Genomic DNA, 144,179 nt, shown 5'->3' on the forward strand with positions numbered 1-144,179 from the left:
CAAAAATCCTAGGGAAACGTGAAATCCTAGGAAAAGCAATCTCTAGTTCAATGTGATCTAAATCAAATGGATAAACAAAAATCAGAACTCAATATACTGTTGCGATAAGTCACTCATCTGAAGCATTTTGCTTTGTGCTAAAATTAGTAACTGACTAAAAAAAAGCTTTGATTAATAAGTGGCATGTTACCATACTTTTGTACAATGACTTAGTAAAACCGTAAAGATAACATTCAAAATATAAGTAAAGCAATTAGAAAGCCATTGTCAAATAATGAATCATAGAAGTGTATGAATGTATGATACTATGATTATTTGGCAGATTGGGATCAAATATTTAATGATAGTATTAAGATGTTAAATTCATATTTTTCTTAAAGTATCTGTAGCTACTATCCGATTATTTTGATTTTGCTACCTATATTTTTTCTTAAATTTTTACTTACCTATTTGGAGGTTCTTTATATTAATGCTTGAATTTTTGTCAAAAAAAATATATTAATGATTGAATTACACTCCCCTCCCCTCTTATGTTAAAATATACACTCCCCTCCCTTGCAAAGTAAAATTTATACTCCCCCCTCCCTAATAAGATGCTTGAATTACAACCCCCTCCCTTAATAATTAAATATGTTCTACACTTTAATCTATTTAACATAAATAAATATTTTTATTATATATTTTAATTTTGAACCACCATTTAAGAAAAAATAATTCATTTCTTTATAATTTAAATGTTAATGATAATTAAATTTAAATATTTTGCTATTTAATTTATAATTTAAAGTATAAAATTAACTTTTAAATAACCCTATTTTATTGTCTTTAGTAATTTTTTACATATTTTAATTTTATTTTGGGTTGTTTCATATTTTTTACAAGTTAATGAAATTGTGAATAGAAAATAGTGAATAATATGTATTCAATTTTTTATGATATTAAAATAGACCCGTAATACAATTTTTTTCGAAGTGTGTTAGATTATTATTATTTTTGCTAGATTATTAGAAATAAAAAAAATATTGAGGGAGTAAAGTGTAGATTTTAACATAAGAGGGGAGGGGAATGTAATTCAAGCTTCTCTTAGGGGAGGGAGGTGAAAAGTTTTCTAATATGTTTTGAACAACAGTGGAGGGGATTGTATATTTTAACATAAGAGTGGAGGGGAGTGTAATTCAAACATCTTAGAGGGGAGGGGAGTGTAATTTACTCAATTTGTTTTAATTATCCTTTCATCTGACAACCGAGAAAGGAATTAATTGTTCATTCAGATTTGTTCCTTAACCTTAAGACTTGGAAATGGAACATGATTGGGTTTGGAGCTTAATATTAAGTGAATCTATATGATCCTCTTCTTTGGCAAGTCTAATATTTGTTTATCATTCATTTCATTTCATTAAATGAACAGATTTAGCAACAACATCTGAAGTTAAAAGCAAAAATTTTCAATTTGAACCCTCTTGGTTGAGTAAAAGAAAATTTTCACCACAACAAATATGATTTTCATGCATAAAAGTTGGAAGAAAACTTAACTGCATATTGAATGACAAAATTTCATACCAACCTTATATGATAATATAAATTTACTATCTTTGAGATTGGTTTGTTCTTTATCTCATTGTCGCTTTCTTGTTTTCTATTCTCTAACTCAATTTCAATGATTTCTCTGTGTTACTATAAAACACCGTCCATCTGTCAAGTTATGTATCGCATCAATATTACTTTCAGAACTCATCATGCTCTCGTGTCGGTTCCTAGAAATGCTCAAGCTCCTCTCAAGCCTCCGAGAATCAGGTGGCCGGTGATAAAATGGAGAGACTGGATAAAAGATAGACGTGCCATCAACTGGTTTATATCCAACCAGAGACTGATCTCCATAAAATGAAAATCCCATCAATTGTCATTTCCTACTGTAGCAATATCGGGTTGGCTGGACAACCCGTATGGACCGACCTATTTTGATAACTCTCTCTAATTGAATTGGATTATTGCATTTATTATTAGTTTTGAAAATTGTAATTTTTTTTTAAATTCTACATTTATTTCAATTTTGGAGGTTATGGAAATTAATGGGTCTGCCAACAACTTGATCGAAAGAGGACTGATATACCTTGAAACTGAACACAATTTTAAAGTTAGGCCTCACTGTGTGAATGTATTTGAAGCATAGAAGGCATCATGCGTTTCAGAGTTTCCTCACTGTGTGAATGTATGATTCTCTTGATTGTCGATAATCAGCATCCGGTTTTGTAAGGATGAGTTAGGCCCCAAATTTCAACATGTTCTATATTACTTTCAGAACTCATCATGCTCTTGTGTCGGTTCCTAACAATGCTCTGGCTCCTCTCAAGTTTCCGAGAATTAGGTACCCATTGATGAAATGGGAGATACTGGATAAAAGATGGATGTGCCATCAACTGGTCTATATCCAACCAGAGACTTATCAGTTGTCATTTCCAACTGTGAAGAAAGAATAACCATAAAATGAACATCACATCCCCTTCTAAACTCTTCGATGTCAGTCCATCCAACAACTAATAAGCCTCAATTTATAACTTCGCTTCCTTTTGGAAATTGAACAAATAAACAATCCTCCCCTGTTTATTCTTCCTTTATTGTTCAGGGATAGTACTGGTAGGCCTTATGTTAGAAATGTAATCAACTGACTCTTGTATATGGGTTCAGGCCCCCTCCTGGTTTTTTAATGCTTTCCTTTGCTTGATGAAAAAGAAAACAATAATATTAAGAGAGATATCGTAAGGTTTTGAGTATAGACCAAGAGAGAATTCACTCTCTAACTCTCAAATGATAAACTCACAATTTTATATATTTCAATGATGATAATCCATGAAGAGTCCCTATTTATACTAATCTTAGGGTCATATTGTGGTTGAAATAGTAATAGTACTTAATAAATCTATGGAAACACAATCTAGTAAAAATAGATATTGTCAAACATGGTGGCTTGTTTAGGTTAAAGTCAATAGTATGGTGGTGAAATGGGAAAACTTGCTTGGTAGGGTGATGGCCATGCAAAGTCTATGTTATGTGAATGTTTGTATATGTGTCATCCTCCACGGGTTGAACAGAATCCCCTTTCGAGTTTATATCAAGTTCATCATCTAGATACAACTTTCATTTTTCACCGATGTTTTCTTTACGAGGCGAATATAGGGGCGTTGACGTTGATGAGGGAGTGAATCTAAGAATGGTCATTAACCTGGGATTTACGTAATTTATGGAGAGACCATGGGTAGTGATTTTGTTCGGCTTCGTAGCAGCCATGTAGTGGTTCGCAACAGGATATCAGGGGGAGGGGATGGTTATGAAAATAGTGGGACGGATCCCATGGAAATATATGTTGTGCCGACCAGAAATCATGGGGTATGGGTATACGAAGTTAGGCTTAGGCAAATATGGAGAGAGGCCACATTGCTCTGCAAGAAGAGAATGAAGGAGTGGTGTTGAGTTGGAAGAGAGATGAACACAATCTAATTTTTTATTTGAACACGATTTGTTCTTATTTCTTAGGTTTTTCAGTTTTTTTATTTTATTTAATAATTTGTTTTAACATGACATGGCAGGATAACTAAGTTTGATTGGTTGACACTATAAAGGTGTTGTACACTGTCTGCTAATTTCCTTTAATCTTTTTTTTTTTTAAGTATTTATCAATATTTTTCATTTAAATTTAAGATTGATTGTTATTTATTAAACTATCAAATTAAATTTAATGATAAATGAAAAAAAAACAGATGTTTGAGACAGTTTGAACCGTCACAAATGCTTATAAGATCCCTTCAAGCAAAAACAAAAAACACACTTCGTGATAGTTATAAACCGTCGCAATATCTTTTATGATAGTTGTAATGATGGTTACTTGAACAGTCATAAATGATTCAACGACAAGTATATCCTCGAAGGTTACCCAACCGTCACAAATTCCCAATCACGACGTTTAGAATTGTTGCAAAACATCTTTTTAACCGACAAAAACAACTTTAATTTGTTGTTGTGAAATTATATAGCCTTGTTTTGATTTCAATTGATTTTTTTTTAAAAAACCTTTGATTCTGAATAGATTATTATTAATAAAAATGGAAAAAGGATTATATTAAAAAAAATATTAAAAGCATTGTCATTTTTTTTTTGAGGCAAAATTCTCTGAATTTACCCCAAGCATTCAAATTCAAGAGACCTGTCCTTCATATACATATATTACATAGGTCAAGTCAAAGGTCATGTCAAAATTACATAGGTCAAGTCAAAGGTCAAGTCAAAACTTGTTTTCCTTGAATAAATTAACATAATGATCTTTCCGGTTTGCATAATTTCTAAATCCACAAGCAGCTGCTATGCAAACATTTTCTAAATCGCCACCACCGTTGGATGCAGCTGCTCCTTAATTACTTTTCGCAAAGATTCAATGTAATCAAATACATGCTTTAGGTATATTCCTTATCACTTATGATTTCACACTTTTCATTCATTTGTTCCATTTATTATTTTTATTTATTTTAATTTGTGCTAAAACTAGATCTGAAATCTCTACAACTCCAGGAAACACTTTGATGCTCAGTGTTGAAGATGTTTTTTATTTCTTCGTAATCATCATCTACCATATGTTCTATTTGGTCTATCAGAAGTTATATCTTTTCTATTATATTTACGAGTGTGATTTCTTTGATTAAAACATCAAGTCTCACTCTCTTCAAGTCACGAGATATGAGGATATGTTTTTCTGACGATGAAAAACAAGAAGTTGTGTGGCGATTGTGAGTTTACATCTCATTCTCCATTGTCTGTATTTTCTTTTATTTAAATGGCGAATATTAATTAGTAATTAGTTTTTTTGGAAAAGATATATATTGATCTGTTAGTTTGGAATCAATTATTTTATTTTTTTAATTGTATTTGTGCTTTTTTTTTTTTCCTTTTCAGCTTGATTGGCAACTTGCAATTTATGTACCTCATATTTGGAAAAGGAGTGGGATAATTTATCAACTGTAACAAGTGTCCCTCCACATAATTAATTATTATTTTCAGTTATTAGAACTTAAGGGAAAGTCTTTTGTTTTTCGATTAATTGAAACACTAGAAAATGATGTTGAAGCTTTCATACATGACACCGTTTGTTTAGTTTGTGAATGATGGGAAGAAGAAGAAGAATTTATCAAATGTAATAAGTGTTGCACCACACATCACTGTTCTTGTTCAGAAAATGACATTGAAGCTTACCTTTTGCAACTATTGTAATAATTTGTAGGACAAATTTTGTACATTGTAAATTTATTTTTCTCTAACGCATCAATTCAGATACCACGTATATTTGATTTATTAGACAAAGTTTGTGACTCATACTATAATTTGTGGCTGGATATGATATGATCTTTTATTGAAATAACTACTGAGGACATTTCCTTGTGTTGAGATAAATGTGATTTTTTTTATTGAATCAGCAAAATATTATTAACGGATAGTTTGTACGAGACGCAGAGAGCTAGCCACAAATGAAATACAAAACAACGGGCGTTGGCGAAACACACTGAAACCAACACAGCCAGGGGCAGACCCACGTTGTAGTGAGGGGGTTCAAGTGAACCCCCTGAAACTAGAAAAATTACACAAGATGCCATTGGTTTTTCTATTTTTACTATCATATTTTACTAATTGAACCCCCTGGAACATATTAAAATCTTTTGGGTAAATGATTTTGCATATTTTACTAATTGAACCCCCTGGAACATATTAAAATCCTTTGGGTAAATGATTTTGCACCTTACCTAGCTCCTGCCATACACTGCTGTAGTTATAGTGTGTCATATCCATTCATTAACTTTTGATTGGCATGGACATAAGCTTGTAGGTCATGTATTCTTTGAGCTATTGTATTTGTATTCTTCTGTTGAAATTTTGAATTCTTTTTCTTCCTTTTTTTTTCTTTATCCTTTAGCCTTTTTTAAAAAAAGGAAAATGATAATTAGTGCCTAGTACACTAGTTAAGGAAGTATATATAGTAGAAATATTTTGGAATTTATGTAGTCAAACTTATAAAAGTATTATTTTCAATGTAATTTTTTTTGTTTTCTTGACTAGCGTCTAAGAAACACTAGTTAGCATGACCTTTTTAAAAAAATATTATATTATAAGAGACAAAGAAAAGTGGAAAAGAAGTTTATAATTAGAACCTTAAGAGTGTTTTAAGTCATGTATTAGCTTACTTTTTTGTTTTCAGGTAGTTTAATGTATAGACATCCACTTTTTTGAGGTGAATAAGTAAGGTGTTTGGAGTTCGAATTACTCCGATCATACGAAATTTTGGCTTGCACCCCCTGGCTTCCGGTCCTGGCTACGCCACTGAACACAGCCATCGGACGGCCTCAGCTAAACTGATGTAAATATACACAACAATGAACACAAAGCAGCATCTAAGCCAACTAGTAGCGAAACTGACAAAATTAGTCGCAACATAACAGGGATCAGCAGAATTGGAAGAAAAATAAAAAACCAGTGTTGGAACGTACCAAAAACCCTAGGGAACTCGCGAATTCTCAACAGAAATGCAGCAGAAATGACAGCTGCAGAGCTGGAATAAACAGAAGAACCTCTAAAAGACACACCCTCTACCTCATGAGTCAATCAATCACCTGATTCCAGCACCACTCATAAAATAATGGATGGGTTCCTTCAACCTCATTAAACTCCATCCCCAAGAAACCCCCTTAATCTCGTCAAAGACCTCTACCACAACCTTTGTAAAATTTTTAAAAATTCTCTCGTTCCTAACATTCCAAAGCACCCAAATTGTTCCGTGCCAAATTGACCTAAACCCCTGCAAAACCAAAACACTAAACCACAATGAAAAGAAAGGTGAATTGATTTTCCTCATGCCCATGGCAAAGAGGAAAATCTCTAGGACTATCCGGATGCATCACGTTACAGCACGCAAGATTTCCTTTTGTTGGGAGATGATCAATAAGAAGTTTCCAACAAAAAGCAATCTCTAGTTCCATGTGTTTTAAATCAAATTGATAGACAAGAATCAGAACTCAATACACTGTTGCGATAAGTCACTCATCTGAATAAATTTTTTGTGTGCTAAAATTAATAACGAACTAAAAGGTAGCTTTGATTAGTAAGTGGCATGTTACTAGCTATATTTTTGCACAATGTTTCAGAAGTGTATTGTCAAATAATGCAAGGCAATTAAAAAGCTATTATCAAATAATGAATCATAGATGTGTATGATACTGTGATTCTGTCGCAGATTTGGATCAAACATTTGATGATAGTATTAAGATATTTAATTCATATATTTTTGCGACCTATATTTTTTTCGCTACCTATATTTTTTCTTAAATTTCTACTTATCTATTTGGTGCTTGAATTGTATGGGAATTGTATATGGGTTAGGATGGTCATTTGGAGGCTTTTATTTCATATGATTTAATGTTGTTATGCAAAAAGGTTTTTGGCCACGTTTTTATCAATAACAAAGATCTCATTCTATTTTTGCGTTTTAAAATGTGTTCTAATTCTAATGCATTTCATAGCAGATATTTATGTATTCTATTTCTAAATATCATTTTACTCTAATTTATTTTTCTTATCCTTTCATCTGACAACCGATAAATGAATTAATTGTTCATTCAGATTTGTTCTTGACCTTAAGACTTGGAAATGGAACAAGATTGTGGTTTGGAGTTTACTATTAGGTGAATTTATATATTCCTCATCTTAGGAAAGTCTGGTATTACTTTATTATTCATTGCATTTCATTAAATGAACCGATTTGTTAGCAATAGCTGTGTTGAAAGCCTCTCAGAACAAGAGGAAATTAAAGGAAAATTCGATCTATCAATATGAACCCTCATGCTTGAGTGAAGGAAAATTTTCACCACAATTGATATGATTTTCATGCATAAAAGTTGGAAAAAAACCTAACTACATATTGAAAAACAAAATTCCAAACCTTCTACCTTATATAAGTTAACTATCTTTGAGATAGATTTGTTCTTTATCTCATTGTCGCCTTCTTGTTTTCTATTTTCTAACTCAATTTCAATGATTTCTGTCAAGTTATGTAACCCATTAATGACAAAGTTAAACAAGATAGATTATTAGATAAGATTCGAGCCTTTACAATTATTCTTGTGGCAAGAAGAGGAGGAGAAAAAAATGAAGTAGATCTAGCCATGCTAGGGTTACAAAAAAAAGGTATAAAAATGTGACTAATGAAAGACATAGTGGGCTAAAATATGTCTCAACCTCGTGAAACAAACTTCTTAACTTCAGTGCATAAAATAGAAAACAATGAACATGCCAAAAATTAGAAATTAAATACGTTTCCGATAAACATAATCTAAGCGAGGTTGCATAAAATATGTATTTCGATACATTTTATTAAATACGTTAGAAAGACAATATCTTTTATGAGAACATATACACTATAGCTTTAGGTTTGGCACTATAGCTTTATGTTTGGCTATATACACAGAGCCTGTTCCAAAATGAAAGTGAGGGTTTTTGATTTTGAGTCAAACCAATCCAAACTAAACCATGTGGTTGAGTAAGAAAATGATCCGATTACATCCGAACCAAATGCAGTTTTTTGCGGTTTCGGTTTTGGTTGGTTCGGTTTGCAGTTTTTCTATTGGACTAATTTGGTTTTGAACACCCCGAATTTTGACAGTATGAGTATGATGACGAGTAATTAAATGATGGGAGGGTGAAGAAGGCTGCTAAGCAATAGACCCCTAACTATGTAACCCTTTACTACCATAGTGATTTTACAAATACCAAAATTAATTGAGACCATCATTTTGGCTTTTGTTTCTTGCTCGGTACCTATGTTTATCATTTTATTGTGCATCAACACTCTCAAAAGTCAAAACACCTAAACTAGCCCTGGTGCTATAGTACTTTGCTGAACTTGTATCATATTGCGGCAGAGTGCCTTGAGAACGGAGGTCATGTCAGATTCCATGGATTTCTCATGTGAACATATCAGATGACTTGTTCATTGTTGGTTGATCAATTATACCTTATAAGCGAACATACAATAATATAACCTTTGGTGACTAATTTGAGAAAGAAGGAAAACTGAAGACACCGACTGAATGTTGACGAAATCTTCTGTGTCATCAATGCATTCTTTTGACTCAAACAAGAAAGGCAAAACGATGATATATTATATATATTACTTTCGGAACTCATCATGCTCTAGTGTCGGTTCCTTGCAATGCTCAGGCTCCTCTCAAGCCTGAGCATCAACTGGTTGGATATTGACTGGATAAAAGATGGATGTGTCATCAACTGGTCAATATCCAACCAGAGACTGATCTCCATAAAATAAAAATCTTATTCGTCTTTTCTTCTCGATATGGTACATATCAACCACAATATTAAGTATTAACTCAGCTAACACGGCACCTATCAATTGTCATTTCCATCCGTGGAAAAGAATAACCATAAAATGAACATTATGTTCGGAACTCTCCTAATCAGGGAAACAAGTCTACTTTTCAATCGACGTGCTGATCTTCTATATCAGTCCATCCAGCAACGGATAGGCCTCAAATTCTAACAGGGAATGTTACAGACTAATTTATCAAAACTAAATAAACAATAATATTAAGAAAATTTCTTAAGCAACAGAAGAGTTATCTCTATTTTTCTCTAATTTCTTCGTAAGTAACATGTAAACTCCTAATTTCTTCTTCTTCATCCACTAAAGAGGGGTGGTTTAGGGTCAATTTTTGACCCAAAATCATCCCTATACATTGTTTTTCTCCTTCCTTTTTATTTAAATAAGTGATTTTCACATCGAATTAGGTTTTTCTTTAGTGATTTTGTCGTCTTAGTGTGACGTTGTTTTGTTTGTCGTCTTTGTGAGGCTTTGTTTGTCTTTTCCCTCTTGTTCAGGTGTTTGTTCTGTTCAGATTGTCAGACCAGCTTCGATCTAGTGCAGATCCAACCAATGTACTTTGGCGTCATCAACGTTGCAGATCCAGAGGCATGGCTATTCTGGAGATTTTAATATAGTCATATTTGTAGGCTTATGTACTTTTCCATTTTATGCTATTAACATGGATGTTGTGAGTTTGTTCACATATTCATCCTTTTTGTTTTTAGCGAATTTGTATTGCATTGATGAACTATATCAATTTGAATGAATGAATGTCGTTTGCGTTGTGTCAAAAAAAATTATTGCTGGAACAACTAATAAGGCAAATAAAATGTTGTAGCTAGGCTAGAATCGTTTTTCACCAATTTTCGGAAAGAGGATATTGGATAACATCTATATTAAGCAACTAAATAATTAATGACTGGTAAAAAAAAAATTACTAAATATATACTCAATTTGAAGGAAGAAAGTTCAATAAGATTTCCACAAATCATGAAAGATTATATCAAGAAACTTTTCTCTCCTAAAACATATGTCAAAGAATAATCAAATCCAAATATTATATTGAAAACCATATTTGAAATATTATTATCTACTAAATCATGAAATGCGTTCAGTTTCAAGGTATATCAGTCCTCTTCCGATCAAGTTGTTGACAGATTCATTTCCATAGCCTCTAAATTTGAAATAAATGTAGAATGAAAAATAAAATTAAAATTTTCAAAACTAATAATAATGCATTAATCCAATTCAATTAGAGATGGTCATTTGAATTCCATATTGTCCACATTTTCTCTTTATTCTTATTATTTGAATTTTAAATTTTACATTATTTTTTTGTCCAAAGTTTTTTTTTGCATTCTTTTCATAATCCTGATAAACAATAAAATAAAATAAATAAATCTTTTTAGTATTCCGAAAAATGAAATAATAAATTAATTAACATATTAATTTTTACTCAAATAAATTCAAGTTTCCCCTAAAAAAAAAATAAGTGTATAAAATGAAAGGTATAGCACAATTGAGTTCATTGATATAAAAACATAAAAAATTCATTTACACATTATTCACGAATAAAATTATCCCTCGATCATAGAGTTTCAATCAATCAAGCCTCTTATTGAAATAATTCACATCCTTACTAGTAAGATCCCCTAAAAAGAAAATCCTTACTAGTAAGATAGCAAGACAACATTCGTTCAAAAAGAAAAAGACAACTAAAAAGAATGAATTAAATTTTTTTCTTGTATGACCATTGACCGAATTTAACACACTTTTTTTTAAAGAAAAGATATCAAATTATATATATAAAATTGGTATACATAATGAAATATAAGGTTATATTTACATTTATAGCAGGTAAATAATGTTATTTCTTTCCCTCAAAAAAAAATAATGTTATTTCTTTTTGACCAAAAATAATAATATTAGTTTTGAAATTGTTTGACTGCAATATCAATTAATATTTAATTGTTACTATATAACAATTATTTTCTTCAACTTTTTCCTATCTTACCATTTTTAATTACATAATAGTTACTCCTCTAGAGCATTATATAGCATAGTTGTGTTCACCTCACTCATCACAAAATAAAATACAAAGATCAAGTTTTCTCACATATTATATATCAAACCTCTTCCTGGTATAACTCACTCCCTTACTTAGTAGATTCCGTGAATTAATGCATTTCAATTCTAGTTTAAATCTATTTTAAATTTACTAAGTTTAATTACGTTTTATGTGTTGTTTTTTCTTCAGATTTTACATCAAAAAAATATCATGGCTTTGACTACCCCAACCTTAACAGAAAAGAAGGTTTTGTTTATATTGGGTGCAACGGGAACTGGGAAGACTAAACTCTCCATCAACTTAGGAACTCAATTCCCATCTGAGATCATCAATTCTGACAAAATTCAAGTCTACAAAGGCCTTGACATTGTCACCAATAAGGTACAAGAATCTGAACGTTGTTCAGTTCCCCATCATATATTAGGCATCATTGATGATCCTGAATATGATTTCACAATGGATGATTTTTGCAAGCATGTGCTTGATGCTTTAGACCTCATAATTGAAAATGGACACCTACCTATTATTGTAGGAGGTTCAAATTCTTACCTTAAAAAATTACTCGAGGACCCCACTATTGCATTTCGTTCAAAATACGATTGTTGTTTTATTTGGTTAGATGTGTCTTTGCCTATTCTGTTTCCGTATTTGGACAAAAGAGTTGATGAAATGGTTCGGGCAGGGATGGTAGATGAGATAAGGGATTTTTTTGTACATGGAGCAGATAACACAAAAGGAATTAGAAGGGCTATTGGGGTTCCTGAGCTTGATTCTTATATTGCAATAGAAATGAAAAAAGGTATAGATGATGCTCAAAAGGAAAAGATACTAAAGGAAGCAATTAGAAAAACTATACAAAACACCTTCGTATTGGCTGAAAATCAATTGTCAAAGATCCAATATATGGCGGATAAGCTTGGATTGATGATAAACAAAATCAATTCTACAGATGTCTTTGAAGCTATTTTGAGGGGTGAAAGTTATCAACATTTGCATCAAGAAACTGTGATTAAGCCAAGCTTGAAAATAGTGAAGAGATTTTTAGAGGAGACAAGCCATGGATTCGGAAATGCAAAATATTCAAATGGAAATGGGAAACACACACCTAATGGTGTTTGAAAGATTGGGAAAAAAATTACATTTTTTTTCCTTTATTATTTTCATTTGGGTATAGAAAATGTATGAATTTTGCTGTCTTATTTTTCTCTAGGAATAAATTTCAAGTTGGTGTGTTTTACGTTTTTCGTCATCTTATGGTAATAAGTAATGCATACAATTAAACAAAAATATTATGCAAAATTAGTTCTTTATTTGACACAAATTAAGAGATGTTGACAAAATTTAATTATACTTGCGTTTGTAATTTTTCGTCTGGTAATTAATTGTAGTTTTTGAATAATAATATTATAAAATTGAACTTGCGTCAATTGATTCAAACAGTGAGACCTAAAAGCCTAATACCCGTCCATGTGAGTTAGTTTAGTTGTTGAGGACATTGTATAATACATATAGGGGTCCAGGCTTAAGAAAATAAATTTTTAACCACTAAACTACATGACAAAAAAATAAAACATTTTTCTAACCAAAAAAAAAAATATTAATACGTTTTAAAATCAAAGTCACTTGATTAAAAATACAAAAAGTAGACATAGTGCAAAAAGAGTATATGTAATATTAAGAAAAAATGAATATCAATAGCACAAAAATATGATAGGCGGAGAAGCTCCAACGGCCAAACCCATACACACATCAAGAAAAATAAGTATTTTATTACAATGAAAATTACATAGAAATAAGGAATATAGATATTCCATAAAAATCAAAGATATTTTTAATTCAATAATCTAATAATAGAGTGAAGACATATTTTATTCGTATAGAAAATTCACATAAAGAGATGAAGGCATCAATAGAAGCATCCTTTGAGGGGCCGAAGGGATTTGCGAAAATTTGTTGGGTCAGTGAGGATGAGGGTAACCAGAAAAACAAATACAACAACTGCAGAGCTGGAATAAACAGAAAAACCTCTAAAGCTCTATTTGATAAAATTAGTGGATAACTGATAAGTTAGCTGGTAGTTGATGGCTGATAGCTTGTAGCTGATGGCTAATGATTGATAAGCTAATTGAAGTGTTTTGGTAAAATTAGGGGTTCCGCTAGCTAATAAATGTAAAATGACATAATAGAACATTATTAATTCATAATAAAATTTATATCAATTAAAAATTATTTTCTGCTACTGACATAGAGATGCATACGGTGGATGACTTCACCAAGATCTTTGCCACTCCAAACCAGTTTCTGGCTAATTCCCGGATAAACTTATTCCCAGACTGGTCACTGATATTGAAAACACTCAGATTACTTCTCTTCCTTCTATGGAGGAAATTAAGCAAGTTGTGTTTGGTCTTAATGCAGGTTCTGCCCCTGGTCCTGATGGCTTTTCAGGATGCTTTTATCACCATTTCTGGTCTCTCATTGGTTCAGATGTCTCCAAGTCCACTCAATATTTTTTTTAACCTATAATCATATTTTTCCTAATCTGAATTCCAATCTGATTGTGCTGGTTCCCAAAGTGCATAGAGTGGATCATCTTGATAATTTCAGGCCCATTCCACGAGCCAACTTCCAATTCAAGATTAATTATAACTAAGATCTTGGCTGATAGGTTAGGGGGTATTGCCTCAAGGATAGTCTCTCAACAGCAAAGAGGATTTCTTTCGGGCCGGCAAGCTCATGAATGGATAATGATAGCTTCTGAAGGCGCAAATATTTTGGATAGGAAAGTTTATGGTGGAAACATGGCTCTTAAAATTGATATTAGTAAAGCCTTAGACACAACTGAGTGGACTTTTTTACTGCATGTTCTTAGGTGCTTCGGGTTGAATGATTGTTTCTGTAATTGGATATCTATTATACTGCACTCCACCAAGCTCTCTATTTCTATCAATAGGAGGCATTTGTCTTCTTTTCTTGTTCTAGAGGAGTGCGATAGGGGGACCCCCAATCCCGCCCTCCTGTTCTGCATTGCTGAGGAGGTGTTTAGCATAGGCCTTTGTGCTTTGGTGTATGAAGGCAAGTTGACTCAAATTGTTGCATGTAGGGGAATGTTGGTCCCTAGCCATTTCTTACATGCAGAGGATCTGCTAATTATTTGCAAAGGTTCTACACCTAATGCGCAGAATGTCATGACTCTTTTTACAGACTATGGAGCATACTCTTGTCAGAAAATCAATAAGAATAAAAGCAAGTTCTACACTAGCTCCATGTCTATGAGTAGGAAGCACACTTTGGTTTCTATTACTGATTTTCCATTGGATAAAAGGTAGATGTGCCATCAACTGGTGTATATCCAACCAGAGATCGATAAGGTACATTTCAACCACAATATTAACTCAGGTAATATGGCACCTATCAATTGTCATTTCCTACTGTAGCAATATCGGGTTGGCAGGACAACCCATATGGACCGACCTATTTTGATGAATCTCTCTGATTAAATTGGATTCATGCAATATAATTAGTTTTGAAAATTTTAATTTTTTTCATTCTACATTCATTTCAAATTTAGTGGCTATGGAAATGGGTCTGTCAACAACTTGATCGGAAGAGGACTGGTGTACCTTGAAACTGAACATATTTCATGATTTAGCATATAATAATATTTTAAAATTTAAATAGTTAAATGCACAATTTTCAATATAATATTTGGATTTGATTATTCTTTGACATATGGTTTTAGGAGAAAAAATTTCTTGATATAAGCTTGTTATACCCTAATTTTGGACCTAAAAATACTAACTCCATTCTTCTTTTCTTGCATTTCAAGTCATTTGAACTGTCCCTGATCAATTACATCTTTCTCTGCATTTTATTTCAATATTACTTCCAAAATTCATGAAAAAGGGTATTTTAGTCATTTCCAGTATCCAAACTCATTTTAGTCCTTGAAAATTGTTTGAGTCCTTTCAACTGGTTTGAATAAGTCCTTATTTCAATTCTATGTCAAAACCCATTTCAAAAATTGCATCTGGAGTCATTTTGAGTCAGTTTAACCCCTAGGGGCATTTTAGTCTTTTCATATGTCAAGACTCTGTTTGATTTCTAAAAATTGTCTCTGAGTCTTTTAATTTGCTTGTATAAACTCTTGCTTTAATTCCTTGTTAAAAAATCATTTTTAAAATTGCATCTGAGTCATTTTTAGTCGTTTTAGTCCCCAGGGGCAATTTGGTCTTTTCACACGAAATTTCGACAGAGAGAGGTTACTTTAAAGTACCTCATTTAAGTAGTTGGTTCGTTTTAGTCCGTTTTGTTATTTTTAATCGTTTCACTTTACGTTTAGTCAAATTTACCAATTTTTAGTCAAATTTTATTTTAATTTTCTTTTTTTCTTAAAAGTCCTCAAACTTCCAAAAATTGCATTCAAGTCCTTTTTCTAGTTTCAAATTTTATTTTTTAAGTCCTTTTTTGCTTATTTCGAATTTTACTTTTAAGTCTTTTTTTTAACAATTGCAGAATAGTCTTTTTTTTAAAATTTACAGGTTGGTCCCAAATTCATAAAAATTGCAGATTAGTCCTTAATAATTTTTTGCAGGTCAGTCCTTAAAGTTCTGAAAATTGCAAAAAGGTCCTGAAAGTTCCAAACTCAGCAAAGCCGAAGCCAACCAAGTCCAAAATCCACATGTCAGCAAGCTATTGGTCCAACATCACACATGGCAGCCTATATAAAGGCCAACTCATCAAGTGCACAGGGACGGTACCATTCATTCAGTGACACATCATCATAAAAGGTCCTAACAACTTTCTCTCTCTTCTCAGAACCCTAGCCACCGTAACAAACTCTCAACCACCACAAAAACAACCGTAACATAACCCTAGCCACCGTAACAAACACCATTTCATATTAATTCATCCCAAAATCCACATCAAATTCATCACACGAAGCTAAAATCCAACAGATTGTACGAAATCAATTCGAATTGACACGAATTCTTAGAGATTCATCAAGAATCTTCATCATTGAATTCGTACCTTCGCAATTCAAGCACAAGTGCGATCACGAAGGATTTTTGGGAAGAGAAGAAGAAAGATCAAAGAGAATTTGAACCAGTGAAGAAGAAGAGGATGAAGAACTGATTTATTTTCAGTTTTTTTGCAAAAACTTACCAGAAGTATCAAGAATACATCCAGGATCCAAGTCTTCCGAAGAATCCAGTTCAAATCTCCAATCAAATTCAGGTAAACACATAAGAACCCTCTCATTTTCACGTATGATCATCATCGAAGGTTCGTAGTGAGAAATAAATCGAAGTGAAAACCTTGAAAAGATTTTGAAAAACTTCGAAACCGAACCCTAAAAATGTAATTCATGAAGATTCACCGTTTGTTTTTCAAATCAGAGTTCAAATTTGTATTCAGCATAGAAAATAGGTTAGATTAGGGTTTGGTTTCAAGAAGATTAGAAAAAACTTGAAAACCCTAGAAACCGTAAGTTCAAAGTCCGATCTACTTCGTTTTCATCACAGTTTCACAAAAATAACCTTGGATCTGTAAACTGGAGAGGAAGACGAACATTTCTGGGTAATTAATTTAGAAAATAGCATCAGTTCATCGGAGAAGATGAAGATTCCGATGAATCTTCATCTTCCTCCGCCGTCCTCCCCAGTTTCCGGCAAGGTTAACGTTGCAGAGGGTTTAGAGAGAGAAGGAGAGAGTTAGAGAGAGAAGTTGAGCCAGTCTGCACTACTAGAAAAATCAATTTTAGAGAGGGTAGAAATCCCTCACTAAACTACCAGAATTCCCTCGCAAACTAATTTAGTGACGGATTTAGTGACGACCGGTAATCCCTTAAGAATATTGGCCTTGCTAAATATTAGTGAGGGATTTTGGTTTCCGTCCCTAATTGATACGGATACAATCCCTCACTAATTATATAAATCCGTCACTAAATATGAACCAGAAATGAGATGAAATTTGGACAAATCCGTCAGTAATTAGTGAGGGATTCTTGTTCCCTCTCTAATAGTGAGAGACTACTCCATCATTATTTAGCATTATTTCCGTCACTAATTAATGACGGATTGGTTTTCCCTCTCAGATTGTGAAGGCATATTTCATCACTAATTGTGATGAAACTGAATTCCCTCACTAATTGAAACAGAAATTTATGTTCAATTTCCTACCAGATTTCATTAATTAATTATATTAATATTTTAACTGCATTTACTATATTAAACCATATAGAACATGTTGGAAATTATAAATATGCAATAAAAAACACTTGATAAATTGTCTTCATACCCATCACAGACATTCATCACCATAAAAGTCACAAGGAAAATGTCAATAAGTTTACAACCATTGTTCAACTCTCAAAATACATAAAGAGTCATAAGGAAACTCTCAAAATAAGGTTCATAATAAATGCTTAAAACATTTTTAATGGTACTAGAAGTAGCACATTAGCTAATTTTGCAACCAAGCTATCAAAATAACCATATATTATACATATTATATATCTATATATCAAGTAGATGGAGGTGGAGGTGGATGTAGATGACCTTGAGAAACCATTTCCATCAATTTAGTCATTTGCTCCCTAAGAAAACGTGAATCTTCCTGCGATGCACGAATCAACTCCTCATGAGCCTTCAATTTCTCTTTAAGTGATGAGTTTTCAGCCCTCATTTGTTCAAATTCAGATTGTAAGATGCCGTCAGATCTGGAAGATCTAGACGGCTTATATTTCCCTGCTATCGGGCCCAAACCATATATACGACCCTTCTTATTTACTCCTCCAACAACATCTAAGAAGATAATGTTGTCACTTTCATGTCTAGAAACATCATCCCCTAGTGCCTCCTCATGTGAATCCCTCTCAATAATTCTTTTTTCAAACTCATCCTGCAAATTAATAATATTTTACTAACAAGTAATAATTTCATACTTCATTCAGTCAACATAAACAACTTTTTTTTTAAAAAAAATATTGAATACATGAATAATTCCAAGTAAGTATATGAAATATTTTGATAACTATTCTCCCCTGGTCTTAAACAGAGTACTTTGTCAACTTTGTCACCTGATAACTATATGAAATGTTGGCCTAAAACCTTATCTTTTTTTTGAAATGGCAAATATTATTCTCGACAAGTCCGTGCAAGAAGCACTAAAAGACTCGCGGTAAAAGAGAAAAATACAATAAGATGCCGCGATTAAACGGGACATCAAAACAAAGAATAAAACCCCAAGAAAAACCACAGAAACATGTTGTGAGGCCGACGTATACAAGCCATAAACTGCCAGCATACTCCTGCCTCACACCCGAACCGGCCACCAAGAACCACACCAGCTAAACAACAAGGGGAGGGACTCAGCTGAAGGCCTCACAAATAGCCAGCACAGACCGCTATACCAGCAAGAAAACAGCAGCTAACAGCGGCCCAGACTACTGATTTTTACCCGGTATGCTATCCTAAAAACTTATACTGTGTTCACTGCTTGCCTATATCAGTTTCGCAGAAGCATCAAACAAACTAACATTATGATATATCTTTTTGTCAAGACAATTAATTATTTTTCTCAATCTGCTTCTAAAACATACACTTACAGACTGCTACATATCTGCTTAACAATTAGCATCAGTGCAGAACCTCCATAAAAATAGCATCAGTGTATAACTAGTTCCCAACAACTAGCATCAGTGAACAATTATTTCAGCAATATCCCAACAAAATAGACTAAATATTCATCGTTCAATAAGGTCATGAAGTAATAACTTACAGCAATATCCTTTGATTTTGAGGAAACCCACTTACTTGGATCACCTTTCAATTTGTGTGTGTATTCAAATATTTCCCAAGATGTTGGAGTCACTTCTGGAGATGCTTTCTAAAAACAAAACGGATCAATCAATTTTAATTGAAATTAAAATGCTTAACCTAACAAATACAATTAAACTCAAATTCAATTACTTACTATTCTCTTAGAAATCTCAAATGTTGGAATCGACCCTCCAGTGTGGAGTGGAGCATCAGAAGATTTTCTGTTTTTGCTGTTAGTTTGTGCCTTGCTTTTCCATTCATCCTCACTCCATTTTTCATCCAATTTCTTACGCATTTCAACTGGAATCCAATCACCATCATCTTCCCCTGTTCTGACCCTATACATTGCACTTGAGTATAACTGAGAGGCTTTATGGTCAAATGACTTCTTAATCTCTCCATTAAGTTCAGGTAGCCACTTAAACTTCCTCTACAATATAAAAAATATAGGTTGATAATAGAATAAAGCAATATATTGAGAATAATCTACATGAAAAAAATATATAACTAGTAAGATACGTAAATATTCATGAATACTTTCATACATTAAACTCTCTAAACCACATTGCAATCACACTATGTTTCCCGTTTTTTTTTTCTTCAGCCTTTAGTTCTCCATACGTTGTCCAACATCCATCAAACTTTGATCACAACTTTCAAACGAAATGACAACTTGTTTTATGATAATAGTAAAGGACCAAGGTAGTTTTCAATTAGATCTTGGCTAGTAGCACCAAACATGAAAGGTGAAGAAGGAAAATAAAGTAATCAGCAATATTCAGCTATAGCTATAGAAAATATCCTACATATTAAAATTTTAAGCATATTGCTTGAACCAAATTGTAAAGATAAGGTAGTCAAGTTTAGCCAAACTAATGCTCTTTACCTTTAAAACAAGGGAAAAAGTAAAAATAATATGATATGACTAAAAAAGAAGCAAAGTCAGAGAGAAAAACACAATAATATGACTAATGCTCTTTACCTTAAGAAAGAAATTTGCTCCTGCCACAAGAAAATTCCTTTAATCTTCGATGTCAAGACTAACACCAAGTATTTCTTTGAAAAGGTTGGTATACTTGGATGCTCCACCTCCAATAGCCTTCATCACAAAATTAATGCATTAGTCTAGTACCTCATAGCATCAAAGCGGAAGACATACGGAAAAGGGGTCAAAATTAACCATTTTGATAGCTTTCTAAAACAGATAATGTTACAATTAGATATTTTATTTTGAACAGCAATCATATTAACAGCCAAAAATCCTCTCAAGCAGAGAAAGATCATGCGAAACTGAACCATAACACAGGCCCTGAACATGAAAACACTGCAGGGAAAAAACGCAAACAGCAACTCCTACAACTACTGTCAATTGCTGCTAACAGAGGAAGCAAAATACCAATAACAGAAGGCGAAAAAAACAGGCCTAGCCAATGCGCACAGGCTGAAGGCAGCAGCCCCACCCTTACCCCCACAAAAACACCTAGAAAACTAACTCTCCCTATGTTACAATTAGATATATTAATACCAATAACAAATGAAATGAACAGAAAAACCATCGACGTTGGTTTTTAATTACGAGAGGGCAGAGGAGATCAGATATCATTTTTACTGTTGAATTGATAGAAAATATCACATAAGATTAATCACTCTTTAAGGCTCCCTGCACAAAATATCACAGAAAATATCACATAGTCATACATACTCCTTTTCTATTGTCCATTTTTTAAGAATTTTGTTATCATTCATCTTTTTTTTTTTAAACAGAAATATTATTAAGGCTCCCTGCACAAGACAAACGAAGGAGACCAAAACTGCGATACAAGGTGCCGTATATAGGCGGCACCGCAACACCCACAGAAAAACAGAACCTGAATAAAAAAGGCCACGCAACTGACAGAAAACACTAACAGAAACTGTGAGGAAACAAAAGCACAAAATCCCCAACCGAAGTAGCAGCACACAAAGCCAGTACCTGCAAAAACAAAGCACAAGACTTCTATCAACACTACAAAACGGTTAGCAGCACCTAAAAGACAGTCATGCTAATATGTGATGTGAGGATAGATTTCAAGAGCATCGTCTTCATATGACTTAGACAGTAAAAGCAAAGTACATAACTCCAAATGTTAGCCATGTAAAACAATAAAAACAAATATCACAAGTAAAAAAATCATACAACATCATCCAAGAAAGGTTGTAAGAATATCCTATTGACCTCAAATGTTCTGAATTTATATAACATAATCTAAAATTTACAAACCCTATAACTCTAAATGTTTTCAACAACATGTCATATAACAGAAAAATTTGAACCCAAAATCCAAATGTAAGGTCCCCTTCCCTTCATTTCAACAAGCTTTACTTCAAATATGGCCATGATAAAGATAACAGTGAATATATAAATTAAAACAACATCAGAAAAATAATTATCACAAACATTAACTTCACTGAAGAGAAAAACTATAAAAAAAAATATTAAAAAAATAGTAAAATAATAAATAAATAAATAAATTCTAAGATTGAGAGAGAGGTTACCGTGATGATTTTGGGAGTCAGATTTAGTGAAGATCTACAAATTCAGCTTCAAATTTAGAAGAATCTACAAATTGAACATATATATTAGAAAAATTAGCTTCAAAATCAGAAGTGATGAGAATGGGGAGAAATTTCAAATTAAAACCCTAACAAAGAGAAGAAATCGCTGAAACTGACCGATGATATTTTGGACTGAGAAGGAGAGAGCTTGCGATTCAGAACTGAGAATGGAAAGAGCTTGCAATTGGGAAAATTTGTTCTCTGAGTCGATTCAGTTATATGATATTTGGAAAGAGCTTTATATTTGTTCTAAGAGAGTGATTCAGTTTTGAGAGAGTAGATTGGGAAAATTTGTTCATCTGAGAGAAGAGTGAATGAACGTTTGGGGAAAATTTTGGGTTAATTTTATTTTAGGGTTTGGATTCATCTTGAGTTTTTGGGACTGAGAAGTTTTGAAGATGAGTGTTTGGGTTTGTGAGTATTGAGTTCATCTTGAGTTTGTGGGTATAAAATTTGTGGGATAATTATTTTGGGGTTTGTGAGCCAAAAAAAGAGGGGGAATATTTCAGTATGAGAGGAGGGAAACCAAAACGTGAAAAGAAATGAGGAGGAAATAATTTAGTTTTGGCTAATGAATTTAGTGAGACTTTTAGTGAGGGATACCTTAGATAGAGATATGTAATTGATATTAGTGAGGGTTTTAGTAAGGGATACATTAGATAGGGATAAAGTCCATGACAAATTTCGTAACAAACATTCAACTAATGAATTTAGTGAGGGATTTATTGACGGAATTTTTGTGACGGAATTTTTGTGAGGGATATTTAGACAATTCCGTTACTAATGTTTGGCAATCAACTTTTATGAAAAATACAAAAATCTGTCCCTAAATCCGTCACTATTAGTGAGGGATTGTGTTCCCTCCCTAAAATCCGTCTCTAAATCGCTTTTTTCTAGTAGTGCTGGTTCGTCCCTGAACCATGTATCCTGACCACCTGATCTAGGGTTTGGGATCCTGGATCAATCCAACGTCCCTGGTGTGTTTGGATGATCCAGGATCCATGTAGGTTTGGGTTGGGCCTGGGTTTCTTTCTTTTTTTTCGTTTTTTGTTGTTTTTTGCTATAAGCACCTGCTTGCTTGCTAGTTACACCACCTGCTTTGCCTAAAATTCTTGAAAAAAATTCCTAAAAATTTTCTATGAGTTCTTGACCACTTTCTTGATGTTTTTTGTGATGATGTTATGTGTTGAAACTGGATTAAAAAATATGTAGTATTTTCTTTTTAATTCTTTACTATGTTTGTTAAAATTTGTGAAGTTTCCTATGATTTTGTGTCTAAAAATTCTTAAAACTTCTTAAAAATTTCACACACATGTCTTGATAATTTTGTGGTATTTTTGTGATGATTTTTGCATATTAAAAAATTGACAAAAGATAATGTGATAATTTTCTTGTTATTTTGTGATATTTGGTATTAAAAAATTTGTGACAATTGCTTGATTTTAGTTCCATTTTCTTGATAAAAGTTTGTGACCTATACCATATGATTTTGTGAAGTTTTAGCTACTGTTTGTATGTGTTTTTTGTTGCATGTGTTTGAATTAGGTTTAATTGCTTGGTTTGCAAGTTATGTTTGTGAATAAATGATGCCAATGTGCCTAGATACATCATAATTCTTGACTTGAATGTGTCCTCATAATTCTCACTTTATTGATTACAACAAAGCCTTTGAAACCTTGTCATGATGTGAGGATTAGAGGTCATATACTTGTCTTGATATTATGGTAAATGTTAGGTGATTTTAGTTACTTTTAGGTTAAAAATTTCATTAACTTTTGCCAAGTTTTTTAGCATTTCTTTTGCTTATAATTTTCAATTCCTATTATTCCTTATGCCACTAACTATTTCATTTCATGTTTCATTCATTCATAAGCATTCCATACTTCATCTCCTCCTTCATCTTATTTCTTGCACTTTAAGTTTTACCAAAAATTAGAATGTAAAACTTAGGAGTTTTGTAATATTTTTCCTATGCTTTTAAAATTCTTGCAAGACCATAGCATGTATCTAGGCCAATGATGTAAAGGACAATGGACTCTAATGATGTACACCGACACAAGCACCGACACATGCACACACATCACATAGATATTTTTAGATGTATGGCTAGGATATGCATGTTTAGATGTATGTTTAGGATTGTATGTTTAGATGAATGCCTAGGATTTACACTTAGAAAAATCTCTTTTCCAAAAAATATGAACAATATCACTCAAATCATTTTCACAATAAACCTTGGGATCAAAATCCCATTGATTTTCTCTTTTATTTTCTTAATCAAAATTTCAATGAATCTTAATCATACTTGATTTCTTTCCAAAATAACTAACCCAACCTCACAATTTCACAATCTTATGCCCTTGAGGCCTCTCTCTCTCATTCTTCAAAATTCCATTTTCAAACTTAAAATCAACCAACAAAAACAAAAACATTTTTGGAAGAGAACTACGGTGGATTTGATCCCTTAACCGGGTACGTAGGCAAGGAAACAATATTCCTTCAATTCAAATAAAATAAAAATTCAAACGCTTTCTTCTCCCTCCAATTCTTGACTTAGTAAACTCTTAGGTGTAAATATCACTTTTAAATAGCATTTAAAAATAAAGCGCGCGTGTAGAAAGTAAAGACGGTTCCTATAGGATACTATAGTCGTTATGGGTGCCTAACACCTTCCCGTAGCGAAAACAACTCCCGGACCTCGATTCTCAAGGGTTTTGCTTACTTTTTCCCTTCCCAAGAAAAAATAAGATATCACTGGTTAAAAAGGTTCAAACGTAATCAATGTTTGACACCCGAAAACCAAGATAAAACAAAGCTTTCATGATTTGTGGAAATCTTATTGAACTTTCTTCCTTCAAATTGAGTAAATATTTTGTAATTTTTTTTTACCGGACATTAATTATTTAGCTGCTTCTGAAAAACGATTCTAGTCTAGCTATAACATTTTATTTGCCTGATTAGTTGTTCCTGCAATAATTTGGTTGACACAAAACAAACGACTTTCATTCATTCAAATTGATAGAGTACGTCGATGGAATACAAATTCGCTAAAATCAAAAAGGATGAATTTGTGAAAGAACGCACAACATCCATGTTAATAGCATAAAACAGCAAAGTACATAAGCCTACAAACATGACTATATTAAAATCTCTAGAATAGCCATGCCTCCGGATCTACAATGTTGATGACGCCAAAGTCATTGGTAGGATCTGCACTCGATTGAAGCTGATCTGACAATCTGAACTAAACAAACACCTGAACAAGTGGGAAAAGGCAAACAATGCCGCACAAAGACGAGAAACAAAACAACGTCGCACTAGACGACGGAATCAAGAAAGAAAAACCTAATTCGATGTGAACATCACTTGTTTAAATAAAAAGGAATGAGAAAAACAATTTGGAGGGGTGATTTGGGGCCAAAAGTTGACCCTAAACCACCCCTCTTTAGTGGATGAAGAAGAATAAATTAGGATTTTAGCTGACGGCTCACAAAAGTGAGAAGGGGAGAACAAGCATAATAGTTGTTCCTGCAATAATTATTATCTAGTTCCCATAATCCACCACCATCTGAATAAAAACACGTAATATATTTTTAATGCGAGAAAGATGAAAATGATGGAAAAATGAATTGTCTATATATATATATATATATATATATATATATATATATATAGAGAGAGAGAGAGAGAGAGAGAGAGAGAGAGAGATAAATTGTCGATTTCCCTAGGTTGTATGTTTTCTTTTTCTTTCTCGTTTTTTTTGTTGCTGAGGGTTTTGGCTTAGTCCCCCCTTCTGTATATATCTTTTTCCCTTTTTAATAATATATATGGAGTAGGTGGTAGAGTATGGGTGTTCGGGTTGTGTGCCAACCTAGTTGGGATGTTTCCGGCCTCCTTGATGCCAAACCTATTTCTTGCCTTATCAAAAAATAGAAAAATCATGTATTAATTTACAAATGAGTCATGATCCATTTTGATTGGCTCATGAAAAAACAAATGAGTCATGATCCTTTTTTTACTAGTTGATATAAAATAAATGTGTCATAATCCATTTTAATTGGATGACAAGAAAGCATTAAATGAGATGGGAAATGTGAAGATGGCACATGTGCCGTTGATTTTTAGGAAGATTTCTAAAGTGTATTGTCTAACTCCACAATATTGTTGCCGCTGCTGCTACAAAAACATCTTCTAAACCATAATTTTTAAATCCCTAGCACCATTGCAGCTGCTCCTTACTTACTTTTCGCAAAGACTCAAAGATTCAATGTAATCCTGCTTCAGGTATTTACCTTATCACTTATGATTTCACACTTTTCATTCATTTGTTCATTTTATTATTTTTGATTCTTTTAATTTGTGCTAAATCCAGATCTGAAATCTTTCTACCTCAGGAAACACTTTGATGCTCAGCATGTTGAAGATGCTTTTTATTTCTTCGTCATCATCATCCACCATATGTTCTATTTGGTCTAGCACAAGTTATATCTTTTCTATTAGTTTAACAAGTGTTTCCTTGATTAAAACATCAAGTCCCACCCTCTTCAAGTCTAGAGATATGCAGATATGTGTTTCTGACGGTGAAAAACAAGAAGCTGTGTGGCGTTTGTGAGTTTGCATCTCAATCTCCATTGTCTGTATTTTTTTATTTAAATCGTGAATATTAATTAGTAAATTGTCGTTTCGGAACTGTATATCAATGAAAAACAAATTATTAGATACAAAATAAACCAAAATAAAATATAAAAAGTAAAACATAAAATACGAACATGATAATGAAGGTATTTTGATGTTCTGTTAGTTTGGAATCAATTATTTTATTTTTTTAATCGTATTTTTTTATTTTACAGCTTGATTGGCAGCTTGCAAGGTCAAAGATAAAGGGACCAGGTGGAAATGTTTTTTTTTTTTTTTTAATAATCCTATGAAACAATTCAAGCACATTTGGGTGATATACCATCCAAACATAAACGTTGTTTGTTTAGTTTATGAAGGATGGGAAGGTGAAGGAGAATTTATCAATTGTAATAAGTGTTCCACCACATATCACCGTTCTTGTTTCTATGTGCTAATTATTTTGAGGCACTGAAATTGTCTTTTTCAATTAAGTGAAGACTTTTAGTGCCATTTGGTTTCCGATGAATTGCAACACTAGAAAATGACATTGAAGTTTACCTTTTGCAACTGTTGTAATTTGTAGTACAACTTTAGTACATTGTATATTTATTTTTCTCTAAAGCATCAATTCAGATCACTCATTCTAAAGACATAGTCGACACTGTGTCAGAAGCCCCCATTTCCCAAATTCAAGCCTTCAAAAACAAATTATCCCTGCTTCTGAAGTTACTGTCCTGATTAAATAGATGCTCACATGAAACCAAATGTTAAATTTTTGCTTGATTTGTACTAGGTATTTGTGCATTTACCGTTTAATTTAAACTTACATTCTATATTAAATTTTTGCATATATTTAAAAGATAACCTAAATTTATACTATTGTCTCTGGACAAACTGAATGTGGTGGATGCATTTTTCGATGGAACAACTTGGTTGGAAACCTTTAGTGCTCTTTGAAGCACCCGAACTTTTCAGATTCAGCATTGAGATTTGAGAATAGGTTAAATCCAAGGCATCTGGTTAATTTTTTACTTGTATTATTATTTGCCTGATAAGTTCTTCCTGATAACAAATATGTGTTAATCATTTTGAGCTATATGAGGGAGGAGGATGCTAGCATCTGGTGCTTGCATAAGTTCTCAAAGCATGGTAACTACATCCTACAAAACTAAGCTACTGCTACATCCATGTATGTAAAATGATTAAATTTAATATTTATCAAGTTTGTGACTCATACTATCATTTGTGGTTGGATATGATATGATATTTTATTGAAATAACTACGAAGGACATTCCCTTGTGTTGAGATCAATGTGATTTTTTTTTTGAATCAGCTAAATATTATTAATGCATAGTTTGTACGAGACGCATCGAGCTAGCCACAAATGAAATACAAAACAACGGCCGCCGTATATAGACGAAAAGGCGAAACACACTGAAACCAACACAGCCATAAGACGGCCTCAGCTAAACTAATATAAATATACACAACAACCAACACAAAGCAACATTTAAGCCAACTAATAGCAAAACTGACAAAACAACCGCAACATAACAGGGATCATCAGAACTGAAAGAAAAATAAAAAAACCAGTGTTGGAACGTGCCAAAAACCCTAGGGAAGCCAAAAATCTCAGCAGAAATGCAGCAGAACATTCAATACCAGCAGCAGATACAGAATCTGCAGAGCTGGAATAAACAGAAGATCCACTAAAAGACACACCCTCTACCTCATGAGGAAATCATTGGGATCCCAGCACCACTCGTAAAATAAGGACGGTTCCTTGAACCTCATTAAGATCCACCCCCAAGAAACCCCCTTAATCTTGTCAAAGACCTCTACCACCACCTTTGTAAAATTTATAAAAATTATCTCGTTTCTAGCTTTCCAAAGCACCCAAATCATTACGTACCCAATTAACCTAAACCCCTGCACAAACCAAAACACTACAGCACAATGCAAAAAAAGTTGAATTGATTTTCCTCATGCCCTTGGCAAAGAGGACAATCTCTAGGACTATCAGGATGCAACATGTTACAGCGCCCAAGATTTTCCCTTGTTGGGATACAATCAATAAGAAGTTTTCAAGAAAAAGCAATATCTAGTCAATGTGATTTATATCAAATGGATAAACAAGAATTAGACTCCATGCACTGTCCTGATAAGTAACTCATCTGTGTTAGCGCAGCAAGCTTGTTGAACAAGCAATCAGAAAATCAGAAGCAGTTTTCTACTTCAGAAGCAGTAACCAGAAGCAATTTCTGGTTTTAAGGGTTTTGTGAGTTTGTTAGAGACAGATAGAGAGAAGAGAAAAATTATGAATTGATGAAAGCAAAGTTTATTGAATGATCTGAAATATGTACAATGAGTTGTAGCTTATATACACAACTAGTTAGGTAGCTTGAAGCACAAGCAATGTAACAAACCCTAACCTCTTATTGGCTACACTCTAACAAACTTGTAACAAATTTTAAAACAAACTAAAACAAACTGTGATTAATCATCTAAACATGATTATCACTAAACTAAACTTGAATTAGTAACAAAACTAACAATCTGAAGCAATTTGTTTTGTGCTAAAATTAATAACTAACTAGAAGGTAACTTTAATTAATAACTGGCATGTTTCTATACTTTGGTACAATGTCTTAGCTATACCGTAAAGATAACATTCAAAATATATGTAAAGCAATTAGAAAGAAATTGTCAAATAATGAATCATAGAAGTGTATGATACTATGATTATGTGGCAGATTTGGATCAAATATTTAATTCATATTTTTATTAATGTCTCTATAGCTACTGTCTGAGTATTTGTTTTTGCTTCTTATATTTTTTTCTTAAATTTTTACTTTCTTATTTGGAGGCTCCAATTAGGTTATGCTTGCATTTGATGGGAATTGTATATGCAAAAAGGGTTCTAACCACATTTTCATCTATAACAAAGATCTCATTATATTTTTTCTCTTTAAAATGTGTTCTAATTCTAATGCATTTCATAGCAGATATTTATGCATTCTATTTCTAAATATCATTTTACTCTAATTTGTTTGGGTTAATAGACTTTTACCCCCCTGCCATATGGGGGTCTTTTGGTTTACCCCTCTACGAAAAGAAAAAAAAATGGAGATTCCCCCTTGTAAAATGAAGATTCTATGATTTACCCTCTAAGACCATCTGGCTGGATTAATGATTCATCCAGATTTCTTAAAACATGGAAATAGAACAGGATTGTGGTTTGGAGTTAGATATTAGGTGAATTTGTATATTCCTTTTCTTTGGAAAGTCTAATATTTCTTTATCATTCATAGCATTTCATTAAATGAACAAACTTAGCAACAAGAGCTGAAGTTAAAAGCAAAAAAATTTCAATATGAATCCTGTTGGTTGTGTAAAGGAAAGTTTTCACCATAATTGATATGATTTGCGTGCATAAAAGTTGGAAGAAAACTTAACTCCATATTGAATGACAAAATTTCATACCTTATACCTTATATCATTATATAAGTTTACTATCTTTGAGATTGATTTGTTCTTTATCTCATTGTCGCCTTCTTGTTTTCTCTAACTCAATTTCAATGATTTCTCTGTGTTACTATAAAACACCATTTATCTGTCATGTTATGTATCACATCAACGACAAAGTTAAATAAGCTATATTCTTTGATAGAATACTATACGTGCATGTTTCAATCTGTTATAAAATTTCCAAAAGATTTTTAACAATCATAATTTTTTTAATTGCAAAAAAAGAAAATTATTAGATCAAAATGAGAGAAGTACAAATAGTAATAAACATAATAGCATCTACATTCCATATACCTTCTACCTTATATCATTATACAAGTTTACCATCTTTGAGATTGATTTATTCTTTATGTCATTGTCGCCTTCTTGTTTTCTATTCTCTAACCCAATTTCAATGATTTCTCTATGCTACCATAAAAAACCATTGTTGATCTGTCAAGTTATTTTTCCCGTCAATAGCAAAGTTAAATAATAATTCCATTTCTAGCCTCCAAAATCTCTCAAACGGTTGCAAGCCAGATAAGAGTCAGGCCTTTACAATGATTCTTGTGGCAAGAAGAGGCGGGGAAATATTGTGATTAATGAAAGACATAGTGGGTTAACGTTTGTCTCAACCTCTTGAAACGAACTTCGAAACTTCATTGCATGTCAGCTAAAGGAAAAAAAAATTACAAATTTAATGCGTTTCAGACAAACATAATCTAAGAGTGGTTGCATAAAATAGGTGTTTAGCCCTAAATGGGCTAAAGACATAATAACATCTTAAATATAACCTCATCGAATGTAAGTTAGAAAAAAAATCAAATCACAAGCAGTTTAGACGCAAATATTTTAAAACAACTTCCACAAAAACGGTATTTAACAGAAAATGGAGTAAATATGTACAAATGGATTTTAGTTCAGCATTTTTTATAAAATACGTGTGAGAGACAATATCAATAGGAGTATTTTTTATTTTATTTTTTTTTGGGAATTTTGGCAGTTTGAGTATGATGATGGGTGATTACATGATAGATAGTTTATGCAAGAAAGAAAGAAAGGAAAGCAAAAAACTTCTGTGATAGAAGATATATCAGGAAGATTATACAAATACCAAAATTAATTGAGACAATCATTTTGGATTTTATGTCTTGCTCTGTACCTACGTTTATCATTTTATTGTGCATCATTTCTCTCAAAAGTCAAAACACATAAACTAGCCTTGCTGATATTGTACTTAATTTGCTAAACTTAGATGATATTGCTGTAGAGTGCCATATCAGATTCCATGGATTTCTCAGCTTGTACTTAATTTTTTGCATTGGTTATAGCAATATGCAACCTGGTATCAAATGGGAGAGTAATATGGTATGGCAAGCAAACCCCAATCTTACAGATAGCATAGTCTCTTGTGTGAACATGTCTGGTGAGTTGTTCATTCTTGTTTGATAAGTTATAATTTATAAGGAAAGATACAATAGTATAACCTTTGTGACTAATATGAGAAAAAAGGAAAACAGAAGACAGCTGAATATTGATGAAATCTTCTGTGTCATCGATGTATTCTTTTAACTGAAACAAGAAACGGAAAACGATAATAGATAAACTGCGCTGAAGTTGGAAAGAAAAGTGTTAATGTAGATAAAAATGTGTGTTTATCGATGCCAGGTTGGTTAGAATGATGTCAATGACAACAAACATGCTCTAACAACGTCTCAAGCTCTTATATATGATCTATATTACTATCAGAACTCGTCGTGCTCTCGTGTCTGTTCCGATAAATGCTCAAGCTCCTCTCAAGCCTCTGAAAATCTGGTGGCCGGTGATTAAATTGAAGAGACTGGATAAAAGATGGTTGTGCCATCAACTGGTCTATATCCAAACAGAGACTGATCGCCATCAAATGAAAATCCCATCCATCTTTTATTCTCGATAAGGTACATTTCATCGAGAATAGTAACTCAGGTAATATGGCACCTATCAATTGTCATTCCCAACAGTGAAAAAAGAATAACCATAAAATGAACATTTCTTTCGGAACTCTCGCGGTCAGGACAACAAGTCTGCTTTTCAATCGACGAACACATTTAAAATTTAGAGTACTGATCTTCGATGTCAGGCCTCAAGTTCTAATTTTGTTTCCTTTTGCAAATTGAACACGGAATCTTACAGACTAGTTTATCAAAACCAAATTAACAATAATATTAAGAGAATATCTTAAGCAACAAAAGGAGTAATCTGTATTTTTCTCTAATTTCTTGGTATAATTGTTGTTTCCCACACTTCACCACAATTAACATGGCAAGTATAAATTCCCTGAGAGAGATGCACAGGTTCACAATCAGTACAATTAGTACATATTTTCTATCAATTTTTTCTTTAATTAATTGGTAAGAAACAACTAGCGAATTTTTCCACCAACGAACTACATAAGATATTATTCATAAAACTGAAATTATCTCAAGCAACAAGCACAAAATAGTACTAGTTGTGAATTTAGGGTTATTGCAAAACATGTGAAAATGAAGTGTGGCTTTGTAACTCTATAAAGAAACAATTGTAGATGGCGAAAACATATCCCCAGTGACAAGAAAAGCAGACGGAATCTGTTGTATGTTTATTATACAGAGAGGATATAGATTACTCTAATACTGAATCTAGGGTGAAAGGGAGATTTTAGTATTATACTGATGTAGTTAAACATAATCTAATCATATATGGTAGTTCCTTGATTGGATATCATTTAAATAGAGTACCATTATTCTGACCATAGACAGAAAGCAAAATAAAATCACCCAAACTATGAATTAGGGCACAAATTAGTAATAAACACATACCATGTATAAAGACGAGGGGTACTCAACCCGCCTAACTAAAATCACCCAAACTATGAATTAGGGCACAAAAAAGTATATGAGAACCTTTCTAAGTACATACAAAGACCCCCTTTCTTCCTAGCTAGAAACAACATCCAAGACGTGAGTTTAATAGTATCTACAATTTCGTCCACCACGCACCAATATCTTACTTGAGAAATTAATTTTATTTCTAGCCTTCCAAATCTTCCAAATGGCTGTGCTCCATATAGTTAATAGTCATGCCTTTACATGATTCTTGTTGCAAGAAAAGGAGGAGAAATAATAAAGTAGATTGCTAATGGATTCAATAGATATAGTCAACATCTTTTATGAGAACATGTAGGGGTATTTTGCACAAAAAAAAAAAGAGATAGAAGAAAAGAGAAACATAGTAATACCTTGATGGATGATAAAATAACTAAAAACTTGACAATAAAACCATGGTTGCATGTAACAAAAAAAAGTGAATCACTAAATACCGTACAAAAGCAAAAAGTAAAAAAGAGAGATGAAAAGAGAAACAATACCTTCAGAGAAGAGAACATGACGAATAGAAGAAGAACAACGATAGAAAACGAGGAAAAGCAATTAGAAAGGAAGAAGAGAAAGAATGCAGTAATTCCAGTTTGTCCCTCTCATGAATCATTGATTATCGGTTTTCCCCATTGCAGCTCTATCACTGATTTTCACTCTCTCTGATTAATGTCAAGAAGAAGGGTTAAAACAATTGAGTTGTTTAGGTCTTTAATAAGGATAGACGATTATATGCAGTTCAACTTTATTCAGTTAGGGATTTAGGGAAATACCAACATAACAATGACATGATTTACTTAATTCTAACATCCGAATTTCCACTAGATGTGTGATCCAAAATATTAAAAAATAAGAAGTGAGGACTGACATCATAAACGAAGAGATGGCATGGGATAAATGGAAAAAGAAGAATATCTAGGCTTTTAGGAGTGCATATGTCAAGAAGGGATCTTCTATGTATGATGTTTGCCAGGCTTCTGGAAGAGATTGCCAAGTCTAATAAACAAGGAACTCATTTTAGATTAGTTTCTAGCTTTAAATCAAGTTATTTGGATGCTCAAGATTTTGTCTATATTAACAATTGACACAGAATGCTTTCATAATCCAACTCATACAAGGAATATGTCTCTTGCTCACAAAATATGAGACCATTTGGGGATCTCCTCAAGGAACACACGATATTTTTTCTAGACTAGTAAGAAACCTTACATGTACTTTTTCCCACCACCCAAATTTAACATAATTCTAACAAGACTCACTAAATTTGAAGGTAAACCATACTCCCACCGCTAACCACCTAAGCACATGATACTGTCACCTACTTTAAAAAGAACGTCTATAAAAAAGGCGACAAACTGACTAAATACGCTCATTACTCAAAACATAAGAGAAACCCTATAATTAACTATAATCCTTAAAGAAAAAAGATTCTAGTGGGTTGCGCAATATCTTCTGATCACCCATCAACCTCACTAGCTCAACTATGAAGAAACCTATAAGCTGACTTCAGTGAGTAAGCTCCCACATAAAATCTACACATTTAGAGATGATAGGACTCTCTAAAGGTCAGAGTAGATCACCCAAAATCATAAGCTCCTACATGAAATCCTCCGCCTACGATCCGACCCCTCTCTCCCAGTATATCAATAACTTTAGTTTCTTTCAGGACAAAAATCTAAAACAGTTCGGGGAAAAGAATTACACAAAACCAGTGATCATTCAAAATATGTATACTAGCCATCTATAACCTTTCTAAAGATACCATCATAGAACCAATATGTAGACTCTAGTTTCCCTGTTCGCAATAATGAGATCTCGTTCCACCAATTTGACACACCTCTTAAACTCACAACCTCTTAAACCCTATCGGGAAAAATGATATCTTCCTACAATGCATCACCCCTCCGTGATCATCCACTTTCACTCTTAGGCTTAGAAATATATAACCATCATAATCAAAAAATATTTCTCACACCTTTAGACCCTCCAAGATCACATTTTGATTAATGAAATACTTTTTTGAATGATTTGATTAGTGAAATACTATAAACAAATTTTTGTCAAAACAATATACAAATATTAAATATAAACACATTTTACATTACAAAATATATTTTTTTTGTGACAATTTTTTTTAAATGTATTCATTAATGTAGAAATTAAAAAATTTCATAAAATAAATAAAATAAAACACCAATTAATCTCCATCCAATGGAACTCAATTTAACTTAATGGGTTCAAATATCTCACCTCTAAGACCAATGCATTGGTGTGGTTGTAATTTATTTATTTTGTTTATATTAGTTTGGTAACGAGACGAGCCCGGATGATAGTCTAAATTGAGTTAAAACAATCACATAAAAGAGAGAGACACAACATTTAAACCAAAACATTCGGTTTATGGGTCGTCTCACTTTTAAATTGATCAACTTCACTTTTATAAATATATATTAATTAATATAGAAATTAATATTTTCATCAAACAGAAATTAAACAACCAAAATAAAGCACCAATTACAAATGGCCACCAAAGCAAACCCTTTATTCCAAATCCCCACCACCTCCTCATTTGCTATATATACACAATATTGTTGCCGCAGCTGCACCACAAACATCTTCTAAACCCTAATTTTTAAATCCCCAGAACCATTGCAGCAGCTCCTTACTTACTTTTGCAAAGATTCAATGTAATCAAATACATGCTTCAGGTATATACCTTATCACTTATGATTTCACACTTTTCGTTCATTTGTTCCATTTATTATTTTTATTTTTTTAATTTAATGTAAAACTAGATCTGAAATCTCTCTTCCTCCAGGAAACACTTTGATGCTCAGTGTGTTGAAGATGCTTTTTATTTCTTCGTCATCATCATCCACCATATGTTCTATTTGGTCTATCACAAGTTATATCTTTTCTGTTACTTTTACAAGTGTGATTTCTTTGATTAAAACATCATGTCCCACTCTGTTCAAGTCAAGAGATATGCAGATAAGTGTTTCTGACGGTGAAAAACAAGAAGCTGTGTGGCATTTGTGAGTTTGCATCTCAATCTCCATTCTCTGTATTTTTTTTATTTAAATCATGAATATTAATTAGTAAATAGTCGTTTTGGAACTGTATATCAATGAAAAACAAAATATAAAAAGTAAAAAAGAAAATACAACATGATAATGAAGGTATTTTGATTGATCTGTTAGTTTGGAATCAATTATTTTATTTTTTAAAATTTTTTTTTTTGTTTTTTTACAGCTTGATTGGCAGCTTGCAAGACCATTGATAAAGGAGAATTTATCAACTGTAATAAGTGTCCCTCCACTTATCACTGATCTCGTGTCATGAATGGCAGCTTGCAAGGTCAAAGATAAAGGGACCAGGTGGAAATGTTTAGTTTGTGAAAGATGATGGGAAGGAGAAGGAGAATTTATCAATTGTAATAAGTGTCTTTGTTTGAGGCAATGAAATTGTCTTTTTCAATTAAGCGAAGCCTTTTGGTTCCATTTGGTTTCCGATGAATTGTAACACTAGAAAATGACATTGAAGTTTACTTTGTGCAAATATTGTAATTTGTAGTACAAATTTTGTACATTGTAAATTTATTTTTCACTAAAGCATCATCAATTCAGATACCACATATATTCGATTTGTTAGACAAAATTCAGATCACTCATGCTAAAGACATAGTCGACACTGTGTCAGAAGCCCCCACTTTGCAAATTCAAGCTTTCAAAAACACATTATCCCTGTTTCTGAAGTTACTGTCCTGGTTATATAGATGCTCGCATGAAACCAAATGTTAAATTTTTGCTTGATTTGTACTAGACATTCATGCATATATGCATTTACCGTTTAATTTATACTACACATTCTATATTAAATTTTTGCATATATTTAAAAGACAACCTAAATTTATACCATTTTCGCTTGACAAACTGAATGTGGTGATGCATTTTTGGATGGAGCAACTTGGTTGGAAACCTTTAGCGCTCCTTGAAGCACCCGAACTTTTCAGATTCAGTTGAGAATAGGTTAAATCCAAGGCATCTGTTATCCAACATTTCATTTGCCTGATATGTTCTTCCTGATGACGAATATATGTTAATCATTTTGAGCTATATGAGGGAGGAGGATGCTAGCATCAGGTACTTGCATAAGTTCTCAAAGCATGGAATCTGCTGCCTACAAAACTAAGCTACTGCTATATCCATGTATGTAAAATGATTAAATTTAATATTTGTCTAGTTTGTGACTCATATTATAATTTGTGGCTGGATATGATATAATCTTTTATTTAAATAACTACGAAGGACATTCTCTTGAGTTGAGATAAATGTGATTTTTTTTTGAATCTGCAAAATATTTTTAACGCATAGTTTGTACAAGACGCAGCGAGCTAGCCACAAATGAAATACAAAACAACGGCCGCCGTAGATAGGCGAAACACACTGAAACCAACACAGCCATAAGGGTAGCCACAAAATATCAGCAGAAATGCAGCAGAACATTCAATACCAGCAGCAGATACAGAAGCTGCAGAGCTGGAATAAACAGAAGAACCTCTAAAAGACACACCCTCTACCTCATGAGGCAATTACCTGGATCCCAGTACCACTCATAAAATAAGGACGGGTTCCTTCAACCTCATTAAACTCCATCCCCAAGAAACCCCCTTAATCTTGTTAAAGACCTCTACCACCACCTTTGTAAAATTTGTAAAAATTCTCTCGTTTCTAACTTTCGAAAGCACCCAAATCGTTATGTGCCAAATTAACCTGAACCCTGCAGAAACCAAGACACTACACCACAATGCAAAGAAAGGTGAATTGATTTTCCTCATGCCCTTGGCAAAGAGGACAATCTCTAGGACTATCCGGATGGAACATGTTACAGTACGCAAGATTTCCTCTTGTAGGGCTACGATCAATAAGAAGTTTCCAAGAAAAAGCAATCTCTAGTTTAATGTGATTTAAATCAAATGGATAGACAAGAATCAGAACTCATCTGAAGCAATTTGTTTTGTGCTAAAATCAATGACTAACTAAAAGGTAACTTTAATTAATAAGTGGCATGTTACTTTACTTTTGTACAATGTCTTAGCTAAACCGTAAAGATAAAATTCAAAATATATGTAAAGCAATTGTCAAATAATGAATCCTAGAAGTGTATGATACTGTGATTATGTGGCAGATTTGGATCAAATATTTAACGATGGTATTAAGATGTTTCGTTCATTTTTTTCTTAAAGTATCTGTAGCTACTGTCCTGTTATTTTGTTTTTGCTACCTATATTTTTTCTTAAATTTTTACTTACCTAGTTGGAGGCTCTTATTACGTAATACTTGCATTTGATGGAAATTGTATATGGGTTACGATGTTCATTTCGAGGTTGTTATTTCATATGATTTAACGATGTTATGCAAATTCCTCTTCTTAGGCAAGTCTAATATTTGTTTATCATTCATTACATTTCATTAAATGAACAGATTTAGCAACAAGAGCTGAAGTTAAACGCAAAAATTTTCAATATGAACCCTCTTGGTTGAGTAAAGGAAAATTTTCACCACAATTGATATGATTTTCGTGCATAAAAGTTGGAAGAAAACTTAACTGCATATGGAATGACAAAATTTCATACCTACCTTATATCATTATATAAATTTACTATCTTTGAGATTGGTTTGTTCTTTATCTCATTGTCGCCTTCTTGTTTTCTATTCTCCAACTCAATTTCAATGATTTCTCTGTGTTACTATAAAAAACCATTCATCTGTCAAGTTATGTATCGCATCAATGACAAAGTTAAATAAGCTAGATTCTTAGATAGCATACTATTTGTGCATGTTTCAATCTGATATAAAATTTCCAAAAGATTTTTAACAATCACAAATTTTTTAATAGCAAAAAAAATTATTAGATCAAAATGTGAGTAGTACAAGTAGTAATAAACATAATAGCATCTACGATTTCCTCCACCTCCGGCATCTTATTTGAAAAAAATCAATCAATTACTAGGCACCTAAATATCTCCAACAGTTGCAAGCCAGATAAGAGGCAGGACTTTACAAATATTCTTGTTGCAAGAAGAGGAGGAGAAATATATATATATATATATATATGGAAAAATGAATTATCGATTTCCCTAGGTTGTTAATTTTCTTTTTCTTTCTCGCTTTTTTTGTTGTTGAGGGTTTTGGCCAAGTCCCCGTCGTGCATATATCTTTTTCCCTTTTTTAATAATATATATGGAGTGGGCGGTACAAGATGGGAGTTTCGGTTGTGTGCCAACTTAGTTGGGATGTTTCCGGCCTCCTTGATGCCTAACCTATTTCTTGCCTTATCAAAAAATATAGGAAAATAATCATGTATTAATTTACAAATGAGTCATGGTCCATTTTGATTGGCTCATGAAAAAACAAATGAGTCATGATCCTTTTTTTATTGGTTGATATAAAATAAATGTGTCGTAATCCATTTTGATTGGATGATAAGTAGACATTAAATGAGATGGGGAATGTGAAGATGTCACATGTACAGTTGATTTTTAGGAAGGCATTTGTATTTGTATATTATATATATATATATATATATATATATATATATATATATATATATATATATATATATATATATATATATATATATATTATATTATATATAAAAATATAAAGATAAAGATTTCTAAACCGTAATATCTTCTAAACCCTAATTTTTAAATCCCTAGCACCATTGCGGCTGCTCCTTACTTACGTTTGCAAAGATTAAAAGATTCAATGTAATCTAGCTTCAGGTATATACCTTATCACTTGTGATTCCACACTTTTCATTCATTTGTTCATTTTATTATTTTTGTTTCTTTTGATTTGTGCTAAATCTTGATCTGAAATCTTTCTAACTCCAGGAAACACTTTGATGCTCAGCATGTTGAAGGTTCTTTTTATTTCTTCGTCACCATCAGCTACCATATGTTCTATTTGGTTTATCACAAGTTATATCTTTTCTATTAGTTTAACGAATGTGATTTCTTTGATTAAAACATCAAGTTCCACCCATTTCAAGTCAAGAGATATGCAGATATGTGTTTCTGACGGTGAAAAACAAGAAGCTGTGTGGCGTTTGTGAGTTTGCATCTCAATCTCCATTGTCTCTATTTTTTTATTTAATTCCTGAATATTAATTAGTAAATAGTCGTTTTGGAACTGTATATCAATGAAAAACAAAATATTAGATACAAAATAAACCAAAATAAAATATAAAAAGTAAAAAAGAAAATACGAACATGATAATGAAGGTATTTTTATTGTTCTGTTTGTTTGGAATCAATTATTTTATTTTTTTAATCATAATTTTTTATTTTTACAGCTTGATTGGCAGCTTGCAAGGTCAAAGATAAAGGGACCGTGTGGAGAAATTTTTCTTTTTAACAATCTTATGAAACCATACAAACACATTTCACTACTACAAAATACCCCCTTTAATAGCATTCGTTTTGGGCGTTTAATAGCGCTTGTGAAGCGCTATGAAAGCCCCCGCTATTAAAGGTCAGAACCCCTATAATAGCGCTTTCTAAACGCTATTAAATAGCAGTGTTTCAATAGCGCTTTCAAAAAGCGCTAATATAGCCTTATTTTTGTGCTATTTATAAGCAGATGTTTCTTAGCGTTTTCCGGAAAGCGCTATCTTAACTACCCCCATTAATAGCACTTCCAGAAAAGCGCTAATAAAAGTCCCAATTTTTTTATTTTAAAAATTAAATCTACAAGCAAAAGCTTCATAACGACAAAAAATATATATACGAATCAGAAACACTAATAATCCATTAATAGAAATAAACAACAATAATGTGTTGATCAAAAACTTAATTACAAATGACATCTAATGTACACTTGCATAAAAATGCAAAGTCTTCGCACAATATGTATATATGAACGATGACAAACCTAAAGTAACTTACAAAACTATGACTTTTTCTCTCCAATTTTCCATACTAATTGGAACCTCCCGACGAACGATGACTCCAATGTAACCGACAAATCCTTGGCTTTAAAACAAGACTTGAGATATGGATGCTTCCCTGAAAAAGAAAACTTGGACTAGCAAAAATAAAATTCATATACATATTGAAAAAGCATCAAAATCAATACTTTGTACACACTATACACTGCAGAAAATTAATGCAAATGAACCCGCAGCAAATATCAGTGAACATAGTGAACTAACCAGACTAATCAAAATGCAACCAAATGTTTAACTAACCTGACTCCTAAAAGATGAGGAAAGTCAACGCAAATGCTTGGTGAAGAATCGGCAAAACTAAAATCAGAAGCGTGAGATATTCTACGAATAGAAGTGAACCAACAAACCAAAAACTTGTAATCAGTTCTGATTTATCAAAGTTAAGACTCAACAAGAAACTAATAAGTTGTGCTTAACTTTTCTTTATAATACTCAAAGGAACTACAAATAATCACAAAGGACTAATTTACCTTTTCAAGTTTTTGTTAGGCGACAAGCCTTCTTGACTTTGAACCAAGTTACCAATTTCAAGTTCATTCTTGTCATTCACTTGAACACGTTGACCTGTAAGAGGATGGTGCATAATACATGCTTTAGAGACTTCGGAAGTAGAATCTACATTAAGAATCACAAGGAAAATTCAAGTGTATACATATATATATATATATATATAGACCAAATTGGCTAACGGAACAAACATTTGATGACCAATCTAACAAATGAAAGACACATTCAAGTATTAAACTATCTAATGAAAGATACTTCTGTGGACATATGTAATTTTAATATTACTTTTTATTAATAGTAAGAACACTCACCTTGATTCTTCCTGTGCAAAAGTTTGAATTTGTTAATAAGTTTGGAGGAGGCTTGGATTTTGGTTTATGGTCATGTAAAGAACATATCTAGTCAAATCCAAACTCAGTAATGATCAAAGGAAATGCATTCTTACTAGTGTTATGGATGGCTAGTGCTGCTTGGCTCAAGTACTTGTACCAATCTCCCAGGTTTTGGTGTGGACCACGCAATTCATTCCTCAAACTCATTGCCACAATCTGCTAGTCAATAAAAACCAATCAAAATTTTGTTATGCTACATTCAATTTAGCAAAACCATTAAAATAAATGAATAATATTAATGATATTTTTTTCTTTGACTCAATAGTAATGATTATCTTAAAATTCTAAAACTCATAAAAGTGCTTGGTTGCCAAAGTAAGTCCATGAATCCATCCTTGAGTACTAACACATTCAAAAGCCAAACTTCTCACCCGGACATGTATAATTTTCATCCAAAACTCTTTAGTTAGTGAAATAAGCTTATTTATAGTCCTTATCTTTAGTTAGTGAAATAAACTTATTTACAGTTCTTAATATAAAGGTTGTAAGCAAGTCTGAAAAACTAATAATTTCTTAATTTTATAGTGTATACTACATTTTGCATGAAATAGTGACACTTAAGAACACCTACTTTGAAAGAAGTGACACTAGGAACTTCAATCAATTTTCCACGGTTCATTCTACTCATAAATGACACTAATAAACAAGAAGTGAATCCATATGAAGTTGCATCAGTGTTCAATATTACAAGAAGTACACAATAATACTCCTCTGCATTAGTGAAATATTCGAATGCCAAGCAAAGTTTCCGGGATAAACTACTTTTTCCTGTTCCAACGTGTCAAAAAATTACCTACAAGAAGAGTCATCAAATTTATATAAAATTACCAATGTGTCACGGTGTACGTCCGACACTTGTTATGTCCAACACCGACACTTATGATTACATTGAATTATATCATTTTCTCATAATTTTATCGGTGTTGATGTGTGAGTGTCGCGTTAGTTGTCCGTGTCAATGCTTATATACCTTCACATAGTTATATACCTTACTAAAATTACACATAGTACAAAGTAAAAAAGTTCAACATAATAATGACATAGATATCCAACGACATTAGCCACTGAATTCAAATTTATCCAAGAAAATCTCCAAGAATTATTAAAGTGGTTAGCCAAAAGTATTATTGGTTTAACACTAGACCCACACAAATTTGCACAGGGGCCACTACTGACATTGTATAAAAAATTAGACCTTTTAGATTAAGCAAATTACAAGTGCATCTATGGAAAACTAAGTAAATTAACAATAAGAAAATGCAATTTAGTGTATACAAATTAGACTTTCTTCCATCCAGCTAATAATCCTAGTTAAGAAGCGTGCTTAGACCCAAATCAAGAACAGTCCATAGTTGAATTGCACTCAATTCTGACATAGAACAATGCTAATAACAATCAAGTTCCCTCTACACCTCATTCGAATAAACTCACATCAGATTCCACAAATAAAAAATAACAAAAAACTATTTCCATTAACTTAATCAATATAAGCAATCCACAACAAAAACTAAACATATACAAATTATTTATTAAAATCAACAGCAAACACTAGTTTACTTTGTTGAAAACAAAATGACAAGTTATAATATAAAATCTAAACGAACTAACAGAACTGAGAATCGAAATTGAAGTTGAGAAACAGAACAAAAAACAAGAACGAATAACAAACCTCAGAAGGGATACATGTAATGTTGAAACAGGTGCCACGGAAGGGCCGACATAACGATCGGGACGACCATCGACGTCGTTTTCAGATCTGACGGTGAAACCTATCGACAAGCTTTCAAAGAGCCAAATTTGAAAAAGCAAAACAAAAGCTTTCAATGAAGCACAACTCTTTCTTTTTCTCAGATCTAAAAATACCAAAACAGAAGCTTGTATAATGATAATTTCATGAAACAAGGGTTTTATGTTGAGGAAGGTGTAACGAATTGGGGATTGGTAGCTTAATTTAGGGCTTTTGTGGTGGTGGGTTTCTTGGTGACGATTGTGAGCAAGAAGAAGAAGAAGAAGAAGTGAGTTTTGGGTGTTTCTATGAGTTTGGTGGAGAAAAAGAAGAGAGAAATTTAGGGTTTTGAAGGGGTTGAGCAAGACGGAGATGGCGTTTTACGAATTGACGGTGGTGGCGTTTTGCGAATTGATGGTGGTGAGTTGATGAATACGATAGTTAGTTGATGAACTAAAGTGGCCTTGGTGTTACTGGGTGAGTTCGATTGAGGTATCTGAGTGTTGAAGGAATGGGTTGAGAAGGAAAGATGAGGAGAGCGTGTTGAGTTTTGATAAGTGTGGGAATACAAAATTATTTTCCACTTATTTCTTATATTAATTAATAATATACACAATAACGTTTTTCCAAAAGCGCTAATAAAGGGGTACCAATATGATAGCGTTCCACTAAAACCGCTAATAAATGGGTATTAATATAATAGCGTTTTCTAACAAGCGATATCTAACCCCCTTTTCTATTTTTCATAAGCAGCTTATAATAGCGTTTTTCCAGAAGCGCTATTAATAGGTCCGTCTGTAGTCTTTTTAATAGCATTTTATTGAAAACGCTATTGTATTGGTGCTATTAAAAGGCAAAATTGTGGTAGTGTTTGGGTGATATACCATCCAAACATAACGTTATTTGTTTAGTTTGTGGAGAAGGAGAAGGAGAATTTATCGAAGTGTCCCTTCACATATCACAGATCTTGTGCCTATCTGCACATAATTATTATTTTTTGGCATTAGAACTTAAGGGAAGTCTTTTGTTGTTCAGATTAATTGAAACACTAGAAAATGATGTTGAAGCTTCCTTACATACATTGTTTGTTTAGTTTATGAAGGATGGGAAGGAGAAGGAGAATTTATCAATTGTAATAAGTGTTCCACTACATATCACCGTTCTTGTGTCAATGTGCACAATATTAATTATTATATTGAGGTCCTGAAATTGTCGTTTTCAATTAAATGAAGTTTACCTTTTGCAACTATTGTAATTTGTAGTACAAATTTTGTACATAGTAAATTTAATTTTCTAAAGTATCAATTCAGATACCATATATATTTGTGACTCATACTATAATTTGTGGCTGGATATGATATGATCTTTTACTGAAATAACTACGAAAGACATTCCCTTGCGTTGAGATCAATGTGAATTTTTTTTTTTTTTGAATCCGCAAAATATTATTAACGCATAGTTTGTACAAGACGCGGAGAGCTAGCCACAAATGAAATACAAAACAACGGGCGCCGTATACAAGCGAAACATACTGAAACCAACACAGCCATAAGATGGCCGGCCTCAGCTAAACTGATATAAATATACACAACAACACAAAGCAGCATTTAAGTCAACTAATAGCAAAAACTGACAAAAACAGCCACAACATAACAGGGATCAGCAGAACTGAAAGAAAAATAAAAAACCAGTGTTGGAATAACCCCTAGGGGAGCCTCAAAATCTCAGTAGAAATGCAGCAGAACATTCAAAACCAGCACTAGATACAAAAGCTGCTGAGCTGGAATAAACAGAAGAACCTCTAAAAGACACACCCTCTACCTCATGACGAAATCACCGGGATCCCAGCACCACTCTGAAAATAAGGACGGGTTCCTTCAACCTCATTAAACTCCATCCCCAAGAAACCCCCTTAATCTCGTCAAAGACCTCTACCACCACCTTTGTAAACTTTATAAAAATTCTCTCGTTCCTAGCTTTCCAAAGCACCCAAATCGTTACGTGCATAATTAATCTAAACCACTTCACAAACAAAAACACTACACCATAATGCAAAGAAAGGTGAATTGGTAAGAAGACAATCTCTAGGACTATTAACCGGATGCAACACGTTACAGCACGCAAAATTTCCTCTTGTTGGGATACGATCAATAAGAAGTATTCCAAGAAAAAGCAACATCTAGTTCAATGTGATTTAAATCAAATGGATAGACTAGAATCAGAACTCAATACTAGGGGTGTTCGCAGTGCAGTTTGGTTCGGTTTTGAGATTAAAAGTCATCCGAACTGCAAGGTAAAAAAACATGTAGTTTGGTTTGGTTCGGTTGACTTTTAAAATAAAATTTGAACCAAACCAAACCAAACTAATGCGGTTTTGGTTGAATCGGTTGGTGCGGTTTTTTCGAGACAATATAATTTTGTGTTACCGAATAGCGACATTAAAATTGGTTTTTCCAACAATATTTCCGACAATGTTTTAAATATCATCTAACATTACAATTTTATTTTCACAAAACAATATACACGAAATTTAAAATGTGGACAAAAAATAATCCTTTTATGTATGAAATGTAAAAGACCGAGATTTATCATTCATTGCATTTCATTAAATGAACAAATTTAGCAACAAGATCTGAAGTTAAAAGCAAAAACACTCAATATGAACCCTCTTGGTTGAGTAAAAGAAAATTTTAACCACAATTGATATTATTTTCGTGCATAAAAGTTGGAAGAAAACGTCACTGCATTTTGAATGACAAAATTACATACCTACCTTATATCATTATATAAGTTTATTATCTTTGAGATTGGTTTTTTCTTTACCTCAATGTTGCCTTCTTGTTTTCTTTTCTCTAACTCAATTTCAACGATTTCTCTGTGTTACTATAAAACACCATTCATCTGTCAAGTTGTGTATCACATTAATAACCATAAAATAAACATCACATCTTACAGCTATTTAATCAAAACCAAATAAACAATAATTTTAAGAGAAATATCTTAAGCAACAAAATCATAATCTCTATTTTTCTCTAATTTCTTTGTAAGTAACAACTAATGAATTTTTCCACCAACGAACCACGTAAGCTATATTATACATAAAACTGAAATCGCGAGTCTTGTGGTTTCTACAAAAACATTTGAGTATGAGGTGTGGCTCACAACTCTTCCTATAAAGAAACCATTTTAGAGTGCAAAGATTCAGAAACCAAGAGAGAATTCACTCTCTAACTCTCAAATGAGAAACTCACAATTTTATATTAATTTTAGGGGTCAGATTGTAGTTGAAGGTAATAGTAATTAATACATCAATGAAAACACAATCTAGTAAAAATAGATATCGTCAAACATCGTGGCTTGTTTAGGTTAAAGTCAATAGTAGGGTGGTGGAACGTGAAAACTAGCATGGTAGGGTGGTGGTCATGCAAAGTCTATGTTATCTGTATGTCTGTATATGTATCATTCTCCTCGGGTTGAACAAACCCGAGGTTATCATTCATTGCATTTCATTAAATGAACAAATTTAGCAACAAGATCTGAAGTTAAAAGCAAAAACACTCAATATGAACCCTCTTGGTTGAGTAAAAGAAAATTTTAACCACAATTGATATTATTTTCGTGCATAAAAGTTGGAAGAAAACGTCACTGCATTTTGAATGACAAAATTACATACCTACCTTATATCATTATATAAGTTTATTATCTTTGAGATTGGTTTTTTCTTTACCTCAATGTTGCCTTCTTGTTTTCTTTTCTCTAACTCAATTTCAACGATTTCTCTGTGTTACTATAAAACACCATTCATCTGTCAAGTTATGTATCACATTAATAACCATAAAATAAACATCACATCTTACAGCTATTTAATCAAAACCAAATAAACAATAATTTTAAGAGAAATATCTTAAGCAACAAAATCATAATCTCTATTTTTCTCTAATTTCTTTGTAAGTAACAACTAATGAATTTTTCCACCAACGAACCACGTAAGCTATATTATACATAAAACTGAAATCGCGAGTCTTGTGGTTTCTACAAAAACATTTGAGTATGAGGTGTGGCTCACAACTCTTCCTATAAAGAAACCATTTTAGAGTGCAAAGATTCAGAAACCAAGAGAGAATTCACTCTCTAACTCTCAAATGAGAAACTCACAATTTTATATTAATTTTAGGGGTCAGATTGTAGTTGAAGGTAATAGTAATTAATACATCAATGAAAACACAATCTAGTAAAAATAGATATCGTCAAACATCGTGGCTTGTTTAGGTTAAAGTCAATAGTAGGGTGGTGGAACGCGAAAACTAGCATGGTAGGGTGGTGGTCATGCAAAGTCTATGTTATCTGTATGTCTGTATATGTATCATTCTCCTCGGGTTGAACAAACCCGAGGTTATCATTCATTGCATTTCATTAAATGAACAAATTTAGCAACAAGATCTGAAGTTAAAAGCAAAAACACTCAATATGAACCCTCTTGGTTGAGTAAAAGAAAATTTTAACCACAATTGATATTATTTTCGTGCATAAAAGTTGGAAGAAAACGTCACTGCATTTTGAATGACAAAATTACATACCTACCTTATATCATTATATAAGTTTATTATCTTTGAGATTGGTTTTTTCTTTACCTCAATGTTGCCTTCTTGTTTTCTTTTCTCTAACTCAATTTCAACGATTTCTCTGTGTTACTATAAAACACCATTCATCTGTCAAGTTATGTATCACATTAATAACCATAAAATAAACATCACATCTTACAGCTATTTAATCAAAACCAAATAAACAATAATTTTAAGAGAAATATCTTAAGCAACAAAATCATAATCTCTATTTTTCTCTAATTTCTTGGTAAGTAACAACTAATGAATTTTTCCACCAACGAACCACGTAAGCTATATTATACATAAAACTGAAATTGCGAGTCTTGTGGTTTCTACAAAAACATTTGAGTATGAGGTGTGGCTCACAACTCTTCCTATAAAGAAACCATTTTAGAGTGCAAAGATTCAGAAACCAAGAGAGAATTCACTCTCTAACTCTCAAATGAGAAACTCACAATTTTATATTAATTTTAGGGGTCAGATTGTAGTTGGAGGTAATAGTAATTAATACATCAATGAAAACACAATCTAGTAAAAATAGATATCGTCAAACATCGTGGCTTGTTTAGGTTAAAGTCAATAGTAGGGTGGTGGAACGCGAAAACTAGCATGGTAGGGTGGTGGTCATGCAAAGTCTATGTTATCTGTATGTATGTATATGTATCATTCTCCTCGGGTTGAACAAACCCCCCCCCCCCCCCCCCCCCCCCGAGTTTATATCAAGTTCGTCATCTAGATATGGTGAAAGTTAAGAATGGAAAAAAGGGCCAACCCGCCCCCGTCCCTCCTTGCCCTGTCAATAGCCCATCTAAAAAGGGTTGGAGCGGGGCGAGCCAACTAAAGAAATAGGGTTGAAAATCTCACCCCACCCCGTTTTATGGCGGACCGGCGGGTTGGCCCGTCAATGTTTTATTAAAAAATATTAATTAAAATCTTCACATAAACAATGTAAAAATATATAAATTTAAAGCCAATTTAAAGAAATAATTTTTTTTGATGGTGTCTGAGGTTGGAACCCCGGACCTTGCATATATTATGCATTGTCCTTACCAACTGAGCTAAGCTCACGGGGACCAATTTAAAGAAATCTATATATATATATATATATATATATATATATATATATATATATATATATATATATATGTGTGTGTGTATATATATATATATATATATATATATATATAACTAATGACTCCACTAACAATATAAAAATAATTATTCAAGCATATAAATTACATCTTCTATAATTCTATAATAAATCAATAGACATAGAAAATAAAAACTCCATGAGTTATGAATCAACTAATTGTTAAAAATATAAGGCTAAAATCATAAACCAAAAGTGACAAAATTAATTGAATTTTTTCCCCCAATATATGAAGGTGAAAATTGGAAATTGATTGTGAAATATGAATAAAAAGAAGTTAAAAAGAGAGTTTCTTTTTAACATATCAATCCAACGGGCCAACCCGCCCCGCCCCATCATTGTCCCTCTTTTTAGTGGGTTAGGCGGAGCGGGCACCCTTATCGTGGCGAGTTCAAAGTCTCAACCCACCCCGCTAAAAATGGCGGGTTAAACATGTGAGTATGAGGTGTGGGTTCACAACACTTCCATGAAGAAACCATTTTAGAGCACAAAGATGGCTCATAAACAAAGAGAGAATTCACTCTCTAACTCTCAACCTATAGTTTTTATCAATTTTGGTCATTTATAGTTTTTATCAATTTTAGTCATTTATAGTTTTGTATTATTTTATTTTTTTTGCTTTTTAAGTAGTTATCAATATTTTTAATTTAAATTTAAGATTTATTGTTATTTAATAAACTATCAAATTTAATTTAATGATAAATGTAACAAAAACAAAAAACACTTCGTGACAGGTACAAACAATCGCAATATTTTTTATGATAGTTGTAACGAAGGTTACTTGAACCGTCATAAAATGACTTAGCGACACGTATATCCTCGAAGGTTACCCATACGTTTGGATTTACCCCAAATTCAAGGGACCCATTCTGCATATACATATATTACATAGGTCAAGCCAAAACTTGTTTTCCTTAACTAAATTAACATAATGATATTTCCGTTTTTCATAATTTATTTAACATATTCAATTATGAAACATATGTATTTGATTGACAATAAAATTTTCGGCTACAATTGGTCTTTTTTTTTTTTTTGGGTGTCCGGGGTTCGAAGCTCAAACCTTGCATATATTATGCATTATCCTTAATAACTGAGCTAAGCTCACGTGGACGGCTACAATTGGTCTTCCTTAATTAAAAACAACTTTGTTTTGTACTCATATATAAAATTACTTATTTTTCTCATAGAAATATGACTTTTTTATGTATTCTACATTTTATAAAAAAAATTCAAACATCTTCAAAAAAGATATCATGCATTGCAAAATAGACAACATTTTATTTTTTTGTTGACCATTGACAATTTAACACAATTTATTTTAAAGGAAAGATATCAAATTATATATATAATTAACTATAAGGTTATAATCACATTTATAGCAGGTAAATAATGTTATTTCTTCTTGAACAAAAATAATAATATTATTTTTGAATCTTTTTTACTGCAATATTAATTAAATTTTAATTGTTACTATATAACAATTATTTTCTTTAACTTTTTCCGATCTTATAATTTTTAATTAAATAATAGTTATTCTTCAGGAACATTATATAGCATAGTTGAGTTCACTTCACTCATCACAACAGCAAAAAATACAGAGAGCGAGTTTTCTCACATATTATATATCAAACCTCTTCTTGGTATAACTCACTCCCTTACTAAGTAGATTCATAGAGGTAATGCATTATGATTCAATATTTTAAGTTTATTTTAAATTTGCTGATTTTAATTACGTTTTTTGTGTTGTTTTTTCTTCAGATTTTACATCAAAAAAATCTCATGGCTTTGACTACCTCAACCTTAACAGAAAAGAAAAAGGTTTTGTTTATATTGGGTGCAACAGGAACCGGGAAGACTAAACTTTCCATCAACATAGGAACTCAATTCCCATCTGAGATCATCAATTCTGACAAAATTCAAGTCTATAAAGGCCTTGACATTGTCACCAATAAGGTACAGGAATCTGAACGTTGTTCAATTCCCCATCATATATTAGGCATCATCGATGATCCAGAATATGATTTCACTATGGATGATTTTTGCAAGCACGTGCTTGACGCTATAGATCTCATAACTCAAAATGGACACTTACCTATTATTGTAGGAGGGTCAAATTCTTACCTTAAAAAATTACTCGAGGACCCAACTATTGCATTTCATTCAAAATATGATTGCTGTTTTATTTGGGTAGATGTGTCTCTGCCTATTCTGTTTCCATATTTGGACAAAAGAGTAGATGAAATGGTTGCGGCAGGGATGGTAGATGAGATAAGAGACTTTTTTGTACCGGGAGCAGATAACACAAAAGGAATTAGAAGGGCAATTGGGGTTCCTGAGCTCGATTCTTATTTTGAAATGGAAATGAAAAAAGGTATAGATGATGCTCAAAAGGAAAAGACATTACAGGAATCTATTAGAAAAACCAAACAAAACACCTTCGTATTGGCTAAAAATCAATTGTCAAAGATCCAAAACATGGCTGATAAGCTTGGATCGATGATAAACAAAATTGATTCCACAAAAGTCTTTGAAGCCATCTTAAGGGATGGAGATTATCAACATCTGCATCAAGAGATTGTGATTAAGCCAAGCATGAAAATAGTGAAGAGATTCCTAGAGGGGACAAGACATGGATTCAGAAATTCAAAATATTCAAATGGCAATGCAAAACACACACCGAATGGTGTTTGAAACATTGGGACAAAAGTTATATTTTTTTTATTGATTATTTTCATTTGGGTATAACATATGCATGATCTTTGTTGTCTTATTTTTCTCATTGTTTTTTGACACAAAATTAAGAGTTGTTGACAAGAATCAAATTATACTTGCGTATGTACTTTTTCGTCTTGTTTTGAAGGAATGTACTTTTCCGTCTTGTAATTAATTGTAGTTTTTTGAATAATAATATTAGAAAATTGAACTAGCGTCAATTAATCCAAACAGTAAGACTTAAAAGCTTAATACTCGTCCATGTGAGAAACTTCACTAACTAGAACAAGAGCCGGAGGGTGGATTTCAGATAGTGGTTCTGAATTCTTGGTTTTCTTCACGTGAGATGGAGGTTGAGGTGTGAAGGACATTAAACTACTTGACGGAAAAACAAAACTTACTACATTTTACATTAAGAAAAATAATATATTTTTCGAACAAAAAAAAATTAATATGTAGTACCTTTTAAGTGAAAAATACAAAAAACTAGACATAGTCCACCCAACCCCACAATGCACATATTTATTTATTAAACTGTATATCACAGGATAAAATTTAAAAAAAAATATGGCCACAAAAATTTAATGAAATTTAGATACCAAAAAAATTAAAAGCAATCTTTAGTTCTTGAGATAAATAAATCTAGGAAAGTTAATCCTTGTTATTCTAGGTTTGGTTGATAAAAGTAAGACAAAGGCATTAACAGAAAGTGTAAAGAATATATATATATATATATATATATATATATATATATATATATATATATATATATATATATATATATATATATATATATATGGGTGGGGATATTTTGACTCCAAGAGTAAGTTTGTTTACTTACTCCAAATCTTAGCCTTTAATACTATTATCAATTGATGGCTTAGATTGATTAATAATAAGTGATAGTGTAGACTTTAGTTTTCTTCTCTATTGGAGTTAAAACTCATCACCTCAAGATGGCAACAAAATTAATGACTTTTAATGGTCTGTTTTTTTAATTCTTCTTCCTTAATTTTTTTTTTTGTACATATAAGGAAAAAAATTGGTAAAGATTGCGAACTGAAAAGTTGGAGTTTGTGCACGCGTATTATATTCTGCGGTATCAAGTTTAATCTATTATCTAATTTTCTCACTTAGAGCAAATAAATGGGATGAAGCTAAAAAAATTCCTCAAACCATAAGAAGTATAAGAGTTTGAATAGTTTATTATGTCAAAGTTTGAACTGGTAATGGAAAAATTTACGATGATTGCTTTTCTACTATGCCTTGTTTCAAAAAATGGTTATCTTTGCTTGTCCTTGTTTGTTACTCAGAAATTCTTTTAACATCATCTACATTTTTGCCATGATAGGGTTTTTATGTTTTGCTGATAAGCTTTTACCATTTTTTTCCTTATCTGTACAAAAAAGAAAATTAAGGGAGAAGAATAGAAAAAACAATCCATTAAAAGTCATTAATTTCGTTGCCATCTTGATGTGATAGCGTTAACTCTAATAGAGAAGAAAAGTAAAGTCTACAATATCACTTATTATTAATCAATCTAAGCCATCAATTGATAATATGATTAAAGGCTAAGATTTGGAGTAAGTAAATAAACTTACTCTTGGAGTCAAAATATCCCCACCCTATATATATATATATATATATATATATATATATATATATATATATATATATATTAACACCGGCGGTAAGCATTCCTCAGTGCAAGGTGTACCAGGGAACCCACCCCAAGAAACAAATTGACAATACAATGTATATACAAAAAGGTTAGTCAAGACCCAAACACATCATAGCTAGGGTCCGACCACCATCTCTGAGAACCGTACACAAATGAAACGTTATTAGCTTTTAGCCACCAATACGAATGGAACTTTACTTTATCTATAAGTTGTAAGATTGGAGTTTCTATGTTATTGAAAAGCTTGTTGTTGCGTTCATTCCATATCAGCCAAACACCAAGAAGTCAAATCATTTGAAAAAAAGACGTGTGTAACAGAAAAGAAATGTGTATTAATAAAATGACAAAAATATCCTTAAATAGAGCTTTTTTTTATGATAAACAAAACTTTTTAATAATATAAAATAAGTATTTTATTACAATGAAAGTTAGAAAATATAAAATAGGTTGAATTGAAATGTTTTCGAATAAAAGTGAGGTTACATAGTAGGGTTTAAAAGGTTTAAATGATTGGGATTGTTTTGACGTGATCGAGGTTGAAAACGGTTTTGAAAACTGAGTCGCTGATGTAGTTTTTTGCAACGATCAAAAGTAAGTATTTATATCGTCTCCTCAGGTACTAGTGCGATATCACAGACCGTTCAACATCAATTATCATTTCAAGTTAAAAGAGTAATTGGTTTGTTTGTTAAAACTACAAGAACTAATTGCTATGATAAAGCGAAGATTAATAAGGCGTAAGCTTGTTAGGATTAGAGTTCCTTGACCAAGCATCACATGTAACCTAATGACCACATATATGGATTCTAGCTTTTAATCGAAATATTCACGTATCCCTCGACAATATCATTCGTGTCCAAATAATATTGTGAAATCAATTGTATCGTTTAATCGTTGATTTCTCAAACTATTAAACGATCCAATATTTGATCGTATCGATTATTCGATGATGTCTCAATCTAACAAACGATCCGAAAGCGTGAAGTTTAGATACAAAAAGTGATTATCAAAACATCAATTATGTTATGAATTTATCTATTAGTGGATGTCCATCCATTACCCTTCCACATGCTTGTAACTCCCACTATCCATTACCCTTCCATATGCTTGTATTGTGTCCTATAAATAGAGCTCATATTGTATTGTAGAGACACACTTGTGAAGTAATACAAAACATTCTTATGTTCTCTCTTTGTTTCTTTTTCTCTATTCTTATATTCTTTACAATATACTGCAATGTTAAGGATCAATTTCATAACAAATTCCATGTCTAGAATTCATGTATTGACAGATGATTATTCTAAACCTAGATTCAAAAGTACCTCTATATTCAAATCAAATGCTAGAATCATATATTCAAAGATCAAAAGATTACAAGATCAAGTACCTCTAATCCCAACAATGGATATTTAGCTACTCATTGTCATGGTAACTTTGCAAGATTGAATTGAAAGATGAGGATTCATTACAAACTCGTGATTTCTTAACAACTATGAAAGAACACACCTTCTATCATTCTCACTTTATGAAGAACACAAGATTTCGCCCTATTTCTCTCTCTAAGACTATTACAAGATATTCTATGATATGATCTAAATGAAATGATCAAGTGGGCTTTTATAGAATTTATGATCTGGCTCAACTCGCCTCGCGAGTAACTTCATTCGCCATGGCGAGTTGAGGTTTCTTCACCAGTGGGTCTGCGCCACGTCAGCTCTGAGGAGTTTTGGCCTCCCTAACTGGCCTCGCGAGTAGATTGTTCGCCATGGCGAACTCTGAATCTTTGCTCTCTGGAGTTGCTCACCATCCACTCGCCTTTCCACTGGAGTTGCGATCTTCCTAGCTGTTGCGAGTTGGGGGCGAGTGATCTCTGTTACTTACTGACTTTGCTCGCCTTCTTCTCGCCGTTGCGAGTTGGGGGCGAGTGATCTTTGATACTTTCTTGAGATAAGCTTTTGTTCTTTTTCTTTGTTTTTCCACTTTGCTTGGTGTCTGGAGTTCACTTCCTGCACAAATGGGTAGAGTAAGACAAATAAAGCGTAATATGACAATTATCACTTTTCTCTTGGCTTTTCCCTGGATTAATTGTGAAGCAAAAACAAAAGTGCCTTAATTATACATTTGAAATACTACTTTCTGGCAGTTATTAAACTCTCCCCAACTTAATTTTATGTTTGTCCTCAAACAAAAGATTGAAAACTAAACAAGTTTAAGACAAGACACAAGTACAAAAGGTTTTGAAAACTTTTTCAGATGAATGGTTCAAAGTGAATGGGCGGGCAAGTATGAAGTTTCCGACTAACCTGGAAATCCACTGCAAATATGAAATGCGTCCTAAGCACAAAGTTCATGTCACACAGTTCAAGTCAATAACACACTTATTCACGAACCACATCTAACACATTTCTTTGTAAGTTGATAAACAAAATTAAAACAATGAGTGAGGGTTATTAAACACACATCTGGCAATCAAGCTAACATCCTGATCAAGTTATGTGTTCATCCAAATATCATTTCAAAAGGCACAAAAGCATGGATCAAAAGGTCTTTTATGGTTGTAACTTGGATTGGCTACAAAAGAAAGGACATTTGTGGGACAATTGAATTCAAAAGGCCAAGCATAAGGGACCATTGACTGAATTTAACACAATTTTTTAAAGGAAAGATATCAAATTATATATATAAAGTTGGTATACATAATTAAATATAAGCTTATAATCACATTTATAGCAGGTAAATAATGTTATTTCTTCTTGACCAAAAATAATAATATTATTTTTGAATCCTTTTTACTATAATATCAATTAATATTTAATTGTTACTATATAACAAATGTTTTCTTGAACTTTTTCCTATCTTATAATTTTTATTAACTAATAGTTATTCCTCTGGAGCATTATATAGCATAGTTGAGTTCACTTCACTCAGAGGTGGAGCCCCTCTTGGGCCAAGGTGGGCAATGGCCCACCCCCAAAAAACAGTTCTTATTATATATATATATATATATATATATATATATTATGTTTTGAAATATCATAATGATTGTGTAGCATGTTGTAGTGGTTAAGTGTCTTTTTGCCAAGTCTTATGTGCTAGGTTCAACTCCTGCCAAAGCTATTTCCATTTATTCTTTTATTTTCTTTTGTATAAAAAAAAGCATAATTCATAATTTTTAAAATAATCCTTCTTTTTTTAATAAAACATAACTCCTTTATTCAATTTTTAAGATTTTGAGATGAACAAATTTCGGAATGTTCAAGGTTTATCTGGTGTTGTTTCTGTCAGTTGTTCAGAAGGTGATAGACGTGCTGGCGGTCTTGCAATGTTTTGGAAGGAAGGAGTTGAAGTGGAGGTATTATCTCTTTCCTCTAACCATATTGATATCTTAATTGCTATTGAGAATGGAGATGAGAAATGGAGGCTTACTGAGGTATATGGTTTTCCGGAGTCTCAAATGAAGCATAAAACTTGCGAGTTAATTGACCAGTTATCATTGGTGGAAAGTACTGATAAGTGGCTTCTCATGGGGGATTTTAATCTGATTCTTTCACAGGATGAGAAGGAAGGTGGGAATTTCGAAAGCTCTCATATGATTTCAATGTTTAGAGACACTCTTCAAAATCACAATCTTTCTGACTTAAGTTTTGAGGGTGATAAATTTACTTGGCATAATAGACAAGATGGTGTGTCTAATATCAAGGCACACCTTGATAGGATGGTAGCGACACCAGCCTGGTCCTCATTCTATCCTTCGGCTCCAGTGGTGAATTTAACGAGATATGCTTCAGATCATCTACCTTTATGGCTGCGGCTTGCTTCTAGGAAGCCAAAGAAAAAACAAAATGTTCTTAAATTACAACGCTTTGAAGAATGTTGGCTACGTGATAGTGGAATTTTGGAAGCGGTGAAAGGTTCTTGGGAGGAGGCAGGGGATTCTATGTCTGACAAAATTAATTGATGTGTGAATGATCTTTCTAACTGGAGTAAGGATCGTTTTGGTGATGTCCCCAATCAGATAAAAATTGTTCAAAAGAAATTGGATGATCTTAATAAGCAAACCCAACATGAGGGGGTGATGTCAGAAATTAGACGAGTTGAGGCTAGATTGAATGACTTGGTGGAGAGTGAAGAAATTTGGTGGGCTCAGAGGTCTCGTGCTTTGTGGTTAAAGCATGGAGACAAAAATACAAAAAATTTTCATCAAAAAGCTTCTCAGAGAAAATCTAGAAATTGGGTGGAATCTATATGTGACGATCATGGGGAAAAATTTGATGATGAGGAAGATATTGCCAGAGTTTTTAATAATTTTTTTCAAGATCTTTTCTCTACAAGTAACCCAGAAAGAATTACTGAAGCAGTGCAAGTGGTCAAAGATAGATTGTCGGATGCTATACGTAACATTTTGGAAGCTGAGTTCACAGAAAATGAGGTGTCCCTAGCCGCTAAAAATTTAAAGCCTCATGCTGCCTCGGGACCTGACGGAATGCTTGCTTTATTTTATCAAAAATTTTGGAGTATAGTTGGCAAGGATGTGACTTCTTTTGCTTTGAAGATTCTCAATGGTGGTGGAAATCCGAGCACCATAAATTATACATATATTTGTCTTATTCCAAAAAAGAAGAAGCCGAAGGTGCCAGGTGATTTTCGACCTATTTCTCTTCGCAATGTCATTTTTAAAATAATTACAAAGACAATCGCAAATAGGTTGAAATTGATTCTCCCAGATATCATTGGAAAATTCCAAAGTGCTTTTGTGCTGGGACGTTTAATTACTGATAATGCCTTACTAGCTTTTGAATCTTTTCATTATATGAGGAAAAAAAAGAAAAGGCAAGAAGGGGTGTGTGGCGTTAAAGCTAAATATGTCAAAAGCATATGATCGTATCGAGTGGAATTTTTTGATTGAGGTGCTTCAGTCTATGGGTTTTTCTCAGAAATGGCAGAACTTGATTTTCAATTGTATTTCCAATATTTCTTTCTCTGTTTTGTTGAACGGAAGTCCTTGTCAGAAGTTTTATCCTCAACGAGGTCTCCGCCAAGGGGACCCTTTATCTCCTTACCTATTTATCTTATGTGCTGAGGTTTTTTCTGGGCATTTAAATAAGGCACAAGCAGAAAAGGTCCTTCATGGAATTCAAATTTCTAGAGGAGCTCGAAAAATTAATCATTTATTTTTTGCAGATGATAGCCTCATTTTCTGTAGGGATTCTTTTCAAGACTCTCAGACCATTCAAGAAATTCTTAATACTTACCAATCTGCTTTTGGTCAACTTATTAATTTGGACAATTCTGAAATCTCTTTTAACCGAAATGTACTTGATGATCGTAAAATTTTGTTCCAAGGTTGGATGCAAATTAAGGTTGTTGAGTGTCATTCGAAGTATCTGGGGCTGCCTGCTTTGTTGGTAGGTCTAAGAAACAGGTTTTCAATTTTGTCCAAGATAGGGTGTGGAAGAAGCTGAAAGGTTGGAAAGAGAAATTTCTATCAACTGCTGGGAGAGAAGTTTTGATCAAATCAGTGGTTCAAGCTATTCCTATGTATGTGATGAGTTGTTTTCTACTTCCGATGGGTTTATGTTAGCATATTGAAAGTATGATTAGTAAGTTCTGGTGGGGGTAGCAAACAAGGTGAACGTAAAATTCATTGGATTAAATGGGAGACATTATGTAAGGAAAAAAAGAAAGGTGGAATATGATTTCGAACATTTCATGAGTTTAACCTTGCAATGTTGTCTAAACAAGGTTGGCGTATTATGCACCACGAAGAATTATTAATTTCACAATGTTTGAAAGCAAGGTATTTTCCTCGAAGCAATTTCTTGAAAGCTTCAACTGGTTACTGCCCAAGTTATACTTGGAGAAGTATGTTGCATGCACGAGTGGATGTTATTGAGAAAGCTGGTATTTGGAGAGTAGAAGACAGTCGTCTAATTAATGTATGGGAGGATAATGGGCTTCCTTATCAAAATAGACACAAGATTTGGTCCCCTAAGCCCCTTAATTGTGATATTATGTTTGTCTCAGATCTCATTCACCATGATATTCGATGTTGGAATGCTGCTTTAATTAATGAAATTTTTCTCCCTTTCAAAGCTCAACAAATTCTTCAATTGCCAATGTCTTTCTCTCAATTGCAAGATGAATTTGTGTGGGGTGCTTCACGGTCAGCTACTTTTTCTGTGAAGAGTTCATACCATTTCTTAAAGGCAAGGCGTGAAGCAGATGGCTCGCATAGCTCAATGCAGGACAATAATCACCAAGTGTGGAAAGAATTATGGAAAATAAAAAGTAGTCCAAGACACATCCACCTTTCTTAGAGGATTCTACATGAAAAACTACCAGTAAAAAATGATCTGTTTAAAAGAGGAATAAGTAGCGATCCATTGTGTGTTCTTTGTGGGGAACATAATGAGACAATTTCACATCTCTTTATGGAGTGTCATTGGTCAAAGCAGATATGGTTTGCTTCCTCTTTAGGTGTGGTATTTAATTCGCATGATTCCAACTATGTTCCTTTTCATAAGTGGCTAGAGGAAAATATTATTGATGTCGCTGAGGATATTATAGTCCATGTTCTGGCATTGTGTTATGAGATATGGTGTGCTAGAAATAAGAAATATTTTGAGGGGACTAATGTTGATGTGGCTGCCACTATTCAAAAGGCACAAAGATCTATTGTGAATTTTAAGAGTGCTAGTACGATGTTGGTGGAGACACTAAGTGGAGGTCCAACTTTGCCAATATCCGATGTTCATTGGACACCTCCTTTTAGTGGTTTCTATAAGCTTAATGTTGACGCAGCAGGTCCGATTGAGGGTGATAAGTGGGGTATTGGTGTTGTGGTGAGAGATAATGAAGGTGTTGTGGTTGATGCTAGTTCTTGGCAAGTTTTTTCATTACCAGATTCAGAGGTTTCAGAAGCCTTAGCTATGCGGAAGGGTTTGGAATTTGCAAAAGACATGTCTTTTCTGAATCTTATAGCAGAATCAGATGCTTCTAATGTGGTTTCAGCGTTGAATACTCACCAACAATCTTCCAATTATGTTGGCTCTATTATTCGAGATTGCATTAGTTTTAAGGGTAGTTTTCGTAGTTTAAATTTTTTGCATGTTAGGCGTGAAGCCAACCAAGCTGCTCATTATTTAGCTAAATATGCTCTTAAGGATTTAGATTGTATATGGGTCGAAGAAACTCCGCCTTGTATTTCTGCAGTCTTGGCATTTGATTTATTGTCAGACTTTCGTTTATGAAATTATTTTTAACGTAAAAATAATAAATAAATAATCTTTCCTTCCTTACTCCTATTTTTGGGTACAATTGTCTCTTTACTCTTTTTTTTTTTATACAAAGGGGACTTCAACTCTTTTTTTTATGAAAAAAATTGTCTGTTAAACCACATAACATATTTTTTATACAAAAGAGGACCTCAACTATCTTTTATAACGCATAACATATAATATAAATGTTAAAATATCCTGAAAAGAACATGATATCATAAAAATATTTAATTGTATAAACACTATTTTTTAGGTAAAAAAATACTATATTCTTTATTAAATTAAGATATATTTTATTATTGTACTTGATTATAAGTATATTTTCTTATGTAATGATCTTTTTTACATTATTATATATGTCATGAGTTTTATTTTAACTTTTTTTTTACTCAGTCGTTTGATTCAATTCGATTTAACACTTATACATCTGTTTATTGAAATCGGGTCATTTAATTCAGTCGTTAGGTTCAATGACCTAGTTGTTCGATCAGTTATCTTGTACTTTATTTGGGTTGATAAACGGTTGAGATTTTAAAATATTGATTTGAATTATGTTCAACAAAAAACAAATTTGTAGTCATTCAAACTAACTAATGATAAAATGTAATTGTAAGAAAATTAAGCTCCATCACTATTTATGGCCCACCCAAGACTTTTTTCCTAGCTCCGCCACTGACTTCACTCATCAAAACAACAAAAAATACAGAGAACAAGTTCTCTCACATATTATATATATCAAACCTCTACTTGGTATAACTCACTCCCTTACTTAGTAGATTCATAGAAATAATTCATTATGATTCAATAGTTTGAGTTTATTTTAAATTTACTGATTTTAATTACGTTTTATGTGTTGTTCTTTCTTCAGATTTTACATCTAAAAAACCCCATGGCTTTGACTACCTCAACCTTAACAGAAAAGAAGGTTTTGTTTATATTGGGTGCAACAGGAACTAGGAAGACTAAACTTTCCATTAACTTAGGAACTCAATTCCCATCAGAGATCATCAATTCAGACAAAATTCAAGTCTATAAAGGCCTTGACATTGTCACCAATAAGGTACAGGAATCTGAACGTTGTTCAATTCCCCATCATATATTAGGCATCATCGATGATCTTGAATATATGATCCTGAACTCGATCATCTTGATGTTTAAATTGTTTACAATATAGTGTTTATCACATAAATATTTGCAATATTTAGCTCCACAATTGGCATGATTTTCCAGCATAAAAGTAGGAAAAGAGAAAAAGTTAACTACATATTGAATGAAAAAAATTCATAACTTCTACCTTCTATAATTTTACTATCTTTTGATGGATTTGTTTCTTACCTCAATTTCAATCATTTCTATGTGCTACAATAAAAGATCATTCATTTATGAAGTTATGTATCCCATCAATGACAAAGTTAAATACACTAGCTTCTTAGATAGCATACTATCTATGCCTGATCCAATCTGCAATAAAATGTCAATCAGATTTTTAAGAATAAAGGCGATTAGTTAATTCAAATATACTAATCAACCGAGTTTTATTTTTATGATCATTCTACTATATGCATAGACTTGAAAAATGAAAACTAATATAATGCAAATGGGAAAAAAATAGGTAACGTATGCCTATATAATGAAGAATAAAGTCATATGAAACAAAGGATGCAAGGGCAAATGCTTCAGCACCTCTAGAAAACGAATGCTAATTAGCAGAACAACAGTCCACTTAGAATATTATACAAATGCCTGTTTTGAAAACAATAATTCTATGTCCATTTATAATCAAGATTAGTCCAAACGAAGCACCTAGACTGAAAAATTTGCTTCAATGGCTAGGTACAATGAGATCATCCCAATAACCTGTAATTAAGTCAAAGCCGGGAATGACATTCACCACGGTTTCATCTTGTTGGTTGCGACGGGTGCAAGTAACGTCAGAAGTCATCTTTAAAGCCTTTCGGTTGTTGACACGACGAGCTAACCACGGGAAACCTTCCAAAGGAATTCCCTTACATTTTGGAGAACGTGCCACTTGCACAAAGCAGAATAGAGAAGGTCTCGTTGATAGCTACGATTCATCAAATGATGAGAAAGGAAATCATAAGCATATTAATTTTAGAGTAAAATTATTGTCTTGAGTGAGGGACCACCAACAAGAGAAATCCTCCAAGTTTCAACGATGATGTTTGTTGCTGCTTATTTTGGAGCATATATCCATAGGGAGAAGAGGAAGAATTTTCTTCCAATTCCACTCCGAGCTATTGGTACAATGCACAGTGAGAAATTCGTCCTCACCAGAGGAATATCATGAGGAATATTCTAAATTGTTACAAAATTGAATTTATAAAATTTCTCTTTGATATGAGCCGTCTTTGCGTTTGAATTTTCTGATTGCATAACAAACGGAAAACATCATACTCTTGATTACCTGGATTTCTTTCTTGTGACAACTGAATGACTAAGACCCTAAATATGTAAAACATCATATGCACCCTACAATTGTTTTAATCATGTTCATGTTGGTGTAGCTTCTTAAAGGGGAACAAGTCTTTGGTACTTGAAGAACCGCACATATGAAAAAAATATACACACTCAACAATTCATGGTTATTGTAAGGACCCACTGGAATGCAGATGGGACACAAATAGTTTGGTATCTTTCCACATTGCATCACCCACCATAATCATCCTCTCTCCAACACCACTCTCCAAAAAGGAAATATTAACCTATGTTAGAGCAATGATAGTCAATCCTCCTTCACTCTTAGCCTTAGAAATATCTCAACATCGGAATCAAAAAATCTTTCTCGCACCTATAGACCCTCCTTGCAAGGTGCGGGGTTCAAACTACGGTCACCATCAAAATAAGAGAGAGACACGACACTTTAAACATAACATCAAAACATTCGATTTATAGGTCGTCTCACTTTTAAATTGATCAACCTCCACTTTTAAATATATTTTATGGGACTTCCGGTTGTGTGCATACCTAGTTAGGATGTTTCCGGCCTCCTCCATGCCTAACCTATTTCTTGCCTTATAAAAAAAATATAGGGAAAAAATCATGTATTAATTTACAAATGAGTAATGCTCCGTTTTGATTGGCTCATGAAAAAACAAATGAGTCATGATCCTTTTTTATTGGCTCATGAAAAAACAAGTGAGTCATGATCTTTTTTTTTACTGGTTGATATAAAATAAATGTGTCATAATCCATTTTGATTGGATGATAAGAAAACATTAAATGAGATGGGGAATGTAAAGATGCCACATGTACGGTTGATTCCTAGGAAGCCATTTGTATTTGTATATTATATATATATATATATATATCAATAGTATATATATAAAGTAAGGTTTTTTATGCCACGTGTCACTTCCACGTTTATTCTCAATATTTTTATTATTTTTTCTATATTTTATTTGACTTAAATATCTCAACAAACTTTTGATCTTAGCCACTAAATATTTTATTTAATTTTATATTTAATTTCTAATATTTTATGTAGCCAAAATATCTCAACAAACTATATATAATACTTTCAATATTATCCATTAAATCTTCCTTTTTTTTTCTTCCTCTTTTTTTTAGGAAAATAAGTTTCAAATAGTTACTATCTAATCTTTTAGCACCATACTATTCAATTGGTTTTTTCATTGAGGAAAAAAAGGCTTCAATTTTTTTTTTGTAACTATAAATAAATGAGATTTTTTTGAAGGAATAAATAAATGAGATTTTGTTAATCACCAAAATCACATATTTTGAGCAGAAACCGAAACTCAAATCTTCTTGATCTAAGCTTTTTCTTTCTTCATGTTTGACAAACACCTATACTATTGTTTCTTCTACTTATGCTTAGATTTTTATTTTTATATATATATAATATAAGATGGAACTAACACCTACGAGTGAGTTTACTGATATTTTTTTTCCAGGTCCTTGAACTATTGTTTCTGGCATCCATTACAAACACCTACGAGTTTCAGGTCCTTGAACTAACACATATACTATTGTTTTTGTTTCAGGTCCTTGAACTAACACCTATACTATTGTTTTTTTTCCCGATTCAACAGTACCGCTCTTCTCTCCATTCTTATTCATAATTCATAATTGAGTTTGTGGCATCCATTCCTATTTTATTTTATTATTATTATCATTATTTCACCAGTTCCGTAGTTTAGCAATAGGTATTTTTGCTTATGTTGATCTTTTATGTTGTTTTGTGTGTGAACCCACTATAGCGGACATTCATAATTGGTACGTGCAGTTATAGCAATCGGAATTGCCATCTATTCCTATGAGTACCTTCCTATGAGTTTTTGTTCTTCTTAGATGATTATTTTCTTATATATTAACAAAATTTTGTTGCAGTTATTTAGAATATAAAATAAATATTTATCATTTTTTAATCAATATAAGGTTTGTATTATTTTTTGGACTCGGAACAATTTTTTTCTCTGTATACTTTGAGATTATTTTTTTAATGGCAGTGTTAGTTTATTATTATTTTTTAATATAATTATTATTATGATTATTTTATTGTTGTTGTTACTATACTCTTACCGGAGATGATAATGGATGTCCACGGGTATACGTAGTAGTTATCTCTCTTTATTTGATAAAAATGATATTTATGTTATTTTCACATTTGCATGAATATCCGCTAAACGAGTATTAGTGGATATTAAGATATTTACAAATATTTGAAAATGTCAACGTGTTAAACAATTTTTTTATGCAAAAAAATGCATTATTAAAAAATAATTGAAATTATGTAGAATTTATTCGTAATTTTTTTTATTAATAAGTGTGATTCTAATGATTATTTTACAACCGTTTCATGTGAGATTTGGACGACATCTCTTGAAGTTACAAAGTCAGACTTTTACCACTGAATTGACACATCTTAGACTTATTCCTTCTATTTTTTTAAGACAAAAATATTATACCACACACTTTCACTTTGACAAGAAATTACTAATCAAATAAAAATCATTAATTAGACAATACAATTATATTTTATTTCATGACGAGAAATTTTTTATTTAAGTAATATGACAATTGTATAATTTTACTAATATATAATAATGGGTAAAGATTTTTGCAAGTCCAGATACTTAAAAAATGTTTATTTTATTCTATATATATGTTAATAATTTTACTAAATCCAGTTAATTATATTTGTTTGTGCATCTATAAATTTACGAGTATACAAAATTATATGCCTAACCCGGGCAACGCCGGGTAAATATACTAGTATATATATAAAGATATAAAGATAAAGATTTCTAAACCGTATTGCCTAACTCCACAATATTGTTGCCGCAGCTGCTACACAAAAATCTTCTAAACCCTAATTTTTAAATCCCTAGCACCATTGCGGCTGCTCCTTAATTACGTTTTGCAAAGATTCAAAGATTCAATGTAATCTAGCTTCAGGTATATACCTTGTCACTTGTGATTCCACACTTTTCATTCATTTGTTCATTTTATTACTTTTGTTTCTTTTGATTTGTGCTAAATCTTGATCTGAAATCTCTCTTCCTCCAGGAAACACTTTGATGCTCAGTGTGTTGAAGATGCTTTTTATTTCTTCGTCACCATCGGCTACCATATGTTCTATTTGGTTTATCACAAGTTATATCTTTTCTATTAGTTTAACAAGTGTGATTTCTTTGATTAAAACATCAAGTTCCACCCTTTTCAAATCAAGAGATATGCAGATATGTGTTTCTGGCGGTGAAAAACAAGAATCTGTGTGGCGTTTGTGAGTTTGCATCTCAATCTCCATTGTCTGTATTTTTTTATTTAAATCGTGTATATTAATTAGTAAATAGTCGTTTTGGAACTGTATATCAATGAAAAACAAAATATAAAAAGTAAAAAAAGAAAATACGACATGATAATGAAGGTATTTTGATTGATCTGTTAGTTTGGAATCATTTTTTTAATTTTTTAATTTTTTTTTGGTTTTTTTACAGCTTGATTGGCAGCTTGCAAGACCATTGAGAAAGGAGAATTTATCAACTGTAATAAGTGTCCCTCCACTTATCACTGATCTCGTGTCTTGAATGGCAGCTTGCAAGGTCAAAGATAAAGGGACCAGGTGGAAATGTTTTATTTATTTTTTAATAATCTTATGAAACCATACAAACACATTTGGCTGATCAGATATTGTCCAGACATTGTTTGTTTAGTTTGTGGAGAAGGAGAAGGAGAATTTATCAACTGAAATAAGTGTCCCTCAACATTTCACCGTTCTTGTGCCTATATGCACATAATTGTAATAAGTGTCTTTTTTTGAGGCAATGAAATTGTGTTTTTCAATTAAGTGAAGCCTTTTGGTGCCATTTGGTTTCCGATGAATTGTAACACTAGAAAATGACATTGAAGTTTACTTTTTGCATACATTGTAATTTGTAGTACAAATTTTGTACATTGTAAATTTATTTTTCTCTAAAGCATCAATTCAGATACCACATATATTTAATTTATTAGATAAAATTCAGATCACTCATTTCAAAAACACATTATCCCTGCTTCTGAAGTTACTGTCCTGGTTATATAGATGCTCGCATGAAACCAAATGTTAAATTTTTGCTTGATTTGTACTAGACATTTATGCATTTACCGTTTAATTTATACTGCACATTCTATATTAAATTTTTGCATATTTTTAAAAGACAGCCTAAATTTATACTATTTTCTCTTGACAAACTGAATGTGGTGATGCATTTTTGGATGGAGCAACTTGGTTGGAAACCTTTAGTGCTCTTTGAACCACCCGAACTTTTCAGATTCAGCATTGAGAATAGGTTAAATCCAAGTCATCTGTTATCCAACATTTCATTTGCCTGATAAGTTCTTCCTGATGACGAATATATGTTAATCATTTTGACCTATATGAGGGAGGTGGATGCTAGCATCTGGTACTTGCATAAGTTCTCAAAGCATGGAAACTGCTGCCTACAAAACTAAGCTACTGCTACATCCATGTATGTAAAATGATTAAATTTAATATTTGTCTAGTTTGTGACTCATATTATAATTTGTGGCTGGATATGATATAATCTTTTATTTAAATAACTACGAAGGACATTACCTTGTGTTGAGATAAATGTGATTTTTTTTTTGAATCAGCAAAATATTATTAACGCATAGTTTGTACAAGACACAGAGAGCTAGCCACTAATGAAATACAAAACAACGGGCGCCGTATACAAGCGAAACATACTGAAACCAACACAGCCATAAGATGGCCGGCCTCAGCTAAACTGATATAAATATACACAACAACACAAAGCAGCATTTAAGTCAACTAATAGCAAAAATTGACAAAAACAGCCACAACATAACAGGGATCAGCAGAACTGAAAGAAAAATAAAAAACCAGTGTTGGAATAACCCCTAGGGGAGCCTCAAAATCTCAGTAGAAATGCAGCAGAACATTCAAAACCAGCACTAGATACAAAAGCTGCTGAGCTGGAATAAACAGAAGAACCTCTAAAAGACACACCCTCTACCTCATGAGGAAATCACCGGGATCCCAGCACCACTCTGAAAATAAGGACGGGTTCCTTCAACCTCATTAAACTCCATCCCCAAGAAACCCCCTTAATCTCCTCAAAGACCTCTACCACCACCTTTGTAAACTTTATAAAAATTCTCTCGTTCCTAGCTTTCCAAAGCACCCAAATCGTTACGTGCATAATTAATCTAAACCACTTCACAAACAAAAACACTACACCATAATGCAAAGAAAGGTGAATTGGTAAGAAGACAATCTCTAGGACTATTAACCGGATGCAACACGTTACAACACGCAAAATTTCCTCTTGTTGGGATACGATCAATAAGAAGTATTCCAAGAAAAAGCAATATCTAGTTCAATGTGATTTAAATCAAATGGATAGACTAGAATCAGAACTCAATACTAGGGGTGTTCGCAGTGCAGTTTGGTTCGGTTTTGAGATTAAAAGTCATCCGAACTGCAAGGTAAAAAAACATGTAGTTTGGTTTGGTTCGGTTGACTTTTAAAATAAAATTTGAACCAAACCAAACCAAACTAATGCGGTTTTGGTTGAATCGGTTGGTGCAGTTTTTTCGAGACAATATAATTTTGTGTTACCAAATAGCGACATTAAAATCGGTTTTTCCAACAATATTTCCGACAATGTTTTAAATATCATCTAACATTACAATTTTATTTTCACAAAACAATATAGACGAAATTTAAAATGTGGACAAAAAATAATCCTTTTATGTCAGAAATGTAAAAGACCGAGATTTATCATTCATTGCATTTCATTAAATGAACAAATTTAGCAACAAGATCTGATGTTAAAAGCAAAAACACTCGATATGAACCCTCTTGGTTGAGTAAAAGAAAATTTTAACCACAATTGATATTATTTTCGTGCATAAAAGTTGGAAGAAAACGTCACTGCATTTTGAATGACAAAATTACATACCTACCTTATATCATTATATAAGTTTACTATCTTTGAGATTGGTTTTTTCTTTACCTCAATGTTGCCTTCTTGTTTTCTTTTCTCTAACTCAATTTCAACGATTTCTCTGTGTTACTATAAAACACCATTCATCTGTCAAGTTATGTATCACATTAATAACCATAAAATAAACATCACATCTTACAGCTATTTAATCAAAACCAAATAAACAATAATTTTAAGAGAAATATCTTAAGCAACAAAATCATATCTCTATTTTTCTCTAATTTCTTGGTAAGTAACAACTAATGAATTTTTCCACCAACGAACCACGTAAGCTATATTATACATAAAACTGAAATCGCGACTCTTGTGGTTTCTACAAAAACATTTGAGTATGAGGTGTGGCTCACAACTCTTCCTATAAAGAAACCATTTTAGAGTGCAAAGATTCAGAAACCAAGAGAGAATTCACTCTCTAACTCTCAAATGAGAAACTCACAATTTTATATTAATTTTAGGGGTCAGATTGTAGTTGAAGGTAATAGTAATTAATACATCAATGAAAACACAATCTAGTAAAAATAGATATCGTCAAACATCGTGGCTTGTTTAGGTTAAAGTCAATAGTAGGGTGGTGGAACGCGAAAACTAGCATGGTAGGGTGGTGGTCATGCAAAGTCTATGTTATCTGTATGTCTGTATATGTATCATTCTCCTCGGGTTGAACAAACCCCCCCCCCCCCCCGAGTTTATATCAAGTTCGTCATCTAGATATGGTGAAAGTTAAGAATGGAAAAAAGGGCCAACCCGCCCCCGTCCCTCCTTGCCCTGTCAATAGCCCGTCTAAGTCTAAAAAGGGTTGGAGCGGGGCGAGCCAACTAAAGAAATAGGCTTGAAAATCTCACCCCACCCCGTTTTATGGCGGACCGGCGGGTTGGCCCATCAATGTTTTATTAAAAAATATTAATTAAAATCTTCACATAAAGAATGTAAAAAAAAATATATATAAATTTAAAGCCAATTTAAAGAAATATTTTTTTTTGATGGTGTCGAAGGTTCGAACCCCGGACCTTGCATATATTATGCATTGTCCTTACCAACTGAGCTAAGCTCACGGGGACCAATTTAAAGAAATCTATATATATATATATATATATATATATATATATATATATATATAACTAATGACTCCACTAACAATATAAAAATAATTATTCAAGCATATAAATTACATCTTCTATAATTCTATAATAAATCAATAGACATTGAAAATAAAAACTCCATGAGTTATAAATCAACTAATTGTTAAAAATATAAGGCTAAAATCATAAACCAATAGTGACAAAATTAATTGAATTTTTTCCCCCAATATATGAAGGTGAAAATTGGAAATTGATTGTGAAATATGAATAAAAAGAAGTTAAAAAGAGAGTTTCTTTTTAACATATCAATCCAACGGGCCAACCCGCCCCGCCCCATCATCGTCCCTCTTTTTAGTGGGTTAGGCGGAGCGGGCACCCTTCTCGTGGCGAGTTCAAAATCTTAACCCACCCCGCTAAAAATGGCGGGTTAAACATTTGAGTATGAGGTGTGGGTTCACAACACTTCCATGAAGAAACCATTTTGGAGCGCAAAGATGGCTCATAAACAAAGAGAGAATTCACTCTCTAACTCTCAACCTATAGTTTTTATCAATTTTGGTCATTTATAGTTTTTATCAATTTTAGTCATTTATAGTTTTGTATTATTTTATTTTTTTTGCTTTTTAAGTAGTTATCAATATTTTTAATTTAAATTTAAGATTTATTGTTATTTAATAAACTATCAAATTTAATTTAATGATAAATGTAACAAAAACAAAAAACACTTCGTGACAGGTACAAACAATCGCAATATTTTTTATGATAGTTGTAACGAAGGTTACTTGAACCGTCATAAAATGACTTAGCGACACGTATCTCCTCGAAGGTTACCCATACGTTTGGATTTACCCCAAGCATTCAAATTCAAGGGACCCGTTCTGCATATACATATATTACATAGGTCAAGCCAAAACTTGTTTTCCTTAACTAAATTAACATAATGATATTTCATAATTTATTTAACATATTCAATTATGAAACATATGTATTTGATTGACAATAAAATTTTCGGCTACAATTGGTCTTTTTTTTTTTTTTGGGTGTCCGGGGTTCGAAGCTCAAACCTTGCATATATTATGCATTATCCTTAACAACTGAGCTAAGCTCACGTGGACGGCTACAATTGGTCTTCCTTAATTAAAAACAACTTTGTTTTTTACTAATATATAAAATTACTTATTTTTCTCATAGAAATCTGACTTTTTTTTATGTATTCTACATTTTATAAAAAAAATTCAAACATCTTCAAAAAAGATATCATGCATTGCAAAATAGACAACATTTTATTTTTTTGTTGACCATTGACTGAATTTAACACAATTTGTTTTAAAGGAAAGATGTCAAATTATATATATAATTAACTATAAGGTTATAATCACATTTATAGCAGGTAAATAATGTTATTTCTTCTTGAACAAAAATAATAATATTATTTTTGAATCTTTTTTACTGCAATATTAATTAATTTTTAATTGTTACTATATAACAATTATTTTCTTTAACTTTTTCCGATCTTATAATTTTTAATTAAATAATAGTTATTCTTCAGGAACATTATATAGCATAGTTGAGTTCACTTCACTCATCACAACAGCAAAAAATACAGAGAGCGAGTTTTCTCACATATTATATATCAAACCTCTTCTTGGAATAACTCACTCCCTTACTAAGTAGATTCATAGAGGTAATGCATTATGATTCAATATTTTAAGTTTATTTTAAATTTGCTGATTTTAATTACGTTTTATGTGTTGTTTTTTCTTCAGATTTTACATCAAAAAAATCTCATGGCTTTGACTACCTCAACCTTAACAGAAAAGAAAAAGGTTTTGTTTATATTGGGTGCAACAGGAACCGGGAAGACTATAAAGGCCTTGACAAAATTCTGACAAAATTCAAGTCTGACAAAATTCAAGTCTATAAAGGCCTTGACATTGTCACTAATATGGTACAGGAATCTGAACGTTGTTCAATTCCCCATCATATATTAGGCATCATCGATGATCCAGAATTTGATTTCACTATGGATGACTTTTGCAAGCACGTGCTTGATGCTTTAGATCTCATAACTCAAAATGGACACCTACCTATTATTGTAGGAGGGTCAAATTCTTACCTTAAAAAATTACTCGAGGACCCAACTATTGCATTTCATTCAAAATATGATTGCTGTTTTATTTGGGTAGATGTGTCTCTGCCTATTCTGTTTCCATATTTGGACAAAAGAATTGATGAAATGGTTGCGGCAGGGATGGTAGATGAGATAAGAGACTTTTTTGTACCGGGAGCAGATAACACAAAAGGAATTAGAAGGGCAATTGGGGTTCCTGAGCTCGATTCTTATTTTGAAATGGAAATGAAAAAAGGTATAGATGTTGCTCAAAAGGAAAAGACATTACAGGAATCTATTAGAAAAACCAAACAAAACACCTTCGTATTGGCTAAAAATCAATTGTCAAAGATCCAAAATATGGCTGATAAGCTTGGATCGATGATAAACAAAATTGATTCCACAGAAGTCTTTGAAGCCATCTTAAGGGATGGAGATTATCAACATCTGCATCAAGAGATTGTGATTAAGCCAAGCATGAAAATAGTGAAGAGATTCCTAGAGGGGACAAGACATGGATTCAGAAATTCAAAATATTCAAATGGCAATGCAAAACACACACCGAATGGTGTTTGAAACATTGGGACAAAAGTTATATTTTTTTTATTGATTATTTTCATTTGGGTATAACATATGCATGATCATTGTTGTCTTATTTTTCTCTGGGAATAAAGTCCAGGTGGGTGGGTTTTTCGGATTTTGTCATCTTATTGTAATAAGTAATGCATAAAATTAACCAAAAAAATTATGCAAAATTAGTTCATTGTTTTTTGACACAAAATTAAGAGTTGTTGACAAGAATCAAATTATACTTGCGTATGTACTTTTTCGTCTTGTTTTGAAGGAATGTACTTTTCCATCTTGTAATTAATTGTAGTTTTTTGAATAATAATATTAGAAAATTGAACTAGCGTCAATTAATCCAAACAGTAAGACTTAAAAGCTTAATACTCGTCCATGTGGGAAACTTCACTAACTAGAACAAGAGCCGGAGGGTGGATTTCAGATAGTGGTTCTGAATTCTTGGTTTTCTTCACGTGAGATGGAGGTTGAGGTGTGAAGGACATTAAACTACTTGACGGAAAAACAAAACTTACTACATTTTACATTAAGAAAAATAATATATTTTTCGAACAAAAAAAAATTAATATGTAGTACCTTTTAAGTGAAAAATACGTGAAAAATACAAAAAACTAGACATAGTCCACCCAACCCCACAATGCACATATTTATTTATTAAACTGTATATCACATGATAAAATTTAAAAAAAATATGGCCACAAAAATTTAATGAAATTTAGATACCAAAAAAATTAAAAGCAAAATCTTTAGTTCTTGAGATAAATAAATCTAGGCAAGTTAATCTTTGTTATTCTAGGTTTGGTTGATAAAAGTAAGACAAAGGCAATAACAGAAAGTGTAAAGAATATATATATATATATATTAAGACCGGCGATAAGCATTCCTCAGTACAAGGTGTACCAGGGAACCCACCCCAAGAAACAAATCGACAATACAATGTATATACAAAAAGGTTAGTCAAGACCCAAACACATCATAGCTAGGGTCCGACCACCATCTCTGAGAACCGTACACAAATGAAACGTTATTAGCTTTTAGCCACCAATACGAATGGAACTTTACTTTATCTATAAGTTGTAAGATTGGAGTTTCTATGTTATTGAAAAGCTTGTTGTTGCGTTCATTCCATATCAGCCAAACACCAAGAAGTCAAATCATTTGAAGAAAAGACGTGTGTAACAGAAAAGAAATGTGTATTAATAAAATGACAAAAATATCCTTAAATAGAGCTTTTTATTATGATAAACAAAACTTTTTTATAATATAAAATAAGTATTTTATTACAATGAAAGTTAAAAAATATAAAATAGGTTGAATTGAATTGTTTTCGAATAAAAGTGAGGTTACATAGTAGGGTTTAAAAGGTTTAAATGCTTGGGATTGTTTTGACGTGATCGAGGTTGAAAACGGTTTTGAAAACTGAGTCGCTGATGTAGTTTTTTGCAACGATCAAAAGTAAGTATTTATATCGTCTCCTCAGGTACTAGTGCGATATCACAGACCGTTCAACATCAATTATCATTTCAAGTTAAAAGAGTAATTGGTTTGTTTGTTAAAACTACAAGAACTAATTGCTATGATAAAGCGAAGATTAATAAGGCGTAAGCTTGTTAGGATTAGAGTTCCTTGACCAAGCATCACATGTAACCTAATGACCACATATATGGATTCTAGCTTTTAATCGAAATATTCATGTATCCCTCGACAATATCATTCGTGTCCAAATAATATTGTGAAATCAATTGTATCGTTTAATCGTTGATTTCTCAAACTATTAAACGATCCAATATTTGATCGTATCGATTATTCGATGATGTCTCAATCTAACAAACGATCCGAAAGCGTGAAGTTTAGATACAAAAAGTGATTATCAAAACATCAATTATGTTATGAATTTATCTATTAGTGGATGTCCATCCATTACCCTTCCACATGCTTGTAACTCCCACTATCCATTACCCTTCCATATGCTTGTATTGTGTCCTATAAATAGAGCTCATATTGTATTGTAGAGACACACTTGTGAAGTAATACAAAACATTCTTATGTTCTCTCTTTGTTTCTTTTTCTCTATTCTTATATTCTTTACAATATACTGCAATGTTAAGGATCAATTTCATAACAAATTCCATGTCTAGAATTCATGTATTGACAGATGATTATTCTAAACCTAGATTCAAAAGTATTTTTCAATTGCAATTAAATCAAACATAAGCATAAAGTGCAAGAATAATCTCAATATCAAATCAAATGCTAGAATCATATATTCAAAGATCAAAAGATTACAAGATCAAGTACCTCTAATTCCAACAATGGATATTTAGCTACTCATTGTCATGGTAACTTTGCAAGATTGAATTGAAAGATGAGGATTCATTACAAACTCGTGATTTCTCAACAACTATGGAAGAACCCACCTTCTATCACTCTCACTTTATGAAGAACACAAGATTTCGCCCTATTTCTCTCTCTAAGACTATTACAAGATATTCTATGATATGATCTAAATGAAATGATCAAGTGGGCTTTTATAGAATTTATGATCTGTCTCAATTCGCCTCGCGAGTAACTTCATTCACCATGGCGAGTTGAGTTTTCTTCACCAGTGGTTCTGCGCCACGTCAGCTCTGAGGAGTTTTGGCCGCCCTAACTGGCCTCGCGAGTAGATTGTTCGCCATGGCGAACTCTGAACCTTTGCTCTCTGGAGTTGCTCACCATCCACTGGCCTTTCCACTCGCCATTGCGATCTTCCTAGCCGTTGCGAGTTGGGGGCGAGTGATCTCTGTTACTTACTGACTTTGCTCGCCTTCTTCTCGCCGTTGCGAGTTGGGGGCGAGTGATCTTTGATACTTTCTTGAGATAAGATTTTGTTCTTTTTCTTTGTTTTTCCACTTTGCTTGGTGTCTGGAGTTCACTTCCTGCACAAATGGGTAGAGTAAGACAAATAAAGCGTAATATGACAATTATCACTTTTCTCTCGGCTTTTCCCTAGATTAATTGTGAAACAAAAACAAAAGTGCCTTAATTATACATTTGAAATACTACTTTCTGACACTTATTAAACTCTCCCCAACTTAACTTTTTGTTTGTCCTCAAACAAAAGATTGAAAACTAAACAAGTTTAAGACAAGACACAAGTACAAAAGGTTTTGAAAACTTTTCAGATGAATGGTTCAAAGTGAATGCGCGGGCAAGTATGAAGTTTCCGACTAATCTGGAAATCCACTGCAAATATGAAATGCGTCCTAAGCACAAAGTTCATGTCACACAATTCAAGTCAATAACACACTTATTCACGAACCACATCTAACACATTTCTTTGTAAGTTGATAAACAAAATTAAAACAATGAGTGAGGGTTATTAAACACATATCTGGCAATCAAGCTAACATCCTGATCAAGTTATGTGTTCATCCAAATATCACTTCAAAAGGCACAAAAGCATGGATCAAAAGGTCTTTTATGGTTGTAACTTGGATTGGCTACAAAAGAAAGGACATTTGTGGGACAATTGAATTCAAAAGGCCAAGCATAAGGGACCATTGACTGAATTTAACACAATTTTTTAAAGGCAAGATATCAAATTATATATATAAAGTTGGTATACATAATTAAATATAAGCTTATAATCACATTTATAGCAGGTAAATAATGTTATTTCTTCTTGACCAAAAATAATAATATTATTTTTGAATCCTTTTTACTATAATATCAATTAATATTTAATTGTTACTATATAACAAATGTTTTCTTGAACTTTTTCCTATCTTATAATTTTTATTAACTAATAGTTATTCCTCTGGAGCATTATATAGCATAGTTGAGTTAACTTCACTCAGAGGTGGAGCCCCTCTTGGGCCAAGGTGGGCAATGGCCCACCCCCAAAAAACAGTTCTTATTATATATATATATATATATATATATATATATATATATATATATATATATATATATATTATGTTTTGAAATATCATAATGATTGTGTAGCATGTTGTAGTGGTTAAGTGTCTTTTTGCCAAGTCTTATGTGCTAGGTTCAACTCCTGCCAAAGCTATTTCCATTTATTCTTTTATTTTCTTTTGTATAAAAAAAAAGCATAATTCATAATTTTTAAAATAATCCTTCTTTTTTTAATAAAACATAACTCCTTTATTCAATTTTTAAGATTTTGAGATGAACAAATTTCGGAATGTTCAAGGTTTATCGGGTGTTGTTTCTGTCAGTTGTTCAGGAGAAGGTAATAGACGTGCTGGCGGTCTTGCAATGTTTTGGAAGGAAGGAGTTGAAGTGGAGGTATTATCTCTTTCCTCTAACCATATTGATATCTTAATTGCTATTGAGAATGGAGATGAGAAATGGAGGCCTACTGAGGTATGTGGTTTTCCGGAGTCTCAAATGAAGCATAAAACTTGCGAGTTAATTGACAAGTTATCATTGGTGGAAAGTACTGATAAGTGGCTTCTCATGGGGGATTTTAATCTGATTCTTTCACAGGATGAGAAGGAAGGTGGGAATTTCGGAAGCTCTCATATGATTTCAATGTTTAGAGACACTCTTCAAAATCACAATCTTTCTGACTTAAGTTTTGAAGGTGATAAATTTACTTGGCATAATAGACAAGATGGTGTGTCTAATATCAAGGCACACCTTGATAGGATGGTAGTGACATCAGCCTGGTCCTCATTGTATCCTTCGGCTCCAGTGGTGAATTTAACGAGATTTGCTTCAGATCATCTACCTTTGTGGCTGTGGCTTGCTTCTAGGAAGCCAAAGAAAAAACAAAATGTTCTTAAATTACAACGCTTTGAAGAATGTTGGCTACGTGATAGTGGAATTTTGGAAGCAGTGAAAGGTTCTTGGGAGGAGGCAGGGGATTCTATGTCTGACAAAATTAATTGATGTGTGAATGATCTTTCTAACTGGAGTAAGGATCGTTTTGGTGATGTCCCTAATCAGATAAAAATTGTTCAAAAGATATTGGATGATCTTAATAAGCAAACCCAACATGAGGGGGTGATGTCAGAAATTAGACGAGTTGAGGCTATATTGAATGACTTGGTGGAGAGTGAAGAAATTTGGTGGGCTCAGAGGTCTCGTGCTTTGTGGTTAAAGCATGGAGACAAAAATACAAAAAAAATTCATCAAAAAGCTTCTCAGAGAAAATCTAGAAATTGGGTGGAATCTATATGTGACGATCATGGGGAAAAATTTTGATGATGAGGAAGATATTGCCAGAGTTTTTAATAATTTTTTTCAAGATATTTTCTCTACAAGTCACCCAGAAAGAATTACTGAAGCAGTGCAAGTGGTCAAAGATAGATTGTCGGATGCTATACGTAACATTTTGGAAGCTGAGTTCACAGAAAATGAGGTGTCCCTAGCGGCTAAAAATTTAAAGCCTCATGCTGCCCCGGGATCGGACGGAATGCTTGCTTTATTTTATCATCAATTTTGGAGTATAGTTGGCAAGGATGTGACTTCTTTTGCTTTGAAGATTCTCAATGGTGGTGGAAATCCGAGCACCATAAATTATACATATATTTGTCTTATTCCAAAAAAGAAGAAGCCGAAGGTGCCAGGTGATTTTCGACCTATTTCTCTTTGCAATGTCATTTTTAAAATAATTACAAAGACAATTGCAAATAGGTTGAAATTGATTCTCCCAGATATCATTGGAAAATTCCAAAGTGATTTTGTGTTGGGACGTTTAATTACTGATAATGCCTTACTAGCTTTTGAATCTTTTCATTATATGAGGAAAAAAAAAGAAAAGGCAAGAAGGGGTGTGTGGCGTTAAAGCTAGATATGTCAAAGGCATATGATCGTATCGAGTGGAATTTTTTGATTGAGGTGCTTCAGTCTATGGGTTTTTCTCATAAATGGCAGAACTTGATTTTCAATCGTATTTCCACTATTTCTTTCTCTGTTTTGTTGAACGGAAGTCCTTGTCAGAAGTTTTATCCTCAACGAGGTCACCGCCAAGGGGACCCTTTATCTCCTTACCTATTTATCTTATGTGTTGAGGTTTTTTCTGGGCATTTAAATAAGGCACAAGCAGAAAAGGGCCTTCATGGAATTCAAATTGCTAGAGGATCTCCAAAAATTAATCATTTATTTTTTGCAGATGATAGCCTCATTTTAAGTAGGGATTCTTTTCAAGACTCTCAGACCATTCAAGAAATTCTTAATACTTACCAATCTGCTTCTGGTCAACTTATTAATTTGGACAAATCTGAAATCTCTTTTAACCGAAATGTACCTGATGATCGTAAAATTTTGTTCCAAGGTTGGATGCAAATTAAGGCTGTTGAGTGTCATTCGAAGTATCTGGGGCTGCCTGCTTTTGTTGGTAGGTCTAAGAAACAGGTTTTCAATTTTGTCCAAGATAGGGTGTGGAAGAAGCTGAAAGGTTGGAAAGAGAAATTTCTATCAACTGCTGGGAGAGAAGTTTTGATCAAATCAGTGGTTCAAGCTATTCCTATGTATGTGATGAGTTGTTTTCTACTTCCGATGGGTTTATGTGAGCATATTGAAAGTATGATTAGTAAGTTCTGGTGGGGGTAGGAAACAAGGTGAACGTAAAATTCATTGGATTAAATGGGAGACATTATGTAAGGAAAAAAAGAAAGGTGGAATAGGAATTTCGAACATTTCATGAGTTTAACCTTGCAATGTTGTCTAAACAAGGTTGCCGTATTATGCACCACGAAGAATTATTAATTTCACAATGTTTGAAAGCAAGGTATTTTCCTCGAAGCAATTTCTTGAAAGCTTCAACTGGTTACTGCCCAAGTTATACTTGGAGAAGTATTTTGCATGCACGAGTGGATGTTATTGAGAAAGCTGGTATTTGGAGAGTAGGAGACAGTCGTCTAATTAATGTATGGGAGGATAATTGGCTTCCTTATCAAAATGGACACAAGATTTGGTCCCCTAAGCCCCTTAATTGTGATATTATGTTTGTCTCAGATCTCATTCACCATGATATTCGATATTGGAATGCTGCTTTAATTAATGAAATTTTTCTCCCTTTCAAGGCTCAACAAATTCTTCAATTGCCAATGTCTTTCTCTCAATTGCAAGATGAATTTGTGTGGGGTGCTCCACGGTCAGCTACTTTTTCTGTGAAGAGTTCATACCATTTCTTAAAGGCAAGGCGTGAAGCAGATGGCTTGCATAGCTCAATGCAGGACAATAATCACCAAGTGTGGAAAGAATTATGGAAAATAAAAAGTAGTCCAAGACACATCCACCTTTCTTAGAGGATTCTACATGAAAAACTACCTGTAAAAAATGATCTGTTTAAAAGAGGAATAAGTAGCGATCCATTGTGTGTTCTTTGTGGGGAACATAATGAGACAATTTCACATCTCTTTATGGAGTGTCATTGGTCAAAGCAGATATGGTTTGCTTCCTCTTTAGGTGTGGTATTTAATTCGCATGATTCCAACTATGTTCCTTTTCATAAGTGGCTAGAGGAAAATATTATTGATGTCGATGAGGATATTATAGTCCATTTTCTGGCATTGTGTTATGAGATATGGTGTGCTAGAAATAAGAAATATTTTGAGGGGACTAATGTTGATGTGGCTGCCACTATTCAAAAGGCACAAAGATCTATTGTGAATTTTAAGAGTGCTAGTACGATGTTGGTGGAGACACTAAGTGGAGGTCCAACTTTGCCAATATCTGATGTTCATTGGACACCTCCTTTTAGTGGTTTCTATAAGCTTAATGTTGACGCAGCAGGTCCGATTGAGGGTGATAAGTGGGGTATTGGTGTTGTGGTGAGAGATAATGAAGGTGTTGTGGTTGGTGCTAGTTCTTGGCAAGTTTTTTCATTACCAGATTCAGAGGTTTCAGAAGCCTTAGCTATGCGGAAGGGTTTGGAATTTGCAAAAGACGTGTCTTTTCTGAATCTTATAGCAGAATCAGATGCTTCTAATGTGGTTTCAGCGTTGAATACTCACCAACAATCTTCCAATTATGTTGGCTCTATTATTCGAGATTGCATTAGTTTTAAGGGTAGTTTTCGTAGTTTAAATTTTTTGCATGTTAGGCGTGAAGCCAACCAAGCTGCTCATTATTTAGCTAAATATGCTCTTAAGGATTTAGATTGTATATGGGTCGAAGAAACTCCGCCTTGTATTTCTGCAGTCTTGGCATTTGATTTATTGTCAGACTTTCGTTTATGAAATTATTTTCAAAGTAAAAATAATAAATAAATAATCTTTCCTTCCTTACTCCTATTTTTGGGTACAATTGTCTCTTTACTCTTTTTTTTTTATACAAAGGGGACTTCAACTCTTTTTTTTATGAAAAAAAATTGTCTTTTAAACCACATAACATATTTTTTATACAAAAGAGGACCTCAACTATCTTTTATAACGCATAACATATAATATAAATGTTAAAATATCCTTAAAAGAACATGATATCATAAAAATATTTAATTGTATAAACACTATTTTTTTAGGTAAAAAAATACTATATTCTTTATTAAATTAAGATATATTTTATTATTGTACTTGATTATAAGTATATTTTCTTATGTAATGATCTTTTTTACATTATTATATATGTCATGAGTTTTATTTTAACTTTGTTTTTACTCAGTCGTTTGATTCAATTCGATTTAACACTTATACATCTGTTTATTGAAATCGGGTCATTTAATTCAGTCGTTAGGTTCAATGACCTAGTTGCTCGATCAGTTATCTTGTACTTTATTTGGGTTGGTAAACGGTTGAGATTTTAAAATATTGATTTGAATTATGTTCAACAAAAAACAAATTTGTAGTCATTCAAACTAACTAATGATAAAATGTAATTGTAAGAAAATTAAGCTCCATCACTATTTATGGCCCACCCAAGACTTTTTTCCTAGCTCCGCCACTGACTTCACTCATCAAAACAACAAAAAATACAGAGAACAAGTTCTCTCACATATTATATATATCAAACCTCTTCTTGGTATAACTCACTCCCTTACTTAGTAGATTCATAGAAATAATTCATTATGATTCAATAGTTTGAGTTTATTTTAAATTTACTGATTTTAATTACGTTTTATGTGTTGTTCTTTCTTCAGATTTTACATCTAAAAAACCCCATGGCTTTGACTACCTCAACCTTAACAGAAAAGAAGAAGGTTTTGTTTATATTGGGTGCAACAGGAACTAGGAAGACTAAACTTTCCATTAAATTAGGAACTCAATTCCCATCAGAGATCATCAATTCAGACAAAATTCAAGTCTATAAAGGCCTTGACATTGTCACCAATAAGGTACAGGAATCTGAACGTTGTTCAATTCCCCATCATATATTAGGCATCATCGATGATCCTGAATATATGATCCTGAACTCGATCATCTTGATGTTTAAATTGTTTACAATATAGTGTTTATCACATAAATATTTGCAATATTTAGCACCACAATTGGCATGATTTTCCAGCATAAAAGTAGGAAAAGAGAAAAAGTGAACTACATATTGAATGAAAAAAATTCATAACTTCTACCTTCTATAATTTTACTATCTTTTGATGGATTTGTTTCTTACCTCAATTTCAATCATTTCTATGTGCTACATTAAAAGATCATTCAAAAGAAATGGAAAAAAAAGATGCAGAGGGGTGATTTTAGGTCAAAAAATGACCTAAACCACCCCTCCTCGATGAGGGAAAGAGAAGGAAAACTTAGAGAGAAGTTGGGAGTTTCTCTCACTACGGCGTGGTTTTTATTTAAATCGTGTATATTAATTAGTAAATAGTCGTTTTGGAACTGTATATCAATGAAAAACAAAATATAAAAAGTAAAAAAAGAAAATACGACATGATAATGAAGGTATTTTGATTGATCTGTTAGTTTGGAATCATTTTTTTAATTTTTTAATTTTTTTTTGGTTTTTTTACAGCTTGATTGGCAGCTTGCAAGACCATTGAGAAAGGAGAATTTATCAACTGTAATAAGTGTCCCTCCACTTATCACTGATCTCGTGTCTTGAATGGCAGCTTGCAAGGTCAAAGATAAAGGGACCAGGTGGAAATGTTTTATTTATTTTTTAATAATCTTATGAAACCATACAAACACATTTGGCTGATCAGATATTGTCCAGACATTGTTTGTTTAGTTTGTGGAGAAGGAGAAGGAGAATTTATCAACTGAAATAAGTGTCCCTCAACATTTCACCGTTCTTGTGCCTATATGCACATAATTGTAATAAGTGTCTTTTTTTGAGGCAATGAAATTGTGTTTTTCAATTAAGTGAAGCCTTTTGGTGCCATTTGGTTTCCGATGAATTGTAACACTAGAAAATGACATTGAAGTTTACTTTTTGCATACATTGTAATTTGTAGTACAAATTTTGTACATTGTAAATTTATTTTTCTCTAAAGCATCAATTCAGATACCACATATATTTAATTTATTAGATAAAATTCAGATCACTCATTTCAAAAACACATTATCCCTGCTTCTGAAGTTACTGTCCTGGTTATATAGATGCTCGCATGAAACCAAATGTTAAATTTTTGCTTGATTTGTACTAGACATTTATGCATTTACCGTTTAATTTATACTGCACATTCTATATTAAATTTTTGCATATTTTTAAAAGACAGCCTAAATTTATACTATTTTCTCTTGACAAACTGAATGTGGTGATGCATTTTTGGATGGAGCAACTTGGTTGGAAACCTTTAGTGCTCTTTGAACCACCCGAACTTTTCAGATTCAGCATTGAGAATAGGTTAAATCCAAGTCATCTGTTATCCAACATTTCATTTGCCTGATAAGTTCTTCCTGATGACGAATATATGTTAATCATTTTGACCTATATGAGGGAGGTGGATGCTAGCATCTGGTACTTGCATAAGTTCTCAAAGCATGGAAACTGCTGCCTACAAAACTAAGCTACTGCTACATCCATGTATGTAAAATGATTAAATTTAATATTTGTCTAGTTTGTGACTCATATTATAATTTGTGGCTGGATATGATATAATCTTTTATTTAAATAACTACGAAGGACATTACCTTGTGTTGAGATAAATGTGATTTTTTTTTTGAATCAGCAAAATATTATTAACGCATAGTTTGTACAAGACGCAGAGAGCTAGCTACTAATGAAATACAAAACAACGGGCGCCATATACAAGCGAGACATACTGAAACCAACACAGCCATAAGATGGCCGGCCTCAGCTAAACTGATATAAATATACACAACAACACAAAGCAGCATTTAAGTCAACTAGTAGCAAAACTGACAAAAACAGTCGCAACATAACAGGGATCAGCAGAACTGGAAGAAAAATAAAAAACCAGTGTTGGAGCGTACCAAAAACCCTAGGGAAGCCACAAAATATCAGCAGAAATGCAGCAGAGAACATTCAAAACCAGCAGCAGCAGATACAGAAGCTGCAGAGCTGGAATAAACAGAAGAACCTCTAAAAGACACACCCTCTACCTCATGACGCAATAACCGGGATCCCAGAACCAATCGTAAAATAAGGACAGGTTCCTTCAATCTCATCAAAATCCTTCACCAAGAAACCCCCATAATCTTGTCAAAGACCTCTACCACCACCTTTGTAAAATTTATAAAAATTCTCTCGTTCCTAACTTTCAAAAGCACCCAAATCGTTACGCGCATAGTTAACCTAAACCACTGCACAAACCAAAACACTACACTACAATGCAAAGAAAGGTGAATTGATTTTCCCCATGCCCTTGGCAAAGAGGACAATCTCTAGGACTATCCTGATGCAACACGTTACAGCACGCAAGAGTTCCTCTTGTTGGGATACGATCAATAAGAAGTTTCCAAGAGAAAGCAATCTCTAGTTCCATATGTTTTAAATCAAATGGATAGACAAGAATCAGAACTTAATACACTGTTGCGATAAGTCACTCATCAGAAGCAATTTGTTTTGTGCTAAAATTCATAACTAACTAAAAGGTAACTTTAATTAATAAGTGGCATGTTGCTATACTTTTGTACAATGTCTTATCTAAACCGTAAGGATCATAACATTCAAAATATATGTAAAGCAATTGTCAAATAATGAATCATAGAATTGTATGATACTGTGATTATTTGGCAGTTTTGAATCAAATATTTAATGATAGTATTCAGATGTTTAATTCATATTTTTCTTAAAGTATCTGTAGCTACTGTCCAGTTGTTTAATTCATATCCTCCTTTTCAATTTTTAATTGTTCCAGAAACGGTGCTCTGCTTCCTTGCCACTATCTCTTACCCTCTCACCTTTTTTGAGCTTCATTGCTCTGATCTATCTCCCTCTCTTTCTTAGATGAAACTATTGTTATATAGATTTATTATGGTATTTCAATCTTTATAATGACAGTAATGACGGTGGGAGGCAATGACAACTGCCGTGTAAAAGACGACACCAAATAGAGTTAATGTGCGGTTGGCGGTGGACTAGTTATGAGATTTGGAACATTTTTCATTTGTTTTTTCCTTAACATATTAAAATAATTAAACAAATCTGTAAATAAGCAGTTTGTAAGTGTTCGTCTGTTTTGCACGACAAAAGTGTCGTGCTATATAGCACTCCTCATTTCTAAATATCATTTTACTCTAATTTGTTTTTATTATCCTTTCTTCTGACAACCTTGAAAGGAATTAATTGTTCATTCAGATTTGGAAATGGAACAGGAGTGTGGTTTGCAGTTTAATATTAGGTGAATCTGAATATTCCTCTTCTTAGGCAAGTCTAATATTTGTTTATTATTCATTGAATTTCATTAAATGAACAGATTTAGCAACAAGAGCTGAAGTTAAAAGCAAAAAATTTCAATATGAATCCTCTTGGTTGTGTAAAGGAAAATTTTCACCACAATTAATATGTTTTGCGTGCATAAAAGTTGGAAGAAAACATAACTCCATATTGAATGACAAAATTTCATACTATCTACCTTATATCATTATATAAGTTTACTATCTTTGAGATTGATTTGTTCTTTATCTCATTGTCGCCTTCTTGTTTTCTCTAACTCAATTTCAATGATTTCTCTGGGTTACTATAAAACACCATTCATCTGTCATGTTATGTATCGCATCAATCACAAAGTTAAATAAGCTAGATTCTTAGCATACTATCTGTGCATGTTTCAATCTGTTATAAAATTTCCAAAAGATTTTTAACAATCATAATTTTTTATTTGCAAAACAAAAATTATTAGATCAAAATGAGAAAAGTACAAATAGTAATAAACATAATAGCACCTACGATTTCCTCCACCGCTTGCATCTTATTTCAAAAAAATCAATCCATTGCTAGCCCCCTAAATATCTCCAACGATTGCAAGCCAGATAAAAGTCAGGACTTTACAAAGATTCTTGTTGCAAGAAGAGGCGGAGAAATAATGTGATTAATGAAAGACATAGTGGGCTAAAGTATGTCTCAACCTCATGAAACAAACTTCGTAACTTCATTGCATGTTAGCTAAAGAAAAAAAATTACAAATTTAATACGTTTCAGACAAACATAATCTAAGAGCGGTTGCATAAAATAGGTATTTAGCCCTAAATGGGTTGAAGACATAATAACATCTAAAATATAACCTCATTGAATGTAAGTTAAAAAAAAAATTCAAATCAAAAGCAGTTTAGACACAAATATTTTAAAACAGCTTCCATGAAAAAGGTATTTAACCGAAAATAGAGTAAATCTGTACGAATGGATTTTAGTTTAGCACATTTTATAAAATACGTTTGAGAGACAATATCTTTTATCAGAACATGTAGGGGTATTTCGCACCTCATATATTTGGCACTATAGCTTTATGTTTGGCTATATACACCGAGCTTATTATTACAAAGCACAAAAATGAGAATGTTATGAATAGAGGTCAATATTGCATTGGTTATAGCAATATGGAACCTGGTTTGAAATGGGAGAGCAATATCGCATGGCACGCCAAACCCAATCTTACTGATAACATTGTCTCTTGTGTGAATAAATCTGATGACAAGTTCATTCTTGTTTGATCAGTTATACCTTGTACGCAAACAAACAATAGTATAACATTTGGTGACTGATATGAGAAAAAAGTTAAACAGAAGACACCAGCTGAATGTTGATGAAATCTTCTGTGTCATCGATGTATTCTTTTAAATGTAGCAAGAAAGGGAAAACGATGATTGATAAACTGCAGTGAAGTTGGAAAGAAAAGTGTTGATGTCGATAACAGTGTGTGTGTTTACCGATGTCAGCTTGGTTAGAATGATGTCAATGAAAATAAAGTATGTTCTAACATTTCAAATTCGTATATAAGTTCTATATTACATTCAGAACTCGTCGTGCGCTCGTGTCTGTTCCTAGCAATGCTCAAGCTCCTCTCAAGCCTCCGAGAATCAGGTGGCCGGTGGTGAAACGGGAGAGACTGGATAAAAGATGGATGTGCCATCAACTGGTCTATATCCAACCCGAAACTGATCTCCATAAAATGAAAATCCCATCCATCTTTTCTTCTCGATAAGGTACATTTCATTGAGAATATTAACTCAGGTAATATGGTACCTATCAATTGTCATTCCTAACAGTGAAAAAAGAATAACCATAAAACGAACATTACTTTCGGAACTCTCATAGTCAGGGAAACAAGTCTGCTTTTCAATCGACAAACACGTTTAAAATTTAGAGTACTGATCTTCAATGTCAGTCCATCTAGCAACGGATAAGCCTCAAGTTCTAACTTTGCTTCCTTTTCCAAATCGAACATGGAATCTTACAGACTATCAAAACCAAATTAACGATAATATTAAGAGAATATCTTAACCAACAGAAGGAGTATTCTCTATTTTTCTCTAATTTCTTGCTATAATTGTTGTTTCCCACACTTCACCACAATTAACATGGCAAGTAGAAATTCCCTGAGAGTTGCACAAGTTCACAATTAGTACATATTTTCAATGGATTTTTTCTCAAATTAATTGGTAAGAAACAACTAGCGAATTTTTCCACCAACAAACTACATAAGATATTATTCATAAAACTATAATTATCTCAAGAAACAAGCACAAAATAGTACTAGTTGTGAATTTTGCGGTTATTGCAAAACATGTGAAAATGAAGTGTGGCTTCGTAACTCCATAAAGAAACAATTATAGATGGCGAAAGCATATCACCAGTGACAAGAAAAGCAAATGGAATCTGTTGTATGTTTATTATACAAAAAGGATATAGATTACTCTAATACTGAATCTGTGGAGAAAGGGGGATTTTAGTGTTATATTGATGTAGTTGAACATAATCTAATCATAATGGGAGTTCCTTGATTGGATATCATTTAAATAAAGTACCATTATTCTGACCGTAGACAGAAAGCAGTCCGTAACTAAAATCACAAATGGGAGAAGTCAAATTAGTAATAAACACATACCATGTATAAATACGAGGGGTACACGACCCACCAAACTTTAATCAGCCAAACTATGAATTAGGGATCAAAAAAGTATACGAGAAACTTTCTAAGTACATACAAAGACCCCCTTTCTTCCTAGCTAGAAACAACATCCAAGATGTGAGTTTAATAGCATCTACAATTTCCTCCACTACGCACCAATATCTTACTTGAGAAATTAATTTTATTTCTAGCCTTCCAAATATTCCAAATGGCTGTGCTCCATATAGTTAATAGTCAGGCCTTTACATGATTCTTGTTGCAAGAAAAGGAGGAGAAATAATAAAGTAGATTGCTAATAGATTCAATGGATATAGTCAACATCTTTTATGAGAACATGTAGGGGTATTTTGCACAAGAAAAGAGATAGAAGAAAAGAGAAACATAGTAATACCTTGATGGATGATAAAATAACAAAAAACTTGACAATAAAACCATGGTTGTATGTAACAAAAAATGGCGAATGATAACAAAAAGTCATGAAAAGAGTAAAAAATAACTAAATCATTAAATACCTTACAAACAAAAAGCAAAAAAGAGATGAAAAGAGAAACAATACCTTCAGAGAAGAGAAAATGACGAATAGAAGAAGAACAACGATAGAAAAGGAGGAAAATCAATTTGAAAGGAAGAAGAAAAAGAATGCATTAATTCCACTTTGTCCCTCTCATGAATCATTGATTATCGGTTTTCCCCATTGCAGCTCCATCGCTGATTTTCACTCTCTCTGATTAATGTCAAGAAGAAGGGTTAAAGCAATTGAGTTGTTTAGGTCTTTAATTAGGATACACGATTTTATGCAATTCAACTTTATTCAGCTGGGGATTTAGGGAAATACCAACATAATCAATGACATGATTTGCTTAATTCCAACATCCGAATTTCCACTAGATGTGTGATCCAAAAGATTATAAATTAAATAAAAACAATTTGATGAAAACAAGAAGTGAGGACTGACATCATAAACGAAGAGATATCCAGGATCTTGTCCATCACTGAAGCTTTTAGGAGTGCAAATGTCAAGAAGGGATCTTCTATGTATGATGTTAACAATTGACACAGAATGCTTTCATAATCCCACTCATACAAGGAATATTTCTCTTGCCCACAAAATATGAGACCATTTGGGGATCTCCTCAAGGAGCACACAATATTTTTCTAGACTAGAAAGAAACCTAACCTCTCATTTTACCCACCACCCGAGTTTAACTGAATTCTAAAGAGACTCAATAAATTTGAAGGTAAACAAGACTTCGACCGCTAACCACCTAAGAACATGATACCATTTCTGACTTTGAAAATAACCGTCTATAAAAAGGTGAGAAGCTGACTAAATATGCTCATTACACAAAACAAAAGAGATACCACATAATTAACTATAATCCTTAAAGAAAAGAGATTATAGTGTGTTGCGCAATATCTCTTGATCACCCATCAACCTCCCTAGCTCAACTATGAAGAAACCTATAAGCTGACTTCAGTGAATAAGCTCCCGCATAAAATCTACACATTTAGAGATGATAGGACTCTCTAAAGGTCGGAGTAGATCACCCAAAAGCATAAGCTCCCACATTAAAAGATCATTCCTCTGCCTACGATCCGACCCCTCTTTCACAGTATATCAATAACTTTGGTTTCTTTCAGGACAAAAATCTAAAACAGTTCGGGGAAAAGAATTACAAAAAATCAGTTATCATTCCAAAAATATGTATACTAGCCATCTATAACCTTTTTGAAGATACCATCATAGAACCAATATGTATACTCTAGTTTCCTTGTTCGCAATAATGAGATCTCGTTCCACCAATTTAACACACCTCTTAAACACATTTTACATTACAAAATATATTTTTTTTGTGACAATTTTTTTTTAAATGTATTCATTAATGTAGAAATTATAAAATTTCATGAAATAAATAAAATAAAACACCAATTAATCTCCATCCAATGGAACTCAACTTTACTTAATGGGTTCAAATATCTCACCTCTAAGACCAATGCATTGGTTTGGTTGTAGTTTATTTATTTTGTTTATATTTGTTTGGTAATGGACGAGCCCGGATGATAGTCTAAATTGAGTTAAAACAATCACATAAAAGGGAGAGACACAACATCTTAAACCAAAACATTCGGTTTATGGGTCGTGTCACTTTTAAATTGATCAACCTTTCACTTTTTTTTTTGGTCAAATAGCCTAGTGACTAGAATTCACTTTTTAAAGTGAATAAGTGTGGTGTCCGGGGTTCGAACCTCAGCCCCTGCATATTATAATGCTTGTCCCTGCTAACTGAGCTATGCTCACGGGACCACTTTTATAAATATATATTAATCAATACAGAAATTAATAATTTTCATCAAATAAATATTAAACAACCAAAATAACCAAAATGAAGCACCAATTACAAATGGCCACCAAAGCAAACCCTTTATTCCAAATCCCCACCACCTCCTCATTTGCTATATATATACAATATTGTTGCCGCAGCTGCTACACAAACATTTTCTAAACCTAATTTTTAAAACCCCAGCACCATTGCAACTGCTCCTTACTTACTTTTAGCAAAAATTCAATGTAATCAAATACATGCTTCAGGTATATACCTTATCGCTTATGATTTCACACTTTTCATTCATTTGTGCCATTTATTATTTTTATTTCTTTTAATTTATGCTAAAACTAGATCTGAAATCTCTCTTCCTCCAGGAAACACTTTGAAGCTCAGTGTGTTGAAGATGCTTTTTATTTCTTCGCCATCATCTACCATATGTTCTATTTGGTCTATCACAAGTTATATCTTTTCTATTATTGTAACAAGTGTGATTTCTTTGATTAAAACATCAAGTCCCATTCTCTTCAAGTCAAGAGTTATGCAGATATGTTTTTCTGACGGTGAAAAACAAGATGATGTGTGGCGTTTGTGAGTTTGCATCTCAATCTCCATTGTCTGTATTTTTTTTTTTTAATTTAAATCGTGAATGTTAATTGGTAAATAGTTGTTTTGGAACTGTATATCAGAAAAACAAAATATTAGATACAAAATAAACCAAAATAAAATATCAAAAGTAAAAAAGAAAATACAAACATGATAATGAAGGTATTTTGATGGATCTGTTAGTTTGGAATCAATTATTTTATTTTTTTAATTGTATTTTTTCTTTTCTTTTTCTACAGCTTGATTGGCAGATGTTGCAAGACCATCGATGAAGGGACCTGGGCAAGAAAAAAAGTTAGTAATCATATGAAACCAAACAAACACATTCGGGTGATCTGATTGCAATTCATGTACCTCATCCAAAAATAACGTTGTTTGTTTAGCTTGTGGAGAATTTATCAACTGTAATAAGTGTCCCTCCACATATCACCGATCTTGTGCCTATATGCACATAATTAATTATTATTTTCAGGCATTGGAACTTAAGGGAAGTCTTTTGTTTTTCCGATTAATTTTAACACTAGAAAATTATGTTGAAGCTTCCATACATGACTTTGTTTGTTTAGTTAGTGAAGGATGGGAAGGAGAAGAAGAATTTATCAATTGTAATAAGTGTTCCACCACATATCACGGTTAAGTGAAGCCTTTTGGTTTCCGATGAATTGAAACACTAGAAAATGACATTGAACCTTACCTTTTGCAACTATTGCAATTTGTAGTACAAAAAATTACATTGAAGCTTATCTTTTACAACTATTGTAATTTGTGGAGCAAATTTTGTACATTGTAAATTTCTTTTTCTCTGAAACATCAATTCAGATACCACGTATATTCTATTTGTTGGAAAAAATTCAGATCACTCATTCTAAAAGACATAGTCGACACTGTGATTAGAAACCCCCATTTCCCAAATTCAAGCCTTCAAAAATACATTATCCCTGCCTCTGAAGTTACTGTCCTGATTAAATAGATGCTCACATGAAATCAAATGTTAAATTTTTGTTTGATTTGTACAGGACTTTAATTTCGAGCATTTGCGGTTTAATTTATACTACAAGTTCTTTATTAAAATTTTGCATGTATTTAAAAGACAACCTAAATTTATGCTATGGTCTCTGGACAAACTGAATGTGGTGATGCGTTTTTGGATGGAACAACTTGGTTGGAATCCTTTAGTGCTCCTTGAAGCACCCGATCTTTTCAGATTCAACATTGCGAATAGGTTAATTCCAAGGGCTTCTGTCATCCAATATCCTCTTTTCGAAAGGATTTTAGCTTAGCTACACCATTATATTTGCCTGATATGTTGTTCCTACAAAATATATGTGAATCGTTTTGAAGCTAAATCATCATGGCTATTAAAGCTATATGAGGGAGGAGGATGCTAACATATGGTGCTTGGATAAGTTCTCAAAGCATGGTACCTACTGCCTACAAAACTAAGCATGATCCTTGTCAGTGAAATGATCAAATTTAATATTTATAAAGTTTGTGACTCATAGTATAATTTGTGGTTGGATATGATATGTCTTTTGTTGAGATCAATGTGAATTTTTTTCCTGAATCAGCAAAATATTATTAACGCATAGTGTTAGGAAACATGGCATCCATGGAAGGAAAGAGAGAAATATAGAAAAGCTCTTTGTATTGATGTAAAATGAATATTACAATATGAGAAAGTTGTCCCACTTATGGGGAGGTTACACCTATATATACTAATAGGATTAATACTACTTGTAACTAAACTATGTATCTCTAATAGTCCCCCTCAAGTTGGAAGGTGTTCAAAAACACATCCAACTTGAAAAGAGAAGATACAAGAAAAGATGCCGGAAATACATCGGCTAAGAAAATATCAAACAAGTGCTCATCCAACAAGAAGCAACCACAACTCAAGGTTGAACCAATTGAAGGAAGGAGCATCAAAGCAACGCTTAACCACCATCCAGTAGAAGCCAATATCAACAAAGCCAATTAAGGCACAACGCTTAACCATCAAGAGTGTTCAATCACTCAAGATAGAAGCACAAGACAAGAAAAGAAGTGCAAGGAAGGGCCATAGTCTACAATGGAAGGAGGTCATATACAAGACCAAGGTTCCAAAGATAAAAAGTGATGCCCCCCAATGCCGAGCCGAGACAAGAAAAAACAAAAGCAAACCAATAGAGATGCATAGCCATGTGATGTGTCTTCAAACCATAGAAAACAAATCCATGTTGATGCATTCAAACCATAGGCCAAAACCAATTCTTCCAATAATGAAGCTAAACCAAATCCAAAAATAGTCTTCAATTCTCACAATAATGGGCAAACCAGAAGTAGATAATAGTCCAAATCACAAGCTTCAGAAAGCAAACCACTCCAAACTATGAAGACCAACAAAGTAGCAAATCATATCCACTAATCCATAACCAATTATCAAAGGTGCACTAGTAGGAAAAAGGATTGTACTGTGTTGGAATGACATTCAACACTAACTAAATTGGAGAAAAATTCAGCAACGCTCAAGGACCAAAACAACAATCAAAAGCTTTCAACAAAGAAGCCAACTTATTCCATCACTAGTTTCTTCATGCCAAATCTTCCAATGCATTATATCACAATACAACACCAGAGCCAACATTATATCAGAGAGAAAAATAAGTTGCTGGGACATGAAAAAGAGGCATACCAGAACCAGCAAGGTTACTCAATCAGTGGCAGTCAAGACGCGTGAACACTCTCATGTAAAATGAAGTAACTTCTAAGTATCCAAAGCAATGTTAACCAACAAATCTGGCTGCTCAAAACAGGACTAATGACAGTGATGATGAAACCGTACAATATACCACACATCAATCAACATCCAACTAACTACAAATCATATCCAAATATCTGGCAGTGATAACAACATCCAAACAAAATCTCAAAATTGCATTCAATCATCATATGAGTACCATAGTAAGAGCTGCTCCTTACACAAAGATTATTGAAAACCAATAGTTGGACAACGAACTAATCGATATCAAACAAGATGAGAAAAGGCTTCAACAACAACAAATCTCATAACCGAACACAATACCAATCTGGTTTCCAATGAGGACTTTCAACAAACACCTTGTGAGCACAATAGAGTAACAGACTTCAATTACAACACAACTCCTTTCTGAAACGACGACAAAGAGAATCAATGTAAAACGACGACACCGACTCGAATCGAAGACTGGAAATTTAAATTGTTAGAATTAAGAACAAGCAAGGAGAGCCGAACTAAAAATCAGAGTAAAAGGAATCAATCACAACAAGAAAATTGATTTGTAAACCCTAAGATTTGGGGATGAAGACATAAGCGAAAATTGTGATAAAGTGGAATCACAAGACGGATTTGAATCAAACATGAATTGCAATTGGAATTGCATGAATCGTATCCAAAAACAAGCATATTCGATCGAAGGCAAGAAACAAAGGCGATGAGAAGGAAAATCAGGACAAAGTGGAAAGCAAATTCAAGAAAGAGATGAGAAATGGAATCAGAAACAAAGGTATGGAATCAATAGATGAAACAGCATTAACAATTTCACTAACGAAATAGTAGTTAGGTTTCTCAAGAAAGTGAAGGAAAATCACAGAAAATGGAATGACGAAGAAAATGGATTGAGAAAGAAATGAACCATGAGAAAAGAGGAACGAGATTGAAAGAGAAAAGTGAGAAAATTTTCTCGAGAAAATGAGAAAAGAAAAAAAATAGAATAAGAAAGAAAAGGAAAATGAAACTGACGTGAGAAAATTAAATTTTCTCAAGAAAATGCAGCTGAAAATCCTTCAAGGAGGATACCAAATTTGCTCTGATACCATGTTAGGAAACATGGCATCCATGGAAGGAAAGAGAGAAATATAGAAAAGCTCTTTGTATTGATGTAAAATGAATATTACAATATGAGAAAGTTGTCCCACTTATGGGGAGGTTACACCTATATATACTAATAGGATTAATACTACTTGTAACTAAACTATGTATCTCTAATACATAGTTTGTAGAAGAAGCACATTATTAACGCATAGTTTGTAGGAGAAGCACATTATTAACGCATAGTTTGTACAAGACGCACAGAACTAGCCATAAATGAAATACAAAATACGGGCGCCGTATATCGGCAAAAGACACAGAAGTAAACACAGCCAACACAAAGCATCCTCTAAGCCAAGTAGTAGCAAAACTGACAAGAAAAGCGGCAACAATACAGGGATGAAACAGTAACAGAACAACATCAGCAGAGCTGGAAACAAGCCAGTGTTGGAGAGAACCAAAACACTAGGGAAGCCGCGAATTCTCAGCATAAATGCAGCAGAACCTGCAAAACGAGCAGCAGATACAACAGCTGCAAAGCTGGAATAAACAGAAGAACATCTAAATACTCACCCTCTACCTCATGAGGCAATCATCGGGATCCCGCATAAATTAAGGCGGGGTTTCCTTCAACCTCATTAAATTCTATCTCCAAGAAACCCCCTTAATTTCATCAAAGATCTCTACCGCCACGTTTGTAAAATTTATAAAAATTCTCTCATTACTAGTCTTCTAAAGCACCCGAATCGTCACGTGCCAAATTAACCAAAACCCCCTCCAAATTTTCTTGTTTCTAGCCTCCCAACTAAAATACTCCAACAAAACAAAAAGATTTTGAGTAATAATCAACGTTAAACAAAGCCAACCAAAAACCTCTGGCCAAACCAAAGACGCTACACCACAATGCAAAAAAGAGGACAATCTGCAGGACTATCCGGATGTAAACGCATGACTGCACTCAAGATTTCCTATTGTTGGGATAAGATCAATAAGAAGTTTCCAAGCAAAAGCAATCTCTAGTTCAATGTGGTACGATGAAAGGATAATAAAAACAAATTAGAGTAAAATGATATTTAGAAATATAATGCATAAATATAAATATCTGCTACGAAATGCATGAGAAGAAAAAATAGAATGATATCTTTGTTATAGATGAAAATGTGGTCAGAACCAATTTTGCATAACAACATTAAATCATACGAAACCAAGCCAACAGAAAAAGGTGAATTCAGAGCCATTGTCAAATAATGAATCATAGAAGTGTATGATACTGATTTTGTGGAAGATTTGGATTAAATATTTAATGATAGTATTAAGATGTTTAATTCATATTTTTCTTAAAGTCTTTGTCGCTACTGACTGATTATTTTGTTTTTGCTACCTATATTTTTTCTGAAATTTTTAATTACCTATTTGGAGGCTGTTGTGAATTCGATGAAAAATCATACCAATAATAATACTTGATGTGTGGAGCAAGGGATAATCAAGCAACCAAAACAAGTGGGTAACAGTTATAATCACAAACAAAAGGAGAAAACAGCAGGAGAAAAGAAGAGAGAACACAAAAGAATTTGTTGACCCAGTTCGGTCTAAATTGACCTAGTCTGGGGGAGAGAGCAACCTCCATTTCACTATATTATGAGTAACTTTACAAAAGAGATATCAATGGGTTACAAGAATAAGTCTCCCGCCTAATTCTACCCAAAGCCCCAATCTTTTCCCGTAACGAAGAGACTCAATCCTAATAGTGTTTCTCAAGATGAATCAACCCTCAAGCCCTAGTGTTTGTTCCAAAGAGACAGACTCTATACAAACCCTAGTTTTGTTGTTGCCTTTCTAAACCCTTGTTTCAGCCCTCTCTATCTCAAGTTTTACACTGATACAAAGTCTATATTTATAGTAAAAGCAATCCCTCAAAAAACGGAACAAATCTCACGCTGAAAAATACGTTTTATTTTTATGCATCAGCGTAAAATCGTACTAGGATTTTCCATATCGTACTACAATTTTTCCTAAATCAGAAGTCCTAAACTGGTCCAAAAATCGTACTACGATTTTCCAAATAGTGCTACGATTTTGACAGCTTCCAAACTTCAATTTTGAGTAACTTTTACAACAGAGCTGTTATTACGTAATTCTTCCATTTTATGGGAATTGTATATGGGTTAGGATGGTTTTTGGAGGCTGTTATTTCATATGATTTTGTTGTATAAAAGTTGCAAGAAAACTTAACTACAAATTAAATACGTTTTAGACAAACATAATCTCAGAGAGGTTGCATAATATAGGTCTTAACACTAAATGGGCCAAATACATAACATCTTAAATATAACATCATTGAATGCAAGTTTAAAAAAAAAAAAAAAGCAAATCAGAAGCAGTTTAGACACAATTCATTTAAAATAACATCCACGAAAAAGGTATTTAACACAAAATGGAGTAAATATGTACGAATGAATTTTAGTTTAGACACATTTTATTATATACGTTTGAGAGACATATATTTGGTTCCAACTAACCATCGCCAACTAACCAAACTGTGTTATTTAAAAGAGTGTGGAATTCACCTTTGACACTTCTCCATATTAAGGAAATCACATGATGTTGAATGCAAGAGGATTTTTTTATAACTCTATTTCTTAGAACCTCAGCCCATTGCTCATCAGATTGAAGCAAGTCCCAACAAGTTTTGAGATTAGAAGCTTCATTAAGACAAACCAATGATCTAATGCCTAGACCACCTTCCTCAAAGTCTACACAAACCTTCTTCCAAGTCACAATTACCATTTTCTTTTTGTTTATGTCACCACTCCAAATGAAGTTCTTTACGCACCTTTCCAATTCCCTAAGCAACATACTTGCCAAGAGTAAACATTCATAGTGTGGATCAGCATGCTTTGAATAACCGACGTAACCAATTGAACCCTGCCTGCAATTGAAAGAAGAGATGCTTTCCAATTAGCAAGCTTTAACTTAACTTTCTCAGCAATTGGTTTAAAGTGAATAAGGGGGAAAAATATTATTAAAAAAGGGGGAAAAATATTTGCATGAGGGGGGACTAGATACCAAACCCCTCAAAGAAAAAGAAATAATATAAATGGAAATCGAAAGCAAGCAGTCGCCTAAGGAAACTTGTAGCAAAGCATACCACAACAGTTCGAATAACACTTCGCATGCAGGTCAGGAGGTAAAACCGATAACAAGACCGCACCATGAATCAAGTGACCCATATTAGCTAAATTATCAGCACAACAATTACCTTCGCAGACAAAATTAATCAAAGGTTCAGCCAAAAAAATAATCACATTCTTATAAGACAAATAAAAAAAAAGTAAAGCAATTTTCATGTCCGAGTTACCAAAACCGCGAACATTCCAATACAAAACAATCATTGATCATTTGGAGAGGGCGCACCCCTGGAGCGGGTTCTGTACGGCGGCTTACCAGACTTTGTTTTTCACTCATATATAAAATTATTTTTTTACTCATTAAAAGGGGACTTTTTCTTATGTATTCTACGTTTGATAAAAAAAAAATCATGCATCTTCAAAGAAAATATCATGCATTGCAAAATACACTTGCTAGAAGCAAATGCTTCATGAAGGTTTTTACTCAAATAAATTCAATAGTAAAAAAATGAAAGGTATACCACAATTGAGTTCATTCATGTCAAGGAATTGTTCATACTATGTATGAACAAAATAGAATGGAGGTTTGACAGGTATGCCCCCATTCTCTAGTGGTTCATAACATCTCTCTTTTTAGGAGGCAATGGGGACTAAAATTGATTCTATATGGGTCATTGCTCGAGTGGTTAATGGGAACAGACTGTGAATTCGTGGGCAATATGTCTACGATGGTTCAAATCCAACTCAGCCCAAAAAAATTATGATCCACCATGAAATGATATAACTTATTTGCTGTTCTCTATAAATCACCAATAATCTCCCATACAGAAGAATAAAATATCGAATGTTATTTTAGTTTTTCCATATTACATATTTTATCCATAAATTCGGATTTTGTAAAATTCCTATGGGGGTTTAAAAGTATAAAGTCTAAGGAAAGGATTAAAAGTATAAAAAAGTGTTTTTTGTTTCATTGATTTTTCAATCAAGTTAGCAATAAGGAACGGATTGCGAATGTTCCATGTCGATCTCCCTAAAGTGCAGACCCATAAAAATATCAATATATATAAGTCTACCTCATTCGATTACAGTACATGGGTTCAAATCTAAAATAGAAAAACAAAGGGTTCGAATGAAATAGTAAGAATATCTATACTATACAACTTTTTCCCTGGGATTTGGCCAGAGCACCGCCCTGTCATGGTGGAAGCCGTGGGTTCGAGTCCCGTCAGTCCTGATAGATACAAATCAAAAAAATATTAATTGATTTTAGTATGTGAAAGGGAATAAAAATTGAAATAAAATTTAATTTCTAACATGGATTCTTTTTTTCTTTTTTTGGTTTAAGGTAAGTTTCGGACAAAGAAAGAAAAAGGAATTTTTCATTGCATGAGAAAGTAATTTTTTTATTTGGTATGGATAAAAGATCTTCCTATGCTATACGATTTAATTCTCGACAATTAATTGATTTGGTATCTAAAATATTGTTATTCGTGATATTGATCTAATTTTATATAATCGAGATAACATAAAATTTATACCACTGAATTTACTAACGAAATATTTTTCATTTCTAAGGGATTAAATCTCGTTTTTTTTTTTGAATCGGCAAATATTATTAAGCAGAGCAAGCGCAAGACGCACTAAAACTCGCAAGAGAATAAACAGATACACAAACGAAGGTCCGTATATAAGCGAACCCTTCGAGCAGCAAAGCAATAAAATTAAAAACCTCCTACAAGTCAATCAGTTACACATTACACACCAAAGCAGTATAGGAAACAAAATCTCCACTGCCTCCCCACAAACCAGACATGCCCAAGACAGCAGTAACAGAAGCAAATTATGCTGTCGCAGAAACGCAGGAAAACAGTCCATAAAAGATGCTGCTGCCACCTTCAACACCCATAACAAACAACCACCAAACGCCAATTACGCCGCCTAAATCAAACTTCATCGCAAAACAGCCTCTGAAAAACCAATATCCATAAACACTCGTCGCCAACTACTCACCCCATATCACCTTTAAAAATCACCCCACCATAAGAAGAACATCCCTCCAAACCAAACATCAACTTTCCATGGCCATAGCCGAGCCCAATTGACACCCGTTAAAGTCCTTTTCCAACGCTTCTTCGGATGCCACCACCTCTCTACTTCGGGTTCACCGAAGAAAACACCATAAACCAAAAACCAACTTGAGTTAAAGTCTGGCTCCCGATCTCGAATCAAAAGTAATCGGCCCACCAGACTCCAAAACCAAATCAGTAAGGTACCCCTCATCTCCGATCCACCGAAGAAGACACCTAAACCAGTCAAAAAAAAACTTGCAACTAGACACTAACTCCCGATCTCGAAGCAAAAGCAATCGGCCCACCGGAATCTAGAAAACAAGCCTGAAAGGCATTCGATAGTTGGATGGTGATGTAATCAGATTAACATGACAGAAAAGGAAAAGGCTCGGCTCAAAGACCACACAAATTTGAAGTACCCAAACATAAAAGTAACCCAAAATGCAACAACTGCTAGTGACGACGGATATGGACTCAAAACAAAGGTGCCTAACAACATAAACACCACAACCAAAACTCACCACACCAAGAAGGCAACCCCCACAAAAAAAAACACCCTTAAAACATCAATCTCCCTATCTAACAACACTTACACCCTTATTGATCAGTTCTAGGCCATCGAGCGATCCGACGTCAAATCCAAGATCAAAATTCCACTGTGATACGATCCAAACCACTCCACTATAACCGCTACAAACCACCCCCACTACCTACCAAAACCTCCACGAAAAACATCACCATCTACCACTAAGTCACCATCACCGAACCACCTCCTAATCACCATCACCGAACCACCTCCTAATCACCACTACCAAACCACCTAAGAAACCAAAAAAGCATTGTTGTAAACTCCCGCCAACACCTTTTGAATTTATTAGAAATAAAAGAATAGCTCCTTTCGTAAGGGATAATGCACAACATGTGCAGGGGCCGGGGTTCGAACCCCGGACACCTCACTTATTCATCTTTAAGGTGAATGTGAATTTCTCTAGCCACTAGGCTACTTTGTTGGAACAAAATGTGTTTAACAATGAACCTTAAAGAGTTTTGATGATAACAAGGTATTAAAAATTGTAAATCGGACTAGCTAATATTTGTTCAAGTGTACAGGACCATAGTTAAATTTTTTACATCATTAATTGGTACTGAAGAACAAATAAAGAGCAAAAGGAATCAACAAACTTGAAGCTTAGACGCTCCTGAAGGCAATATGCTCCTGAAGTAAAGCTGCTCCTGAAGAGAGAAAAGTGCTCCTGACAGAATAGTGCTCCTGAAGACCAGAAGTCCTGAAGCGCCACATCGTCAGAAGCGACATCATCAGAAGCTGCTTCATTAGAAGCCATTTCACCAGAAGCTGAAGATCAACTGAATTTGAGAAATTCAAGGATTCAAGAGTTGTTTCATGAATTGAAATTCATCAAAGGACAGCAGAAGATTAGTGGAACTTTGCAACAGTCATTTCAAAGGTGTTTGAAGGCATGTGCTTGCAATTTGGACGAAAGCGTAGACATTGTACTATTGTACGAACTGTACAACCACCTTCTCCACTACTCTGTTTTGTGTCCACGCTACAAGACAAGAAAACAGCTCCAGAATACGGCTTCGCCTGCAAAGATGTTCCTTTGGATAAGGAATGGATTTCAAATTTGTTCTTCATAGGACAACAACCAAATCAGGCAAAAGATCATTGGTGAAAGATCAAGCTTCAACAACGACTCTTTGGTGTGCTGGCAATTTCACAACGTCTCTTTCACACCTCTATATAAAGGAGTGAAGACTTAGAGATTTGGCAATGTTGAACGAAAGACTCACAACATTTTTACAAGTGCCAAACCTCTGCTAAAATTGTTCTGCATTCACTTAGAATTTTTGTTCCTCAAGTTTCATCTTAGAAATTCTTAAGTTATTGAGTCTGTATCTGATTTGTATTGTGAGCACCTTTGATTGTATATCAAGTGTTCAACTTCAAACAATTTTTTGTGTAATCTTGTTTGTCTAGAAGTCTCTGGCAGTTGTGCTTGAGCATAGAAGTCTCTTGATTGTGTTCTTGAGCATAGGAAGACTCTTGCGAAGTCTGCTTGAGCAAAGGAAGTCTCTTGCTGCGTGCTTGAGCAATTGTAATCAGATATTACATTCTAGTGAAATCTCCTTGGAAGTGCAAGGGGGACTGGACTACTTCCGGATTGTGGAAGGAACCAGTATAATTGTTTTGTGTCTTTCTTCTTCTCTCTCTCTCTGTTTTATTCCGCTGCGTTCAGATTCTGGTTATCACTTCAGAAGCTGTTTCACTTAGCTTCTGATCAGTGTGTTCAGTTTTTTAGGAGAAACGAAGAATTTTCCAAAACACAATTCAACCCCCCTTCTTGTGTTTTTCTCACCTTCATACTTGACCAAAAAAAACAGAGAAAGAAAACACTGAGATTATGGAAGTCAATTTCTTACATTTATAGTTATTGTACTCTTCATTCTAGCTCCTACCGCCTTTTTACTTATAATTTACGTAAAAATAGTAAGTCAACATGACTAATTTTACTTAAACATGACTTATGATTTCTTATCAATGGGATAACAATGATTGAATAAAAAAAATGTAAAAAGGATTTCCATTTCATGTCTTTCTTTGAAATAAAATGAGCAGACTACAATCACGAGAATTCTATGAAATTCATATAGTATAGTTACAGTAGAAAGAAAACGGATCTATTTCCTTTTACTATACTGTTTATTACGGTATGGTCAAAATGGAATGATTTACTTAAAAAAAGTTTAATATGGATGGGCCAATTTACTATTTATTACGGTATGGTCAAAATGGAATGTTTTACTTAAAAAAAAGTTTAATATGGATGGACCAATTTAAAAATTTCTTTTCATATGTGTCTATATATATATATATATATATATATATATATATATATATATATATATATATATATATATATATATATATGGAATGTCAATTCCATATTGTCCACATTTTCTCTTTGTTTGATATAATCTATTATATTTGTGTTCGTTCCAATAAATCTGAAATAATCAAAATGAAATTTTTATTCTTACTATTTGAATTTTAGATTTTACATTCTTTTTATAATCCTGATAAATAATAAAATAAAATAAAAAATCATTTTAGTATTCCAACAAATGGAATAATAAATTTATTAACATATTATTTTTTACTCAAACAAATTCAAGTGTCCCCTCAAAAACAATCATGTGTAAAAAATCAAAGGTGTAGCACAATTGAGTTCATTGATCTCAAAGAAAATAATAAATTAATTTACACATTATTCACGAACAAAATTATCCCTCGGCCGTAGAGTTTCAATCGACCGAGCCTCTTATTGAAATAATTCACATCCTTTTTTATTTTGACAAATAATAATTCACATCCTTATTAGCAAGATCCTCTAAAAAAAAATCCTTATTAGTAAGATAGCAAGACAATAATAAATTAATTTACACATTATTCACGAACAAAATTATCCCTCCGCCGTTCAGTTTCAATCAATCAAGCCTCTTATTGAAATAATTCATATCCTTACTAGCAAGATTCCCTCAAAATAAAATTCTTATTAGTAAGATAGCAAGAAAACATTTGTTCAAAAAGAAAAAGGCAATTAAAAGAATGAATTAATTTTTTTTGTATGACCATTGACTGAATTTAACACACTTTTTTTTCAAAGGAAAGATATCAAATTATATATATAAAGTTGTTATACATAATTAAATATAAGGTTATATTTACATTTATAGCATGTAAATAATGTTATTTCTTTTTGACCAAAAATAATCATTTTATTTTTGAAATTTTTTTGACTGCAATATCAATTAATATTTAATTGTTACTATATAACAATTATTTTCTTCAATTTTTTCCAATCTTACCATTTTTAATTACATAATGGTTACTCTTCGAGAGCATTATATAGCATAGTGTTGTGTTCACCTCACTCATCACAAAAAAAAATACAAAGAGCAAGTTTTCTCGCATATTATATATCAACCATCCTCTTGGTATAACTCACTCCCTTACTAAGTAGATTCTGTAAAATAATGCATTTCAATTCTAGTTTAAATTTATTTTAAATTTACTAATTTTAATTACGTTTTATGTGTTGTTTTTTTCTCCAGGTTTTACATCAAAAAGATCTCATGGCTTTGACTAACTCAACCTTAACAGAAAAGAAGAAGGTTTTGTTTATATTGGGTGCAACAGGAACTGGGAAGACTAAACTTTCCATCAACTTAGGAACTCAATTCCCATCCGAGATAATCAATTCAGACAAAATTCAAGTCTACAAAGGCCTTGACATTGTCACCAATAAGGTACAGGAATCTGAACGGTTTTCAATACCACATCATATATTAGGCATCATTGATGATCCTGAATATGATTTCACTATGGATGATTTTTGCAAGTATGTGATTGAAGCGTTCGACCTTATAATTGAAAATGGACACCTGCCTATTATTGTAGGAGGGTCAAATTCTTACCTTAAAAAATTACTCGAGGACCCAACTATTGCATTTCAATCAAAATATGATTGCTGTTTTATTTGGTTAGATGTGTCCTTGCCTATTCTGTTTCCATATTTGGACAAAAGAGTTGATGAAATGGTTAAGGCAGGGATGGTAGATGAGATAAGGGATTTTTTTGTACCTAGAGCAGATAACACAAAAGGAATTAGAAGGGCTATTGGGGTTCCTGAGCTTGGTTCTTATTTTGAAATAGAAATGAAAAAAGGTATAGATGATGCTCAAAAGGATAAGATACTAAAGGAAGCAATTAGAAAAACCAAACAAAACACCTTTATATTGGCTGAAAATCAATTGTCAAAGATCCAAAATATGGCTGATAAGCTTGGATCGATGATAAACAAAATTAATTCTACAGAAGTCTTTAAAGCCATTTTAAGGGGTGAAAATTCTCAACATTTGCATCAAGAAATTGTGATTAAGCCAAGCATGAAAATAGTGAAGAAATTTCTAGAGGAGACAAGCTATGGATGCGGAAATGCAAAATATTCAAATGGAATTGGGAAACACACACCTAATGGTGTTTGAAATATTGGGAAAAAAATTACATTTTTTTTCCCTTGATTATTTTCATTTGGGTATAGGAAATGCATGAACTTTGTTGTCTTATTTTTCTCTAGGAATAAATTTCAGGTGGGTGGGTTTTACGCATTTCGTCATCTTATTGTAATAAGTAATGCATAAAATTAAACAAAAAAAATATGCAAAATTAGTTCTTTTTTTTTTGACAAAAAAATTAAGAGATGTTGACAAGAATCAAATTATACCTGCGTTTGTAATATTTCGTCTTGTAATTAATTGTAGTTTTTTTGAATAATAATATCATAAAATTAAACTAGAGTTAATTGATTCAAACAGTAAGACCTAAAAGCGTACTACCCGTCTATGTAAGCTTAGTTTAGTTGTTAAGGACATTGTATAATACATATTTACATTATAAAAATAAAACATTTTTCTAACCCAAAAAAAAAAAAAAAGATTAATACATTTTAAAATCAAAGTCACTTGAATAAAAATACAAAAAACTAGACATATTACAAAAAGAGTATATATAAATATGAAGAAAAAGAGAATGTCAATAGTACAAAAATAGGATAGGCAGAGAAACTCCAACGGCTAAAACCATACACACAGCAAGAAAAAGGAAAAAATACCAAACCAATATCCAGCCTCCAGCCCCCCAAAAAAAGAGGGAGGGGAGCACCACACACCTGGAAGAGACTGCCAGGACAGCCCCCATCAAGAGAAAACCACACATAGTGGAGATGAAAAAAAAGAAAGTGCAAAGAATATTTATTAACTAGTTTGGTATGAGAGAAAATGAAAGAAAATTGTAAAAGAAAAGAAATGTGTATTAATAAAATGAGAAAAAAACTGAATCATAGTATTAAAGTCTCTGTAGCTATTGTTCGATTATTTTGTTTTGGTTACCTATATTTTTTCTTGAATTTTTACTTATCTATTTGGAGGCTCTAATTACGTGATGCTTGCATTTGATGGGAAAAGGCTTCTGACCACATTTTCATCTATAACAAAGATCTCATTCTATTTATGCTTTTTAAAATGTGTTCTAATTCTAATGCATTTCATAGCAGATAGTTATGCATTCTATTTCTAAATATCATTTTACTATAATTTGTTTTTATTATCCTTTCATCTGACAACCGAGAAAGGAATTAATTGTTCATACAGATTTGCTCCTTAACCTTAAGACTTGGAAATGGAACAGGAGTGTGGTGTGGTTTGAAGTTTAATATTAGATGAATCTGTATATTCCTATTCTTAGGCAAGTCTAATATTTGTTTATCATTCATTGCATTTCATTAAATGAACAGATTTAGCAACAAGAGCTGAAGTTAAAAGCAAAAAATTTCAATATGAACCCTCTTGGTTGAGTAAAGGAAAATTTTCACCACAATTGATATGATTTTCGTGCATAAAAGTTGGAAGCAAACATAACTGCATATTGAATGACAAAATTTCATACCTTCTGGCTTCTACCTTGTATCATTATATAAGTTCACTATCTTTGAGATGGATTTGTTCTTTACCTCATTGATGTCTTCTTGTTTTCTATTCTCTAACCCAATTTCAATGATTTCTCTGTGCTACGTACTATAAAAAACCATTCATCTGTCAAGCTATGTATCCCATCAATGACAAAGTTAAATAACCTAGATTCTTAGATAGCATACTATCTATGCATGTTTCAGTCTGCTATAAAATTTCCAAAAACATTTTAACAATCAAAGTATTTTTAATTCAAAAAAAAAAAATTATTAGATCAAAATGAGAGAAGTACAAAGAGTAATAAACATAATAGGATCTTAGTTGAAAAAATCATTCCATTGCTAGCCTCCCAAATATCTTGAACAGTTGCAAGCCAGATAAGAGTGTGTGTTTACCGATTCCAGCTTGGTTAGAATGATGTCAATGACAACAAGGTATGCTCTAACCATATCTCAAGCTCTTATATGTGTTATGTATTACTTTTAGAACTCATCAGTCATCACGCTCTCGTGTCGATTCCTAGCAATGAGATACCTATCAATGAACATTTCCAACTGTGAAGAAAGAATAACCATAAAATGAACATAAGCTATATTACACATAAAACTGAAATCATCCCAAGCAACAAGCACAAAATAGAACTTGATGTGAATCTTTCGGTTACTGCAATACATATGAGTATGAGGTCTAGCTTCAAAGCTCTTCCCTTAAAGAAACCACTTTTGAGTGCGAAAACATGTCACCGATGACAACAAAAGCAGATGACATATGTTGTAAGTTTGTTCTACAAAAGGATGGCGATTACTTTAATGTTGAATCTCCCTTTTTCCCTTTACATGATTCTTGTTGCAAGAGGAGGAGAATAGAGTAAATGTAGAATAAACGGAACTAGCCACAGTCAGGTTATAGAAAAGGTAACAAAAATGTGATTAATGAAAGAAATAATGGATTAAAATAGGTTTCAACTTCACAACTTTCTTGCATGTAAGCTAGATGCAATCATACCAATTAAATATGTTTCAAGTGTACGTATTCTTAGAGAAGTTACCCAAAATAAGTATATAATACAAAATGGACTAAATACATAAGATCTTAAATATCACTTCATTGAATGTAAGTTACAAAAAATATCAAATCGAAAGCAGTTTAGACACAAATATTTTAACACAAACTTGCACAAAATAGATACAGTTAAGATCCTCTTCATACGTCGCTTTGAAGAAGAAAAAAAATTGTGTCAAATTATATGTCGCTTTACAATATAATGTTACTTTTCCTATTTTATTCTTAACTATTTATTACTCTCCTATGTCAATTCTTTCATCTATCTTTCTATCTTTCTCATATCATTTATTAAGGACGATTGTGTAAAACAACTCATACTATCTCGTTCCCACACAAAATTAATTACATTTCTTAATACGTGTGAAATGCTCAAAACGTCATATATTTGGAACGGTATGTGTATTTAACATGAAACGGAGTAAATACATACAAATGGGTTTTACTTTTGACTGATTTTATCAAATACCTTTGAAGGGCAAAATCTTTTATGAGAACATGCAAGAGTATTTATTTATTTTAGATAAAGCAAAAGTATTAATTTGCATCAAAGTTGCAATAGACATCCGTACTAGGTTGACATCTCTAGAACTACAAATCCCTTACAAGCATACTAAAAACTTTATTAATACAAGAGAAAGAAATACAATGAGTTGGGGAGGTTGTGTCATACCAAAGGTAAAATTAAATAAAAGACATGAAGAACAAAAAAGAGCTATCGGAATCGGGAATTGGGGAATTTTAGGTGATCCCTAAAAAATACATCTCTTAAAAACAAAGGAATTTTTTCATCCGTCGAATTTTCCCAAACCATAACATCCTCAGTTGTAGAAGAAGGAATAACAATGCAACACCCTTAATACTCCAAAAGAGAAACTTCATGAGTAATGTTGATATGTCCACCCTTGTATCGGGTATTACATTTAATATTTTCAGTTTTTGACTTAATCTTCTTTTGTAACTCTTTGACAGGTAAGGTGTGAAACTTGCGTTGTCAACATTTTCTTCATCATTTCTAGAGTCAAAAACTTCCTTAATAATTGCAAGATCTTTTTGAGCAACGCTACTTAATATTGGATGTGTTGGTGATACTTCCAGCCGCATCTTCAAAATAATTTCCTCTTACGTAACCAAAGTTTTACCAGCATTTGTAGTCACATCAGGAGGTTCAGCTTCTATCTCAACTGTCTCGACATGAACTTCAACTGGTTACAGAATAGTTTCTACTGACCTTCAATTTTGGGCCTCACAATTTTATTGGTTACATTTTTCAAAGCAAGATGAAAAGCAAAACTTGACATAGGTGGAACGGTTTCCGCTTGCTGCACCGTAGCATGTCATGATCAGTAAGAACAATCTGATGCGTGTGCTGCACGTTATTTTCTTCAATTTCCGTGGATTGTACCTGCTGATCGTCATTAATTTCGGATTGCAACTGTTGTTCAGCATTCATTTTGATTTGCACCTGCTGTTCAATATTTCTGTTTTCAGCTACTACTAAGTATTCATTTTGGTTTGCTGGTGATGTTGATGTAGATCGGAACAATCCCAACATCTGACTCAGGTGCAGCGGTAGCAATGGGAGCAGAAACCGGTTTTTCAAAATCCTTTGATGATATGATACCATTCGAGTTCTCCTTCTCTTTCTCATGCCAACGCTTCATCGTGTTTCTGTTGTGTACAACCACTTGCTTTTTCCCTTTGTCATCCTTGTTAGCTTTGTCATTAGGGTTCAACCATCTGCAGCTTATTAGAGGAAAGCAAAGAAGAACAAGGCATGCACTTACAAAATAAAGACACTAAAGGAGTTACTTGCGCGCCAAGTTAACTCAAGTTCATTTGTAATTTCAGTTTCATTTACATTTCATTTGTATTGCATGTAGTTAGTTACATGATTTCAACTTCTATATAAGGTGCACTTGTAACCGTTTTCACTCAATGAAATAATACATTCACTTTCTTCACTTTCTTCTTTCTTAGAGCTTCAAGCTTTTTCCATGGTGATTTCCATGGGGGTTTCAGTCTTAGATAGTTTGATACGTGGTGTCCAATAATCTAACAATGAGAGAAGAAGCCATCATAATCAACCTCATCATTTTGAAAGCAAACCATTCCCTTTCTACCAATATTTCATGAAAAGGAAGGAGTAATCAATATCAAACTAGTCCAAGAAGCCACAACAAACCTATATATAAGTGTGAATCAGCACCACATGCATAACCAAAGCAACAAATAAAAGAAAATAAAGAAAACCAACACACCAAGAAATTTGTTATCCAGTTCAGACAAATTTATCCTACATATGCGGAGAGAGCAATTCTCCAATCTACTACGAAAATAGTGATACAAGAGGTTACAGGAAATTAGATTCCGAACTCACAAATAACAAACTCTAATCTCTATCCATTTTTCAAGTCACTTAAACTCACACAATTATTGAATCCTAAAGAGAAAACAAGATAGAAAGATTTATGACCCTTTCTCTTATGATATCTCGCTACCGTAGGTGTTTGTGAAGTGTTTCCCTGTTCCACGAACCTCACCCAAATATATTCAACCTTAAAGTTTCCTCCTTTAGTTTTGATAATTTTATCTTGTTGAAGCTACCCAAAAAAATGAAGAATGAAGACTTTTATAGTGCCCCGACACAGTCAGATCGTAGAACGATTTTCAAGATCGAGCCACAATTCAAAATGTACCCTAGTACACTACTAAACCTGATCCAAAATTGCACCACGATTTCTGCCAATCTTGCCACGACATTTTTCCAACCAAAACCTCCAAATTACTGAACCAAATGGCGTCGTAAATTTTGACAACCTTCAACATTAATTTTGAGACAATTTTCAACAATTTTTATTGTTCTTTCCCCCAAGGTATGTTTATCGATCTCGGAATTTAATTACCTTTCATTAATGTTGAAGTATAAAAAATGGTCACAAGAAAGGGGGTTTGAATTATGACTTTTTGAGAAGATGTTCAAATTTTATTATCCAAAATATGTATCAAAATTTACTATTGAACCAAAATTGGTTTTGTACAATTCCTTCTAAGTTTTGATGATAACAAGGTACTAAAAGAACAATTGGATATGTTAATGTATGTTCAAGTGTGCAGGATCATAAACTAAAATTTCATGTATCAAATCAAGTTTTGCTTCTGAAATATCATATACAAGAGTATCTGAAGAAGTCATACTTTGAAGGCTATCAGATCCTGAAGACATCATACTCTGAAGGTCATCTAACTCTGGAGATTGAAGACTCTGAAGGACACATCAGACTTGTCTTCTTTCGAAGAAGTCACTATCAGACTCGGATACAAACAAAGAACTTCAAAGACAAATGAAATGAAACGAATAATTCTGTTGAAGCGAATAAGGAATTTCAAATGTCTTTTCAGCGACATTAACCAAATCAAGAAACATTCCAATGTCAATGATTAAGCTTTTCAAGGACTCAAAGTAATGTTGTGACACTTCTCAAACGTCTCTCAAATTTTCCTCTATATAAGGAACTGAAGACGTGAAGAAACTAACAAGACTCAAAGCATATTTACCAAACCCTAACAATGAAAGAAGGAGGAATGTGTGGTTTGGAGGAAACTAGAAAGGAAAAATAATTTGTACGGGAACTGTTGTTAATTCATCTATCTCAATCAATATTTTTTGGTTTGTTATTGGACTAAAGCATAACCTATTTAGCATTAGTCAATTTTGTGTTAGTGGATATGAAGTGGTGTTTGATAAGAGCCACTACACAGCCATTAGAGACTCTGGCAAGTCCTTTGTGTACAAAAGTAGGAGGAATGCAATGTTTACAAAACAAACTTCTCTAATCATTGGAAGCAAACATAGTCCTTTGAAGACAATATCAACCTTCAGAAATGCATCTATGATGGGACTATTTTCACTAATTGAACCTAACTATGTGGATGAAGCATCGACAAGTGATGAATGGAATATAGCTATGCAAGAAGAATTTAAACAATTCTAAAGAAATGATGACTGGGACTTAGTGGCTAAGCCTCCTCAGAAGAGCATTATTTGACCAAAATGAGTTTTCAGAAAAAGACTCAATGAACAAGGTGATGTGTTTAGAAATGAAGTTAGACTAGTAGCTCAAGGCTACAGTTAACAAGAATGTATTGATTACACTGAAACATTTGCACCTGTTGCAAGATTAGAAGCAATTAGATTACTTATGTTATATGTTATTAGTCATGGTATCACTCTAAATCAAATGAATTTTAAGAGTGCAATCTTGGTTTCATTTCTAAAAAAAAGTATATGTCAAGCAACCACCTGAGTTTGAAGATTTAATACAATCAGAGTATGTTTTTAAACTTAAAAAGTCATTCTATAGTCTAAAACAAGCTCTCAGAGCTTAATTTGATAGAATGAGTAACTTTCTTTTAGAAAATAATTTTAAAAGAGGCCAAGTGTTCATAAAGACTTTATTGTCAAATTTGGGAGTAATTTTTTTCTCAAGTTTACAAGTTTTATGGTGGATGTCTATGTTTTAAGAGTTTATTAATATTTCAAAAGCACGGTTAAATGTTACTCATTTCAATTATTCTCGAGAGATGATGTAAGAACTAAATTGTTTATAAATGCTTAAATATGCAGATAAAATTGATATTAGTTTATTAAAAATGAAGAGTAGTGATATTTATACATCTAGTAAATGATAATTTTTGTGGCATTTTTTATTCTCTTTTCTTTTCGATCAAAAACTATAGAGAGAGAAAAGTGAAAGAGATGACAAGAACATCGTGTGAATATGAAATAAATAGTTATTTAAAAGTTGTCACCAAAAAAAAATTGTCGCAAAATGTTTATAAAAGTATCACTTCACCGGGTTGAAATAGTTTAATAGAGTCATTTTCAAAATATTCATATTTATTGTTTTAGAGAGCGTCTCGAACAGAGACTAACGTGTGGTTTACTCAACTTCTTTTAAGAATCAATTATATTTGTATTGTTTTAGAATCCGTTTATTTTATACACCACAGTCAACTCTGTAATTGGGACAGGACAGCTAATTTCTTAGGAAACTCTAAGAAGAGAAAGTCTTCACTGGTCACCGTAGCATCCTTAATGCTGAATAATACTCCCTCCGTCCTATATTACTTAACCTAGTTGACTCTGTCACGTATGCCAATGCACAATTTTAAACTTAAATTTCTTAATAATCTAATAGAAAAAATTATGAAAATTTGATATTTTGAAAATATTAACCGAGACGAATCTAACAACATCTTATATGTTATATTTTGTTTTTATATATTAGTAGAAAAATAGAGTCAAAGCATGGTACATGAATAGTGAAAATATTCTAAATAGGTCAAGTAATATGGGACGGAGGGAGTAGTACTTTAATTTGTACATCATTTGGCATATTGTGTCCAGCAAAAGAAAATAAAAAAGAAACATCGTTGCCAGCCAAAAGTCCAACATAAAGGAAGCATGGCGGCAAAATTAAAAAACCATAATACAGTACATAGTTTAATTTTCGTGCAATGTCGTTGTACAATATTTTACACTCTTAACACGTGACAACCATTCATTTGTGTTTTAGTCAAAAGCAAAATACCTTTCATTTGTCACTTTCAAATAAATGACAAATCTAATGATCTAACGATTATGATTTATTATTGTAAAAACTCCTTGGAAAATAATTCTTAAAACACTGAAAACCATTCTACCACTAGATAGAGAATGAAACACAGAGAGTAAAATAATAGATGTGAGATAGATAAGTAAAAAATAAAAAAATATAGAGAAAATGAGGTGTTTGATAAATGTATGAAAAGTAAGAGGTATGCAAATATAATATGACAATTACTCTTCTTCCTTTTAAAATTACTCATTCCTTTAACTCGGCTAGACTTAACTCCTGTTCAGCATTTTTCAGCTAGAGTTAACTCCCGAAGGCACTTTTAAGATCGATCTTAAAAGTACCTGCAGGAGTTAACTCTAGCTGAAAAATGCCGAGCGGGAGTTAACTCTTGCAGAGTTAAGGATTGACCAATTTTGAAAGGGAGAAAGCAATTTTCATATAATAGTTCAAACTCTTTACAGGGACTGCGTATATAAATTAGCATTTTGCATAAATTTTATACACACACGCAATACAATTATAATAACATGCTAATGGTGTGTACACACATGGGAAGTCTTGGATTAAGGAATGTCAACTGAATTTGGAATTTCATAAAATGAAAATGATGAGAACAATCCAACACAAACACAATGGAGAACAATAACAAGGGGCTAATGCTAATGGTGTTTTCTTTCTTCTTTTGCTCCATTCCCACTTTCTCTAAACAAAATACTTTTACCTCTATTGCTCCAAATCAGTTTATGCAATACGGCGATACACTTGTTTCTGCAGCTGGAATGTATGAAGCAGGATTTTTCAACTTTGGTGATCCACAACGTCAATACTTTGGTATATGGTACAAGAACATATCACCAAGGACTGTTGTGTGGGTTGCCAATAGAAACACTCCTGTACATAACTCAACAGCAATGCTGAAACTTAACGATCAAGGAAGTCTTGTTATTGTGGATGGCTCCAAAGGTGTCATCTGGTCCTCCAATTCAACAAGAATTGTAGTGAAATCAGTTGTTCAGCTTTTGGATTCGGGAAATCTTGTCCTGAAAGATGCAAACGGCTCTCAGAACTTTTTGTGGGAAAGTTTTGACTATCCCGGTAACACTTTCCTACCTGGAATGAAGCTTAAAAGTAATTTAGTTACTGGTCCATATAGATATCTCACATCTTGGAGAAGCGCTCAAGATCCGGCTGAAGGTGAGTGTTCATATTGGATAGATATGCATGGTTTTCCTCAACTGGTTACTGTAAAGGGAGCAACAGTTTTGTATAGAGGAGGACCATGGAATGGATTTCTTTTCAGTAGTGTTTCTTGGCATTGGCAAGTAACAAATAAAGTCATGAATTTCACAGTAGTCTTCGCTGACAAAGAATTCTCTTATCAATATCAAACCATGAACAGGTCAATTATTGCTAGAATGATACTAGATCCATACGGAAATTCACAACGTTTTCTATGGTCAGATAGCACACAAATTTGGAAGGCTATATCTTCTCGTCCTGCTGACCAGTGTGATGATTATGCCTTGTGTGGTATCAACTCTAAATGCGATATTAATGACTTTCCAGTATGTGAATGCTTGGAAGGTTTCATGCCGAAATTTCAACTACAGTGGGAGTCATCGGATTGGTCTGGTGGGTGTCTCAGGAGAACAAAATTGAATTGTCTCAATGGTGATGGCTTTTTGAAGTACCCAAACATGAAGTTGCCAGATACATCATCATCGTGGTATAACAAGAGCTTGAGCCTTGAGGAATGTAAGACAGTGTGTTTGAAAAACTGTTCTTGCACTGCATATGCAAATTTAAATATCAGAGATGGTGGGAGTGGCTGCTTACTTTGGTTTGACAATATCGTGGACATGAGAAAACATCAAGACGTAGGACAAGACATTTACATACGACTCGCATCTTCAGAACTTGGTATTTTCATTTCCTGTTACATCATTTTCCTTATTAGTTAGATATATAGAATAAAAATATATATTTCAGCATTTGGCTTGATATGATTCAGAACTGTTTAAAACAATAAAAATATAAATTATGTATTCTCTTTTCACTATTAAGTATATACCAGATCTACTTCTAAGAACAGTTGATTATGAATCAACTTCCAAATGGAAGTTCTGTTGTTTTTTGTAGATGCCTTTTTCCTTCTTTTTAGTAAGCTTATATGCTAGTTGACTCACCTTTACTTCAACCTTCAGATCGTAAAAAGAGTAAGAGGAACTTGAAGCGTGCTGGGACTCTTGCAGGAGTTGCAGCATTCATTATGGTATTAACCATTCTTGTTTTCGTCACATCAGCATCTAGAAAGAAGCTTGGTAAGCCAGCTGAAAACGTTATGATAAGTAACTCTCAAATATTTATGATTTGCTTAAATAGTACTCAAATATTAATTTTGATGTTTAACATTAAACCACTTAAATTGTTACTTCAGGGTATATAAAAAAGTTATTCCATTGGAAGGACAGGAAGGAGATGGAAGATGCTGACTTGGCAACAATATTTGATTTTTCGACCATCACTAATGCAACAAATAACTTCTCTGATACAAATAAGTTAGGAGAAGGTGGATTTGGACCAGTGTACAAGGTAATGTCTTGGTTACCAAGTTACTTTATCCTTTTATTTCATCAAGTCCTATAAGTACTAAAATTATCAAAAATATTACTAGGGCGTGGTAGATGGCCAAGAGATTGCTGTTAAGAGGCTTTCTAAAACATCGGGACAAGGATCCGAGGAGTTCAAAAATGAAGTGAAGTTGATGGCAACACTTCAACACCGTAATCTTGTAAAACTTCTTGGTTGCTCTATTCAACAAGATGAAAAGTTGTTGATTTATGAATTCATGCCCAACAGAAGCTTGGATTACTTCATTTTTGGTTTGAACTTTCACACCAACCAAATTTATTTCTCTCAGGTTTACTCTTTCCATAATGTAGTTCTCATGCTAAGTTAAAATGTCTCATTTGTTAGATACAACACAAAGTAAATTATTAGATTGGACAAAGCGATTGGAAATTATTGATGGGATTGCTCGGGGGCTGCTATATCTGCATCAGGATTCTACACTGAGAATAATACATAGAGATCTCAAGACAAGCAATATTCTTCTTGATGTTGATATGATCCCAAAGATATCAGATTTTGGTCTAGCCAGATCATTTATGGGAGACCAAGCCGAGGCTAATACAAATAGAGTGATGGGAACATAGTAATACAAATAACTCTTTAGTCTCTCTAATACACATCAATTTCGGTTTTAGTTTCTATAAAACATTTTTATCAGTTGAGTTTCTAAAATATAGGATAGAGTTTTTCTTGTTCTCATTATTTTGGTTTTAGTCTTTGAAATATGTTACTAGTACTGAAAAGTTATTTAAATCCCTTTTAATAAATATGTTTTCCAAACTTCATTGTTTTTTCTTGCAGTGGATATATGCCTCCAGAATATGCAGTGCATGGATCTTTCTCAATAAAATCTGATGTTTTTAGCTTCGGAGTCGTTGTACTTGAGATAATCAGCGGTAGGAAGAATCGTGGATTTTATGATCCTCAACATCATCTAAACCTTCTTGGTCATGTAAGTTTTGAAGTGTGTATATTCCTCTACCTTGTCATACATTATTTATCGTTGCTTTCCTTATCTCTTTGTTTTGTCTCAATAAATCTTTTAGATGGAAAAAAATTCAAAAATAATACTAACTCATATCGCGACGAATATTTGAAAGTAAACTCCACATATAACTTTACAAAAAGGATATATCAATTATCTTTACATCAAATGAAAATTGAGTAAGGATTGAGCTTACTCTTGTTCTAACTTTGATTATATTTTAGGCATGGAGACTATGGATTGAGGAAAGGCCAGAGGAGTTACTTGCTGACATATTATATGACAATGCCATATCATCAAAAATTATAAGATTTATTCATGTCGGTCTATTGTGTGTACAACAGAAACCAGAAAATAGGCCTAACATGTCATCTGTTGTTTTTATGTTAAAGGGCGAAAATTTACTCCCCAAACCAAGTAAACCTGGCTTCTATGCAGGAGGAGATGATACAAATAGCATAGGATCTCCATCTATATACGAAGCTTCAATGTCATTGCTAGAGGCTCGATAGAATGTCTCTTTTGTTGAAATTTACATCCAGGCGTATGAAAGCGCTATGAATTTAGTATGACTCTTAAATTGTTATATATAGAGTATCTGATCATGATTCTGTGGGTTGCTTTCAAGATTCACATGTACTTGTATGGTTGGATTTACCTGCAACTTGAAATACCAAGGGTTTATGAAAGCTATGAATATACACATCATTATTTCACAGTTGGTGCAGAAAGAATTCAGTTCATATTACTCTTTTTCAAAATAAAAAAGTTAAAAAAAAAAAAACAATTAAATGTTCATTTGTAATTGGATCAAACCCCGGAACAAACGACTAAATATTAATCTAAGAACTCGCTACTAACATTTGTCATCGGCTCCAAAAGTAACATCAATAAAAATTACCTGACTCTCTTCAAAAAGAAAAAAATCACCTCTGGCTTTTTAAAACTAAAGAGCTACATCATTCATAAAGATGTTGACTTCCTCAATTATATTGTAGGGGCGATTGTTAACCTCTAGCGAAGAGATGCTGGACTGTTGAAGTGAACAATTGCGTGCATTTGTTGTCATTATTTCTGAAAATACCATGATCTGTATAACTTCATTTCAAGAGTCTCACACCTTTCTATAATGAATTTTTTTTTAACAAGGTGTGTAGCATTGTGCTACATCACCCAAAATGCGTCAAAAGAAGATTGTTACTCAAGAATGTGTAAACCTAAAATTAGGCCAACCAAGTCTATTTTTAACATAATCACTCCTAACTTCCAAATGAATGGTATATTATTATATAAAAGAATTCAAAGAAAAACCAATGTTTGCTAACGCATCATCACATGCACTGCCTTCTCTCTTTGGTCCATCTGTTTCTTACGAGCATCCATGAAAGCTCTGACAACCAACATGGAGCTTATTTCAAGCCAAAGATTATTCCAGTTCTTTGATTTTACAAATTCAATGGCTCTCATTGTTCCACAAAACTCAACAAAAAAAGATTTATCAGCGCCCAAACCTTCTGTAAATCATCTTCGAAATAAAGCTTCCTTGTTTATGAAGTTTCCCCCACAGGAAGCAATAGTAGGATTCTCAGCAGGTGCTCCATCACAGTTACATTTGATCCAATTGGGAATTAGAGGTTTCTTAAATACTTCTTTGATGATATTAGCTTTAGGGGATGAATTGTTACTTTGAAAGCTTTCAAAATAATGAATTCAGAAATAGAAAAGCTTGCAGGCAGATTAGATTTGCTAGCTGTGATGGAAAATTTTGAAATAATTTGTGCCATAGATGATCTCCAGAGGATTTTCTTATTGTTAAACCTAGCAAAGTTCTCGACATACCAAACTGCATTCAAAATGTTAACAATTGCAGCCTAGATCACCAAAGTACACTGGTGGACCAATCCTTATCACACAAGCTCTAGATATCTTCTAGAGATGAAAATTGTAATGTCAAATTGGCACATAAGCTAGCCATCTCCAAAGTTAAACAAAATAAGTGCAAACAAAAAATAGATGGAAAAAGTATTCTTCTTGGTTTAAACGAAGGTTATAGATAGAGGGAAAAGTACAACCTTTTACTTTAAGCTTGTCCTCTTTGGGACTTTGACATCCATTAATCTCCACACCTATAGAGATTTGGATAGGGGAATATTGATAGACCATATGTGTTTGGCCCACTTTAGCTCCGGAGAATGATTTGACTTGAAAGTGTAAGCATCTCTGAGAGTGATAACTTAAAAAATTTGAATGCTTCCAACAAAGCTGGTCTTTCTTATGCTCCATAGTGATAACTTGGTTGGCAAGGTTGCACTGAGAGGGGAATTGAGTTCTAAAATCTAAACTCATCAGGGAAGTACCACTGCTGATCAAGGATGAAGTTTCCAACCAAAGTGTTTTCATCAATTGAAGTATTGCTAGGTATATGCAAGATAAAGGGCTTGCTACACCAAGCATCGAGTTACTATCTCCAAGCAACCAATTAGAGTTATTCAATATCACATTGTATCCAGCTTTTACACTTGACCATATTAGAGGGGGTAAACATATGTTAACCCATTATTTAATTACTTTTTTATCCCTATTTTCTTATTCCATCACATACCATGTCCTTCATGTCTTGCTTCTCCAGGTTTCTTCTTCTCCTTTTCGACATCCCTCTCGTGTGTGTGTCTTGCTTCTTCCAATTCAGTTTTTATTTTTTGTTTCGTAAAAATAGAAAGAAAAAAAAAAGTCTCAATTGAAAAGAAAAACTAATCTTAAACTCGACATGTTTGTTCTGTTTCTCTTGTTTTGTGCATGTACTCCACATAAAATTGTTCTTTTCATTTCCCCACTTTTAAAATCATGTGTGATGTGTCTTCGCGTTTCTTTTTTTTTTTCTTTCACTTTCATGTACTCTTTTTTTTTTTTTAAACCATAAACTCATAGTTCCCTTTTTTGCTACTTTTTATTATTTTTTTTTTGAAGGAGCTACTTTTTATTATTTTGTTTTCCATTTGATGCATATTATAAGTTTTCAGTTTTGTTCATTTTTCTAACAACACTGTTATTTTAAATAAGGACAATAATGTAATAACAAAATATTATAATTCATTCCGTTCCGTCCACTTTTCAAATAATGAAATGAAATTTTTATTCCATTCCACTTCGTTCCGCTCCATTCCATTATGCTCCGTTCGGTTCCATCATTCCAAACAGAACTTAAATAAATTTGATAAAATGTTAACACTCTTATAGTTGATTAAGTTATTTGAATGTAATTCTTTAAACTAATGTATTTTCCCGACATTGTTCGGGTTATATACATAATATTAATGTTGGTGTTTTATAACTCATGGATTTTTTGAGTGGTGTCCGGATTTCTAACCACGAACCTTGCATAGGGCTATAGTTATTCATGTTATAACCCGTATTTTATTAAATAATTTTTTTTGAACAAACAAAAATGGATTATATTAACACTGCTATAGCAGTCCTCTCAGCACGAGGTATACCGAAAAAGCTACTAGAAAAGATACAAGCAGTTCACAAGAATTACAACAAGTGGTTATTTTATTAAATAAATTATTAGAGGCTTCCTAAAATATAAAAATAATTATAGTTTTTCTTTTGACAAAAAAGTAAATAAATTATAGTTAATCTAAGTTGAATAAATTGCTAATAATATTTTTATTTTATAATAGTCAATTACGGTGCAATTATTATCTATATAATAATTTCAATAATTATCAATTAATCATTTCATTATTATAATAATTTCAATAATTTCAATTAATCATGTCATTATTATAGTCAATTACGGTGATATTATTAAATGATAATAATTGCACCGTAATTTACAAGTAATTTACAAGTACCCCATAAAAGGTGCAATTGAAAATCTATTTATTGTTCATATTATAACACGCAATTATTATTTTTTTTTGTGGTGATAGAAACCTATAATTTATTAAATGAATTATTAATATCTAACTAGAATATGGATTTAAATGTCCCCCGCAAATGGACGGTGGGATTAGACCCCTCAGATTAGTCGGTCATTGAGCCGGATAATAATCTTTTTAAAAAAAAATTAATTAAAAATATAGAGGGTTAAAATGCTTTTACCCATGTCATATGGGTAAATTTTGGTATACCCCCTGCAAAAAAAAAATGAAAATTCCCCCTTGAAACTAAAAGATTCTTTGATTTTGAACTCTGATGCCATCTGACTGTACACTTAAGCATTTGACGCGCTGAGTAACTTCTTTTTCATTACGTGGCGCGTTGATTGTATAATTATTTTTATTTTTTTATTACATCTCACTTACGGTGAGTTCTAGGGTGAGGGTTTAATCAAGTCCCTCACCGGTGGACCATTATCAAAATTAATTAAGAGCCACTAGATTAATCAAACTCGTACACTCTGTTATAGACCGTATACATTAGATCACACACATTATCTTTTTCTTCTTCCTCCCCATTCTCTTCTCTGAAACCTCCATAACAAACCATCGTTGGCCTTTTGTTAACCTTTTATGGGGTACTTTTGATTACAGCCATGGAGAAGATAAGGAAAGGCCCCAAAACAAAAAGTTTGCACTATTAGTCGAAAGGGAGACGGTGCAACAATTACTTGACCTAATTTATTAGTAAATTTGATTTAGGGAAATAGGTCTTAAATTGAACATGGAAAGGGATACGGTGCAACAATTATTTGACCAATTTCCATATGAAAATGCTAGTAATCCCGTTTCATTCTTCAATTCAATTGTTTTGACAAGAAATGATACAATTAAATATGTTGCAATGAATTGGGAAAAAAAAATGGCATCGATTTCTTGGTGCTCGCTTTGTTGTACTTCGTTCAGATTCACTAAACATCGTCAAAACAAAAATTATATATACATATGTTGCCATCGTTTCCACTTGCCAATACTTCATAGACAACAGCACAAAGTTCAGTTTGTTAAGAGAAGAAAGGGAAGGATTTAGACGGGTATGATTTTGTGTGGTAATCTTTAGATATTCTCGTTTTATTTTTTTAGAATCTAGACCGTTAATTAAATCTAATGATCTATTTTTTCTGGTCCACCGTGTTGGAACAAAATGTGTTTAACAATGAACCTTAAAGGGTTTTGATGATAACAAGGTATTAAAAATTGTAAATTGGACTAGCTAATATTTGTTCAAGTGTACAGGACCATAATTATAAAGTTACATCATCATTGGTTCTGAATGAGCAAATAAAGAGCTATGGAAACAACAAAAATTTGAAGCTTGGACGCTCCTGAAGGCAACTTGCTACTGAAGAGAAAAAGCGCTCCTGAAGTCAAGCTGCTCCTGAAGAAATAGCGCTCCTGAAGTAAGCTGCTCCTGAAGAATAGTGCTTCTGAAGACAAGAGGTCCAGAAGCCACATCATCAGAAGCTGCGTCATCAGAAGCTGCAGAAGTCATATCATCAGAAGCTGCATCATCAGAAGCTGCCTCATCAGAAGCCATTTCACCAGAAGCTGAATATCAACTGGATTTGCAAAGAATCAAGAATTGAAGAATTATCAATGCAAAAGCTGTCTATTGGATTCAAAAACACAAACAAAGGATTAGTGGAGTTTGCAACGGTCATTTCAAAGGTGTTTGAAGGCGTGTGTTTGCAATTTGGACGAAAGCGTTGACATTGTACTTTGTACGAATTGTACAACCACGTTCTCCACTACTCTGTTTTGTGTCCTCGCTACAGGACAAGAAAACTGCTCCCGAATACGGTTTCGCCTGCATAGATGTTCCTTTGGATAAGGAATGGATTTCAAATTTGTTCTTCATAGGACAACAGCCAAATCAGGCAAAAGATTATTGGTGAAAGATCAAGCTTCAACAACGACTCTTTGGTGTGCTGGCAATTTCACAACGTCTCTCTCACACCTCTATATAAAGGAGTGAAGACCTAGAGAATTGGTAATGCAAGAACGCTGAACGAAAGACTCACAAGATTTTCACAAGTACCAAACCTCTGCTGAAATTGTTCTGCATTCACTTAGAATTTTTGTGTCTCAAAGTCATATCTTAGAAATTCTTAAGTCCATTGAGTCTGTATCTGATTTGTATTGTGAGCACCTCTGATTGTATATCAAGTGTTCAACCTTAAACAATTTTCTGTGTAATTTTGTTTAGTTAGGAAGTCTCTTGCAGTTGTGCTTGAGCAGGAAGTCTCTTGATTGTGTTCTTGAGCAAAGGAAGTCTCTTGCTTGTGTGCTTGAGCATTGGAAGTCTCTTGCTTGTGTGCTTGAGCATTTGTAATCAGATATTACTCATAGTGAAATCTCCTTGGAAGTGCAAGGGGGACTGGACTACTTCCGGATTGTGGAAGGAACCAGTATAATTGCTTTGTGTCGTTCTTCTTCTCTCTCTCTCTGTTTTATTCCGCTGCATTTAGATTCTGATTATCACTTCAGAAGCTGTCTCGCTTAGCTTCTGATCAGTGTGTTCAGTTTTTAGGAGAAACGAAGAATTTTTCTAAAACACAATTCAACCCCCCTTCTTGTGTTTTTCTCACCTTCAATTGGTATCTAGAGCCTTGGTCTGTTGTGTAACACTTAACCGTGCAACAGTCAAAGATCTGAGAAAAACATGTCTACTCCTACTCCTACTGGTCCTGGTGATACTAGCTATAAACATGTCTCACATGATTATAGTGATAGTAAGAAAACCAGTATTGGAAAAGTTCCAAAGTTCAATGGAGATGCTGAAGAGTTCTCTTGGTGGAAGACCAACTTTTACAGTTACATCATGAGCCTAGATGAAGAATTATGGGATATTCTGGAAGATGGTGTTGGTGATTTAGTCCTTGATGAAGAAGGAGCTGCTGTGGATAGAAAGAAACATACTCCAGAACTGAGGAAACTTTACAAGAAGCATCATATTATCAGAGGAGCTCTTGTCACTGCCATACCCAAAGCAGAATACATGAAGATGAGTGACAAATCCACTGCTAAAGCTATGTTTGCTTCTCTCTGTTCAAATTATGAAGGGAGCAAGAAGGTCAAAGAAGCAAAGGCTCTCCTGCTTGTACATCAGTATGAGTTATTCAAAATGAAGGATGATGAAACTATTGAGGAGATGTACTCAAGGTTTCAAACCTTAGTTTCTGGTCTACAGATTCTAAAGAAGAGCTATGTTGCTTCTGATCATGTAAGCAAGATACTCAGAAGCTTACCTGCCAGATGGAGACCAAAAGTGACTGCCATTGAGGAAGCTAAAGATTTAAACACTTTAAGTGTCGAAGATCTTGTTAGTTCTCTCAAAGTTCATGAGTTAAGTCTTAATGAACATGAGTCTACTAAGAAGAGTAAATCAATAGCTCTTCCATCCAAAGGCAAGTCATCAAAAGCTCTCAAAGTGGTTGAATCTGAAGAGGAAGAACAGTCAAGTTCAGACTCTGAACCAGATGCTGCAGAAATGGCCATGCTCTCAAACAGACTTCAATATCTGGCCAAGAAGAACAGAAAGTTTCTCTCCAGAAGGGGTAACTCCAGAAGCTTAAGGAAAGAAGATCAGAAGGGATGCTTCAACTGTAAGAAGCCAGGTCACTTCATTGCTGAATGCCCTGATCTTCAAAGAGAAAAGTCAAAGGACAAGTCAAAGAGGTCTACATTCAAACCAAGCAAATTCAAGAAGCAGATTAAGCAGAGTTTAATGGCAACCTGGGATGATTTGGGTAGTGAATCTGGATCTGATAAAGAGGAAGCTGATGAAGATGCAAAGGTAGTTGTTGGGTTGGTAGCAACAGCAACTTCAGAAGCTGGGTCAGATTCAGACTCAGAAGATGAAAACGAGGTATATTCCAAAATTCCCAGAGATGAACTTGTTGAGTCACTTAAAGAACTTCTTACACATTTTGAAGTAAGAACCAATGAGTTGAAGGATTTAAAAGAAAAATATGCTGATTTGGTACAACAGCAAAAATCAACTTTATTGGATCTGAAAGCTTCTGAACAAGGACTTAGGGGCTTTGACTTCATGTGTAAAACATATGAAGATCAGCTCAGGTTCTTATGTCAGAAGCTACAAGAAAAGTGTAATGAAAATCCTTTAAGTAACCATGAAATTGCTCTTGAAGATTTTATTATATCTGGCATTGACAGAAGCAGAGTGGCTTCTATGATTTATAGCATTTACAAGAACAATGGCAGAGGAATTGGTTTTCCAGAAGTGAAACTGGAGAAAACCAATCTAAAGTCTTGTTGTGAATGCATCAAGGAAGGTCTGAAAACATTCTTTGTACCAGAAGGGGCTGAGTTGGAAACTGTTGTTCAATCAGAACCTGAAGCTTCTAGTTCTAAGGCTAAGATTACTTCAAAGCCAAGGAACTCTAAGTCAAAGGCTATGATCAAATCTGATTCCAAAACTTCAAAGGTTAGGATCCTGAAAAGATCAGAACCTATTCCTCAGAGTCTGGTGAAACCAAAATCTGGGGTTCTGAAGTCTAAGTTTCAGAAGAAGACATTTACTGCTTCTGAAGTACCAAAACCTAAGGTGATGGTTAATCAGAAGCAACCCAACTCACAGCACAAGGTACAAGAAGTGAAGAGTAAAGCCTTAAGTACTAACCTTCCAGGACCCATAGAACAATGGGTACCTAAATCTAAAAATGTCAATGATGCAGGTATGTCTAAGAGCAGTGCCAAAGCAAAGATCATGGTACCTAGACAGTGGTTGCTCAAGACACATGACAGGAGACAAGTCCATGTTCCTCAGCCTAACAATGAAAGAGGGAGGAAATGTGAAATTTGGAGGCAACCAGTCAGGCAAGATCATAGGTACAGGAACTATTGGTAACTCCTCTACCTCAATTAATAATGTATGGTTGGTAGATGGTCTTGAACATAACCTTTTGAGCATTAGTCAATTTTGTGATAATGGTTATGATGTGCTTTTTGAAAAACCCAACTGTACAGTAATCAACAAGGAAGACAAATCCATTGTGTTCAAAGGAAAGAGAGTTGACAATGTCTATAAAATCAATTTTTCTGAACTGGCTGATCAGAAGGTGATGTGCCTACTATCAGTGAATGATAAGAAATGGATGTGGCACAGAAGGTTGGGACATGCTAACTGGAGGTTAATCTCTAAGCTTAGTAAGTTACAACTTGTGAAAGGGCTACCAGACATTGACTATTATTCAGATGCACTCTGTGGTGCATGTCAGAGAGGGAAAATTGTGAAATCATCTTTTAAAACAAAAGATATTGTTTCAACCTCAAGACCTTTAGAATTACTCCATATTGATTTATTTGGACCAGTAAGTACTGCATCCTTATATGGAAGTAGATATGGATTAGTCATTGTTGATGATTACAGCAGATGGACTTGGGTGAAATTCATAAAGAGTAAAGATGTTGCGTGTGATGTATTCAGTAGCTTCTGCACTCAAATTCAATCTGAAAAAGAATCAAAAATTTTGAAAGTCAGAAGTGATCATGGTGGAGAATTTGAAAATGAGCCATTTGAAGCTTTTTGTGAAAAACATGGAATTTTCCATGAATTCTCTTCTCCTAGAACACCACAACAAAATGGGGTTGTAGAGAGAAAGAATAGAACTTTACAAGAAATGGCCAGAACCATGATTCATGAAAACAATTTACCAAAACATTTTTGGGCAGAAGCAGTGAATACAACATGCTATGTTCAAAACAGGATCTATATTAGACCTATTTTGGAGAAAACAGCATATGAACTCTTTAAAGGAAGAAAACCCAATATCTCTTACTTTCATCAATTTGGATGTACATGTTACATTCTGAACAACAAGCTCTACCTAAAGAAATTTGATGCCAAGGCCCAAAGAGGAATCTTTTTAGGTTACTCTGAAAGGTCAAAGGCATACAGGGTGTATAATTCAGAAACACTCTGTGTTGAAGAATCTATGCACGTTAAATTTGATGACAAAGAGCTTGAAGATAAAACTTCAAAGCAAGGTGAAAGTTTTGCAGAGATACAGGTTCCTGAAGCTACTCCAGAACCTGATCAGATAGCTGAGTCTGAAGATAGTCCAGAAGCTGAACCCACATCAGAAGCACAAGATGAAGCTGCTTCTGATGAAGCACAAGATGACTCACATCAAGAAGATCCTCCCAGAAACACATTCAAACACAAGTCTTCACATCCTGAAGAGCTAATCATTGGAAACAAAGATAGTCCAAGAAGAACAAGATCTCATTTCAGACAAGAAGAGTCAATGATTGGACTAATCTCAATGATTGAACCTACAACAGTTGATGAAGCACTTTCAGATGATGGATGGATCCTAGCTATGCAAGAAGAGTTGAATCAATTTCAAAGAAATGATGTGTGGGATCTGGTACCCAAACCTCAGCACAAGAACATTATTGGAACAAAATGGGTATTCAGAAACAAGCTGAATGAGCAAGGTGAAGTAACAAGAAACAAAGCCAGACTTGTTGCACAAGGGTATAGTCAACAAGAAGGCATTGATTACACTGAAACGTTTGCTCCAGTTGCAAGATTGGAAGCAATCAGGTTACTTCTTTCCTATGCAGTTAATCATGGCATAATATTATATCAGATGGATGTCAAGAGTGCATTTCTCAATGGTGTCATAGAAGAAGAAGTGTATGTTAAGCAACCTCCTGGATTTGAGGATATTAAATATCCTGACCATGTTTTTAAATTGAAGAAATCACTATATGGCTTGAAACAAGCTCCCAGAGCTTGGTATGATAGACTAAGTAATTTCTTAATCAAAAATGATTTTAAGAGAGGACAGGTTGACACTACACTCTTCAGAAGGACCCTTGGGAAAGATATTCTTGTTGTGCAAATATATGTTGATGATATAATATTTGGTTCTACTAATGCATCTCTTTGCAAGGAATTTTCTGAGTTAATGCAGGATGAATTTGAAATGAGCATGATGGGAGAGCTGAAGTTCTTCCTTGGCATTCAAATCAATCAATGCAAAGATGGAGTCTATGTTCATCAATCAAAGTACACAAAGGAGCTTCTGAAGAAGTTCAAACTTGAAGATTGTAAAGTGATGAACACTCCAATGCATCCTACGTGCAACCTGAGCAAAGAAGATGAAGGAACTAAAGTAGATCAGAAGCTGTATAGAGGTATGATTGGTTCTTTGTTATACCTCACTGCATCTAGGCCAGATATTTTATTCAGTGTATGCTTGTGTGCAAGATTCCAATCAGATCCTAGAGAATCTCATATGACTGCTGTCAAGAGAATCTTCAGGTATTTGAAAGGAACAACCAATCTTGGACTCCTTTATAGGAAATCCTTAGATTATAAGCTAATTGGATTCTGTGATGCTGATTATGCTGGTGATAGGATTGAAAGAAAGTCAACCAGTGGCAATTGTCAATTTCTGGGTGATAATCTTATATCCTGGGCTAGCAAAAGACAAACAACTATTGCTATGTCTACAGCAGAAGCAGAATACATTTCAGCTGCAAGTTGTTGTACACAACTACTTTGGATGAAACATCAGTTGGAAGATTATCAGATAACTGCTAACAGTATTCCCATTTATTGTGATAATACTGCTGCTATTTGTTTGTCTAAAAATCCAATTTTGCATTCAAGAGCGAAGCACATTGAAATCAAACACCATTTTATCAGAGATTATGTTCAAAAAGGAATTTTAGATATACAATTCATTGATACTGAAAATCAATGGGCTGATATATTTACTAAGCCTTTAACTGTTGAAAGATTTGATTTTATAAAGAAAAATTTGAACATGCACTTTGTATCTGATTAAATGCTTGCTTGCTCCTGAATAGGATTTTAGGTTCTGAAGTTAGTTCAGAAGCAGTAGTCCATCAGAAGCTCTTTATTGAGGTTCTGAGGAAAACTCGCTTCTGATGATGACGTCAGCATCTGAAGTCCAGAAGCTGGATTTATTGCTTCTGAATAGTTGAATTAGTGGAAACGTTGGAAGTTACCTTTTAAAAAGTAACTTTTGGCCCACTAACTTGGTAGTTACTCTGTGAACTTCTTACGTGGCCTGTATGTGTTGGTGTATAACTAAAAGGGCAATGATGATTTAAAAGCTTTGAAAGTACTTTTCACGCGCCCCCAATTTTGTCATTAATGTTATGTTTGTTTGTCTCTTTTGAATTGCAATCGTTTTACTTTTAACACTTTGTCAATTCACACACTACTCACTCACAACAAACACATTTGCTCTCAAACCTCTTGCGAAGTAAGCGCATTCTCTCAACCTTAGAACCCTAAAATCTTCATCTTCTTCAAATCTTCGTAAATCATCAAATGGCATCATCAAGCTCAAAAGTTTCAGAATCTACATCAAACAAGCAAAGCGTATCAGAATCTGGGTCCATCTACAAAAAGAAGACTATGGATATTCCATGGGAATCCTTAATAGTTCAAGTAGAGTCACCGGTGGATTTTGCTTCACTCAAGAAGTATGAAGTAAACATGGAAGGTTTGATAGAAACTCAGATGATGTCTGAGTATTTCAAGATGCTAAATGGGCCAACATATGTGAACTTGGTCAAGGACTTTTGGTTAAAAGCTGAAGTGTACAATGAAAAGCCTGCAAAAGTCGTAAGCAAACAAGCGGGGTCAAAGAAAGGGAAAATGGTCATGGATATGAATCCTACATCATTTGATAGCTTAGAAATAAGGTCTGAAGTGATGGGCATTCCTATAACCATCACTGAGGACGTTATAGCTAAAGCTTGTAGGATGCATGCAGAGGGAAGATTCCAAGAAATAGTCAGGAAGGAAGATGTCCTGCTAAAAGGTTACTACAACTCTCTTCTGGGTGGGAAGAAAGATGCCAAGCCTTCAGAGATGGAGATTCACAACAGAATGTTGGTGAAATTCAGTAATGATTGCTTCTTTCAAAGAGCAGGAGGGTCTGACCAACCCAACAACCAACAGAAGCTAGCAATTTATTTCATGACCAATCTTGAAAAGATAAACTTCCCCAGATATGTAATGGATCATCTCTGCTGGGCCATAAACGAAAGCACTACAAGAGGAAGAAAACAAGTACCCTATGGAAGATTGCTTTCTGAAATCTTTCATCAAGGAAGGGTGCTGGAGTTCTTAAAAAGGACAAGGAGTGCTTCTGATAAATGTTTCGAAGTTTCTACTGCTGAAAGGACTATCAGTAGCAGGAGCTTATGCTCTATGAAGTTCATCAAAGAAGCCCCTAAAGATGAAAAGTGGTTAGAGATGACAACTGCTGAAACTGAGATAATCAGGGACTTTCCTCCCATCTTTAAGGAAAGTGACTCTGATTTCCTAGTTCAATCAGTAGCTGAGTACGTCTTGGAGGAAGATGCAAGGTCTCAGGAGGAAGCTGCTCTTGTTAAAGGGAAAGGCAAGAAGGCCAAGGCAGTTGCTGTGTCAGAAGCTGCTGTTTCTGAGGCACCTGAAGGGAAAAGGGCCAGAACTAGTTCTGAATCAGAAGCTGCTCCTACTAAAGGAAAGAAGGCCAGAACTAGTACTGAGTCAGAAGCTGCTAAACCTGTTTTTATCAAGGAAAAAGGAAAGATGCAGAAGGTTGGTGCTGCTTCTATTCCACAGAAGAGGAGAAAAGGTAAGGCAGACTTGGTAATCACTCAAGAGCAGCTGGATGAAGCTCTTGAAGAAATAGAGAAAGAGGAGGCTGATCCCAAGCTGAAGAAGAAGAAGGCTCCCCTTCAACTTGTGAGTCCTATGGTTGAGATGACTCGAATAAGGAAAAGGATGGCAGATGAACGTGCTGCTGATCTTATATCAGAAAGAAAGGATCAAAAAGCTCAATACATTCATCAAAGAGATGAAAAGCTCAAGGCTTTGGGATTGGAGGACTGTGATAGGTTCTACAAAGATAAACTGGCTGAAGTAAGAGCCATTGCTGGTAAACCTACTGAAGACAATGAGGAAGACGATATGATGCTCGTCTTTGAATATGCTCCAGAAGAGGGAACTTCAGAAGCAGTTTCTCAATCTGCTGATCCACAGAAGATCACTTCTGAAGCTGACCCTGCCGATCAGGTAATCCAGATTCCAGTCACCTCTATCCCCACTTCACCCTCTTCACCATCAGCACCTGAACAAATAGAAGACACTTCTGTCTTAGACAATCTTGCTCTCCACTACTCAGGTGAATTACCCATAGACAAAACTTCAGAAAAGGCCTCTGAAGCAACTCCAGAAGCAGCTGCTTCTGAAAATGTTGTTTCAGAAAACCCCCATCAACAAACACCTGAACCACAAAAACCCACAACACCCCCACAATCACCAATAGCCATCATTGACCCCCAACTCAACAATCAAACAACAACTTCACTACAACAACCACCAACTGAAACTGAATTTCAACCTTTACCTGAACACTCTCCAGAACCAACTCCCATGGATGTTGACATCTCTGAAGTCAATGTTCAAGACTCAACCTCCACCACACACATTGATTCTGACCAGCCTTCGTCTTCAAACACACAAACACACCTTACCTTTCCAATTCCTAACCCCATTCAAGATTTAGAAATCAGTGATTCTGATCTTGAAACCCTTGATCATCCACCCACAAACATCCTGGAATCTGGATATATTAATTCTGAGCTTCTCACAATCTTGAGTCAGATGCATAATCTGGTGGATCAAAGAAGGACAATTGATCTCACAGGTGCATATGAAGACTCCTGGGCATCTCTTCAAAACCGGGCAGCTGGGGTTATTGAAGAAATCAAGGCCAAATGCATCAGAGTCAAGCAAGCTTCAGTCAGAAGGCTAATGGAGCAAGTGAATCAGAGTCTTAGAGTAAGAAGTTCTACACTGCTCCTGGCAAACCAGCCTTTCTTCTTTGAAACGGATTACTTGACCAGAGAAGCAAGGCTGTGTAAGCTTCTGAAGAAACAGATGGCACAGCAGCAGCAAGAAGCTAGAGAAAGGGAACAAGCTCTTCTTCAGAGGCAACAACAACTTGAAGAACTGTTGAAGAAGAAGATTGAAGAAATGGAAGAGATGAAGAAACAACAACAAACCAACCCTTCGTTGCACACCCTTGTGTTTTTCTTTGTTTGTTGTCTGTTTTAAAATTTCTTAGTCCTTGCTTCTGAAACCATCTTGTCTTATTTCTCTTGCTTCTGAATGCTTACTGATTCTGACTGTTTAGCTGCTTCTGACAATTGATATACATGTTCATATATTTTGCTCTGACTTATTTAGCTCACTTTCTTTTATACTCTCTCCTGTTTGAGTTTTTCTCATATCTTTTTGTCTTTTATGCTTAAATTTATTTTAATTTTTTTTGATAATGACAAAAGGGGGAGTATATGTGACAAGTATTTAAAGGCTCTGAGCCCCATTAATGGCATTTGAAATTTTTGAAAACCTTCTATCATTTTTTTACCTTATTGGTATAAGCTATGAACGAACGAAGGAGTATCAAAATTCAAGTAAAATTAATTGAACCATTCTTCTTATCTATAAGTTAATTCTTTCAATGATTCAATTTTGTTTTTAAGCTCTGATAATATTATTGCGCGAAAAATGAATTTAATTAACCTGGATAGAACTTAGGGGGAGCTTACAAACCTCAGATTCTGAGCTTACAAACCTCAGAACCCCAAAGTCAACTTGTTAATTAGATTAACAACAATTGATCAATTTTAAATACTTTTGTTTGTCATCATCAAAAAGAGGGAGATTGTTGGAACAAAATGTGTTTAACAATGAACCTTAAAGGGTTTTGATGATAACAAGGTATTAAAAATTGTAAATTGGACTAGCTAATATTTGTTCAAGTGTACAGGACCATAATTATAAAGTTACATCATCATTGGTTCTGAATGAGCAAATAAAGAGCTATGGAAACAACAAAAATTTGAAGCTTGGACGCTCCTGAAGGCAACTTGCTACTGAAGAGAAAAAGCGCTCCTGAAGTCAAGCTGCTCCTGAAGAAATAGCGCTCCTGAAGTAAGCTGCTCCTGAAGAATAGTGCTTCTGAAGACAAGAGGTCCAGAAGCCACATCATCAGAAGCTGCGTCATCAGAAGCTGCAGAAGTCATATCATCAGAAGCTGCATCATCAGAAGCTGCCTCATCAGAAGCCATTTCACCAGAAGCTGAATATCAACTGGATTTGCAAAGAATCAAGAATTGAAGAATTATCAATGCAAAAGCTGTCTATTGGATTCGAAAACACAAACAAAGGATTAGTGGAGTTTGCAACGGTCATTTCAAAGGTGTTTGAAGGCGTGTGTTTGCAATTTGGACGAAAGCGTTGACATTGTACTTTGTACGAATTGTACAACCACGTTCTCCACTACTCTGTTTTGTGTCCGCGCTACAGGACAAGAAAACAGCTCCAGAATACGGTTTCGCCTGCATAGATGTTCCTTTGGATAAGGAATGGATTTCAAATTTGTTCTTCATAGGACAACAGCCAAATCAGGCAAAAGATTATTGGTGAAAGATCAAGCTTCAACAACGACTCTTTGGTGTGCTGGCAATTTCACAACGTCTCTCTCACACCTCTATATAAAGGAGTGAAGACCTAGAGAATTGGTAATGCAAGAACGCTGAACGAAAGACTCACAAGATTTTCACAAGTACCAAACCTCTGCTGAAATTGTTCTGCATTCACTTAGAATTTCTGTGTCTCAAAGTCATATCTTAGAAATTCTTAAGTCCATTGAGTCTGTATCTGATTTGTATTGTGAGCACCTCTGATTGTATATCAAGTGTTCAACCTTAAACAATTTTCTGTGTAATTTTGTTTAGTTACGAAGTCTCTTGCAGTTGTGCTTGAGCAGGAAGTCTCTTGATTGTGTTCTTGAGCAAAGGAAGTCTCTTGCTTGTGTGCTTGAGCATTGGAAGTCTCTTGCTTGTGTGCTTGAGCATTTGTAATCAGATATTACTCATAGTGAAATCTCCTTGGAAGTGCAAGGGGGACTGGACTACTTCCGGATTGTGGAAGGAACCAGTATAATTGCTTTGTGTCGTTCTTCTTCTCTCTCTCTCTGTTTTATTCCGCTGCATTTAGATTTTGATTATCACTTCAGAAGCTGTCTCGCTTAGCTTCTGATCAGTGTGTTCAGTTTTTAGGAGAAACGAAGAATTTTTCTAAAACACAATTCAACCCCCCTTCTTGTGTTTTTCTCACCTTCACACCGGTGAGGGACTTAATTGAACCCTCACCCTAGAATCCACCCTCACTTATATGTCATTTTTTTTATTTTTTATTTATAATTAAAAAAAACTTAAAAAAAAACAAGAAAAATTTTCAGAAAAATTTCTTTTAACTCCCTCTCCTCCCATCCATCTCTTCTCCCTTCTCACTTCTCCTCTTCTCTCGTCCCCCATCTCCTTCTCACTTCTCTTCTCGCCCCCCATCTCTCTCTCTATCTCTCTCTCTCTCTCTCTCTCTCTCTCTCTCTCTCTCTCTCTCTCTCTCTCTCTCTCTCCCCTCCCTTCTCACTTCTCTTCTCTCGACCCCCATCTCTTCTCTTCTCCTCTCTCTTCTAACCCCATAAATTAAAATTCAAACCCAAAAGTTTAACCAATATTATTGTTCATAAACAGAGACAATAGAAATTGAAGAGAGTGGAGTGTTGATTCTTCAAATTTGTGATAAGGGTTTCTGACGAATTGAAGAGTTAGGGTTTTGGGGTTTTGATGGTGTTCAATGAGTTATGGATTTTGGGGTTTTGATGGTGTTCAATGAGTTCTGGGTGTGATGGTCTTCAAATTACTATGTTTGGCGTTTTGGGGTTTTGTTGCTGATTGAGTTCTGTTGTTTTTGTTAGTGTTCAACAATTTTTCTTTTTCTTCTTCTTTCCTACCCACTTAAAACGTATGAATGAAATTTGTAAAAGGATACCGAATTTTCTAAATTTGAATTTATTGAGAATAAGATTGATATTGAATTTTGGAATGTGTGTGAAGAATGAGAATAGGTATATTGGTTTGATTTGATTTTGTTATTGTGAGAAGAAATGGAAGGGAAATTAGAGGTATATTTAAAGGTGTTGGTGGTTTTTATGGAGGTGTTGATGGTGATGAAGAACTGAGAGAAAGGACATGGAAAGGACGGAGAGGATGGTGGCCACCAGAAGGGAGAAGAGATGAAAGGGAAATTAATTGACATTTTTTTAATTTTATTTTGGGTTAATAGGCTTTTACCCAATGTTTTTAAAACCGGACCAGAGATCGAACCGGTGAGACTACTGGTTCATGGTTCAACTGGTTCAACCGCTTGAACCGTTATTAGACCGTTATTGAACCGGATAATTAATAACTAAATAAATACATTTTATTAAGTGTATATTACTATCCACAATCTTTGTTCAGGATACTTTTACAAACCCAATACTCTTCTATGGTGAAATGGGCTTAAAGCCCAATATTTTTTATACCATGGTTCATAGGATTGAGAGCTTAGCCCTAATTTCTTATCAGCCGCCAGCACAAACATTTCTCTCTTCTGCTTCTATGCCTTCATTGCTTTGTTGTTGATTCATCCTTGCCTTCATTGTTTTGCTGTTGTTAAATATATGCTTTTTTTCTTTCCCCTCTCTCTCACAAACTATTTCTTTCTTCTTCTATCCTTTTCCATCATGTGATTCCCATTTTCCTCACCGTTCCTATGTTTTCTTAGTCATGAAGCATAGATTTCTCCTTCTGGTTCATGTTTTTGGAGAGAAAAAAAAGAAAGGGAAACAGAACCAAACGGTTTTCAAAAACCGGTCCCGGTTCACCGGCTTTACCGGTTTTCACCGGTTCATGCCGGTTTTACCGGTTTTTCCACCGGTTCTTAGACGAACGGCTCTACAGTGTTGTCCGGACCGGTGCTTGGTCCGGTTCTCGATTGAACTGGTCGAACCGGCCGGTCCGGTTTTCATAACATTGCTTTTACCCCCTGCCATATGGACGTATTTTGGTTTACCCCTTAGGAAGAAAAAAAAACTTGGAGATTCCTCCTTGCCATTAGAAGGTTCTATGGTTTTAAACCCTGATAGTATATGACTGGACACTTGAGCATGTGTGGCACGCTGAGTCAACTTTTTTTTCTTGAGTGGCACGCTGAGTGTATAATATTTTTTTTTATTACATCTCACTTATGTCACTTTTTTTTATTTACAATTAAAAAAAATTAAAATACAAGATATTTTTTCAGAAAAAATTTCTTGTAACTCCCCTTTCTTTCTCTTCTATCCATCGCTTCTGCCTTCTCACTTCTCCTGATCTCTTCTCCTCTCTTCTCCCATACAATTTCTGCACAATTTATTAAATTTCAGAACCAATTTCTTCTAAAATACATCAGCCATACACAATCTCTTAAATACACCAGGGTTTTGTTTGCATCCCGAACACGAAATCAGTTGAAAAGAAAAACGAAAACAACTATCGATGGCTGCGAGAGAGGCTGCAACGAGTACACGACGGCGGTGAGGCGGTGGATCGAAGGTAGCGGGTCGAGGTACGATAAATGGGTCATGATATGGGTCTGGGTTTGGTGTGTGGTCTCTTCTCAAATCTTTTCTTCCCTCTTCTCTTCTCTCGAATCCGACCCAAACTCCCTCGTTTTTCATGAAACAACAACACAACAATCTGTTTCGTGTTTCTGGTTTGTGAGGGAAGAGAAGAGAAGTATGAAGTACAGCTGCCATGTCACGATCCTGAAAAAAATTGAAGAAAATTTGGGGTTTTGGAATTGGGATCTGCAATTTCAAATTCTAAGTTTTGTTGGGAAAAAAATTTGTTGTTGAGATTAAGAAAAAAAATCTGGAAAAATGATTGAAAAAAAATATTCTGAGTAGGTGCAAAAAATATTCTGAGTTTGAAAAAAATATATTGGTTTTTAAAAAATAATTACTAATTAATAAAAAAAGCTGCTGAAAAAAAATAAATAAAAAATATATAAAAAAACCAAGTCATTTGCCACGTCATCAGTTTTACACAGTCAGATCTTAGTTAGTGTGCCACATAATCAATTATGTACAGTCATATGTGTTTAGGGATGAAAACCAAAGAATCTTCTAATAGCAAGGGGGAATCTCCAAGTTTTTATTTCGTAGGGGGGTAAACCAAAAGATCCCCATATGTGGGGGGGGGGGGGGGGGGGGGGGGGGTAGAAAATTAAAGAATCTTTTAGTTTCAACAGAGAATCTCCAAAAAAAAACAAAATTACAAAAGAAATTCACCCATATGATAGGGGGTAAAAACCTTTTAACCCAATTATAAAAGAAATGAATCTTATTTATCTAAGTTGAAGAATTATCAAGACTGCGGTTTTTTTTTTATGGTGGTTTGGGTTTGAACCCCGAACCTTGCATATATTATGCATTGTCCCTACCAACTGAGCTAAGCTCACGAGGACAAGAGTGCATGTTTAGAATAACAATAATGAGCACATGTAGAAAAATGAAATTATTTCCTTATAAATATATAAAATTGGTTACAATAAATAATTTAATAAATTATCATCTAAATTTTTTTCTATCAATTTAATATTTAAAAAATGAATGAATTATATATTATATTTGAAAAAATCTATGCTAGATGAATTATAATTTAAAATGAAATTAATGAAGGAGAAAACTGAGAAACAAATAAATAGTTTGAAATAAGGACAAAACTCATGTGAATTTATGTATGTGTTATTCAAATGATTCTAAGCTCGAAACATACTTTTATGAGTAGTTTATTTAGGAACCATATGAAAAGCACGTAAGAAAATGCATGCTTTTCGTGTGGTACTTTACATACAATACTCAAAACTACCCATGATTTCTCAAATCCACAATATTTTCAAAGTTTGTTGTAATCACAAAAAATAAATTTTAATTATATGAAGAACCATACAAAAAGCTGATGAGTCATTATTTAGCTAGTTTTTATATATTATTTAGTTTCGTTTTATTTAGATTTGGTTTTATTTTATTTTAATATTGTTTCCTTTTTGAGCTATTTTACTTCAATTGCATATTTTTATATTTCAGGAATGAATATTGGATGGAAGGAGTCTTTGAGCAAAAGAAATGAGCCTGGAGCTGATTTGGAGCGAAAATACGAAAGATTCGGGAACAAAAATATATTCCCCCAAGTCAGAAGCTTGGCACGTCCCATGTCAACATGTGGCACGGCCGTCCCACCTCCTAGAAGGCCTTTTGCTGCTTTTGCTTAGGGCACAAGCTACTCTGTTTTAGTTTTACCGAATAGCCCTTGTAGTTGCTTAGATTTTAAGTCGATTGTAAACTATAAATAAAGTAGCCTCCCAACACAAATATTCATCTTTATTTCTTGGAATTCAATAGTGACAATTGTTTTCTTAATAAAGTTCTCCTTTTTATTTCTTTACTTTCTTGCAATTTATTTTATGCTTTCTCTCTTCTTCTCTATGTTTACAATGAGCATGAGCGAGTAGACTTCTTTGTCTTGGGATTGTTGGATAAGTCTAATGACATAATCCGGATCAAACCAAGCCATTAAACCTTAATTTTATGTAACCCTACTTTCTAATCTAGATTCACCGTTATAACATGAATTAACCATTATCAAACTGTAGAAGCAAAAGTGGAGGGTTTGATAATTGTTAATCCATTATTCCAAATATCAATTCATAAAACGAAAGTGGAGTTTTGATATTCAAACAATTGAATCTAGACAAGGATTGCGAAACATGAAAATAGTCTAGCAAACCTTGAGACACGTAAAGTTTTGAGCTTCAAGGATTCCAAAGGCAATCACCCATGAAAATAGGTGTGGTTGTTGGAGGAACACACTCACTGAGACCGAAAGGAGATGTGATAGGCCAAGGAGAAACTTGTCTTTAGAAATTAGGACTAACGTGAAATTATAAGTTTAAAGGTTTGTTTGTGAAGGATTTGTCATTACGATGAAACCAATAATCCCAAGGCTCTCTTTTTATTATTGTTATTTACTTTCAACCAGCTGAACTCTCAATTTTATAATCTTTCTTCCCTTCTAATCATTCTCTAAAGGTTAATTGAATTGAACAACTCCCTAGCGGAACGATACTCTCTTTTACTACTACTTCGATAGACCGTGCACTTGCGGTTTGGCCTATCAAGTTTTTGGCGCCGTTGCAGGGGAGTTAACTAATTTAATTAACTTTTTCTTTTTGATTAGAGTTCCTTTTTCTTTCTCTTTCTTTTCTTCTACTCTTTTCTTTTCTTTCTGTTATCGTTAACTTCTTGGGTTCTCAATTTTTTATGCGAAAAACCAGAAATCGAGTGGTATTCATTCCCGAGATCAAAAGGTTTTTACATAAAAGAAAGAGAGACGCACGAAATAATACCGCCATGGCTAATCGCACTCTCAAAGAGTATGCAACGCCGTCTACGGCTGAGCCACAAGCTATTATTGTGTACCCAACGGTTGAGGATGACAACTTCGAAATCAAGCCTTCCCTACTTAACTTGGTGCAACAAAATCAGTTTTCGGGATCCCCCGCCGAGGATCCCAATTTTCACATCTCTGTCTTCCTAAGAATTAGTGGAACCATAAAGGAGAACCATGGGCCGTAAGATTTCATCTCTTTCCCTTTTCCTTAAGGGATAGAGCTAGCGCTTGGTTCCATTCCCTTGAAGTCGGTTCCATTACTTCATGGGATCAAATGAGGCAAGCATTCCTTTCCCGGTTCTTCCCCCCTCTAAAACTGCTAAACTAAGGGACCAAATTACACGGTTCAATCAAAAAGATGGGGAATCTCTCTATGATGCATGGGAGCGTTTCAAGGAAATGCTTAGACTTTGTCCCCACCATGGTTTAGAGAAGTGGCTCATAGTCCACACTTTTTATAATGGCTTGTCTTATTCCTTTAAGATATCTGTTGATGCAGCTGCAGATGGAGCTCTAATGAACTAGAACTACATGGAGGCATATGCCTTGATTGAAGATATGGCTCAAAATCATTACAAGTGGACCGACGAGAGAGCCATCATCAATTCTTCACCCTCCAAAAAGGAGGCAGGTATGTACGAAGTCTCTAGCTATGATTACCGTGTTGCCAAGATTGATGCACTAACCCAAAAATTTGAAAAATTTAATGTTAGTGCCATCACTTCTACTTCTGCATCTCCTTCTTGTGAAATATGTGGTATATCTGGTAATGTTGGTGTTGATTGCCAACTAGGTAGTGCTATTAATGGTGTTGAGCAAATGAACTACGCTCAATACAACCAAGGGATGAGGCAAAACCAAAACTTTTATAAAAATCCTCAAAATCCCAATGGACAAGTAGCACCACCTGGCTATGCAATCAACCAGAGAGTCGCTCAGAAATCTAATTTGGAAATTTTATTGGAAAATTTCATTGCAAATCAATCTAAACAACTTCAAGAACTCAAAAATCAAACTGGATTTCTGACTGATTCTCTTTCCAAGCTCAATACCAAAGTTGATTCTATCTCTACTCATTCTAAAATGCTTGAAACCCAAATCTCCCAAATAGTCCAACAAGTGGCTACCCTTTCTCAAACACCGGGAGTCTTTCCTGGTCAAACCGAAGCCAATCCCAAAGCCCATGTCAATGTTATTTCTTTTGGGGGTAGAAAGTTAGGAGAAACTATTGCTAAGGTTAAAAACATTGAGAAAGAGAGTGTCAAGCTTTTAGATGATAAAACAGTGATAGAAAATGAGAAACCGCTTGATGAGACCAAGGCTCCTTCCCTTTTAAAACTTGCTAATCTCAACTTGGAGGGTAAATTTAATAAGTTTGTTAACATACTTAAGAAAATTTGCACTAAAATTTCCTTTGCGGAAGCTTTGTCTCGGATGCTTGTATATGCTAAGTTTTTAAAGATGATTTTTTCAAAGAAAAAGACTATAGAGCATCATGGAACAATAGCATTCACTAGGGAGAGTAGTGCAATCATTAAGAAGATACCTCCTAATCTTAGAGATCCAGGTAGTTTTGCCATACCTTGTGTGATCGGGGATGAGACCATAGATAAAGCATGTGTGATCTAGGAGATAGTGTTAGCCTATTGCCTCTATCCCTCTTTAAGAGGATGGGGATAGAAGAGTTGAAACCCACTGATGTGACATTAAAACTTGCTGACCGTTCTACCATCCAACATGTCGGTTATGTTGAGGACATCCCCGTTAATATAGAAGGAATATACATCCCTGCTGATTTTATGGTAGCTGACATAGAAGAGGACCGTGATTGCCCTATGATTTTAGGAAGACCCTTCCTTGCTACCGCATGAACTATTGTCGATGTCAAACATGGTAGGATTATTTTTCAAGTCAGTGATGAAATGGCATGATTCCAATTGGAAAATGTTATGAAAGGTCCCGATCTTTATTCTTGTGCATTGTTTAAAGATCATGATGTGAAAGAACGCTTCATAGCGTCATCAACACAACATGATCTCTTTAATCCATTTTAAGGACTCTTTCTAACCGTCAAGCTAATGACACTAAAAGAACGCTTCGTGGGAGGCAACCCACGCATTTATTTGCTTTATTTTGTTTGTTTTTCGTTGTTTTAAGTGTTTTGTAGGGAATTGTCCAAGTATGATTCGAGAAAGTTGAAAAATTTTGAAGCCCCTGGGCCCAGAAACTTGGCACGGCCCGTGCTCCCATCTGACACGGCCGTGCCAGACTTTGTAAGCCAACCATGCCAAAACTCCAGAAACTTGGCACGGCCGTGCCCGATATCTAGACCACTATAACCTAAAAATTTTCTTTCTTCTTCCTCATTCTCACACACAAACCTCTTTCATCTTTCAAACTTCTCTTTAAAACCTCCATAACCATCCACCTTCATACCTTCATATCTCCCTCAAAACTTCACCAATTCACTCAATTCTTCCACCAAATCATTCTACACATCATTCTATACAAAACCCACCAATCAAAAACAACTTTCACGCACCCAAACCCTAAACCTTCACCAAACCTCAAAGTCAACACAAGGTGAAGGACAATGGCTTCAAGGAGAAGTGGAAAAGAACCAGCAAACTCTTCCGGAGGACCTCCATCAAAGAGGCAAGCACAAGAAAAGAATCATGGAATCAAGTTCAAAGACAACAAGCAAAGGGATTGGTATAAAATTCTAATCTCTAAACCATTGCATCCTTCTAGATATCCTGATTCTCATAGTTTGAATGTGCTAGGCATTAGAGATGATGTTTTTAGGTTGCTAGGAAACCTAGGTTGGACTGATATGTTGAGACCAATGAGAGGTTAGGAGAATTTCACCTATGAGTTCTTAAGTTCTATTGTTTTCACTATGGATAGGTTGAATCTTGATAACCCTAACCATAGAGTTGTTTTTCGGGTAATGAATATTGATTACGATATGTCTCTTCAGCACTTTTGTGATGCATTAGGTTTTGCAAACAAGGGGTATATCCATGATTTTTGGGATCAAAGTTTAAAGCCGGTTGACTATCATCCCGCTGCCTTTTGAGAACGTATCACCGACCGTAGGGACTTTGTCTCTAGAGCCAACAAAGCTAGTAACAATCACAACCCTGTGCTTAGGTACCTTCAGAGGGTTATGGCTTGCGCTATTTGGGGTAGAACTGAGTTAGGGAACACTAGAACCGATGAACTCTTCATGCTTTGGGCAATGCTTTATAACCACCCCATAAACACTTGTTTCTATTTGCTTGATTATCTTGCCGATGTAGGTAATAGGCCTGCCGGTAGGGGAGAGATAGTGGTGGGGGGAATCATCACATACATAGCTAGGCAATTTGGAGTGGGTGAAGATGAGGGGTTAAAACCAATTGAGGGAAACAATAGGCTGAACATAGACACCCTCATTGCAATGAACTTCATAAAACATTGTCCACCCATGCAATACCAACTCAAGCTCAATGTGCCAATTTTGTTACTACTTCCTAACCCATCTCGGACTAGCATCGAGGTGGAAGCAAATTTGTTGTATGTTGATGATGACCAGGTACATGAAGAGCAAAATCTTGATGAAGGAGAGGGTGCTAACTTGCACCATGAGGGAGAGCACCATGACCAAGAAGCCGGAGAGCTAAATGACAATGAAATATGGGCATGGATGCGAACCGAGGTTGAGAGGATAAGCACCGAGCAACAAAGGCAAGGTGTTGAGTTGACGGGGCTGAGAAATGATGTCCAAAGGGGCAACCGCATGATGGAAGAAAACAATGAAATGATCCGGAGGATGATGCAACACTTTCATCTCCAAGGTCCTCTTTATAGACCTCAAAAAATTATGAGTTTTCCTTTTCCTCTCTTCCCTTCTCTCTTCTCTCTTTCTCTAATTAACTCTTTCTTTTACTCCTTCTTCTTCTCTTTTCTTTTAATTTTCTTTTCTTTTGAATCATTGAGGACAATGCTTCTCCTAAGTGTGGGGGGAGCCTAATAAAGTGTCTAGAGTCGTAGTGTTCCAAACTCCCTTGAACTTTATTCTTTTGTTTTGTTTTTATAGCAAAAGGCATGATTAAGTAGCTTGTTTTTAATGGAAATTATGGCATAAAATATTTTGTTGTCTCTTCTTAAAAGGTTGTTTCTTGTACATGAAAGTGATTTCTCGTGTTTTTAGTGTTCTTGATATACCCGCATCTTGTTTTATTGTGAAAAATTCTCCAATGAGAAAAGCACTCAGTTGCAATCTTTGAGTAAGTGTATGAGTAGGTATTTTAAGGAACACATTCTAACTTTAATGGTAACTTGGACCTTTAAAAGTCTTCAG

The 144,179-nt window shown here is 33.6% G+C and overlaps 7 protein-coding genes, 5 long non-coding RNA genes, 1 other non-coding gene and 2 pseudogenes across 14 annotated transcripts; 12 read left to right on the forward strand and 3 right to left on the reverse strand.

The window, feature by feature from the left end:
* The first annotated feature begins 11,666 nt into the window (after window positions 1-11,666).
* Window positions 11,667-12,596, forward strand: LOC146935876 (adenylate isopentenyltransferase 5, chloroplastic pseudogene; annotated as a pseudogene).
* A 5,161-nt stretch (window positions 12,597-17,757) lies between these two features.
* On the reverse strand, window positions 17,758-19,939 carry LOC146935877 (uncharacterized). The gene is made up of 4 exons (XM_085750932.1): window positions 19,846-19,939; window positions 19,455-19,730; window positions 19,260-19,367; window positions 17,758-18,380 (listed from the first exon to the last, which is right to left on the reverse strand). Exons 1-4 carry the CDS (start codon window positions 19,864-19,866, stop codon window positions 18,003-18,005), a joined length of 783 nt encoding a protein of 260 aa, XP_085607058.1. The 5' UTR covers window positions 19,867-19,939; the 3' UTR covers window positions 17,758-18,002.
* Window positions 19,940-20,282: 343 nt separating this feature from the next.
* Window positions 20,283-22,486, reverse strand: LOC146935878 (uncharacterized). Of its 2 annotated transcripts, XR_015030385.1 has the most exons (4): window positions 22,013-22,486; window positions 21,836-21,899; window positions 21,169-21,272; window positions 20,283-20,399 (listed from the first exon to the last, which is right to left on the reverse strand). It is a non-coding gene; the product is annotated as an uncharacterized LOC146935878 (long non-coding RNA). The 2 variants fall into 2 exon arrangements; XR_015030384.1 differs by lacking the exon at window positions 20,283-20,399 and having other exon boundaries at window positions 20,406-21,272; window positions 22,013-22,457.
* Window positions 22,487-25,991: 3,505 nt separating this feature from the next.
* Window positions 25,992-27,079, forward strand: LOC146935879 (uncharacterized). The gene is made up of 3 exons (XR_015033113.1): window positions 25,992-26,179; window positions 26,290-26,503; window positions 26,746-27,079. It is a non-coding gene; the product is annotated as an uncharacterized LOC146935879 (long non-coding RNA).
* Window positions 27,080-31,749: 4,670 nt separating this feature from the next.
* Window positions 31,750-51,997, forward strand: LOC146935880 (adenylate isopentenyltransferase 5, chloroplastic-like). The gene is made up of 2 exons (XM_085750934.1): window positions 31,750-31,842; window positions 51,065-51,997. Exons 1-2 carry the CDS (start codon window positions 31,750-31,752, stop codon window positions 51,995-51,997), a joined length of 1,026 nt encoding a protein of 341 aa, XP_085607060.1.
* Window positions 35,519-35,829, forward strand: LOC146935881 (uncharacterized). The gene is made up of 2 exons (XR_015033114.1): window positions 35,519-35,619; window positions 35,730-35,829. It is a non-coding gene; the product is annotated as an uncharacterized LOC146935881 (long non-coding RNA).
* Window positions 35,859-36,490, forward strand: LOC146935882 (uncharacterized). The gene is made up of 2 exons (XR_015033115.1): window positions 35,859-35,946; window positions 36,164-36,490. It is a non-coding gene; the product is annotated as an uncharacterized LOC146935882 (long non-coding RNA).
* A 4,937-nt stretch (window positions 51,998-56,934) lies between the features above and the next one.
* Window positions 56,935-57,657, forward strand: LOC146935883 (uncharacterized). The gene has a single exon (XM_085749109.1). The coding sequence runs from the start codon at window positions 56,935-56,937 to the stop codon at window positions 57,655-57,657; it is 723 nt and encodes a 240-aa protein (XP_085605235.1).
* Window positions 57,658-61,850: 4,193 nt separating this feature from the next.
* LOC146935884 (adenylate isopentenyltransferase 5, chloroplastic-like) lies at window positions 61,851-73,254 on the forward strand. Its single transcript, XM_085757655.1, has 2 exons — window positions 61,851-62,079; window positions 72,560-73,254. The coding sequence occupies exons 1-2, from the start codon at window positions 61,866-61,868 to the stop codon at window positions 73,252-73,254; spliced, it is 909 nt and encodes a 302-aa protein (XP_085613781.1). The 5' UTR covers window positions 61,851-61,865.
* Window positions 73,255-77,433: 4,179 nt separating this feature from the next.
* Window positions 77,434-78,159, forward strand: LOC146935885 (uncharacterized). The gene has a single exon (XM_085749110.1). It carries the CDS (start codon window positions 77,434-77,436, stop codon window positions 78,157-78,159), a length of 726 nt encoding a protein of 241 aa, XP_085605236.1.
* A 906-nt stretch (window positions 78,160-79,065) lies between these two features.
* On the forward strand, window positions 79,066-83,265 carry LOC146935886 (uncharacterized). Its single transcript, XM_085749111.1, has 7 exons — window positions 79,066-79,795; window positions 79,948-80,141; window positions 80,298-80,465; window positions 80,661-81,355; window positions 81,432-81,468; window positions 82,352-82,546; window positions 83,176-83,265. The coding sequence occupies exons 1-7, from the start codon at window positions 79,066-79,068 to the stop codon at window positions 83,263-83,265; spliced, it is 2,109 nt and encodes a 702-aa protein (XP_085605237.1).
* A 7,930-nt stretch (window positions 83,266-91,195) lies between these two features.
* Window positions 91,196-92,286, forward strand: LOC146935887 (uncharacterized). The gene is made up of 3 exons (XR_015033116.1): window positions 91,196-91,286; window positions 91,398-91,611; window positions 91,866-92,286. It is a non-coding gene; the product is annotated as an uncharacterized LOC146935887 (long non-coding RNA).
* Window positions 92,287-104,792: 12,506 nt separating this feature from the next.
* LOC146935888 (adenylate isopentenyltransferase 5, chloroplastic pseudogene) lies at window positions 104,793-105,719 on the forward strand (annotated as a pseudogene).
* An 8,790-nt stretch (window positions 105,720-114,509) lies between these two features.
* On the forward strand, window positions 114,510-118,216 carry LOC146935889 (G-type lectin S-receptor-like serine/threonine-protein kinase At4g27290). Its single transcript, XM_085750936.1, has 7 exons — window positions 114,510-115,804; window positions 116,089-116,205; window positions 116,322-116,476; window positions 116,559-116,766; window positions 116,861-117,098; window positions 117,317-117,467; window positions 117,725-118,216. The coding sequence occupies exons 1-7, from the start codon at window positions 114,517-114,519 to the stop codon at window positions 118,010-118,012; spliced, it is 2,445 nt and encodes an 814-aa protein (XP_085607062.1). The 5' UTR covers window positions 114,510-114,516; the 3' UTR covers window positions 118,013-118,216.
* Window positions 118,217-140,155: 21,939 nt separating this feature from the next.
* LOC146935890 (small nucleolar RNA R71) lies at window positions 140,156-140,262 on the reverse strand. Its single transcript, XR_015033600.1, has one exon. It is a non-coding gene; the product is annotated as a small nucleolar RNA R71 (small nucleolar RNA).
* Window positions 140,263-144,179: the final 3,917 nt, after the last annotated feature.

Source organism: Medicago sativa, chromosome 3, assembly GCF_051527215.1.
Source record: "Medicago sativa cultivar Bolivia chromosome 3, Bolivia_mono, whole genome shotgun sequence".
Lineage (NCBI taxonomy): Eukaryota > Viridiplantae > Streptophyta > Magnoliopsida > Fabales > Fabaceae > Medicago > Medicago sativa.

Coding starts and splice junctions, on each gene's coding strand:
- LOC146935880 (XM_085750934.1), top strand. CDS start 31,750: ATGATCTATATTACTATCAGAACTCGTCGTGCTCTCGTGTCTGTTCCG. Junction 31,843..51,064: donor CTCTGAAAATCTGGTGGCCG/GTGATTAAATTG, acceptor TTTTTTCTTCAG/ATTTTACATCAAAAAAATCT.
- LOC146935886 (XM_085749111.1), top strand. CDS start 79,066: ATGTCAAAGGCATATGATCGTATCGAGTGGAATTTTTTGATTGAGGTG. Junction 80,466..80,660: donor TGCAGGACAATAATCACCAA/GTGTGGAAAGAA, acceptor TGGTCAAAGCAG/ATATGGTTTGCTTCCTCTTT. Junction 81,469..82,351: donor TTTATGAAATTATTTTCAAA/GTAAAAATAATA, acceptor TTCTTTCTTCAG/ATTTTACATCTAAAAAACCC.
- LOC146935877 (XM_085750932.1), bottom strand. CDS start 19,866: ATGTGGTTTAGAGAGTTTAAT. Junction 19,731..19,845: donor TGTGGTTTAGAGAGTTTAAT/GTATGAAAGTAT, acceptor TTTATATTGTAG/AGGAAGTTTAAGTGGCTACC. Junction 18,381..19,259: donor CAAAATCAAAGGATATTGCT/GTAAGTTATTAC, acceptor ATTAATTTGCAG/GATGAGTTTGAAAAAAGAAT.
- LOC146935885 (XM_085749110.1), top strand. CDS start 77,434: ATGAACAAATTTCGGAATGTTCAAGGTTTATCGGGTGTTGTTTCTGTC.
- LOC146935884 (XM_085757655.1), top strand. CDS start 61,866: ATGGCTTTGACTACCTCAACCTTAACAGAAAAGAAGGTTTTGTTTATA. Junction 62,080..72,559: donor AATTCCCCATCATATATTAG/GCATCATCGATG, acceptor ATCATATATTAG/GCATCATCGATGATCCAGAA.
- LOC146935883 (XM_085749109.1), top strand. CDS start 56,935: ATGAACAAATTTCGGAATGTTCAAGGTTTATCTGGTGTTGTTTCTGTC.
- LOC146935889 (XM_085750936.1), top strand. CDS start 114,517: ATGGAGAACAATAACAAGGGGCTAATGCTAATGGTGTTTTCTTTCTTC. Junction 115,805..116,088: donor ACTCGCATCTTCAGAACTTG/GTATTTTCATTT, acceptor TTCAACCTTCAG/ATCGTAAAAAGAGTAAGAGG. Junction 116,206..116,321: donor AGCATCTAGAAAGAAGCTTG/GTAAGCCAGCTG, acceptor TTGTTACTTCAG/GGTATATAAAAAAGTTATTC.